General features: G+C 46.3%; 3 protein-coding genes across 14 annotated transcripts in view; 2 read left to right on the top strand and 1 right to left on the bottom strand.

Moving 5' to 3' along the window:
- RAD51D (RAD51 paralog D) overlaps positions 1 to 6,498 on the top strand; it is a 16,874-nt gene extending 10,376 nt beyond the window's left edge. Inside the window, exons 7-10 of one of the 2 annotated variants that reach the window (XM_079905619.1) lie at positions 408 to 498; positions 623 to 693; positions 3,058 to 3,222; positions 3,395 to 6,498. In XM_079905619.1, coding sequence (XP_079761745.1) covers positions 408 to 498; positions 623 to 693; positions 3,058 to 3,222; positions 3,395 to 3,478 — 411 coding nt within the window. In that variant the 3' untranslated portion in view covers positions 3,479 to 6,498. The remainder of the gene's footprint in view (positions 1 to 407; positions 499 to 622; positions 694 to 3,057; positions 3,223 to 3,394) is intronic. The other variant, XM_079905620.1, reaches the window with a different exon arrangement.
- A 3,303-nt stretch (positions 6,499 to 9,801) lies between these two features.
- On the top strand, positions 9,802 to 80,570 carry RFFL (ring finger and FYVE like domain containing E3 ubiquitin protein ligase). 4 transcript variants are annotated; one of them, XM_079904542.1, is made up of 7 exons: positions 9,804 to 10,795; positions 59,348 to 59,535; positions 66,503 to 66,892; positions 70,536 to 70,619; positions 71,597 to 71,807; positions 73,021 to 73,044; positions 75,666 to 80,570. In XM_079904542.1, the coding sequence occupies exons 1-7, from the start codon at positions 10,606 to 10,608 to the stop codon at positions 75,845 to 75,847; spliced, it is 1,269 nt and encodes a 422-aa protein (XP_079760668.1). In that variant the 5' UTR covers positions 9,804 to 10,605; the 3' UTR covers positions 75,848 to 80,570. The 4 variants fall into 4 exon arrangements, with proteins under 4 accessions (XP_079760669.1, XP_079760668.1, XP_079760670.1 ...); XM_079904544.1 differs by lacking the exon at positions 9,804 to 10,795 and adding an exon at positions 31,892 to 32,057; XM_079904545.1 differs by lacking the exon at positions 9,804 to 10,795 and adding an exon at positions 50,351 to 50,814.
- Positions 80,571 to 80,715: 145 nt separating this feature from the next.
- Positions 80,716 to 101,947, bottom strand: LIG3 (DNA ligase 3). Of its 8 annotated transcripts, none has more exons than XM_079904537.1 (21): positions 101,855 to 101,947; positions 100,912 to 100,964; positions 98,991 to 99,541; positions 96,894 to 97,037; positions 94,394 to 94,591; positions 93,575 to 93,726; positions 92,718 to 92,884; positions 92,544 to 92,621; positions 91,905 to 92,109; positions 90,187 to 90,342; positions 88,298 to 88,429; positions 87,837 to 87,916; positions 86,788 to 86,875; positions 86,034 to 86,111; positions 85,624 to 85,747; positions 84,870 to 85,012; positions 84,457 to 84,531; positions 83,863 to 84,009; positions 83,127 to 83,334; positions 82,640 to 82,722; positions 80,716 to 81,518 (listed from the first exon to the last, which is right to left on the bottom strand). In XM_079904537.1, exons 3-21 carry the CDS (start codon positions 99,535 to 99,537, stop codon positions 81,285 to 81,287), a joined length of 3,039 nt encoding a protein of 1,012 aa, XP_079760663.1. In that variant the 5' UTR covers positions 99,538 to 99,541; positions 100,912 to 100,964; positions 101,855 to 101,947; the 3' UTR covers positions 80,716 to 81,284. The 8 variants fall into 8 exon arrangements, with proteins under 8 accessions (XP_079760663.1, XP_079760662.1, XP_079760667.1 ...); XM_079904536.1 differs by having other exon boundaries at positions 100,912 to 100,968; positions 101,855 to 101,935; XM_079904541.1 differs by having other exon boundaries at positions 100,912 to 100,968; positions 101,508 to 101,889.
- Between the last annotated feature and the right edge of the window lie 11,756 nt (positions 101,948 to 113,703).

Below are 113,703 nucleotides of genomic sequence, written 5' to 3'. Positions count from 1 at the left end.
GCAAAGGAAGTTAGGAACTTGGGGCGTAAGCAGGAGAAGGAAAAGAGAGCCTGACAAGATGATGGGGGACTGGCCACAAGAAGAAAGATTCTACTAAGAAAATTCCTGACCAGGGGACCACAGGATCTGAGCAGGGATTTCTCAAATTTAATTATTTTAGGGTATCTGTGATGTGCTGTGATTTAAACTCTCTCTTTCCACCCAATTCTTCAGTAAAATCTGTTATACATACAAATGGGGGTGGGAAAAAAAAGACATTTCTGAAATTCCATCATACATGCCCAGCTGTATTTGGGTGGGGGAGGTTATTTCTTACCAGTTTCTGGAAGAGGAGCAGACTTATCTGGTAGTGGTCGCCCCCTAGAGGCCACCTGGTTCATGGCGCCTGCTTCCCATCAACCCCACAGGTGAGCAGTTCTTCAGGGACTCTGAAGGTGGTGGTTGTGGACTCGGTCACTGCGGTGGTCGCCCCACTTCTGGGTGGTCAGCAGAGGGAAGGTGAGTGGTGTGGCAGAGCCCAGGGTTGGGGTCTTGATCTTGCCTCCCGGTTCTGGAGTCCTGTCTCCGGCCAGCCTGGTCCCCGATGCCCTGCTGCCCACCCTCTCTGCTTTTTCTTCCCCAGGCTTGGCCTTGATGATGCAGCTGGCCCGAGAGCTGAAGACTCTGGCCCGGGACCTCAGCGTGGCACTGGTGGTGAGGAAGTGGACTTGGCTAGCCATCCTTGCCTTACCTCTGGTCCCTGGGCTTCACCAAGTGGGCAGATATTCTTTCTAGTTACAGTTCTTTATTTCCCTTAAAGAGCAGCTTCTGAACCCCCAAAGTGGCCCTTTGGGAAAGGACCATAGCCCAACTTCCCTGGGTCATCTAGAGCACCAGACTGGGAGGGGATCGGACCTTAAATAGCCAAGGGATCAGGGACAGTCTTGTTTTTCTTTTTACTTTCTTTAAGTCAGTTTTATTGAGGTATAATTCATACAGAGTAACCTTCTCCTTGTTTGAAGTTTGATACAGTCATCTCCAGCCTTGTTACCCCACCGCAATCAAGATACAGAATATTTCTGTCACCCCAGAAAGATCCTCCGGCCCCAGACAACCACTGATCTGGTTTCTGTCCCAATAGTTTTGCCTTTTCCAGAGCTTCATAGAAAGGGATCTTTTGGCTTTTAAAGTAACTTTTTCTGCTTATGGAGTAGGTTTTTAAAAGTCTGCATGCTTCTCATGAAAGAGGGTAAAAAATAGTTAAATATGAGTCAAATTTGTAATCGATCTCCACATCCACAGAAACCATATTAATATTTTTATATACCTCCGTAGAATCTTTTTTCTCTGCATATATATACATATACTTTTAACCAACTTTCCAACTAAACTGTAATCTTGTTAAAAAAAAAAACACACACACCACCATTTCCCATGTCTTTTAATAGATTCTTTAAGAATGCCAGTTTTAGCAGCTATGTATTATTTTGTTTAATACCTATGTTACAGGGGTGAGGAAACCTTTCCTCTAAAGGACCAGGCAGTAAATACAGTTTGCCTTCCCTATCCGTGGGTTCTGCATCCGTGGATTCAACCAACTGTGGATTTGAGCTGTAGTTGGTTGAATCTGTGGATGCAGAACCCGCAGATACAAAGGGCCAACTATACTACACCATCTTATTTTATTTATTTATTTATTGGGCTGTGCTACGAGGCATGTGGGATCTTAGTTCCTTGACCAGGAATCGAACCTGTACCCCCTGTAGTGGAAGGGCAGAGTCTTAACCACTGGACCACCAAGAAGTCCCTACTCTATTTTAACTAAAACTACAGTGAACCTGGAATGGAGAGAAATATCCTTGAAATGATCACTCCTCCTGAAGTAGTCACCTTGCTATGAGTTAGGCAGATTAAATTCAGTTGAAATTTTGAAATCTAAAACAAAAAAAACAGAAAAAACACTACAGTGAACATCCTTATACCTAAATCGCTTTACATATCTCATATTTCCTCAGACTCCTAAAAGTATAATCAGTGAGTCAGGGACAAACATATTTTTAAATGTCTACATATGACATTGCCAAGTTGCCGGGAAGGTTATAGTTTTTGTGCACCTACCAGCAGCATAAGGGGCTTTGTTCTTCTATTCTTTTGTTCTTTTTTTTTTGGCTGTGTTGGGTCTTGGTTCCTGCGCATGAGCTTTCTCTAGTTGCAGCAAGCAGGGGCTGCTCTTTTATGTGGTGTGTGGGCTTCTCTTGCTGTGGAGCATGGGCTCTAGGCACGTGGGCTTCAGTAGTTGCAGCACGCAGGCTCAGTAGTTGTGGCCTATGGGCCCTAGAGCGCAGGCTCAGTAGTTGTGGCGCTTGGGCTTAGTTGCTCCACGGCATGTGGGATCTTCCCGGACCAGGGAGTGAACCCATGTCCCCCTGCATTGGCAGGCGGATTCCTAACCGCTGCGCCGCCAGGGAAGTCCCTTCTTCTGTTCTTATACTGCGTCCCAAGGCCTCCCTCTCCAGACTGTAGGATGTATGTGAGCACCTGCTGTGTGCCAGGCTCTGGCTTAGGCAGCAGGGATTCAATGATGAACAAGCCACACCTCTGCCCAGGGGTGGGGTGGGGAGCAGGGGTTAACCTCAAGAGGATGCACTGAGGTTGGCGTTGCTTACCTGAGACTAGCCTGGGCAGAGTAGAGCTGACCGGCCTTCCAAAACCCCTCCCACGTATACACACAGATGCACACCCTGACACAAAGGGGTGGGTGCACGTGGTCTCAGGATGCCCGATTGCTGCGTTGGGGTTGTAGTGGGCCTAAGCGGACAGCACTGCTTTTCCCAGACACATGCCCCGTTACCTTTTATTGGAATCAAGCCTGGAACGTTGTGGTTTAGTGGCAAGAGCTCTGCACAAGTCAGGAGTCCAGGGTTCTGATTCCAGACCGTTGATAAATTATGGAAGCTTGGGGAAGTTGTTTCCTTGTACTAGGCCTCAGCTTTCCCATCTATAAAATGAAGCCATAGGAGCAGATGTCGTCTGTACCAGCATTACAGATCTATAAGCCTTTGATTCTTTTTGCCGCAGGTGACCAATCACATGACCCGAGACAGGGACAGCGGGCAGCTCAAACCTGCCCTGGGACGCTCCTGGAGCTTTGTGCCCAGCACCCGGCTTCTCCTGGACACCGGCCAAGGTGCAGGAGCATCAGGCAGCTGGCGCATGGCATGTCTGACCAAATCTCCCCGTCTGGTGAGCCAACCCCAGGGGAAAGCCAGGAATCTGGGCCCTTGAGGGTGGCTTCTGTGCCCACAGATAGTTCCTCATCGAGGAACTTCTGGATACTGAGACCCAGCAGCCAAAGAGGCTACCCACTTGGGCTGCTCAACTGAAAAACTCACCTTCCCCTCCTGTCTTGTTCCAGCCAACAGGTTTCCAGGAGATGGTGGACATTGGGACCTGGGGGACTCCAGTGCAGAGCCCAACATTACAGGGAGATCACATGTGACTTGCTGTTGATTGGGACAAACCCTCCCACCATGGGAAATGGTGGCTGCATAGAAGCTCTTGGGCTGGGCAGACATCTTAGTCCTTAGCTCCTCTCTCTGGAAACACAGTGTTACTGGCTAGAGAGGATGCTACTGTGGAAGGACCCAGAAATTCATGCCGGTACCAGGTTTTCCTCCCTTGTGTCTACCACGTATGTTTCCAGCAGGTGGCGAGTTCAGTGTCTTGGGCATCTCTGAAGAGGCATGCTGGTGCCTGGACAGATAACCCTGTGCATCGCCGTACTGCACTCCATCCTAACACAGTGACCGAGTCTGAGGCCTCTAGCTTGACTTTGCTTCCCTTCTTCTTCTTTTTGTTTTTCCATCTGTAAGATGGGGCTCCCTTTCTTTTAACTCTCTCTTTGAGTTACCGGGTGGAATTAACCTTGTAAGTGCAAAACTCTTCTTTATCTAGGTCCTGATATTAAAAACATACAAAGGAAATTCTCTGAGCCCCAGAGCCATCCATTTTCCCCCCAGAAGGTGGTTTTTCAGTTTCCCCTAGTGAGGCCTCAAAGAATGGTTATTCCTCTTTCCCTCTTGCCCATTTGGTTTCACAAACCTGCATGCATCACCATGACCAGGTGAGACCGGGAGCTCACTGCAGTCCCAGGAATATAATTTAACAGGAAGGGAAGATGTGACCTGGTCCCCGTGAATCCAGCCACTTGTTTAACGTGCGTGGTGCCCTGTGGGGCCCCTCCACAGTGTCGAGTAACCAGAGGTGCTGAACCATGGCCTTGCCCATAAACAGACAGAGGAGAATTTGCACAGTAAGTAGAGCCAGCTGGGAAAATTGATGCTGGCATAAATAATACATGGTAAATCTAGTCCTTTATGTAGAAATTCATTGCCAGTGGCTCCAACATGCAATATAATTACCCCTCTCTTCCTGCCAGCTGTACCACAGCCTAGTGCCCTAGTGTATGAAATAACCCCCCTGTCTGTTATGGGCACTGTGGCCATCCCTCTTCAAGCTATAACTCTGGCTGGGCGGGGAGGAGGACACCAGGGAAGAGGAAATAAAAGACAAAGGAGAGAAATGATCAGGATTGTTCACTGACCACAATTTTTTTTTTTTTTTTTTTTGCGGTACGTGGGCCTCTCACTGTTGTGGCCTCTCCCGTTGCAGAGCACAGGCTCGGGACGCGCAGGCTCAGCGGCCATGGCTCACAGGCCTAGCCTCTCTGCGGCATGTGGGATCTTCCCAGACCAGGGCACAAACCCGTGTCCCCTGCATCGGCAGGCGGACTCTCAACCACTGCGCCACCAGGGAAGCCCCACTGACCACAATTTTTAAAGGAAGATTGCCTTTCTCAGTTTGAGAGCCTGTCATGTAATTAATTAGTTGCTTGGCTGCAGGAAGAGAGGTCAGAGTTACAGGCCGAAGACAAGACATTTAGAGGTGATGAACACAGCAGGGATAAAAGCAAGAAGCCTGGAGGACTGGGAACAAGTGGCAGACCAGCCCGAGGGTATCTGCCTGAGTAAGGACAGGCTTGGTAAGCTGCAGACTGGAGGAGGAACCCTGGCACTGCTGCTTTCACAGGCTCCCAGGAGAAACGAATCTTCAGCATCCTTACACCAGGAGCGTTTGGCGCATAATTGCAACTGTAGTAGGAAACAAAACGTTAAGCTGGGACTGGCACCTCCCTGTCACTTGTACCATTTGGGCATCCTGAGCCCACGCAGACATCACCAATCAATCAAGCATTCTTTTTGGCAGAGCTCAGAGTCCTTTGCAGTTTTAGTTTTTCTCCACACAGCACTCCAGGTATCCACAAGCAGTCAGTTGGAACTGGCGTTCAAGGTGGAGGCTGGTTACCACCTCTGCCCCAGGCAGATCTTCCATATGTCCCATATATGGTGTTGCGTGCTTGGTCCTTGACTCAGGACCCTACAATAGTGTGGTTTGAGAGGGCTGTAAAGATCATAGGCCCCATCTTGTCATTTAACAGAGAAGGAAACTGAGGCCCAAAGAGGAGAAATGACAGTCCCAGTGGCAGAACAGGGGCTGGAACCCAGGACTCTCGATTCCTCAGCCAGGACTCTGTGTCCATGTTGCCTTTAGTTTCCAATCGGCACAGTTCTGTCCTCAGTGGGGACTTCTTCCAGCCACAGAGCCTCACCGAGGTAGCCTCTCTGGCCACAGGAAGGCGCTCCATTCATTGCTGCTGCAGACCACCCCGTGACATTTCTGCAGGACTTTGCCCCTCACAGCTCGTTTCCTCCTTGGCCTTGCTCTCAGACGGGGGCTTCACCTCATCCTCACGCTGAGCCCACACACTCCGCTCCAGGCCAGCCACCCTGCGAGGCTCCCCTAACAGGCCTGGGGCCAGGCTGGCCCTCCTGCCCATGTGCCTTTTGCTCCCTTTGCTTACGTGTCTGCCTCCGCCCAGCCCTGACTGCGTCGGTGTACACCCACCCAGACATCCTCCCTTTTTTATGCCTCAGCTGGGGTCTAGATAGACATCACAATCCTCCTGTACCACTCAGACTTGTCTTATTGTCTGCCCATGAGCCCAAGATCCCCTTGAAGGGCTCCCACGTTCATTTTTCTTTTGCTCTTTCCACAGTATGGGAGCTCGGTAATTGTTAGATATACAAATGGGTGGGGTTTAAAGCATTTTAAAGATGGCAGAGGAGAAACGCAGGAATGTTTTTCATATGATCTAGTCATTGAGGTCCCCCCAGAGTGTCTTTTTACATATCCTTCTACAGAGGACTGTTGAATGTCGTTGGTCTGATATTCCACAACGTTGATGTTGAGTCCCTACTATGTATGTGCTAGCACTTCATGGCTTTTGTTAGGCACGTGAACTCCCAAAGACTCTCAGGCTCAAGGTCCATGTATCACTGTGGCTGCTGTCCACTGCAAGTAATGAAACCTGGCTGAAAGAGGCTTAAACAATAACATTTGTTATCTCTAGTAACACGACGTCCAAGGTTGGCTCATTTGGCAGCTCATCAAGTGGCGCAGGCCCTTTCCATCTTTCTGCTCTGCTCTCCTTTTGTGTTGGTTTTGTCTTTAAGCTCGTTCTCATCAAAGCAGTCATTCTGGGCTTCCCTGATGACACAGTGCTTAAGAATCCGCCTGCCAATGCAGGGGACACGGGTTCAAGCCCTGGTCCGGGAAGATCCCACATGCCACTGAGCAACAAAGCCTGTGCGCCACAACGACTGAGCCTGTGCTCTAGGGCCCACGAGCCACAACTACTGAGCCTGTGCGCCTAGAGCCCGTGCTCCGTGACAAGAGAAGCCACCGCAGTGAGAAGCCTGCTCACCGCAACGAAGAGTAGCCCCTGCTTGCTGCAGCTAGAGAAAGCCTGCGCACAGCAATGAAGACCCAACGCAGCCAAAAATAAAAATGAATAAATTTATTTAAAAAAAAAAAGAAAATGGGGATGCTACTAGAAAGGAGGGAGTGTGCGTGGAGGAGTTGGACGTTGGGTGGGCAACCACTAGTATCTGCCAAAGTCCAGGAGGCAAGTGTATCAAGGCTCACATGTGCTTAGGCCCTTTGTCCCCATCTCGTTTAGACCTTCAGAAAGCCTTCCATCTTCCAGACAGTAAATGGGAGTTCAGTGAGGTTATGGACATAAAGCTAATAAGTGAGCAGCACCAGAATGCAAACTTGAATCTGTCTGATTCCAAACCCTACTTCTTTCCATCCTTATGCTGCCTTCGGCTGTGACTATGTGAATGTTTCAATTAAATTTCTCTTTGTATTTTGCCCCGATAGCAACCAAGGCTACCCATCCCAACCTCTTTTTATCTTTGTTCACCGTAAAAGCTGGATCAGAGATCTACTTTCTCAGCTCTTTCCGATTTCCCGTAGGGAAGTTAGGAGAGAATGACAAACACTCAAAGAAGGGAGATATTGTTGGTAATAAGGTGAACCGAGGTTTGGGGGAAAATAAAGCTGAATCAAAAACAACAGGGCCTATGTGTGCCTGAGATGGGAGCCAGCAGGAGGTAAGTGATTTATTTTATTTTATTTTTTGGCACAGCATGCAGCATCTTAGTTCCCCGACCAGGGATCAAACCTGCGTCCCCCTGCAGGGGAAGTGCGGAGTCTTAACCACTGGACCGGGGCGGGGTGGGGGGGATGTCCCAGGAGGTAAGGGATTTAGATGCACATCCCAACTAGGTTTTACTGTGCTCTGGCATGGAGTTGCACTGGGGAGAGTTAAAACTGTCCAGTTGCTGGGGATGGGCATTGGAGAAGGCTCTGTGATGCTTGGAGCTTAAATTAGAGCTAGGTAGATTATTCATCCAAGCTTACCCTCAAAAAGATGTTTCTCTCATGTTTTCCTCTCTTATTTCACTGGCTAGAGTAACTTCCGGTGCTAAGTTGAATAGAAGCAACAATAGCCATCCTCCTTGTCTTGTTCCTGATTTTAGTGAGCTGTTTCCAGTATATATATATATATATATTTTTTTTTTTTTTTTTTTTTTTTTTTTTTGCGGTACGCGGGCCTCTCACTGCTGCGGCCTCTCCCGTTGCGGAGCACAGGCTCCGGACGCGCAGGCTCAGCGGCCATGGTTCACGGGCCCAGCTGCTCTGCGGCATGTGGGATCTTCCCGGACCGGGACACGAACCCGTGCCCCCTGTATCGGCAGGCGGACTCTCAACCACTGTGCCACCAGGGAAGCCCTGTTTCCAGTATTTTATCATTAAGTAAGATGCTGTAGGTTCCCTGTAGTTACCTTTTATGAAGGTAAGGACCTCACTGTGTTTCCTATCTATCCTGGAGAGGGAGGCCAGGTACTGGCCATTCCATTTGACATGTGTAGAATTCTCTCTCCCAGCCAGTGGAAGGTCCATGCATCCCAGAGCTGTACAAGTGCACTTCAGCTGCTGCACAAGCTTGAATCCATGAGTAGGCTTTCAATCCTAGCTCTTTGCTGCCTCTTTAGTTTCTGGCTGTAATAGTCTCAATATAAGCCTGGGTTTTTCCAGAAGACAATGGGCGTATGCTGAAAAGTGTACAAAGTCAAGGAGCAAGATTTTCATCTCATCTAACTTGGTCTTAGCTCTGACACTTACTGTATGTCATTGGATGAATTAGCTTCTTTAAGCCTTAGTTTCAGCCACTGGGAAATGGGGAAAATAATACCTATTGCATAGAATTGCTTTAGGGTCATATAGCTTATGTAAAACACCAAATACTTCCCCAGCCATGTATTGAAACACCCTACCACTGATTTCTTAGGGAATAATTCCCTCAGAGAATAACCTCCGATAGAAAAATTGGGGTTAGCACCCTGTGTCCGTTTATCACTTCCTGTTCCATTCTGGGTTAACCTATACAACCTCTCTCCGAAAGGAATACTTTATATTTTGCAAAATTTATTAGGTCCGGAGAATTTAAGAGCTGGTGAAGTAGAATGATGATTTGGGATTTTGGAATCGGGAAAATCTAGGTTCAAAGCCCTGATGGGTCCTTTCTGGCTGAATTACTTGGACAAGGTAATGTCTTTGTCTTGTTGGTAAAATGTATGTTGCAGGGGAATTACCTTTTCCTTATTGGTAAAATATATGCCTCAGGGGAATTAAACAGATAATTTACGTAAAGTGCCTTTCACAGAGTCTGACACATAGTAGGTACTCAGTCACCATTAATTTTTCATGCTCTTGCCAAAAGTAACAAAAATCAGGGCTCTAGGACTTACAAGCCACGCTGCTACTAATAAAAGAAATAATATGATTTATTTTTTCACTGCTGTTTGGGGAAAGGCATGTGCTTCATAAATATGTATTGGAAAGTACTTAGCAAATGAGTAGAAATAATAAAAATACATCAACGTAAACAGCTCCTATAAATACGTCACTTGGTAGACAAACTAGTGTTTTATTAGTGCTAAATACTATTGCTTGTGGAAAAGGATTTCAGATTACTTGCACAATGGGTACATTATTGAGTGCCTCTGTGGAAGGGCACGATAAAGGTGAAAAACAGTGATGGTGATAATACTAAAGGTGGAGAAAGGAGGAGTGTGGGTAAATGCAGCTCTGAGCCCTCCTCGCTTTAGCGACATGCACATTATTTAGCAGCGTTCCAATGATTTAGCTGTAATATATACCAGAGGGCCCAGAAAAAATCCACAAGGATATCATGAATTCTGACACCAATTATTAGGCCAATCAGTGGCTTAAGTGCACTCCCTTTCAGTACTGAGCACTCAGCTTAAGAACTAAGCTTACAAAAAGACATCTCTGGGCCTCCCCCCATCCCTTGCTCTGGACCTATTAACTTTCTATGATAATAATTAACATCAAGAGAAGAAGAGACTGGGTGGGGAATGATGTGCCTTGATCACAGGTCACAAAGACCTTTCAGAAATAAGATACACAGGTAGCTGAAAGGTACACAGCTAGCTGATGAATGGCTGGGTGGGCTCCTCCACACAATCATCTTCATTCTACCAGGGCCTTCCTCTTAGCAGTTTCCTCACTTTCTTAAGGTGAAACTAGCTAACTCTGGGGGCTTAGACTGGGAAATGCTGGAGAGGGAGGTGCCATTGAGTGAATGGGACAAACGTGGGTTTTGATGTCCTCCAGATCTGGCTTCTAATACTTTCTAACTATGGGACTTTGAATAAGCTAGTGAACTCTGGTGGGCCTGGGCTTCTTTCATGGTAATTTTGGGGACCATCACCTGCTGAGAGCCACTGTTGTGAGGAACAATGGGATATGAAAGTGAGGCAACTTTTAAACTTTTATTTTGAAACGAGTTCTGAGATGTTATGGGACTCGCTCAGTGTCACCAATCTGCACCACGGATCTGGACCCTTCAGCACCTCGTGCAGAGTTCGGTAACCAAGGCAACGAGGAGCCGCGGACGCCCTCACACCAGGGTACCGACGCCTGGCCCGGTCTCAGACTCGGAGGTCTCCGCCTCCCGCGGCTGGGCTCCGCCAGGGGACGCGCGCGGCGGCCGCGCTCTAGCCCGCCGCGCGGCTCCCCCGTCTCTATGGTGGCTCGGGAGCGGCAGGAGCGGAGGCGCGCTCCCGAGGGGGGGCGGGGCCGCGCCGGGAGCGGGGCCGCGCGAGGGGCGGGAGCGACCGGGCCGGGAGGCCGGGGATGGGTAGGGGGGGCCTACTTCCTGGGGCCGGCTGTGAGGATGTCGCGACCGCCCCCGGGTGCCCCTCAGCCCCGGAGACGCCGGCGCGGCTTAGCCCGCAGCCCCCCTGCCTGAGGCATCCGCGGCCCGGATCCGGCCCCTCCCCACCCCTCCCCTCTCAGGTGCGGGCGGGGCAGGCGGCCGCGGCAGGTGAGGAGGAGGCGGCGGCGGCGGCGCTTGGCTCCGCGAGCGCCGGGCCTGGGGTGGGGTCCCGGGGGAGGCCGGAGTCGGGGGCGCTGCTCGGCCTCGGGTCTCGCCAGGCTGTTGTCCGGGGGCGCCTCCTCTGTGCGGGGCGCGGCCTGAGACTCTCCCTGCCTACAGGGGATGGGGGACGCCCTGCCTCGCTGGAAGTCTGCGCATTCAAGGTAGCTCGCACCTGTCCCATTAAAAGTCCCCTCAAAGGAAGCATTTCACCTGTGGGGGCAGTAACGGGAGACGTGTGTTCTCAAATATTTCCAAACGCCCTACAGATCGGCACGTTCAGTTGGCTCGTGGGGGGAAAGATACCGCTTTACAGCATAGGAAACCGAGTCAGGTACGCGGCGGCCTGCGTCTGCATTTTAAGGAACTAGCTTGACCCAGCTTCCTAGTGCAGGAGCCCTGCGGGCGTGCTGGAGGAAGGTGGAGGCTGGAGTTTGGAGGCTTGATGGAGAAGTTTGGGGATGTGGTTTTCCTTTCCCCCCCACCTCCGCCCCGCCCAGGGTCCACTGTTCTCTCTTTTGGGAGTTGTCCTCTGTTCATTTGAGGTGATGTGTGTGAGGTCGCCAGTGGCTAAGACGGAGAGGGACATGGGGCCTCTGTGCAGCTGGCTGCCCATGAAACATTTGACTAGGCTTGGGGAAGTATGCTAGACCTGGGGAACCAGAGCGTCGCAGACGTCTGCTCAGAGCTTGATTTCAGGCTGGCAGAAGATAGAAACAGCAGCATATTTTCTCCTTTTTTGTTGGTCTGTCATTTGTTCTAGGAGAAAAAGCTGCTTGTGTAATCAAGGAAGAGTGTACCATGCTCCTCCCTGTCTACCCCAGGGAAGAATTATTGTTAGCTTGGAAATAGGGCTTTACCCACAACTGCCACTTTGCACCCTGGCTAAAGGCCACTGTTAACGTAATGAACAAACATCCCCAGGTGCATGTGGCCTTCTCAGAAAGTAAGTTCCTTGCCCATCCCTGTTACAGGTGGTTTGGAGGACAGAGACTTCCTGTCACCCCTGTTGGTGCAACTGTTTGGGGAGCAGTTGTGGTTTTCCTGGTAACAGTTCAAGTTACTGAAGTGTGGCCAAGGCTGCCACTTATTGGAACCTTTTTCTAGGAATGGGAGTAGGCAGGGGACATGGTGCTGGGCTGAGTTTGTGTACAGAATTCTAGGGTTGGGAGCTAGTTCACGGGATTTCAGGTTTGACAACGTCTTTATCGTTTTTTCCTGATTGCATTCTTTTTCACGTTCAAGGACATAGATGATGGCAAGCATTTCTGAAACATCATGGCATATTTCCTAATAATTCTGGACTTCAGAGTACAAGTCATAAATTACAGTTTATTTAGAAGTGTTATTTTCTTAAGTTTGAAAATTGTATATGACAGTTGCAGCTTGATGTGGCAGGGCTAATAGATAACTTGATTGTGCATGAAGCAAATTTCCATGTAATCTAGGACACACACACACATTTTAATGTCTATTTAGTTTGGAAGATCAGCCCACTAAAAACTTTCATATTGATCAGGAAGACAGCTGTTATCCCAACTGTTTACATTGGGATCGGGGATTGTAAATCTTCTAAATTGACTTAATTTAACCAATTGCTAAAATGACCTGCATTAAAAGAGAGCTGTTCTCAAAGAGGTTAGAAATTAATTTGTTTTCAAAACTTTCTCATGGCCAAGCCAGTTGATAATAACTCTGCTTAGCACCCTCTAATAAGAATGCCTCTTTAAGGCCTCTTAAAATAGCAGTGGGAAAAGCATATTCAGTAACCAGCATTTTAAAAGACAAAACAAATGGCAACAATAACAGAAAAGGGCACAGTTTCTTCCCTAATTACATGTCCATTGTGATGTTTAATACAGTCACACCCATCTGTAAGAGTGTTGTGCCTAGAACTTTCTGAAAACACCTACATAAACCTAAGGAGTGTTAACGGGACTAATTCCACCTTAATTTTTTATTCTTAAAATAGTTTTTTATTCTTTATTACTGCTGTTGTTTTAAAGGTAGATTAGAGACTTTTATATTAAACTTGTACTGGCTATAGTGTTTATGTTTTGGGAGGAAAGATTTAACGTCTGCACCTTGAATCTCATAACCCCTGCAATACAGAGCTGAGTTATAATTTAGAGTTTAATGAGAATGCATAGTTTAAATTGCTGCTGCTGAGGTCTCACGGGGCGAGCTGCCTCATCATTATTGTTTGGTAATGTTACTGGTTATTATTTTTGTTTGGTTACTGTTTATTGGTAGTAGTGACTGATGTTTATGTAAGAAAGATTCTGGCTATTTGAAGGGCAGTCTTTTCATATCCAAACACACAACTTCCCATTGCTTCAATAGGGAGGTGGTGTGGTCACTTTCTTGTTTTGTGACTATATTATTTGGAGTTTTAAAATCCTAAAACTAGTTGGGCTCTTAATAGGATATCCTGTTATATCTCACATGAAAGCCATCCTAGATAGGTAGGAATCATCGGCCTTATGTGTTGAAAGACCTCAGCTCTCCCAGTTTCCAGGATTTATCAGTTGCCATGGTCAGGACAGTGGTTTTATCTAATCCTATGATGCCATTCTTAGCTTAAACCCATTATCCTCATTTATCTTCGTTAAGACTGTCATGAAGTTTCTCTGCTTTATGTAGTTCAGGTTGAATATTCCACATTTTTGACACATTTGGGCCTGTTAATGTTCTGAATTGGAGCAGTTAAGAGAATCTGCCTGTTTTTAAACATTTTCCTTTTTCGAGGCAAGCATAAAATCTGAGTTTCTTCTGGGGGAAACCAGCTCTTTAAAAATCTGATAGGAAAACAAAAGCTGGTTTTTCCAGCTTTTTACCAATATGAAGTCTTCTTAACCTTTCCTTCCTTTCTGGTTTTGCCAGTACAGTGATTAGTGACTAGTAGTGAATGATGAACCAGAGGCATTGGGAGATCCTGAAGTCTCCTGAATCATAAAAAGAAGGTCACATTGTATTCAGTGCAGCTTTAGTCTTTTTAGTGAGTTTTATTGCAAGAAGTTCTCCAAAGCCAGCCACTCCTTAAAAGATTAGGTACCTAGCAGTTTCCAACTGAGTCACTGAGGTTCTTTAAAAATACAGATTTCCCAGTTCCACCTCCTGGAGATTTTTTTTTTTTTTGAGTGGGTAAGTGATGACTGAGAATCCACATTTTATTTTATTTTAGTTAATTAATTTATTTTTGGCTGCATTGGGTCTTCGTTGCTGCGTGCGGGCTTTCTCTAGTTGCGGTAAGCGGGGGCTACTCTTCGTTGCGGTGCACGGTCTTCTCATTTCGGTGGCTTCTCTTGTTGCCGAGCACGGGCTCTAGGCATGCGGGCGCAGTAGTTGTGGCTTGCGGGCCCTAGAGCACAGGCTCAGTAGTTGCGGCTCACGGGCTTAGTTGCTGCACGGCATGTGGGGTCTTCCCGGACCAGGGATCGAACCCATGTTCCCTGCATTGGCAGGCGGATTCTTAACCACTTGGCCACCAGGGAAATGCCGAGAATCTACATTTTAAAAACCACTCTGGGCATCTACTTCCAAAAAGCTCCTCAAGTGATTTTGATCTGCAGCCAGGTTTAGGAGCCACTGTTGCATTGCTTTGAAATTATTTATAAATTGGTAGTCCCTTTAAAAGCATCATTATGTTATTCAGGATGTTTGATTTGCTAGAATAGCCCATTTCCTAGTCATGACAGATAGCAAAGAGCTTTTATAACTTTTATGTAAATTACTTTACAGAGAGGCCCCCTCTGCTGTATTATCTGCCTGGAGTCATGAGGGAGGGTTGGCGAAAGTAGCTTCCTTTATTTCCTGAGTGGACAAATGAATGATAATGTGGAAACCACTGGAGGTCTGAATGGGTAGTCAAGTCTAGTTCGGATCAGTGTTGGATAGGAGAGCTGCCTGGGAATTCTCTGTATGTAGGATTTTAAAATAAAGCCAACCTGCCAGATGTTTCATTTCTACATAGCTGAAACGCTTATTGGAAATAATGGATGCTTAATAGGCAATAAAATTTAGTCACAGGCCTTTTGCTGAGTTCATGGATGGAAAAAAATTGCTGAAATACAGAACCCTCTGAGTTAAAGCAGAATCAGGGCATTAAATATGTTAGTTAACGAATTAAACTTGGGAAAAGTGTAACAATTTAGGAAATAGACAAACCTGGTTTTGAGTCCCAGCTCCTCCACCACCTGGCTGTGCTACTTTAGACATGTTACTTAACCTCTGTGGGCTTCATTTTCTTCATCTGCAAGATGAAAATCATACCTGGTAGCATTGTTCTGTGGACGAAAAGAGAGAAAATCTCTTCTTTGTACATTGTACGGAACTCAGTGAACGTTCTCTTCTCCCACTTTCTCATAGGATTTTTATTCTGTAGGCTTAAGATGTCTTTCTAAATCTGGCCTTCTCTCTATCTCTTTCCAGGAATATCTACTCGGTCAGCTCTTTTAGAAAATGCATGAAAGAGTGAGGACTGAAGTTAAGAACTAGAGAATATGGGAAAGAGGAATGAGTCATAGACACTGGAAAAAATATTTTTTTAGAATGAGTGGAGTGTAGGCATATATCCAGAATTACTGTCTGCGGGAATAATGACATTATCCAAATTCTGCCTCAAGTATCTGCGCGGTAGCCTGGGAGCTCAGCTCAGGCTACCAGGCTTGGAGGGTGGCCCCACTAAGTAGCACCTGACGGCCCTTTCTTTCCTCATCTTCCTTTCCCCCCTCTCGGGCTCTTTTGTTTCTCTTTCCCTCTCTCCTCCCTTTCCCTCTTTTAAACTGCCCTTCCTTTCGACTTGACAATCATGACCGTAGTAATTCGCAGACCAGGCCCCTGGAACTCGAGGCTAAAAGAGGTTGCTGGTTGCTAACACCTGTCTCCCAGCTAAATGAATAGGCTCTTTTGTGGGCAGGATGCTAAAAAAGCTGATTAGTACAATACTGGCTTAAAGGACCTATTAATGATCCAACATATGTAAATCATGGAGTGATTTAAAGCCATTTTAGAGATTTGTTTCTTATACTCTGCGTTAATTTTTTATATTGAATTAGGATGTTGGCTGAATTTTTCCATGTAAACCGTGAATCTGTTTATTGCCCAAATGGACTAATTTTTGTCATATTGATTGGGAATCATTTATATTCTAAAGAAGTTTCTACCCTTAAGGGCCTTTGTATTGTTCTGCAAATGTCTAGTGTGAAATACAATTAAAGTTTTGTTCACTGTGCTGCTGACATAATTAGTTTAATTTCTGCTCCTTATATATTTCTCTTGGAAGCTGGGAAATTAAAATACTAGATTTTGCATAAAACTGCTTTTTTGAGGGGGTGATTTTACTGTCAGTTGAACAGACTTAGGCCCGAGGGTACATTTTTTAACATGTCTTACTTAACTTTCCTGTAATAGTCTCTTTCTCTCTATAGAATCAATGTATAATTGGCTGTTGAAGCATTCAGAAGAGACAGTGTTTGGCCTTTACCCTGTGATTATATTTTTTCCTATATCTCTTTTGAGGAAATGTGTGTAATTTTTGGAAACTCCTAAGTATATTACCATTACGAGAGCATGAGAACTTTTGCAAAGGCTAGAGAATGGAGTGGTTTTCTGAAATAAGCTGTATTATTTAATTCCCTCCCCAAATCACTGCTGTGTTCTTCTTTAGATCATAGTGCTTGCAGACCTTGATGTGAAAGTGGAAAGGCTGTGATGCCTGGCAAATCCTCTTCACAATTTTTCTATGATGCGTTTCACAGAAATGGCTCTAGTCTTCAGGAACAGAAGTCACTCTCAAGGAGACTTTACACTTAATCACTCTAATCCACACTTAATTTCTTACAGGATTCTTGGAGAGATTCTCACCAGGCTGCTGATTTCATGGAGTTATGACCTATGAAGGTTTTTTTTTTTTATCTCCCTTAAGCCTGCTAACCTTTTTTTTTTTTTTTTAAGGGAAAGTGACCTTGGTCTGGTAATTTCTCCATTGTCCTCTCCTGTAAAAAGATAAGCAAAACCTTCTGGCTCTCTCAGCAGCCTTTTTCAGCAGCTACCACCCATGTGCTGAATTTGAACTTTACACAATTTTTGTTGAGTTAGTGTCACTTGACTTTTGAAAGCTGCCCCCTCCAATGCTATAGGTTTAGCCTGCATCTCCTAGTTTAACATTCACACGCCTTTTCTAGAATTGCATATAATTATTATATGCAATTATATTATAATTATTATATGCAATTTTAATGTTTCATTATCTCTGGGTTGTGGAGTGGTCAGGTCTCCTAGGGACAGCCGATCCAATCAGACTGCTTGGAGCCAGAGTCTGATTTGCTGAAACATTTTAACTGCCTTGATCCACTTTGAAGAAATGCTGCCTAGTCATCCTGAAATTTACAGGAAGTTAGGCCAACTGGAGCCTCTGCTGGCCTCTGAGTGGTAATGTAATTCGTTAGTAATCAGCACCATTGTTTATTTGAAACTGCTGGGTTACGTTAAAAGACTTGGAAAAAAAGCTTTTCTTAAGTAAATAGAGCAGCCTCCTCTCCCACCCCGCCCCTCCTTGTTTTACCCTTTTCATTTACTTGGAAAAATCTTTCCACTCTTATTTCTGATCACATGCATGGAATGTGATGGAATCAATATCTTTTATGCTATAGGAAAGCTTGTTTTCCCTCCAGCAATTTCTGTGAATTCCCCCTACCCCCTTTCAACTTTCATAATGATTAAGATATCTGCTTGAGAAATAACCATGCCTCATCTTCTTCTGTTGACTTTACAACCTTTTCCTAAGTCTTGAGTCAGTGGGTCCATAGCCAATGAATTATACCTCCTCTTGATCATGCTCAATTATTATCTTCATGGCGTGGAAGAAGATCCACTAGAGCATGAGCCTTTATTCCAAAATCCTAGACAAAAGGAGCGTTCTGATTTGGGGAAAGAGGGTGGAGTGTTTTCCAGGACTTTAGAGGGAGTGGGTCAGCCGAAGTTCAGCCGGTTTGAGGAATCCTTAGTAAAGGATGGTTCTCAGGAAGAGGGCGGAATTGTCTTGGAATTGATTTTGCAGACCAGTAGCCATGGTTTGGGCAATTTGGATTTTATGGAGGTGAAGAGGAGCAGTTTGGTGTTAAAGTTTTGTGCCAGGGTGTGGGGTAGGAAGGAATAGCTGCAGGGCCTAGGACTTGCCCAGTCCGCAGTGGAAAATTCTTAGGCCTTCCGGTTCTCTCACTTCTGTCTACCTCTCTTTTTACCTTTTGGGCATGACTAGATTCAGGTGCCATTCTTGGTCATTTGTCATATGCTGATGGAAGTACCTGCATAGTCATTCTGTGTCAGAGCTGAAGTTTACCTTAGCCAGTGTTTGCTGCAGAGCTGGTGGGGAAAGGGGTCAAATGTTCCCAGAGAGCTTGACAGAGGGCACTCCACCTTCCCTACCACCCTCACCATATGGTTGGACGCAGCACTCCAGGTGATTCTGAGTCATCACCCCCACGCCCATTGATCTAGTTCAGTGTTTCCCAACTGTTTGGACTGTTGACATAGTTGCAGACCGGCTGCTTGAGGAATAGTGACAGTGAACCAACCAATTAATGGGGGACATACATATGATAGTTTTGCAGTTTCACCTCCAGATGATCTTCGTCAGATTCCTAAATTTTATTTATTTGATTAACCTTTTTAATGTAGCATATCACCATGTCTTCTGTACTACCAAAACTAATATTAAAAGTGAAAATATGTTGACAGTTACATCTAATTTGGTGTTTGAGATACTGGCTGTCCACACCTGCACTGTTATTTGTGGAAACGCTCACAAATAGCCGCTTCAAATCTTTCTCCTCAACTCTTTTCAGAAACAGTACAAAGATAAAAATAAGCCACTAGTTTTCTTTGGGAGGGACTGGTACAAAATTCAAGAGTTCTGAATATCATGTCAAGAAAGCAGTTCTTGGACTTCCCTGGTGGCGCAGTGGTTAAGAATCCGCCTGTCAATGCAGGGGACATGGGTTCAAGCCCTGGTCCAGGAAGATCCCACATGCTGCAAAGCAACGAAGCCCGTGCACCGCAACTACTGAGCCTGCGATCTAGAGCCCACGAGCCCCAACTACTGAGCCTGTGTGCCACAACTACTGAAGCCCACGTGCCTAGAGCCGGTGCTCCGCAACAAGAGAAGCCACCGCAATGAGAAGCCCGTGCACTGCAACGAAGAGTAGCCCCCGCTGGCCACAACTAGGGAAAGCCCACGCGCAGCAACGAAAACCCAATGCAGCCAAAAATAAATAAAGTAATTAAAAAAAAAAAAACAGTTCTTGATGCCATAGCATGTAAATGTTTACATGTATTTTAATACACATTTGGTCTTCCCAACCAAACATCATTTTTTTAAATGGGGAAAAATTGAAATTTGTTGTTACATATTACTAATATTATAAAAGCATATTGAAATGTTTTCTTTAAGTTTTAATATACTGATTTAATATACTGATTTAAAAATACTGATTTAAAAATACTAAGTATTTTAAAAATACTTTAAAAAATTTAAAAATGTGACTTTTTACCTAAAATAATTTCTTTATTGGGGTTTACACACAAATTGTGACCTTTTTTTTAATCCCTAGAGGCATTACTAAGATTATTATTGCAGTAGATCTCAAATTTTCATGTGTATCAGAGTCTCCCGGGTGCTTGTAAAAAACTGCAGTTTCCTGGTTGCTAGCCCAGACCTATAGAATCTGGGTGTTTGGGAATGAAGCTGGGGATTCTGATGTAGCTTATCTGCAGACCACACTTGGAGAAAGTAATACTGTCAGAAGGAACCACACATTAAAAAAAAATGATAATATTGAGAAATGCTGATGTTAGGGGGCTGCTTTTATTCTGCAGAGGAGGAATTCAAGGCACAGGGAAGTAAAAAGTCTCCAATTCACCCAGCGTCTCCAAGATAGTTGGATCTTGCAGACCAGCAGTGAGGTCTTTTGAGTCTAATTGGGTACTCTCATGAGGTTACACCGTGGTGTACCTCCTTATTGGTTTCTCTGATTGCCCTCAAATCAGAAGCTGTAGGATAGGGCAAGGGTGCTTTGATTCCTTCAGAACAATAAGTGACACAATTGGCATTCAACTGTACAAAAAGTTAGTGTTTCTGAAACTGGTGAAGGACCAGCTTTGTAAAGTGCTTTTTCAGTCTATTGCCAACTAATATTTTTGTAAAGTACAAGAAAAATGAATTACCAGGAAGTCATGCACTTGGATGCACAGTTCATACCTACTATGAATTTTTTTTTACCTTGACATGGATGTCCATGGAGGGTGTGCGACTGCACACTTTGAATAGCATTGTTCTATTATAGGTGGTTCTGAGGACGTCTTAGGAACTTGATATCAAAGGTCCTTGATTTTCTTCCTTAGGCTACCTGTAATTGAGGCAACCAACTGAGAACTCCCTACTTGGAGAGAGAAGTTCTGTCAGTTGGTGATTTGCTAGATCAGAACCACGATTTTAATACTTGAGGATGAGGTGAGGATACTTACCTTTAATATATTTAAGAATATATTGATAGACCTTGCATTTTGTGCCTGTATCGGGAGGGTATTTACCTCCTTTGACTAAATATTAGAAGGGAGTTTCCAACTACTTGGTCTGTAACTTTACTTACAGTTAATAAAGATGCTTAAAGGTGGGAGACAAAATAAAATTTGACGGTGTGCCGTTTCTTTGAGACACTTCAGCGTGTTTGGTTTTTAGAAGCCTTTTGTAAGTAATCTAGGAACAAGCATTACTAGTTTGTGTGGCTATAATGTCAAAATGAGTGTTGATTTGGAGCAGGGGAAAAAAAATCTCTCCATGCATGCATTGTGTCCTGGTTTAATTGCTTGGTTGGATGAAATGTCAAACTTGATAGATTATTGGAGCTGTTATTTTTATTTTGGTGGTTAAACAATAATGAAACTGTTTGGATGTTTGCGGGGAACACTGCTTCCTGTGTCTGGACTTTGCTCTGGAGAAAGTTTCAATTGTTCAGAAGCAATACTAGTTAGAAAATGCAGCTTCTATGGCTCCTAGCACAGCTGTCTAAACTATTAGCTGTATTGGGGCCTTTGGACAAGCATTGTTTAACACTTTTGGACACAATTTATGTTTCTGATTCCAAAATGTCTATGGTTGTTGCTGAATAGTTGGGAAACCTAGAAATGGGAGAGAGGTGTCTAGGTAAAGTCAAGCCTTTTTTCTTTAAGCATCTCTAGAACAAACTCCATCTTTCTTTCTTTCTTTTTTTTTTTTTAAATTAATTATTTATTTATGGCTGCGTTGGGTGTTTGTTGCTGCATGTGGGCCCTCTCTAGTTGAGGCGAGCAGGGGCTACTCTTCGTTGCGGTGCGCAGGCTTCCTATTGCGGTGGCCTCTCTCGCCGCGGAGCACGGGCTTCAGTAGTTGTGGCTCGTGGCTCCAGAGCACAGGCTCAGTAGTTGTGGTGCACAGGCCCAGTTGCTCCGCGGGCATGCGGGATCCTCCCAGACCAGGGCGCGAACCCGCGTCCCCTGCATTGGCAGGCGGATTCTGCAATGCAGAATCCGCCTGCCAATGCAGGGGACGCGGGTTCGCGCCCTGGTCCTGCGCCACCAGGGAAGCCCCCAAACTCCATCTGTCTAACTGGGGTAGGGAGGGGTGGGGAGGCTGTGTGATGAGACTGGGCCTTGCTTTCTTAGGTACTGTTCAGTAGAATAGCATGTGTGCCAGGCTACAGAGGACTTTGGTCATTATAACCTTATGGTACTTCTCTTTATACCCTATTTTACCTGTATAAAAATTATCGGTAGTTATTGTGTGCTTTTTGTGTGCCAAGGATTTTGTTATATGAACTCATTTAACCCCTCCCAACAATTCTGCGAAATGTAGGCACCAGTATCTGTGTTCCGCAGATCAGGAAATGTGGCACAGAGAAGTTGAAAATGTGCCTAAGGCCACACAGTGTTTGAACCCAAGTAGTCTGGCTGGAAAGACCCGCTCCCAACCACCAGACCCCAGCTGCCTCTCACTCCATCAGCTCATCTAATTATGATTACTTATCAGAGTAAGTCTTTAGAAATAGGTTCTATTTCATAGAACGTGGGCTTAAAATTATCCTTTTATACATGGGCCTCCTTGTGTGGAAGGTGATTTTAGAATGTTATTAGCAGTCTTTGTTATTCCTTTACTAGTTTTAATTCCATTAGCACTGAAGGATTTTTTTTTTTTGTCTTTTAAATTTTTGGCTGCATTAGGTCTTTGTTGCTGCGTGTGGGCTTTCTCTAGTTGTGGCAGGCGGGGTCTACTCTTCCTTACGGTGCCCGGGCTTCTCATTGTGGTGGCTTCTCTTGTTGCGGAGTATGGGCTGTAGGTGCATGGGCTCAGTAGTTGCAGCACACGGGCTTAGCTGCTTCGCAGCATATGGGATCTTCCCAGACCAGGGATGGAACCTGTGTCCCCTGCCTTGGCAGGCGGATTCTTAACCACTGCGCCACCAGGGAAGTCCTGAAGGATTGTTTTATAGTTTATTCCATGTTTTAAAATTGTAATTGTATTTGATATATCAACCAGTCACCCTCAAAAGCACATTTGGCTAAACAGCTGAAGCATTGGGTTAGAGGAGAATTTATTGGTGGGTTTTCTGTTAAAAAAAAAACTTTTTTTTTGGAGTGTCTTTCTGTTTTTCAATAGGCCTTACCAGTAAATTGACCCTTGTGTAGGATACTGTAGATGTTGGTGGCCCGAGGGTCCTCGTGTTGTAAGTGATACTGGAATAAATGGTGGTAGACCACTTTCAGTAAGAAGCCCGGATGAGTATAGAAACTAAAACTTTGTGCCTGAGACATGTGACCTGCTTTCAGTACATGTGAGCCCTGGCTGGGAGAATCACAGAGGAAGCATCATTTAAATTTTTTCCACTAACCTTTCCCTCACATTTGGAGACTGCTACTGAGACTTTTGTAGGAAAAACTGTTTGTAGTAGGAAACCTGTCACATGTGAGGTGCCCCACGCCAGTAACCACATCTTTCACAATTTATGTGTCTGATCGCTGCAGTTTTCAGATGCTTTTGATTTCAAGCAGGACACTTTGGGCTGAATGCTGAGCTTAAATTGCAGTGAGAGTTCACTCTGCATGGGTTACTTCTGCTGCCTCCTGGCTCATTGCTCGCAGCCCTGGGGAAGCTCAGATAAAAACACCGGTAGAGATGGGGCACAGGTAATGCCTGAAATGTAGTTTAGGTGGTTGAGCCAGCAACGGACTCATGCTTAAACAATCTTTTTTTTTTTTTTTCTGGCATAGTAGGGATGGCAGAATAATATGAAATGTGCTTTGCCTTACAAACAATTCACCTTCCTTAATTCTCCATAGTGGTTGGACAGTTGAATGAGTAATTGTAATTGCACATTTATTGTCACATACATCCCTTTCCCCCCAACCAATCCTTGTCAACCAGTAATCTGTTCTCTATCTGTATAATTTTGTCCTTTTTGAAATGTTATGGAAATAGAATCATAACAACATGTGGCCTTCTGAGGTTGGCATTTTTCACTTAGCATGATGCCCTCCATCCAAGATGTATTTAGTAATGTATTTAATAATGCTTTTTATTACTAAATAGAATAAATAGTATGGATGGATGTATCACAGTTGTTTTTTTAATTGAAGTATAGTTGATTTACAATGTTGTATTAGTTCCTAGTGTACAGTAAAGTGATTCGTATATATACTTTTTCATAGTCTTTTCCATTATTGTTCATGGCAAGATATTGAATATAGTTTCTATTTTTCAAAATTAATTAATTAATTAATTTTTGGCTGCATTGGGTGTTCATTGCTGCGGGCAGGCTTTCTCTAGTTGCAGCAAGCAGGGGCTACTCTTCGTTGCGGTGCGCAGGCTTCTCATTGCAGTGGCTTCTCTTGTTGCAGAGCACGGGCTCTAGGTGCGTGGGCTTCAGTAGTTGTGGCACGCGGGCTCAGTAGTTGTGGCTCGAGGGCTCTAGAGCACAGGCTCAGTAGTTGTGGCACACGTGCTTAGTTGCTCCACGGCATGTGGGATCTTCCCGGACCAGGGCTTGAACCTGTGTCCCCTGCATTGGCAGGCGGATTCTTAACCACTACGCCACCAAGGAAGTCTTTAGTATAGTTTCTTGTACTATACAGTAGGACCTGTTGTTTATCTATTTTATATTTTGTAGTTTGTATCTGCTAATCCCGAACTCCTAATTTATCTCTCCCCCATCCCCTTTCCCCTTTGTTAACTATAAGTTTGTTTTCTATGCCTTGGATGTATCACAGGTTTTTAAATTTAATTAATTATTTAATTAATTAATTAGGTTGTGCTGGGTCTTTGTTGAGACAGGCAGGCTCCTTAGTTGTGGCATGCAAACTCTTAGTTGTTGCATGCATGTGGGATCTAGTTCCCTGACCAGGGATCGAACCCAGGCCCCCTGCATTGGTAGTGCAGAGTCTTAACCACTGTGGCACCAGGGAAGTGTCTGTATCACAGTTTTTTAACCATTTACCTATTGTAGGGCATTTTGGTTGTTTTCAGTTTGGGGCTGTTACAGATAAAGCCATTATGAACATTTATGTACAGGTATTTGTGTAGATACAAGTTTTGATTTCTCTGGGTTAAGTGCCCAGGAATGCAATTGCTCAGTCTTACAGTATGTGTATCTTTAGTTTCTTAAAGAAACCACCAAACTATTTTCCCAAGCCCTGTACCATTTTACAGTCTGTCCCACCAGCAGTGTATGAGATCCAGTTTCTCTGCATCCTCATCAGCATTTGGTATTGTCCCCCTTTTTTAACTTTTCTAATAAGTAGCATATCTGTTTTTTAAGTTCATCAGACTACTTGTAAAACTGACTTGACTGACAAAGAGCAAGATTTTTGAGTCGTGGTTAGCCCTTCATGTGGCTCTTTCTCTCTACAGTGTTCAGTGGTCTGTTGACCTGCTTTTTAATCCCCTGCCCTGGTGTCCCTGAGAGAGAGAAGACTAACCAGGACTAACCAGGGGGAAGTGAGGACATGAGCACGAGACTCAGTCTCCCCCTAACCTGGCAGGACATAGCACAGTACCGCTTCTGGCTCAGAATGACGAAAAACGAACCAACAATGCTGTCCCAACACTGAATTCTGGTTGATTCTTATGTTTGCCTCAGTGAATATAGCCTTAAATATGCTGAAAATTTGGCTCAGAATGGCCCTAAGAACTTGTTCAAATTGTTCTGTTTCATTTTCTTTGTCAGGTGATCTTAGGTACTTTATTTCTGGTAATGTTAATTAGCTTATACTCCTCATTTAAATACTAAAATAGCACAAAGGTGTATATATAAAGCAGAAAGTAAACCTCCACCCGTACCAAAAGTAACACTGTTAAGTGGTTCTAGACTTTTTGACTATATGTTTTGTATCTCTCTCTCTGTATATATACATATGTATGTATATGTTCTGTGTGTGCTATGTGTGTGTGTGTGTGTGTGTGTGTGTGTGTGTTCTCCACCTGCTATTCTGTATTCTCCACCTGCTGTTCTGTACTGCTTTTTTTTTTTTTAATGGATAATATATTGTGGGCATTTTTCCCTGTGATTCTTTTTTAAGTGTTTAATGCCTGCAACAAAACTTTGGGTTCCTTTCTCTAACCCTTTTTTGTTCTATTGTAAAAGGGATGAGAGAGATACCATTGAAAGACCCAAACAAATGTATTTTATTCCTAGTTACATGCGTTTGGGTTGAAATAAGGTTATGCCTTTATTTGCAGGTAAATCCTTAGAATTCTGGGTGTTGGGATCTATCTATCCACTCTATTATGAATAATGCAAGTCTAACTTTATGATGTGATCTCTTGCAAGCCTTGAGGGAAGCAAGAACTGTGAGCACAGTAATCTTTAGAGAATGTATAGTCCTTTGGGTATTTGTCTACTCATTGGCTGCTTAGTCAGATGGAGTGTTTTCTTAAGTGCTCCTTAAATGCACAGCGCAGTTTTTATTTTGATATCTCTCCTTCTGTCTTCTCTGCCTCTTCCACTACTTTGATTACCTTGATGGGACATTCAAGCTGTGCAGTCTTACCCTTTTATTTCCATAGCCTACAAAAGCCAGTTTGAAGATTAACTGTAGGTGAAAAGGTAATTTATCTGCATGGCTAGAAATCACCCATCAAGATGAAACGCATGTCAACAAAGGCCCCCTAGACTTGGGGACCTGAAGGAAGGTAACTTAATCTTGTGGCATTTTTAGTGGAAACCAGGGTGAAAATTTAGGAAGTTTGACTTATTGGAGGCAGAGCATGAGTATGAGGGTGGAGAGACAGAGAAAGAGAAGGGGGCAGGGAGGGGGGAGAGAGAGGGAGAGAGAGAGAATGTGTGTGTATATTTGGGGAAGAGAAAAATCTAGAGCTATAAAGTAAATAAGAATTATGAATTAAGGTAATCTTCAAAGTTGAATTACAGAATCTTTGTTCTGAGAGGGTGGCTACTGGGGAATAGAACATGAGCTTACCAGTTACTTCATTATGAAGCTCTTGGAGTTGTTTAGGTGATGGAGTTTGATGACAAGGGCCTTTTCCCAGCCCTTCTTCTGTATTAGCAGCACAGGGGGAAAAATGAAGAAATAGCTTTGTATAGAAAATCACACCCGTCGAATGGTTCCAAGATTTCCGTTGCCAGGTTTCTAAAGTGAACTGCCCAAGATAGCAGTTTAGTCACGTCGCTGACTTCCTTTCTCCCAATCTTGTCATCAGGTCATCAGGCTGTGTCCTGTCAGCTTTGGAGTCTTCCTTTTCCTTCAAAGTGGGCTTGTTACTTTTTCAGTTCCTGACATTTACTAATATAGTATTTCATTGTGCCTGAGGTAGGCAGTACCCTTGATGTTGGCTACCTTTCTTCTTTTTTTTTGTTTTGTTTTGTTTTTTTAATTAATTTTATTTTTTATTTTTTGGCTGCTTTGGGTCTTCGTTGCTGCACGCGGGATTTCTCTAGTTGCAGCGAGCGGGGGCTACTCTTCGTTGCAGTACGTGGGCTTCTCACTGCGGTGGCTTCTCTTGTTGCGGAGCATGGGCTCTAGGCGCGTGGGCTTCAGTAGTTGCAGCACGCGGACTCTAGAGCGCAGGCTCAGTAGTTGTGGCGCACGGGCTTAGTTGCTCCGCGGCATGTGGGATCTTCCCGGACCAGGGCTCAAACCCAAGTCCCCTGCATTGGCAGGCGGATTCTTAACCATCTGCACCACCAGGGAAGTCCGCTATTGGATACCTTTGTGCACTATGAAGTATTATGCCACAGTGGATAATAAAGTGCCCAAATTATATTATAGAACAGATTCTGGTAACTGCAGCTCCGGGGACCGGCTTGGCTGGTGTGCCCTCCTGCAGCTCGGGGGTGGTTTTGCCACAAAGTGCTGTGAAGCAGGTTGAGCCTCATTCAGTGCCGGTTCCTATATCTGAACACTAAAGTGGCTCGTTAAAGATTAAAGGGACTGCTGGGTTCTTCTGGCCCCAAGATGGAATGATCCCCGCCATGGCAACAGCCGCTGTCTCCCAGGAGAGGCCATCTTATCCAGCAGGGTTGTGCTTCCAAATGTTACAGTAAGCCTGCGGTGGATGATGCTGTGGTGATAAGTTGCCATTTAGGCACTCTTGACATATGAGCTATATAGCATCCCATGGTTTGAATTTCTGGGCAAAACTGCCTCATCAGGAAGTCAGAAGCCTCTACTTTCAAGCTGTGCCTTTGCGGAGGTTTTCTCCTTTGTTCTATTTGACTGTTCTGTTGAGTCAAATGAACTTCAATTTTCACAGTCATAAAAATTCTGTTAAGCCCCTTCTACTGCATCCCAGGTGTGAAAATGTCTCAGTCTAACAGGACTGTGGGTGGCAGCGAAAATCCTTAAGATAAGTAGTTAGGATAATTGCCTCTGGAGGCTTGAAGAAAATAATGGTCCAGTCAACAGAATAAATATAGTTCAATTGTTATATTCTTGATGGTTCTTGTGGGTGAGGGGACTAATGTCTAACACCTGCTCTGTGAGACTACTGTTCAGTTTGATGGTCTTCGGGGAAAAAAACCCCAACTTTTCATTTTGGACTTCCCTGGTGGCACAGTGATTAAGAATCCACCTACCAATTCAGGGGACACGGGTTTGATCCCTGGTCTGGGAAGATCCCACATGCCGCGGAGCAACTAAGCCCCCGCCACAACTACTGAGCCTGCGCTCTAGAGCCCGCAAGCCACAAGTACTGAGCCCATGCACTACAACTACTAAAGCCCGCGTGCCTAGAGCCCGTGCTCTGCAACAAGAGAAGCCACCACAATGAGAAGCCCGCGCACCGCAACGAAGAGTAGCCCCCACTTGACCCAACTAGAGAAACTCCGCGCGCAGCAACACAGACCCAACACAGCCAAAAAACAAACAAACAAAAACTTTTCATTTTACAGTGCTTAGAGATCAGAGCTATGACCTGTCTCCCAAAACATGATCCAAGGCCTCTCTGTATCAGAATCACTTGGGAGAGGGAGATGCTTATTAAAAATTCCGATTCTAGGGGCTTCCCTGGTTGCGCAGTGGTTGAGAGTCCGCCTGCCGATGCAGGGGACATGGGTTACTGCCCTGGTCCGGGAAGATCCCACATGCCGCGGAGCGGCTGGGCCAGTGAGCCATGGCCGCTGAGCCTGCGCGTCTGGAGCCTGTGCTCTGCAACGGGAGAGGCCACAGCAGTGAGAGGCCCGCGTACGGCAAAAAAAAAAAATTTCCGATTCTGGGGGCTCCTTCCACTTCTGCTAATTCAGAGTGTCTGAGAGACTGGGTTGGGAAGTGATCCTTTTCAATAAGCACCACTGTTGATTCTTAAGTACCTCTAGAGTTGATTCTCGAGTATCCTGAAGTTCACTTCATTTTTCATGCCTAATTTCTGTGATTTATTAGGTGATAGCTACTTGGTTGACATTCATTGTCTTTTTTGAAGAGTAGGTACTCTAGTTTAAAAAAAAAAAATTATAAGATCCCTGAACATCCAAGATTAGAATTTAGCAGTGTCTCTAATTATCAACAAAGTGAGAAAGCCACTGGTTCTTGGAAATTTGGATTTATCAGTTCACTGTCTTCTCAATCATAAAAAGGACGTGGGGGGAAAGAAAAAGGATATGGACATAAGTAAGATTAATTTTGTTAAAAAGAGGAAATGTGCAGTATTATTTAGGTTGCTAGGAATGGGGAAGCAGGTAAAAGGAGGCTGTTGAGAGGAAAGAGTGAGATGGGGAAAAGGTTAAAGTAGTTTATAAACAGTAGAACATTTAAAACTTTAACTGAATTTTAAATTACCAAGTAATATTTGAATATATGCTTGTTGTAAAATGTATTCAAATACTGGTAAAGCTAAAATACCTCCTTGATCTGCTCCCATTGTGCTTCCCTCCCATATCTTTTTCTATGGATTTGGTAATTTTCTATGGATTTGGAAGACTACAGAATCCTAAGAAATGACTATTTTAATTTCTTTTGACACCTGCTTGTTGTTTAAAATGTTAAGAAATATCAGAAAACAAACCAAATATGGGCTTTAAACGGCATTGCATATTTCTGTGCAAGTAAAACAGTGGGTATGGTGTTTGCAAGATGTGTGTGTATATATACATACACACATACATACTCGTACACAAAAGCATACATGCACACATACACATGTTAAATATCTCTTGTGACCACACATAAAAAGTAAGTCTATATAGCTATGGGTGTGAATTAACTTTGTCTGAGTTTTAAAATAATATATTAAAAAACATATATATTGAAGGAACTTAAGCACAAAGCCACAATTATTTTGTTTATTTCTCATACAGTCTCATATTCTTGGAGTTTTCATATAACCTTATAAAAGCTCAAGTGCCTGAAGCCATTAGTTCAAGTTTAGCATCTTTTTAGAGCTCTACACGTGTAATCCTCAGCCTTTCCTGGCTAAAAGAAGGAACTCAGATGGAGTATGGTTATATTCAGGGGAAACTGATCGGAACTGTACAGAATCCCACAGAGGGAGACGATAATCTGAGCCTGCCCTCCTCACCTGCTGAGTGGTGCTTATCTTAGCAGAATTAGGAAGTTCTGACGCTTCTGTTGCGCTTTGCATCATTTACATTTACTTCCTGGGCACAGTACCATCTGGATTTTCTCTTCCTCATTTAAAGTTTACTAATATAGAATGAGTCAGAAGCTTTTAACAGTATTCTATTTTTGTTTCCGTATTTGTCTCTACTGTATGTACCTTGAGAGTTGCTCTATATTAGGATGTTTGTGACTTATCATCAACTACAGAAATATTTTTTAAAGTGTGGTCTGTGAGATAATGGTTATCAACTGCTCTAAAGATGCTTTTATCATTTGAAAAAGACTAATTAACACATACTGTAGGAAAACTTCTTTAAACACAGCTATTTTCTGGAAAGGAAAACACTGAAGGGGAGGAAGTAAAAGAGGGAACATTTTATAAAACCTTCTAAAAGGCCAGTGTGGTTATCCTGTTGGAATAATGTAATTAAGGGGCATTGAATTGGATAAAATAACTTTTTTTTTAAACTAGCCCCGTGAAAAGGAATAGAATTAAATAGCATAGTTTTTAAACCCGCATTCTGACAATCTGCATGTACATTTTAACGAATCCTAACATTTATTGAATGACAGGCTGGATTGGCAGCTACATCCAGAGTTGATGCCTTGAGAGACCTACCTGACAGGATGAACAAGGCTAGGTGTGGTGGCCTTGAATGCCCATGCTAAGGAATAGCTGATAACCATGGGAAATTTTGAGCAGGGAACAGAAGGATCTGATATGAACTTTAGTTTCATTCTTGTAGAATGAAAACACGGAGGAAGCAAGGACTTAATCTTTTGTTTTCTTTGTCTAGCACCATTGTCAGTTCTAGCCTGTCAGGGCAAATTCAATAATAATTAATAGCTGTTGATGAGCCAGTCATTCTAGAATCGATTTTTTTTTTTAAAGACACCAATTGTACTTGAACATTTGTTACTTTTTTAAAAAAATTAATTCTTTTTTTTTTTTTTTGGCTGTGTTGGGTCTTCGTTTCTGTGCGAGGGCTTTCTCCAGTTGCGGCAAGCGGGGGCCACTCTTCATCGCGGTGCGCGGGCCTCTCACTATTGCGGCCTCTCTTGTTGCGGAGCACAGGCTCCAGACGCGCAGGCTCAGGAGTTGTGGCCCACGGGCCTAGTTGCTCCGCGGCATGTGGGATCTTCCCAGACCAGGGCTCGAACCCGTGTCCCCTGCATTAGCAGGCAGATTCTCAACCACTGCGCCACCAGGGAAGCCCTAGAATCAATTTTTTAATAAGCTGGCCAATAAATGAGAATTGACATAAATTTAAGGATTTTTCAAAAGTAAGTGTTAATGTGATTTTCACAGACTCCTATGTTCCTTAAACATCTAGTAGGTGTGATGGTGGATAACTTAGCTTTAGCATAGAGAATGTGGCAGCTGATTAAACAAAGAAAACCCTCCTATGTATCTGTGTTAATTAGAGAGCATGAGTTGTCTAAGGAAACAGAAAGGTCAGAGAAAGCCTGGTGGGGAAAAAGAACAGTGAGCCTGGTCAGAGCTGACAGAATTCACCCTAATGATTTGACCAGCTAGCCATGACTGGGCAGGTCCCCCCCCATGACTGGGCATCCTCTCACCCAGATGTTCTAATTTGTAAATGCAAAGTGACTTCTTTATCAGCCTCTTGGGGAAATCTCCAGAGCTTGTGGACCTGCTATCTTCAGTAATCGTGCTGTCCTGAGCCCCAGGCTGTTTTCAGGTGATATTTCAGAAGGTGACTGACCACTGGAACTTTTCTGGGTGACCAGCAGCTGGGGAACGAGGTTCACCTGCCCCCAGTAATCAGCTTTCCATTTGAAAGAAAAATCAGTGGGGTGCCTCTTGTTTTCTAGGTTGCAGTTGATTGCGGTTGGCTCAGGCTGAGTTGTTTGGGAAATGAGTTTTGCCTGGCGTGAGTCAGCACTGCCCTGGGTAAACCGCCTGCTCTGTTGCAATCTTGCTTACCAAAGATACGTCCCCAGGCAGCACCATTCACTGCCTGAAAGCCGCTGCTGTTGGTTCCTGAGATGATCTCATCTGAACCCGGCTCCAAGGACCTCAGCAGCGGCAGGAACCGGAGGCAGCTTGCTTTCTGCCCTGGCCATGTTTTGAAACAGGCAAAATCAGGTAACCCCAGACTGTTTTTTCTTAGTGTCTTGAGCTAGACTGAGCTGATGCAGAAACTGGGAAGAGCCTTAGTCTTTAGAAGTGAGTCAACGTGTTATCACGTTGGGTATCTGAAAGTCCTTCAACTCTTTGGAGGGGATGTTAGGGGAAAAGTTTCATTTCCTTTGGGATCTGGATGTGGTTTTGGACCTAATAAGACCGTTTATTATATAAACCTTAGAGAAATCAAACAGGTTTACAGCTTTATCCATCTTTTGCTGTTGTAGTCTCTATTCTTTCTGTGTCTTGTGAGAAATGGTTTAGTCATACTAAACCATTGTTAAAGGAAGAGAGAGGGGCAAACATATTTGCTTTTCTGCTTAATAATTTTGACTCCTGAATTGTAGAAAGCACTGTCTTACCAGTGAGTTTCTGAGGTGTTAATGAAGACCCTCCCCTCATTCTGTTCAGACTGCCGCCCTATCTCCTTCCTGCTCTTCACTTCTAAACTTCTGAAATCTTCAGCCTCAGCACCAGGCAGTAACCCTCTTTAAAGTTTGCTCTTTCCTGTGCCTTACAATTACCCCCAGGTGGTCCATGTTCACTCTACTTCAGGCCTTTGCGCAGGCAAGCCTTCTCTGAGACACCCTGCCCCAGCTTAACCTGGCCAACTGGCTTAACTGGCTGGAGTCTGAAAATCACTTCTTCCATGAAATCTCTTCTTACTCACCAAGACTGGATGAGTACTCAGGAGCATCCTGTGTCTCCTCGATCGTGGACTAGATTGAGAAGCAGCACCTGTTTTGTTAGAATTATATCCATGGTACTTGGCACATAGTAGGTCCTTAGTAAGAGTAGAATGAGCACGAGCCTCCACTGTACTTCCTCAACTCGGATCCTCTTAGCAGCTCTTTGTTATTTTGGCTTCTACCCCCATTACCCTATTCCTGTTTTCCTGAAGATTACAAGTAAACTCCTGATTTCCAGGCCCAGTATTCTGGTCCTGATTTCAGCCTCCATCTTACTTAATCTCTGCCTAGCATTTGGCAGTATTGAACCATTCTTTTTTTTTCCCCAGCAGCCTTCTCTCTGTGGCTTTGTGGCCACCTTGTCTCTTCTGAGTTTCCAGAGTATCCTTCCATTATTTATTCTCATTTTCTTTTGATTATCCCATAAGTGTCGAGGTGCTCCAGGGCTTTGTCTTGGGTTTCTTTTCACTCTTTTCCCAGCCCTTTCCTCTAAGGATCTCAAATATGTCCATGAATTCAGCCATCCTCAGTATGTTTTGCCAGCCCAGCTGTCTCTCCCAAACTTCAGATCCTTATTTCCAACTTGACAAATCTTGACAAGCTTTGTCCAACTTCACAAACCTACCAGGTTTGTCTTAAGTTCAACACGTACATAACAAGTCATTATCTCCCCTACCCAGTATCTGTTATCTGCTTGTATTGCTGTATGTTTGAACTCTGTTAATTATATCTACCAAATCTGCCTCTTCATTCTTTTTATGCCACACATCTCTAAATATGATAAATCTGTGGTTGCTAAACCCTCTTGATTATATTGGCGTACTGTTTGATGTGTGTCTTTTCTTCATTCCCACTGTATTGCTTTAATTTATCATAGGTCAAAAACTATTTTGTTTAACCAGCCCAATGGCTTAAAATTTTATGTGTGAAGACTTTTAGGCGGGGCCTGCATTCTTCCAAGATCACAGATAATCACCATTCTCCCAGATGTTACACAACGAAGATGTCACTTTTGACCTACTTTGCCTCCAGGAATTTGAGTTTGTAACTTCTGATTCAAAGCCTTATCAAATCTTGATTGTGCTTTTGTCACTGCACCATAGATCCTTCTCTGCTCCAACCTCTCATTCTTGTTGCCAAAGTTATGTTCCTAAAGGCCAAATCTAATCTTTTCATTCGCAACGTTTCAGAGTGCCATTTGTTCTCTGTTTCCTACTTAGCTAGATTGGGAAAGTCCTTCATAATTTGACCCTATCCTACCTGTTACTCATTTTGTCTCCCTCTCCTTTTCCCAGCCATTTCTCTCCTCTCCAACCTCCCTGAACTCTTCATTTTTCCAGTCCCTGGTTATACCACATCCTTTTAGGACACTGTGCCATTTCCTGGTGGTTCCCCCTCCTCTCTGACAGGCAAAGTGCTCATCCCCAGGAGACTTAGTTCATATGTGAATCCTTCCCTGACTTCCTCCGGTAGTTATTCTTCCTTATTTGGACTTCCACAGCAGTGTCTGTCTCTTCCACTAGACTGTTGAATTCCTTCACTGGACCTGGTCCTTGACGTAGAGCTCAGCACCATTAGACAGTGGCTAAAGTGGGTCTCCAGGGTCAAACCACTAGTCAAAACATCTTTATTAGTCTTGGCAGTATTAGAAAATCCATAAGCTTTCTAGTTAGATGGCATGTTTTTGTTCTTGTTTGATGAACTTGAGCCCATGGTGCCTATTCTGTATATGTCACCTGAAACCATCAAGTAACCATCCAAAGTTAATTTGAAGATTTATAGGACTTCCTGAAACCTAGTTCTAGACCATCACCTAACGTAGTATAGTACCTTACAAAATTATTCCCTTGTATCATTTTATTTGATACCTACAGTACCCTGTGTTGGGTAGGTTTTGTTATCCCTATTTTATCGGTGATTGTAAAGCTACTTCTGACATTGAAGCATACATTCTGGTAAGACTCAGAGGGAAAACATGTTTTTACACTGCTGTAAGCACCTGGTTTGTCTCTTTGTAGATAAATATACCTTGTTGGGTTCTACAGAAAAGGTGCCTTTGCTCAGTAGGTGGGTGCTAAAGGTCTTGTCTTTTGCAAGGCCACTTTATCTTCGAGGTGGAAGGAGGAGGTACTCAGAGCCTACTTGGCCTTGGAGAGGCCTTGACCGTGGTTGGAGACCTTGATTGACATGAATGGTATGCCCACTCCAGCCTCTCAAGCTTTTCTGTTGTGCTTCAGATACCTAGAATTTGTTAAAATCTACCTCAATAGTGGAGCGTCAAACCAGGTTGATGAGTGAAGGGAGTCATCACAAAATGGAATAAGGTGAGCGTTAAAAGAAGAAGGGGTTTCACATTAATTCTAATAAGTGATTAAGTTTGTAGGGTAATTCACAACTTTTGGGAGGCTAACATGCCATATTGGGGACTGTGGAATTTGATTATAGAAAGGTGAACCAGGGAATTCCTTTGGCGGTCCAGTGGTTAGGACTCTGTGCTTCCACTGCTGGGGGCATGGGTTCAATTCCTGGTTGGGGAACTAAGATCCCGCATGCTGTGCTATGTGGCAAAAATAAATAAATAACTAAATAAAAGTAAAATAAGAAAGATGAACCATAAGGGCTGGGACATAACATCTGTTAGATACTGGCATGTGGAATCCAATATTGGTCCGCCCATACTTAAGAGAGGAATAAAGATGATTAAAAAGTTAAAAAAAATTCCTTATCGTTATACGTTTAAAAAAAATAGAAAGATTTTAGCCTAGAGAAGGAAAAGCTAAGGGATGGCTTGATTACCATCTTTGAGTACAAGAATAGTTTTTGCTTGGGGATTTTGATTAATTGGTCTTCCTATATTTCAAAGATTTAAGAGGAAATGGGCTTAAATTGGGGGAGGAGTGATTTTAATGAATATGAGGAAGAGTTTCTTTTTTTTAATTTTTAAAATTTTTTTGGCTGCGTTGGGTCTTTGTTGCTGCAGGTGGGCTTTCTCTAGTTGTGGCGAGCGGGGGCTACTCTTCATTGCGGTGCGCGGGCTTCTCATTGTGGTGGCTTCTCTTGTTGTGGAGCACAGGCTCTAGGCGTGCGGGCTTCAGTAGTTGCAGCACGTGGGTTCAGTATATGTGGTTCACGGGCTCTAGAGCGCAGGCTCAGTAGTTGTGGCTCACGGGCTTAGTTGCTCCGCGGCATGTGGGATCTTCCCAGACCAGGGCACGAACCCGTGTCCCCTGCATTGGCAGGTGGATTCTTAACCACTGTGCCACCAGGGAAGTCCTGAATTCGGTTTTAATGGATGATCAGAATTTTGGGCAGGTGGAGCAAACGAATGGGAAATTCATACTTCTGAAGCAGAAAGTGGGTGTTATATTGCTCATATAATTTCAGAAGATTGGAGGAAACTAGTTTGGGGAAAGATGAAGGGTTTGGTTTTGAGTGTCTTTGGTATGCTAGATTTAAAGTCTGGATATCTAGCAGGAATTTGGAAATGACTACTAAAACTGAAGCCTGAGATTGATTCCAAAGACTGAGGAATCTATTCATTCAATGGATACTTACTGAGCTTCCACTGTGTGCCAGACAACTGCACTGTAGGGAAGGTGAGCCGAAGTCTGATGGATAAGGAGCTGGCTTTGTGAAGAGCTGTGGAGGATGTTCCTGGCAGGAAAGGAACCACAAGTGTGCAGGCCTTGGGGGCAATAAATGATTTTTTTTTTTGAGGAAGTCAAAATAAAAGGAGACCACCAAGGGCCTCGAGTGAGGTGAATGGGGGGTGGAGGGTGATGGGGGTGTGTGGCATGAGGTAAAGCAGAAGAGGTAGGCAGGGCCCACATCACATGGGGCCTTTGTGGGCCGTAGTGAGTCTCGGTTTTACAAAAGGGCATGGTGGGAAACCACTGAAGGCTTTAAAGCAGGAGAGTAACAAGTGTGCGTGTGTATGTGTGTGTGTATTTTTTTTGGCCACGCCACGTGGCTTGCGTGATCTCAGTTCCCCCACCAAGTATTGAACCCAGGCCACAGCAGTGAAAGCCTGGAATCCTAACCACTGGACCATCGGGAAACTCAGGCAGAGTATAGTTTTTAAAAGAGAAGTTTACCCTGACTACTATGTGGAGAAAAGAGAGTGGCAAAGAGGAGGCCAGTAAGGAGGTGTTTGCTCTAGTTTTTGAGAAAGATAATGGCATATAAGTCAGGGTGTGGCCATGGACATAGGAGGGATGTTTGCAGGATATATTTTAAAAGTAAAACCAATAGAATTCACTAGAGAAGGAAAGGAAGAATGGTTAGTCCAGGGCCCTAGAAGATATTTAAGGGGCAAAAGGAGGAGCCAGGGAAGGACAGGGAGGAAAATATGTCTTTAAAGGAGAGTCAAGCTATTGCACTTTCAGTGGGAATCAAAGGGAAGAAGATAGGTAGGTCATCGGCATATGGGAGGTCGTCAAGGTTTGATGTAGGAAAAAGCCGTGCATTTAGCCATCACAAGATCATTGGTGACCTTGGAGAAAGGGCTTTCAGTAGATTGAAGCACAGTTCATGAACAAGTGTGTGACATGGAAGTGAAGTAGAGCACCAGCTATTCTATGGGGGAATTGAAGAGAAAGGGAGACTGAGCTGAGAGCTCACTTTGTGCAAACTTGTAAGGGACGTATGTGTGTAGAGGCAGGTTTTCTAAAAACTGTAATGGACCAATGTTCACTGAGCATCTTCTCTGTGCCAGTCACTGTGCTAGGAGCTATACCAACTCTATTCTATTTATCTTTGTCTTGAACCAATTTCCATAAAAGTGTAGTGACCTCCAAAATGAATTTCCAAATTTTAGGGACATATGGAACCTTTTTTGGGGTATGGGAAGGAATTATTAGAGCTAAGTTTTTCTGTATTTTTATCTTACCCTTTGAAATTTCTTCTTAGTGTTCTGCTTTATATAGAACACAGTATATTTGTGTAGTAGTACTTGTCTAATTTGCTGTTAAATATAGATACATTGGAGATGTACTAATTTTTTTTTTAACTAATGGTCAAAAATGGTGGATTCTACTGGCCCTGTGAATAAAGGGGAGGTTTTGAGATGGAAAGAAAAGAAGAGGTAGAGAGAAGGGTGGGAAATTAACATGCCAGTTAGTCTGCACATTGTTTTAAACCTGTTAAGAACCCTGTGAAGTTATTTTCCCCCATTTTACAGATAAGAAACTGAGGTCTGGAGAAATTAACTTGTCTGAGGTCACACAACCAGTTAAGTGATGGAACTGGAATTTGAAACTGGGTCTGTTTTACTTGAAAGCCTTATCACCTCGCTTATTCTTCCCCTTCTTCTTCTGCTTACTGCTCTTTCATATTTTTCCATTTAATTCTCACAGTGATTCTACAAGGAACAGATTAGAATACCTGTTTTGCAATTGAGGACTCTGAGGCACAAATGAAACAATCAGCGCATGGTCACATATCTGGTCTGTGGCACCAGCTGGACTCCTGACCCCAGTGTTCCCCACTGCACCACCATTGCCTCTCAAGTGGACAGGGCCCAGTTGAATTGTTTTGGTAAAGTAGGAGAGGAGGTTTCTAGTTATCTGACAAAGAAGGAGTGGAAGAGGGGATAGGGTTTGGAAGATTACTTAAGAGTAACAGTTCCAATTTTTTTGAGCTATTACTCTGTTGTTAATTACCTCAGTTAGGTACTTCATTGTACAGATTTGGAAGATGAAGTTTAAGGAAGTTAAGTACCTCACGTACCTCAACTGAGATCACACAGGAAGAATTTGAGTTGTGTCTAACTCCAGGCCCTATGTCCTAAATCCTGCACAACACTGCTCTTTGGAAAGTTGCTATGAGACATCAACTAGAGATGAATAAAAGATTTCTGAGCCCATTGATGGCTTGGTCCCAGTTGTATGAATTTGTTGGGAACCCAGTAAATAAAGTCTTCTGACTTTTCTGTAATACTTGGTAGCTCAGGTATGGAGAGATTGAGGAAAGGAGGGGAAGAAAAGTGTAGAATAAGAATTCAGTAAATCAGAAGAGGGCCTCAGGGTGCAGCAATGGCAGATCGCAATGGATTGTGTTAAGAAAAGTCATGTTTGAAATTCATTCTTATGATAAATATTTATGGTGGTTCTGTTTGATGCACGATATTTTGGGATGTGGCCAAAAAAGAATGCAAAGATGGACAAGATGGCATCTTTGACCTCTAGAAGGTTAGAGAGGGAGAATAAGTGTTTCACCACAGTGCATGATTGGAGGGTATGAGAGAGGTGGAAAGTAAGGAGAAGTATGGAAAAGTATCATCCAGGTTGACTTATTGTAGATTGAGGGTGGCATTAGGTAGGACTGGTCAGCTGGGTGCCATCTAGCTTCTCAGGAAGACCTCTGAGGATTTTGGTCACTATGTTTCAGGTCTGATTCTTCTTAATGGATTTTGCTTTGTACCTGGAAATGATCAGTCTTTTGGAGACAGGATTTTGTTCAGACTTGAGTGACTGTGCTCAGAGTGGAACGCCAATTTTTATTTTAGAGTGGATTCCTTTCCTGTTGTCTGGATCCTGGATTTTGCTAGGACATTGCTGTTAAATATCAAGAGATCTGAAAAATGAAATTTAATAATATCAAGCTTGCGTTCGTGAGCATGGAATAATGTGACAGGATAGTTGGTAGGAGAGAACACAGTTACAAAAAGGCTAAGATTATTATTTTTTATTTTTGCGGTACGCGGGCCTCTCACCGCCGTGGCCTCTCCCGTTGCGGAGCACAGGCTTCCGGACGCACAGGCTCAGCGGCCATGGCTCACGGGCCCAGCCGCTCCGCGGCATGTGGGATCCTCTTGGACCGGGGCACGAACCCGTGTCCTCTGCATCGGCAGGCAGACTCTTAACCACTGCGCCACCAGGGAAGCCCAAGGCTAAGACTATTTATTGCTCGCTGTATGCCAGGTATTGCACTAAGTGCTTTGCATACAGTAGGACATTTAATTCTCCCAGTGGTCCTCCTGCAAAGTAGGCACAATTATCCTCAGTTTTCAGATGAGGAAACCAAGGCTCTGTCCAAGCTAGTAGGAGGCTGAACTGAGATTGGAACCAAGTCCCTCTGACTCCAAGAACCCATATACCCCTAACTGCTACTATATGCTGTTTCTGTTTAAGCTTCATGAAGGAACCTTGTCCCATCACAGAGAAGATGGCTTGTCGCCTCTCTGCAGTGTTTCTCTGCCTTGGGTGATTCTGGAGTCAATGTGGCCCCCTCTATTTTTTCTACATTTTTCTAAGTTTCTTTGTTGACCACACTTTGATGTGGTCACATTCTTTGTTTAAATATATTAATGCCATCATCCAAGCCTTTTTGTCCGCTTCTCTTCTTGCTTTTGGTTTGGAAGACATTGTATCTCTTTGGAGGGACTCTGTGTATCTTCACACATTGATTTTGTGTTGATTTTATTACCTTAATTTTATGGGTTAAGTTATGAGATTCCTCCAGCTCCTAACTTGTCAACCTCCCTCCCCACCGCCCTGCTCCCCTTCCTTCCCCACTGGATTTAAGTTCAAATTCTGAGTCTGATTTTGGAATACTCAGTCTGGCTCCAATCCAGCTATCCAATTTAGCCATGGCTCTCTGGATCGTTACCTATTATTATTACCATCTCTCCCTTCATACCCACTTATGTCTCAAATTAAATCTAGTTACTTACTGAAACGATATGTCCTTGATTTCCTACTTGTGTACCCTTGTTTCTGTTGTTTTTGGCTTGAAATGTCATTCTTCCTATGAAGCCTTCTCTGATCCCTCACTGGGAGTAATCATTTCCTCCTTTGAGTCTCACAGTGGAGGATTCTTTTATGTCTCCTTTATGGCACAGCACACTTTCTGCCATATTTTTCAACTGTTTGTGTACATGCCTTTATCTCTCCTACTAGACCATAAACTCATTGAGCAGAGCTATCTGGTTGACCTTTGTATCTCCTCTAGAGTCTAGTTCCATTCCCTGCACATAGTAGACATTGGATAGCTATTGGATGAATGGATAACAGAATTTCAGATTTAAGTTTCTACTCACTGGTTTAGATATTTTTCCCTCTTGTTTGCTTCCCTCCTTCCTTTTCCATTTCCTTTTCTTTTCTTATTTCTTTTTTTGCACTGACTCATCGAACTTGTCTTCGCCACTCCCTTTTCTTACCCAGATTTGCCTCATTCTTTCCCCATTAGCAGTCACTGTGTGGGAGGGAGTACCACATGTTGCTGGTCAATTTTCTCCATCCTTTGTGGGTCTATTCACTCCAGGAATCATATGACCAGCATGGGAACCAAGTGGTGGATTACATTACCATCTTAATAACAAGACCACGTGTAAAGAAGAGTCTTCAAGGTTTGTTAATATATTGCTTTCAAGTGGGAAACTTTCTGATCCACATTTCAAGGGAAAGGGGAAAAAAATCCTTGGGTGCTTGGGAAGCAGATCAAGGTAGATTCACACTGCGGGATGTGGGATGTTAGAGGCATCTTATTTGAGTGAAGGAAAGCAGGAAGCCATAGCATCTTCTGCTAACTGTTATTGTTGGATTCCTGCATTTCTTCTACAGCTGGAAGAAACATTAGAGATTAGGGTAGTGCAACCCTCCTATTTTCCAGATGAGAAAGCAGACCCAAAGAGGCTAAATAACTTGTGCATAAAAACTGGGATATTCGTTGCCCAGTGTTTATTCCCAGCACTGAATGTGGCTTGGAAGAACCACTACCTCTTTGAAAACAGTGGAAGTTTGGCTTGAAGTGGAGCCTTCAGGTCTCTCAACTGAAGGCTTTTGCAGTGCTGAAAAGTAGACTGAGGTTGGTAGCAGGTTGAATTGGGGACAGTGTTCACCAGAAGGGCCCTGTTAACTGCTGTGATCGCTTTGCGTGGTTCCCTTCTGGGGATCTGCTCACTGGGGACTGGCTGACAGAGATCTGTTCCTTCTACATTTGAAAGGAGGCCAACATTTAATAATAAAAACATTTCCAATTTTTCTTGCTCTTTTTCCCAGCCCTCATATTCCAAATTTTGTTCCAGGCTTAATTTTCTTATCTCAGCACTATTTGTATTAAGTTTTTATTGTTTACTGTAGGTCAGATGTCAGTATGAAGCCTGGGAAATCCAGAAAGTGTCTTAGAGGCTCATGACTGCTTTTTGGTCCTTTTTAGGTGCATCTTTTACCTGACTCATGGAACTATATTTTGTTGTCACTGAAATACTGTCCAGTGAACCAGTGGTTGACAGATGTGAAAGGTTACTTATTTGTGGCTAGGGAGCAGCCCTCTAAAGAGATCAGACAGCCCAGAACAGGAAGTCAAGTGCAAACAGGATGTGCTTGTCTTTACTGTAACTTGTATGCCTGTGTTTTGAAACTTGGTGTGCTTAATAAGTCAAGACTTCTAATACTTGAGCTTGGCTGAAGAAGTGTCTGCTTCTGGTTTGAAAAGGAGATAAGGCAACAAGACCTTTACTGCCCTTGCCTTTATACAGGTGCAGATCTTTCTTCTGGGGATCAGGTCATTCTTTCTTCCTGGTGCGTGGTGGTTTTTCCTAGTTTACACCATGTTGCATCCGTGTATTTTATAAAATGAAACCCCTGAATTGACTGCTAGTCTGTTACCTTTGGTAGATGTGGGATTCAAGCTGTGCTTGCTTATTTATTTTTTAATAACGATAGGAAATTTTAGCCTCTAATTCACTAGCCTTTTAAATTACAGTTTCCTTTTATTGAATTCCAGGATTTCTAGCCCAACTTTTGAGTGTTTCCTGAGCAAGGTAGTTCACAAGTGACCCTGGGGTCTTTTTAGCCTTTGAAAGTTTCCTCCGTCGTGGAGGCTGGATCTAATGGCAACTGCTGAACTGTTTTGTACCTAGGCGAGTTTCTGGAGAAGAGATTAAGTGATTTGCTTGGGGTGGGGTGGTACCCAGCCGGTAAACAATCTTCGGAACCCCTGTTTTCTGGACCCCACCCCTACCCCCCACCATTCTTTCTTGCTTGCCACTGTGAAATCTGCTTTATTATTGTCTATTAGGGAGTAATCTTGGGGTCTTTGTGGATTATTATAACTGCTTGAGTTATTTCAGAACAGTGATGGTCTCAAACCATAAACTAATGAGTACGGGGCAGGTAAAGGTTTGGGTAATGTTTTTTTGTGCATCTCGTGTCCCTGCCCCATTGCAAAGAAGACTATTCTGCCACTTTATAATTCCAGGAGCAAATGGGTGAAGTAGCAGCACATCACAACATCCCTGAAAACAGCAGTTCTTCCGGGTATCAGCACAGGTGGCTTTTTTTCTTGGATCTGTCAAGGAGTGGTGAATATGAGGCAGTTTGCACTGTGTTGTGGGATATATAGGCAAAGAATAAAACCTGAAGACCTGGTAAGCACAGGTGTTCTTCACGAGGAGATAATATCGTGTGAATACAAAGGTTTTCTTTGTGGTACTGGGTGAACTAGAAATTTCCGTTTCTGCTTCTTGGGATAGATACTGGGCATATCATATCCTGGCAAGAGCAGAAAACTTTTCAGAAAGTCAGCATAATTTTCAGATTGAGGTCAAACATCAAACCAAGCCCAAAGGTCTTTGGGAGGAAGGGGTTAGTCTGGATTCATCCTGGATTTATCCCCAAATCCCATCTGACTTCAGTGCAGTGCAAATAGTTACAGAGCACCAGGTAGGGCCTAGAATGTTCCATTCTCTGAATTTGGTGAACAAGAGGGGTTGAGGAGCTAAGGGACAGTCTAAGCTGTCTGGGCTACAGGAAAAGTGACAAATTTATTAGCAATGGAGTAGAATTGGAAAGAAACAGCCTAGGGCTGCATTGTGGAGAAACCACTTCTGACCACCTCACAGAAAAGTTCTTCAGACATTATAAAATTAAGAGCTAGTGGGAGGGGCCTGGAGTCTTTAGTTCTTGGAGGGTCTTTGGAAAACTAGATGGAGCCTGGTTAAAGGTATCAGCCTTTTTTGTTTGTTTTTTTAAGTAGAGGATAGAGCAGATAAATTGTCACGTTAAAGAACCTTAAAAAATATTTTCTTAAAATTATTTATAACCAACTTTTACTGAGCACCTATTATGTGCTAAGCTCTAGAAATGCTTGTTATTTTAATTCTTTCAATTACCAGTTTCAGTGAAGCAGGCAGGTTCTATTGTTTTTGAGGAAATTAAAGGGATTAAATAGCACCAAAATCTAGAGTCTTTGTTCCTTCCACACCCAGTACATTTGGCTACATAAAGAACATCATTTTGATCCTAGGCAGACTCCCCGTCCTGAAGCACTGCCTTTTCCTAGGGTAAGGAGTAACACAAACCCTCTTACCTAGTTCCTGTGTCCTTGAACGTTTTTTTTTTATCATGGTTACCCATTAGTCAGTCACTGTCATAGTGTCTACTGAAAGCAGCTTCTTCAATCAGAAGGTCCAGACAAGCTTATCTGGTAAATCCTGTTCCCTGTAGAAGAGTACAAGGAGGATCAGAGTCTTTTTATTCTTGATGGGCTTTGTCATCAGTTTTGATGAAAGAAGGATCTCGGGGTAATTAAACTGCAGGTCCGTTTATTTTGTTTTCAGTGTTGTTAGAAGACTTCACTCTGCACTGCTTTCTTCCCTGATTGACTTGCCCTTTGGGGCAGAATGCCTGGACTGCAATTAAATGTGTAGGTTTCTCTGCTGCACTGTTCAATCTGTCATCTCTCCTAAACGCCACACAAAGAAGCAGCCATTTAATTGGTCAGACCCCGAGGGTGATACTTTGGCACACCCCCATTGGTTAGAATTACTTTCCCCTGAACTTCAGAGCAGATGCTGAGGTCCCTCTGCAGATATTTGTCATGGACTAGTTGGAAGCAGGGAGTTTCCAGGAACATTTATAATTTGTGATTATTAAGTATGTTTTTCAGTTGTTTACAACAGTTACCACTGCAGGAAAAAAGAGCTCATTTGTTACTGGTGCAAAGTAGAGATCTCTCTCCTTTTCCCCTTCTTCATGTTGTCTTTGTAACACTCTATGCCCTGAGACCCTCTGCTGTTCTGGTTCTCACAGCCTTTGTCCTGTTTCTCTCCCACCTGGCTTGGGGCTGTGCGCCTAGTAGCCATAGGCAAAGCTCTGCTTGGACCTGGCTGTCTGGTTGAGGTCTGTCTATTTGATTTCCAGCATTTCTTTTCTCTGTTCTCTTCCTTCTCCGTTTGCTGTTTTCATCTTTATTTGTATTCTTTGCAGTTTCATCGCAGCACCATTTCAAACCACAGCCTCCAGGAGGGCCCTGATGCCTTCTGTGCCATTTGATGCAGGGGAGGGATGGAAGTGACTGACGATCTTGTACATCTTTGAGGCTCTCCCTTTCTGGCTTTTTAATGCCGTAAGAACTGACAATCGTAACATTTTTCTATTACTTTTAGCAGATCAGTCTGTTCCTGTTCCTGTTCCTTCCTTCTTTTTCAAGCAATCTTAGCAGACGCTTAAATTATTTTCAGCATGTGTGAGGTAGGCAGCGTTACTATGACATCTTTCCTTAAAAGGATTGCTGTGGTTCTGTGGGTTTAAAACCCGTAATTTGCTCATCACCCTGGAATCACGGTTGTGGAATTTTCAAGAATGAATCTCTGTCCCTCCCCCCAGTTTTTAAAGCTCTAATGCCGTTATCATTAGTAAGATTTCAACAAATACCTGGTGATCACGTTCGCCTGGCACTGAGGTTGGAAATAAAGCTGTAAAGTGACTTGCTCTTGTTTTCTGTTTCACCTTCTGCTCCCTAATCACTGGAGAAGAATACTTTAGAAAGAATCATACGAATTGTTAAATGGTTGCTTAAATGCGGTCCTGCCAGAACACTCATCCCCTTAGAATGCACTCGCCATGCCACGTTGCGCGGGGACCCTGCCTGGTTTTGTTCCTTTTGGAATCGCCAGTGGCGGGAAGAGGGCTGAGCAGATGAATGAATGACAGTTGTCCAGAGGTGTTCAAGATGCTATGAGAGCACAGACGGGGCCCAGAAGGTTTTGCTGAGGAAGTAGGTGCCACATGAGGGAGGTGGGGTGGGAGCAGGGGTCGAGGCTGAGAGAGGAACTGGAGGGAGGTTCCTGAGGCCACAGTAAGCTTGGCAATTGGGGACTGAAAGCATAGCAGGGTAGCTGGAGCCGAGAGCAAGGAGGGTGGGGCCCTGGGCTCTGATGATTGACTTTCATTATTATTATTTTTATATCTTCATTGGAGTATAATTGCTTTACGGTGGTGTGTCCGTTTCTGTGCACAACAAAGTGAATCAGCTAATAAGTCTACGTATATCCCCATATCCCCTCCCTCTTGAGCCTCCCTCCCACCCTCCCTATCCCACCCCTCTAGGTGGTCACAAAGCACGGAGCTAATCTCCCTGTGGTATGCGGCTGCTTCCCACTAGCCATCTATTTTACATTTGGTAGTGTATATATGTCCATGCCACTCTCTCACTTTGTCTCAGCTTCCCCTTCCCCCCGTGTGTCCTCAAGTCCCTTCTCTACATTTGCGTCTTTATTCCTGTCCTGCCACTAGGTTCATCAGTACCATTTTTTTAGATTCCATATATGTGCGTTAGCATACAGTATTTGTTTTTCTGACTTCACTCTGTATGACAGACTCTAGGGCCATCCACCTCATTACAAATAACTCAATTTCATTCCTTTTTATGGCTGAGTAACATTCCATTGTGTATATGTGCCACATCTTCTTTATCCATTCATCTGTCGATGGACATTTAGGATTTTCATTATTATTTAATGGTTACCAGTGAAAAGACTTCTTAAAAGGGGGCTAATAGAGCATTAGTTGTACTTGAGACAATTAAGTCAGAAACGCCTCTCTCCTCCACTGGACCAACACAGGTGGGCAAGAATAGAAACTGAAACAGATCCCAAATATCGAGGAAGGGCTTTACCTTTAGGAAGTGGGCATCTGTCTGGAGCACTGGTGCCCTGAGGTTGTAGGAAGTAGGAAATGCAGATGCCTTTCTGGATGTGTAAACTAAAATTCTGGATTCCCAGGAATGGCTTTTCTATCTATGGTGCCTTTCACAAGGTCCTCAAGTGTTGAAGGTTGGCTTGGCGGGTAAGTACCCCTTTGGGCGTCCCTAGAAGGGAGCGGGAACCAGTGCGAAGCACTCCCCACCTCTGGCCGCTTCAGGCGCTTTCCCTGGTCTTCTCCCAGTCGGTCCGTTAACCTCGCTCTCCCAGCGCACAGGCCCTTGAAGCACTGGTTCTGAGGGTGGGGCATGTGGATGCTGAAAGCAGCCGCCTCTTTCTGGAGGACCACAAATGACTTGAAGAACCTGGACTTACATCCCATCGCCCTCTAGTTGTGTGACCCTGCTATGGTTACCCAACCCTCTTGAGGTCCAGCCTCTTCATTTACAAAATAACCATTTAAATTCTGAGTTTGGGGGCAGCATTACTGTATTAAACGAGACAGTAGATGGACATGTAACAACTCACTTGGCACATGTTAGGTGTTTGTAGTGTTTTTGCTTTTTCCTTAAAAAATAAAAATTTCTAGGATCATCTGAGAAAGGGCTTCAGGACCCCGGAGTCTGAATAACTCCCCCAGTTTTCCCCTTGCCTGTGCCTGAAATACCAGCACAGGAGATCCTCTCTCTCACCTGAAGCTTTGAACATTTGTACAGAAGTGTAACACAGGGATGGGATGAGAGAGGAGCCAGGCCCCGGTGTCTCTGAAGTCTTCCCACACGTCTCAGTGTGGAGAGGCTCTGGAGAGAGGCAAACACTCGATCCTCATTGGTCCCGTGCCTTAGTCTAGTGCCTACTGTTTACTGAACGTCTAGTACTGCCTTCCACCCCTTATGTAAAACTGGAAAGCCCAGTAAGGCCTGCTCTCTCCATACTGAGCGCCAACTCTGTGTCCAGCCTGGGGGACGCAGGTAAGTGTCTTCCTGTTACAGTGAAGCTCAGAGAGGCAACTTTCTTAAGCTCCTTCACTGACTGACTGTTAGGGCCAGGATTTAAGGACAAGTCTGACGGAATCGAAAACCAAAGTAAAACATATTTGGGAACTTTATTTTTTTAATATATATTTTTTTACTGTTCCATTTTCTAAAAATTTAGCCCTAAAAGAAAATTCTTATCTAGGAACGATACATTATCCATTACCCACATCTAAAGGACTGCCTTGGAGGATGGAAAACATCCATTAGGCTTTAAAGCCTTTGGGAATGCTCCAGCCTTGAGAAAGCTCCCCTGTTTATGTCCAGCCTGTACACTACCCCAGCAGGGCTGTTGTTCTAATTCAGGCCTTGGGGTTCTAAAGTTTTCTAAAGTTCCACAATATACTTGTCTCCTCTGTGACTTAGGTGTTCTGAGTTCTTCATTCTAAAATAAATATCTCAGAAATAATCTCAGTACCACAGAGAACATGCTTCCTTGTCCCACACCTGGCAAGGGAGACCCGTCTGTAGTATGGTTGACTCTGGCAGTTGCCTTACTTACAGATGCCACAGTCACCCTATTTTATGCTCATTGTGTTGTCACCAGCATTTTAAATCTTCCCCCTCTGAGGTGGACCCCTCAGGCAGCTTTCCTGGAAAATTCCAGTTGCGACTCTGAGATTCTGTTTTACATTAAAGAGTTTTGAGGGAGTTCGAGTTTCTTTCCAGACTAACTTCTTTTAAAAAATAAGCAACCTTCCAAGTTGAGAGATGATTTTAAACTTCAGGTGAGTTCTTCAGATAATGACTGTGTCTTTATTGTGCGGGTGATGTGATCAGCTGTGTCATAGTCCCCATCCAGCCCCGTCCCTTGGGTGGTAGGAAACTCGGGTTCTGCGCGACCAGAGGGAGAGAGGGACATTGGGCTTGCCAGTCAATAGTTGCTATTGAACAGCTGAGCTGTTGCCATTTTAGACTTGTAACATATAGTTTAATGATAGTTTATTTTGGTTTGCTATTTATGGAGCATTTACTGTAGGTTAGGCACTTCTCATCCCTACAGTAACCTTCCAACAGGGGAGGTGTTACCTTCTTATACAGGTGAGGAAACGGACTCAGAAAGCTTAAGTAGCCTGCCCAAGGTTAGCTACCTTTGTTTTTTAAATTTTATTTATTTATTTATGACTGCCTCGGGTCTTTGCTGCTGCAGCGGGGTGGGGGGGGGGCTACTCTTTGTTGCGGTGTGCGGGCTTCTCATTGCGGTGGCTTCTCTTGTTGCGGAGCACGGGCTCTAGGTGTGCTGGCTTCAGTAGTTGTGGCACGCAGGCTCAGTAGTTGTGGCTTATGGGCTTAGTTGCTCCGCGGCATGGGGGATCTTCCCGAACCAGGGCTTGAACCTCTGTCCCCTGCATTGGCAGGCGGATTCTTAACCACTGGACCACCAGGGAAGTCCCACTACCTTTGTTTTAGATAAAGAACTTTTTCGTAGTCACTTTATGTCACTGTAAATATTGGCAAAATGCTTTGGGCCCTAAGCAGAGATAACTAGTACTTGCCTCATGGGCTGTATTGATAAAATATGGACTGTTTCTCTGACCTCGACTTGTTCATTCCACAAATTATTTGGGTGCCTGCTATGAAGTGGCACTGTGCTAGATGATGTGGATAGAAAAGTGAAGACAGATGAGGTTCCTGCCCTTGGAGTTTATACTGTAAACAGACAGATATAATTACAGATTATGATCATTTTCCCAAAGGAAACTGAAAGGGCAATGAGCGAGTGTGTGACTGGGGAGGACTCCTCTAAACAGGTGACGCTTGAGCAGAGGCCTGAGGATGAGAATGAGCAGTAGCGGCAGGGAGCAAGTGCAGGGACCCCGTGGCGGGAGGGAGCCTGGTGTCCTTGAAGAGCTGAAAGCTCACAAGGCGTGAAGCTTAGTAAGTGGTCGGGAAAGTAGCAGGACATGAACTGGGGAAGTGGGCCGGGGCTGGCAGCATACGTGGGGTCTTTTAACCGTGTAAGGAGAGGGAATTTTTTTTTTAACATCTTTATTGGAGTATAATTGCTTTACGATGTTGTGTTAGTTTCTGCTTTATAACAAAGTGAATCAGCTATACATATATATATATATATATCCCCGTCTCTCCTCCCTCTTGTGTCTCCCTCCCACTCTCCCTATCCCACCCCTCTAGGTGGTCACAAAGCACCGAGCTGATGTCCCTGTGCTATGCGGCTGCTTCCCACTAGGTATCTATTTTACGTTTGGTAGTGTATATATGTCCATGCCGCTCTCTCACTTCGTCCCAGCTTACCCTTCCCCCTCCCCAAGGAGTGGGAATTTTTAATTCTCAAATGTAATGGGAGTCCATGAAAGAGCTTTAAGTGTTTTTGTCAGGGAAGGAAGAAAGAATTGTGGAGGAAGAACTGGAGAGAGGCAAGAACTGAAGCTGGGAAACTAGTTAGGAAGCAGTTCTCTGGTCCAAGAAGCTATGAGAGACCCTGGAAATGCAATAGTACACAGAGTCCCTGCCCTTATGGATTTTTAAATTCTAGTTAGGGAAGGCAGTTAACAAGTAAGCAAGTAACACCAGCTAGTACTAAGTGTTAGGCATGAGATTAGAAAGTGACAATTTAAAGTGAAGGTGAATGACAAGAAGGAGCCAAGCATGTGATATTCTGGGGAGAAGAGTCCAGGCGGAAGGAACAAACAGCAAATTCAAAGGGCCTAAGGAGGGAAATGTGAGTAATAGATGAGAGATGCGATCTAGACCACTGTTGGGGGCAAGGGAGATGGAGATGGGCACTGCCGAATCTTCAGCTTGAGAATGGTGTTTTTTTGTTTTTTTTTTTTTTTTGCGGTACGCGGGCCTCTCACTGTTGTGGCCTCTCCCATTGCAGAGCACAGGCTCCAGACGCGCAGGCTCAGCGGCCATGGCTCACGGGCCCAGCCGCTCTGCAGCATGTGGGATCCTCCCAGACGGGGGCACGAACTCGTGTCCCCTGCATCGGCAGGCGAACTCTCAACCACTGCGCCACCAGAGAAGCCCAAGAATGGTGTTTAAAGCCACCTGACTGGGGTCTCCTTGAGAGAGAGAGAGTGTGGATGGAGAGGACGTGGAAGACAGCCTAGGTACTGTCAAAACTTAAGAACAGAGGGAGGGGGGCAGCACGGAAGCTTTGAGGCAGGAGGAAAACCAAGGGTGCAGAGTTCTGGAAGCTAAGAGATGCCTAGAGGGGAGAGCTTTTCCAGGAGGAAGGATGGGTTGCCTGTGTCCAGCCCTGCTGGGAGGTTGAGGAAGATGAAGCTAGAGAGTGTCACTCGGACCTGGCCACTTGGAAGTCCTGGTGACCTTACAAAGAAGAGATTAGGCAGAGTGATTGAGTCAGGCTAGGCTGGAAAAGGCTGAAGAGTGAATTAGAGGTTGAGGAAGTGCAGTCGAATATTTGGAGAAATTTTGATGTAGAGAGCAGAGAAAAGGATCTTTACTGAGGAGTGGCGGGTGTGGAGTCAACATGTTGTGGGGGTTTTTGTTATTTTTTATTTTATTTTATTTTTTACAAATTACAAATATTTTATTAGATGCTTTAAAAACTCTTTTTATAAACTTTAAAATGTAACTAGAGAGAGACTTCCCTGGTGGTGCAGTGGTTAGGAATCCGCCTGCCAATGCAGGGGACACAGGTTCGAGACCCGGTCCGGGAAGATCCCACATGCTGCAGAGCAACTAAACCCGTGAGCCACAACTACTGAAGCCCACGCGCCTAGAGCCCGTGCTCGGCAACAAGAGAAGCCACTGCAATGAGAAGCCCGCACACCTCAACGAAGAGTAGCCCCCGCTCGCCTCAACTAGAGAAAGCCCGCGTGCAGCAACAAAGACCAATGCAGCAAAAAAAAAGAAATATATATGTATATATAAAACTAGAGAAGTGTACAAATTCTAAGTGTACAGTTTGATGAATTTTCACAAAGTAAACATCTATATAACCAGCACTCATATTAAGCAACAGAACATTACCAGAAGCCCCCTTGTGCCCCCTTCCATCTACTGTCAGAGGATAACCCCTGTGCGATTTCGAGCACCATATAGTAATCTTCTTGTGTTGGAATTTTATATAAATGGAATCATTTAGTATGCGTTCTTTTGTGCCTATCTTCTTTCACTCAGCATTATAAGATTCATCTTTACCGTTGCATGGAGCAGTAGTTTGTTTATTCTCATTGCTGTATGAATATACCTTTATTTCTCCATTTTACTGTGGATCGACATTTGGATCTTTTCCACCTTGGGGCTATTACAATAGAACTGCTGCAAACATTCTTGTATACTTCTTTTGGTAAACATGTTTCTGTTGGGTATGTACCTGGAAGTGGAATTGCAAAGCCCTGGGGGGTGTGTGTGTGTGTTTACAAAGTGGTTGTGCCAGTTCATATTTTTTGCCAGCAGAAAATCCTGGCAACACTTGCTAGTATCTGTCTTTTCCATTTTAGCCATTCCAGTGGGTGTTTGGTGGAAACACATTGTGATTGTAATTTGTACTTGCATTATGACAAGGAAGAGTTTTTTAAGTCTGGGAGGTCCTGGAAAGTGTCTCTGTGCTGATGGGAAAGCTCCAGTAGAGGTGGAAAGCAGATGCTCAGAGGGTAATAGGCTGCAGGGCAGACAGACTGATTTTTTTTTTTTTTGTGGAATCGGGAACACTTCTCTTGTGGCCTACGGAGTGTAGGCTTCAGGGTCTAAGCGACTTAGATTCAAATTCTGGCTTTACTGCCCTCTAGCCATGACCTTTAGTGAGTTACTTAACTTCTCTGAACCTTGGTTTTCTTACCTGAAAATGGGAAGAACTAATCTGCCTTGCCAGATCGTTGTGAGAATCACATGAGATAACACTAGGTAGTACCTAGCTCAGTGCCTGGCAGATAAGAAGCATTCTTCCAGCAGAGTATGGCTACTTTCTTCTTTACTTCTCAGAATATGTAATTATTGTACAATTATTTCAAAGAGGCATGGCTAAGCCATATTGATAGGTTTTTCATAGCATTTCCTTTCAAAGTCATTGCATTGCAGTTCCTTTCAAAGTCATCCTTTAATTGCTTCTTAAGGATGATATACAAGATGAAGCAAAGCCCATTCTGTATTAATGTTCCAGAACGTGGGACACTTTCCTTTCTGCTCTTAACAGCATAGATGCTTTTGATAATTCCAGCAATACAGTAGTGATAGTAGGCAAACCACCCTCAATAAACTGGAGATGATTCTGTAAGGCTTGCAACTAGCCATTTTCTGATTCGTCATGTCATAAAGGTACTTCTTTGAGGATTGGGGGCATTTTAATTAGGTTTTTTCCAAAGGATTTTTGTAATGTCTTATACGGTAGGTTCACCATAAGTATGTTAATTCCAAGATGTTGCTGTCTCTGCAACCGGGTGAAGCCTGTAGCTTGGCACACAGAACAGTTAACTAAAATCAGAACAGATTGGATGAGAATCTTGGGGGCCTCAACTTTAGTGCCTTAGATGTTGGTGGTTAGCAAGGTGGTTTTGGAGTTGCATTGCAAACTCAGAGATTTTACTAAGATGCTGACGTTCTGACTTTTTTACTCCGTGGGTCCATTCTGACCCTTCTTCTGTCTTCCATGGGAAAGTCCGTGACAACCACTGATCCACTTAAAATCATTTGTCTTGAGCAGGTGGACAGGTAGAGAAGTGATTGTTTTAAAATTACTTAGTATTCTAGGACTTAATAGGGAGAAATCACAGTATCTGCCCTCTTCCCTCTAACTATGGCTGTACTCAGCCTACCTGGAATAGGTCACTTATCTTATCCTGTTCTTAGCACTGTAATTTTCCTGTTCAACAGGGTTCAGTCTCCCAAGAAATACCAGCTTACTTATCAAGCTGACAAAACCCCATGTGCGAGCTAGCCGTCCTTGCCTCATACCACTGGGTCCTTCCACAGGGAATAGTACATTTTCTTGTTCACCCCAGCCCTACATCTCCCATCTTCTTTACCCTTTAGGCAAATTGGAAGAGGAGAGCCTGGCAGGCTTCAAACAAACGCAGTAGGAGAGCAGTCAGACTGTATTTGAAAATTAGATCGCCAAGTCCCATCTTTTCTGAAGAGGGTGAGGGGAATTGGCGAAGGAATTTTCAAGCCCTTGGCGAAGATTTGATGATAGTTTTCTTTGCAGATCAGAAAGAGGTTTGCAGATCAGAGAGGGAAGTTTTTCACAGTTGTCAACCTAGGGAGAATTCTTTATACATCCCACAATTGGTTCCACTTTCAGTCCTTAAGTAATAGATGCCACATGTGTGTCTCTGTTTAGGGCTGATGGATGCGACGTACTCCCCAAAGAAGAGTGTTATTTGTATGGCAGTGTTAAAATGACAGACTCTTCGCTTTCACTCCCTGAAATAACCCTGAATGTAGTCCTCATTTAGGCTTAGGGCTTTCCAGTTTGGCAAGACCACATTAAGAAATGTGTCTTTTGGTAGTTAAATATATGTCACAAAGAGTAGAAGCCTAGTTTGCTGACTTCAGTGGCCCTGTTCTGTTAGGGTGAGCAGGTCTAAGGTATTTTTAGCACTGGAGACTCTTCCCCAGTGACCCCTGCCCACACACCCACATCCCCAGGATGAGGCTGCATTCTCCACCCATACATGGGGCTGGTGGAATAACCAAGGGGCAAATTTCAAGTCTTCCCACACAGCCAAGTCCTTGTAAGAGTAGCCAGATACTCCAACAGGCTGACGGTGTTTCTTTCAGAGCTGTTCTGAGGAGGCAGGCAGTTAAGTTTAGAACCAAAGTTAGAGGATGGAAATAGTGCTGAGGAAGACAGATCGTCTTGATTCCCAGCTAAGGAAAAGCTTTCTTAGCTTCTGTACCAGGAGGGCTGAGTTGAGCTGTATATATCGTGCCTGACTGGGCCCAGAGTCCCCGGGGGCAAGGACCTTGTGGAATTCACTTTTGGTCTCCCTGGTGCCCAGCACATCTGGTGCTTCCCAAGTGCTTGCAAAAGCACATGAAATGAAACAAGGTACAGCTGGCCGGCTTTCCAGAGTTCCCGACTGATGGTGCCTTACCGAGTGGGTCTACCCATTCCGTGACAAAGTCCTTACCTCTTAGGGAAAAAAATTGCAACACATGGATTCCCCTTGTGTGGAAGAGAAGTCTGTTTTTTTCTTGTGGTTAAATATTTCATTCTTCCATCTCTCTCTGCTAATGCCGTCAGCCTATCTTTGGTTCCATCTGTCTTCACCTCTGTTCCACCCTCTGGTGAAGGAGGTTGTAGTCCATCCCCACGTCTCATCACTTGGTCACTTTTCTTCCCACTCCTGGTCGTCGCTCCCATCATTCATTGCCAGCTTCCCTTCTTCTTTCAGCTCTTAGTCTTGGGGGCTTTCCTCTGTGGTCTATGAATACGTCTACATTTCTCTTATCTCATGACCTCTGCTGCCTTCTCTCTTCCCTTCGCCGTCAAAAGTTTCTAGAAGGAATGATTTATCCTTAAAGTCTGGCAAGTCCTCACTTCTCATTCACTTCCCAACCTGTGGTTACCGGTCAGCTTGTCTCTTCCTAAACTGCTCGGGCATGGAGCACACTCACAGTTTGCTAAAACTGGGTCCATCTCATTCTTGTGCGTGTTCTCCTCTCTGGGTCATTAAACAACGTTGAAAATTTCTTTTTGAAATTCAAGACACTGTTCCTGTTCTCCCACCTCTGAGCATGCTTCGTTCCTTCCTCTGTGCTGGTTGGTTCTCCTCTGCTTGCTCTTCGGATCACACGTTCCTGAGGGCTCTCCCAGGCTGGCTTCTCTTCTGACCCGGACTGTCTACCCAGCCTTCTGGCCCTCTCTGACTGTACATACTTTCCAGTAGGCGAGGATCCACAAACCTTTATCTTCAGCCGACACGGTGCTGTACATACACCAGCAGATCCCACAAGTCAGGTACAAAACTCAACTCAATCTTAACCTGCCCCCGCTCCCCATTTCACACACAGACACATGCTCTTCCCGAGGGCTTTATCCCAGTCAACCATTCCACTCTCTCTCCTGTTGTGTAACTCAGAGAGCCAGCGTCTTCTCTCCCCTCCCCCCACCTCTTCTGTTCATTGCCACATCCTGCTAAATTTGTCACAGATCTAGCTGTCTCTTTCTCTTTTGCCCATATCCTCATATCTTTCTTCCAACCTGCCCCTCTCAGATTCGTCCTCCACACCGCTTACTGCTGTAAGTGGCCACGCTAAAATGCAAATAAGATCGCAAAACCTGGTTGCCTGAACCGTTCATTGTGTCCCACTACCTATAGGATGAAGTCCAGACTCCTTACCATGGAATACAAGGTTTTTCTTTTAAATGGCTGCTTGTTTACTTGCTGTGCTCTCAGCCACCCCTACCCTTACCTTTGACCCAACCAAGCATTTTGTAGTTTCTTTAATGCCCTGGTGCAGTTCTTGGTTGTTTCTTGAAAAGTCTTTTTGCTCTTAACTTTCTGGTCCGTAATAGTGTTACTGACCAGGGTTCTCGGCCTCCTTTATCAATAGAAATTGATAAGAGGCCAGATGAGAAATTCAGGCAAGGCTTTCCTGGGGCCCCTGCTGCAGCAGGGGGAGCGAGAACAAGCGGCAGGTTCCTTTGCTCACTCGCTTGCTGAGCAGGGGTGCGAGCTGTTTCCTTATATGGGTTGAGGATAGGAGCAGGTCCAGGGGTCGGACTTGAGGGCTGGCTGGGGTGTTCTGCCCACCCCTCTGGCGGTGGTGTGTGCAGGGGGCATGCACAGTGCCCTGCTTTTGCTCCCTGCCTTTGCTCCTGGCTCTTTAGAAGTGGCAGTTGGGTTTTTGGTCTTTTTGTATCTTGTTGTCCATAATTTGCCCCAGTGCATGCACGTAGTTATTTTTAGTACCTTATAGTTTATTTGTATTTTGTTGCTCCAGGAGACGTTTGTCTGGGTGAAGCATTGCCGCAAAGGGTCCCAGGGTCCCAGCCTGTCTCAATAGGATATGTCTTCCCTGGTCACTCCTCCATCCCTGAGGAGCTGATCATTGTTCCCATCTTTGTAACCCCCCTTACACTGCACAAACCTCCGTTAAAGCACTGATCACCCTGAAATTTCAATTTTTGGTTTTACATTTCTAGTTCCCCTACTAGACCATGAACTTAGGTAATCGACCATACTCACCTAGCACTGGAGACACAGCAAGGCATTGGCTCCTCTAAGGGCTGCATGCATGAATGAGTGGAGGATTTGACAGGTTAGTGAACCACCCACAGCTTTGTCTCAAGGCTGCTCTGCTGTTCCCCTTCCCCTGACCTCATTCAGTTAATTGATGCATCCTGCTGATTCTGTCAAAGATCTATCTGTCCATGTTTGGGACAAGCCCAGGAAGCCAAATGGTAGTTGTGAAATCTTTAGGTTTACTTTTTACCTGTGCTGTCTCAGAGAAATTGCCGTGAAAGCATTGTTATAATGCTAGTAGCAACAACTAAGGTTTATTTAGTGCTCTACAGCCTGGAGAATCTCAGATGAGAAAAATGAAGTACAGAAAGGCTATGACTTGTTAGAGGTAGGTAACAGCCCAGGTCTTCAGATTCCAGATCCTCTGATCTTTGTATTATTACACACTGTTTCAGATGCTTCCATCAACAGGTGATTTAAAGAGTTACAGTCTTCCTCTTTCAGAGGGCTACTACTCTGCTGTTGCCTGCAGTCTCTTGCCAACAAATAACTCAGTTATTTTACTGCTCTGGGCTTCATTATTCCTTGTGAATTCGTAAGGCAGATTAAGTCCCTGTTTTCTGGGAATTGAGAATCTTCAGACAAGTCATAGTGAGTCAGAGAGAAATGTTTTTGATGTGAAGGAAATGGAACGAATGTGTGGTTAGTTAATCTTTAAATATTGTATGTGATTCATTCATTCAGTAGTACTTGTTGAGCCACCCATCTGCTGGGCACTGTATGACTGTCATGGTCCCTGCTCTCATGGGGGTCATAGGCCACCGGGTGAGACAGGTATTAATCGGACATGCCTGCAAAAGTGAATGCATGTATTATTGGAGGCGGTGTTGGGAAGCCGGAAAGGCCCTGGAGTAATCACGAGGCCAAAGGTTATAGCTGGGTGAACCAGGAAGTTCCTTCCTCCTGCTGGGCCTCTTTCTTTTCCTCTAAAAAATAACCAAGGTGGAACCCGTTGGTGTCTTAGTTCCTTCCAGCTTACTACGTCTTTGAACTCTTATCTAACAAAGGCACATTCAGTGAGTCAGAAGGCAGAGCAGAAAGTACGATTCTTTTGTGTGAACTGATTGTTAAAACATGACATGTTTCATTCGTTATCTCTGTAAGCAGAATTCAGGCTTACAGTTTCCATCCTGACTACCTTGGTCTACTGAGAAAAGCACATTTTACTTTATTAAAGCAGCGCTTGGCATTTTAGTGGACCCCCTTGCAATGTTTAGTTTATTCTGACATTTGAGAGATTGGATCCTCTTTGTTCTGTGATCTCAAAAAATCATCAACCCCCCAGCCCCTAATTCCTGTATTTGATATGTAAAATGGAAGTAATAACCCAAAACTTCTTAATAAGCCCGCAGAGGCACTGATTCAGCAAGGAAGCAAACATTTGTGGAGCATCTGCTGTGTGCACGACACTGCTGAGTACAGAACAGACACGAATAAGAAGTGGTCCCTGCCCTCAAGGAATGTATGGTTTAGTGGTAGAAAAAAAGCATAACTATTACAGGTGCCGTGGTAGACGTTGATGTAGGGTCGGACGTACAAATGTAAGAGCTGTACGTAAGTTCTGCTGGCTGGTGGGAGGGGAAACCAGGGGGCAACGTAGTATAGGGAAGAGAATGTTAGGTTTAGAGTCAGAAGAGCTGGGTTTTCGGAATCTCCGTTCTGTATATATTAGTTGTGTGACCTTGATTCCTTTGAGCCTGGGTCGCCTCATCTAAATAAAGGAAGTAATGATCCTTCTGCCCCATGGTCAATGTGAGTGTGGAACTGTACACGTGTGTATGATAGAGCTCTATCTGTCTGAGCTCTAGGGGCAAGGTCATGTTCCTGAATAAAATGGCTGTTAGGCCACTTGTAATTGCTAAGACAAAAGATTTTTTTTTTTATATATATATATATTTATTTATTTATTTATTGTGTGGTACATGGGCCTCTCATTGTTGTGGCCTCTCCCGCTGCGGAGCACAGGCTCGGGACGCACAGGCTCAGCGGCCATGGCTCACAGGCCCAGCCACTCTGCGGCATGCGGGATCCTCCCGGATCGGGGCACGAACCCGTGATCCCTGTATCGGCAGGCGGACTCTCAACCACTGTGCCACCAGGGAAGCCCCAGACAAAAGATTTTATTTGAAGTAAAGCTCTCAGATTAAACCCGAACAGGCATCAGCAACCTTTCAAAGGTAGCGTGCCAGCTCTGCTGCCTTTGCCGGCCTGTCCTGCAGATCAGGCGTCTGTGCGCACCTTTCCTGTAACGGCAGCGGGTGTGGTGCAGGAGGCAGTAGGAAGTCCGGTGGCCCCCGAAAGCCCATCCTCACCTTGACTGTGATGGGAGGTGTGGACTGATGTCACTGCTCACCTGTGCCCTCAGGAATGGGGACGCCGTCAAGCTGTGTCTTAACTCTGACCTTTACCCCCTTCTCCCTCGTGCCAGATTTTATCATGTGGGCAACCTGCTGCAACTGGTTCTGCCTGGATGGACAGCCTGAGGAGGCCCCACCACCCCAGGGAGCCAGGACGCAGGCCTATTCCAACCCTGGGTACAGCTCCTTCCCTTCCCCCACGGGCTCGGAACCAAACTGCAAGGCCTGCGGGGCCCACTTCGCAAGCATGACCAGGAAGGTGAGTGTCGACCTCTCGGCCTGCTCGGTCGCTGTAGCCTCAGGCCTTCAGGCAAGTCAGCTGACCCTTCCATGGTGCCTGCCCCTGGCCTTTGCCTGTGCAAAGCTGGCAACCCAGACCTGTCCTTTCACAAAGGTATTAAAACTAACCAAGCAAAAACAACACATCTTGGCGTAGATTTGGAGCCAGCTAGATCTGAATTCTGATAGCAGCTAGGCAACTTCCTAGCTGTATGACTTAACCTGTCTTGAGATTCATCTTCTCCGTCTATGAAGTAGGGATATAATAATTGTACCCAAGTCAACATCTCGCAATGTTGTGGGAATAAAATGCGCTAAGCTGCGAAGGGTGCCCGGTGCGATGCTTGGGGTGCAGCAGGCACTTGCTGTTATTTCCTTCATTAGCTGCCGTCATAAAAAGCCTGGCTGCAGGTGAACTTGTTCTTTTTATTGAAAACAGTGTCAAGGACATCTCAGGTACGTCAGGACCCTAACAAGATGAAGACTGGAGCTTATTTACTGTTGCCATTTCATTTGAAATGCATGGTAGCCGTGTTTTCCAGATTAGTGAGCAGGAGGTAAAATCACTGGCTGGGCCATGGTGTACGGGTGAGGGCCATCCCTCTGTCTGTGGTAAGCACGCCTGGGGCCGAAGGTGAGCCCTGACCCAGAGAACTGCTGCATCTGTCTTCTTCTGCAGAATGAGAGGTTTGCAGCCTAGAATGTGACGTTTAAATGATGATAATGAGAAATTTGAGAGGAAAAAATACTTTCTAAACCACCTTCTGTATGCCAGGGACTATTTTAAGCAAAAGAGTTTTTGTTTCATTTAATCCTCACAGTAACTCTATGATGTAGGTTTTAGGGTCCCTACACTCCCACTTTACATATGAGAAACTAAGGCTTAAAGTTTAACAGGTAAAAAGGAAACTGTCAAGTTCCTGACAGCATTGGAGACATTAAAATACTCATTCTTTCCCCTCTACTTAAGTAGCGCCCCAAGATCACCTGGTTATTAAATGGCAGAGCCAGGATTCAAACATAGGTCTTTGACTCTCAAGCTTTCTCCCAGAAGACAGTCAGCATGTCAGAATTTCTGCAGCTCAAAGTGTTGACCAGCCACCCCTTTGTAACTGTAAGACGATGGAGAATTGGCATTTTGCCTTGTAGGTTGTATTTTGCCTACACCTCAGTGCAGTGCGGGGAAGGTGGGCACGTAGCCAAGCTTTGTTGTGGTTTGCTTGGCTACCCCAGTCACTGAGAACTCAACCAGAGAGGCTCCTGCAGGCCAGGGGACTGTGGCTCGGTGGGCAGGGGTGCCTCTCCTTTTATACGTAGGCTGAAAGGTTCAGTCCATGATGGAGACTGAAGTGGTGAGTAGGAGGAACTCGGGGCCACGTGGCCTCAGTGCTGTCGGTGGTGGAGACGGTGGGGTGGAGTTAGGGTCTGAGATGAGATGGAAGGAGGGCTGTCGGGTCCTGGTCATGTGCCTGGCACTGAGCCTGGCATTTCAGATGCGTTGTCTCACTGAAACCTTACAGCAGCCTATGATGTGTGTATTACTATCATTTGTTTCCATTTTACAGATGAAGAAATTGTTCCCTTTATCTAAGGTAGTAGTTTCAGGGACTCCTCAAGTGCATCAATAGTCTGTTGGATGTCAAAGCTCGTGCTGTTTTCATTGTTACATTGTGAGAAATGCTAGGAACAACCAGCTGAAGTGGCAGAGTAATTGGCAAGAAAGGAATAGGGAAAACCCTCGTTTAAATGAGGCAGCATGGGGAATTCCCTGGCGGTCCAGGTGTCACTTTCACTGCCGAGGCTGTGGGTTCAATCCCTGGTCAGGGAACTAAGATCCCGCAAGCCGTGTGGAGCGCCCCCCCCCCCAAAATTAATTAAGAAATAAACAAATAAAGGAAGCAGCATGAATTTGCAATAGGTTTGTTTGAAACCACCCTCCCCCCTTTTTTTTTAAAGTCAGTTATCCTCTGGAGTGGAAATGGAGAGAAAGCACAGAGAGGACGATGGTGGTGATCCAGGCTCAGGATAAGCATGTCGAGCACATTGGAAACTTGAGAGAACCAGGGGATCTAGCGAGTTCTTAACATTGCTCAGCCTGAAGAGAGAACGTGAATGAACAAAGAAACCGCCCCCAGAGAAAGGAGAATGATGGTTGGGTCAGGGTGGGAAGATGCTTTATTTTCCTTATAGTGGTTATCACCACCCAACATACATGTGTTTGTGGATTGCCTGTCTTCTCAGATGGTACATAGGATAAGGGATTTTGTCAATTTTGTTCACAACTTTTCCCCAGTATCTAGAACAGTGACTGACACGTGGTAGGTAGGCAATAAAATTTTAGAAATAAATGAATGAATGAACGAATGACTGCTGAGTTGAGAGCAGTTTGAAAAAGAGGAAGTAGACCAGAGAATTTCTATTTTCATCACTTTATGGCTGACATTTCCATGCTGAAGATTTTCACTGAGGGCCGATTCTGTCCCAGCAGCATGCTAGTAGCTGGAGCTTACAGTTTTGTGGAGAGAATACTAAGACATAGGTCTTTCCCTTAGGGAGCTTACTGTCTGGTCGAGGAGGCCCACATTTACAAAGAACTAATAATAGTCAGTTGCGTAAGTTAAGTACTAGGGCATCAGGCATTGTTGGTAAATTGATAATTCTAGCCGGATGAAGGAAAGTTTGTTGATTTGCAAAGCAGTGGCTGAGGTAAAAGCACCAGATGTGGAGCAAGTTCAAGGTGGACTTGGGAACTGTGAGTGGCCTGTTTGGCCAGAGTGCCTGTTTGGCCAGGGAAGTTAGGGCAGCAGGGTTGGGATCAGGTGGTAAAGGGCCATGACTGCCATGGTAAGGAGTCTATCGCCACCAGACAACAAGGAAGCATCAGAAGGAGTTTGAACAAAGCAGCAACCTGATTGATCCCATTTCAGGGAGCAGACGTGGCTTCGTGAGGAGGGTAATTCGATGGAGCCATAGGAGTAGCACTTAGGAAGCTCTTGCACACCTGGCGGGAAGTTCCCAGAGCCTGGTGTAGGGTGGAGGCCGAGATTGATCGAGGTAGCTTCCATTTAGTGAGCAGCTCTTTGTGCCAGACCTTGTGAAGAAGTGGTTGTTAACCCATTTTACAGATGAAAAATTTGAGACTCAGATACAACAGGTACTTTAGCTACTAAGATACAAGGGCACACAGCTGTTGAAGACAGATGAAACGGAGGAGGAGGTCAAACTAAAGAAGGCAGAGAATCGGTCTGGGTGCCTAGGAGCCTGACAGTGATTAAAATAAGGATTTTTTTTTTTTTATTCAGTGGTTCAGTGGAAAATATATTATTCAGTATCTACTGTGTGTCAGATATTGCGTGGGCTAGGCAGGCAGAGATGAAGAATGTCAGCCCTCCTTAGTAGGGAGCTTGTAGTCTGACAGGAAGATGGGGGCAAATACGCAGCCACACAAGGAGACAAAAAGAAAGCTTCTGTAGCAAGAAGAACTTTTGTGGGGGGAAAGAAAGTTCCAGTCTGGAAGGTAAAAGATGGTTATTGGTACAATGTTTTCTTGCCACAAAGGGATGGATTAATTTTGTGAATATTAAGGATGTTTTCTCCTATGAGAACTTTGCACTTGTAATTTCATGCTTAAGTGGATCAGCATCTTATCTTAAGGGTTTGGCATTTAACAGCTGCAAGCTTTTAAAATGTCTTTTCTAGAAGTGTTTGAATTGACGTGATTACATGGATCCTACTGTCTCTTTTTCCTTTCTTCATCGAGGTCAGTATTTTCTGACTGCTCATTGGGTACAAAGTCCAGAGAGCACTAAGGACTTCGTAGAGAGGACGTAGTAAGAAAGATGGAGCCCTGCCTTCCCAGAGTTTCCAGTCTCAGAGAGAAATGGCAGGCTGGGATTTGCCACAAGCCTCATATCCCATCTGTATTGGTAACACCTACATATGGTCTAGCAGCAGCCCTGCCTATTTTGGAGGGAGTTTGGCGCCCAGCCTCTTGAGCTGACCAGGTTGAGCAGGAGGCTGGGGAGGTGGTCTGGCAGGGAGGTTGTACTTGGGAACGTAGAAGAGAAACTCAAATCTCAGAGTAGAAAGGGGGTGGCTCCTAGGTACTGGCCCGCGTCGGAGATGAGGCACGGGGGAAAGGGAAAAGGAGGTGACGGTGTTACCTTTAAGTGCGTTGCGCGCCCGCCGCACGCTGAGGTTTGCTGTGCCTTAGCTCATGTAGTACTTGAGTAGTCCTTGGAGGTAGGCTGAGCTTCCGACTTTACAGGTGAGAATCTGACGCTCTGGGAGGTTATCTGTTTTGCACAAGTTCCCTTAGCTGGGACGTGACCAGCTAGGACTTAATCCTAGTGTGTCATGCCTCGGGCTGCCCCTTTCCTCCCGGTGGGCTGCAGGAGGGGATGCTTATGGGCAGGATGGCTAGGAGGAGGGGCTGGTGGGCTGAGAAAGTGGGCCCGCCCTGTGCCAGGGAACGAGGCTGGGGAGAGGGTAGAACAAGGAAGGGTGGATTGGCAAAGGCAGGTGCCCCTGCCAGCCTCCCAATGCTGGTGTTTGCCTGTGTTCCTGGCATTTGTGCAGGCTCGTCGGCTCCCCTAGGTCATCTTTCATGCGACCTCATGAGTCAGTTTGCACCATTTGCTAGAATTTATACATATGTATTTCCCTTGCTTGTTCTGCCCACGTTTGTTGACAGCTGCTTTTCCCTTCTCCTTTGTTCTCTTCTGCCTCTGCAAACTGAGGTTTTAGCCTCAAGAGAGCGCTATCTTACTCTTTCCCCTAGGGTGTGTTTCAGATGCCAATGCCGGGACTTGAGAATCCCTGGCGAGCTGTGGGTTACGGAGAAGCTGGGTTGGTTGCTGCCTTTGCATTCTGATCTTGCATCCAATACGCTGCACACCTTTGAAGAAGAGAGGTGTTTAGATCTGGCTGATTGAGCAACTTGGGGCTTTTTAATTGTGTCAAGCTAGGTCTTATCAAACTGCATTGACTTAAATAATGTTCCACGTCAGGACCTACAGCTTTACTACACGGAAGCCTCGTCATTTCACTCTGTCATCCTAAGCACATCTCATTGCCCAACAGAAAAGCTTTAGATATGACTGAACCCCCAATACCCAAAAACATTCAGTTTCTACCTGAGTGGCTACTGGTCCCAGAACCCTTATGAAGCGAGTGCAGCCATGCGTCCTTTCCAGTCAGTCGCTGAACATTTTATTGTCTGGTTATAACTGTGTAGAGAATAAGGGAGCTTGATATGTGTCCTTCCCCAGCTTCTAAGTATCACTAGTCAAAACGATGGAAGCATTATGCTTGTTTTCCTTTACTGCACGAATGACACTTAGAGAAAACGAACTATAACGACGTCAGCTATGCAGACTTTTACTTCAGTGCCACACAAGAGTATCTGTGATTTCGACTCTGGGAATCTCAGTCTCCTGGGCATTCTTGTTAGCTTGAATAACTTTCTATACTTAGAAAAGAGGGAGCGGAAATCTTTAGGTTAATACTTAAGTCACCACAGGATGAAAAGTTTTTAATTTCTCTAAAGGATGAGTGAGGGCGCCCTCCGGGACCAGCCCCGTGGGCCCAGGGATTACCCGTCTGGTGGCATGTGGCCTGCTGGTGGCTGGAACAGGCCTCAGTCAGATGTCACCGTGCTCGGTCAGCCTGCGGGGCGAGAGGCCGAGGATTTGCTTCCTGTGAGCTGAGCAAGCCTTCATGAGTTGTGTTGTCTGCGAGTTGTCATGAGTTGTGAGTTGTCTGTTGTCCTGGGAGGAGCTGCTGCCAGGCGGTACCAGCTTGCCTTCCAGGCGCTCTCGTCGCCCATCTGAGACACCCTGTACTTTCACAGATGAGAGCTCCCTAATCACGTCCAGAGGGCCTCCTGGAGCTGACTAAATATTTGTCCTGGGTAGGCTCTCAGGCACCACTGAGTTCCCAGCACTCTGAGTGGGCCTTCCTGGGGTGGGGGTGGGCCTGGGCCTCAGCCTCTGCAGACGGGGCACGGGGTTGGCAGTTGGGAGATGGAGAGCCAGGCCCTTGACTCAGCCCAGCTGTAGGCTCGCCTGGGGCTGAGTTAGGCAATGTGAGCATGACTGTGGGCACCAAACTCAGACCTCGAGTGAGAATCCCAGCTCTACTCTTTACTGCCTGCCCTTTAGGATGGGATTTAATCTCTCTAGGCCTCAGATGCTTGGTCTGTAAAACAGGGAAGTACGCGGATACCTACTTTGCGGGGTTGCTTTGAGAATTAAATGACAAGCCAAATCTAGCTCTAGCACATAGTGGCCCCTCAATGATTTAATGAATAACATTAATAGTAACAACAGTCACCACCATAACCTTTATGCATTTGCTTTCTTATCTCAGCAATAAAGTAGAAAGAATCATAGTTCAGGATTTGAATCTTGACTCTTATCATTGGCTTGTATTTCCTAGCAAGAATAATTAAAACACTGAACTTATTGAAGACTCATGTGTCAGATATACTAAATGCATTATCTCTTAACTTTACAACAATCATATGAGGCAGTTGCTGTTATCGCCTTGCTTTACAGATGAGGAAACTGAGGCCCAGAGAGGCTGAGTTAGACCCCCAAGGTGACGCCACAAGAAATGGAGGAGGGAGACAATGAAAATGCGGGGTTTTTTTATCCTGAAGCTGGTAGTCTTAATTAATAGCCTCCATTTCTCTACCAGTAAAATGAATAAAGTAAGCCTCCGACGGAACACTCCACGTAGTGTCCTGTATGTGAATACATGATGCCTACAGGGGCTGCGCCACCTCCAAGTGGCTCTTACCCTGAAATCTGCAAGGTAGCCTGCACGCGCAGGGAGAGGAGGAGCTCAGTAAAAGTAAGAGTGATGGGGGAGTCTCGCCCAGCTCCCATCGCACTGTCTTGTTCTCACTGTCTGACGTGGTTTCCTCTGCCTCTTGCTCTAAGCAGCAGACCTGCTTGGACTGTAAGAAGAATTTCTGTGTGGCCTGTTCGAGCCAAGTGGGGAGCGGGCCCCGCCTCTGCCTTCTCTGCCAGCGTTTCCGAGCCACAGCCTTTCAGCGGGAGGAGCTCATGAAGATGAAGGTGAAGGACCTGAGGGACTATCTCAGCCTCCATGACATCTCTACCGACATGTGCCGGGAGAAAGAGGAGCTGGTGTTCTTGGTGCTTGGCCAGCAGCCTGTAATCTCCCAGGAGGGCAGGACTCATGCCCCCAGCCTGTCCCCAGACTCCCCCGAGCAGCAGGCCTTCCTGACCCAGCCTCACACCAGCACGATACCTCCTACCTCACCCGGCCTCCCTTCTTCACCCCCAGCCCAGGCTCGGGACCGGCAGCAGGTACGGGCCCATTTGCAGCCACACCATCTCTGCCAGTTGGAGGGCTCGTTTTCCTCTCCCGCCTGTACAGTGGGAGTGGGGCAAGGTTAAGTGTCCGGATTATGTGATGCCTTTCTGCTTACTGATGAGGGATGATGTTTTCTGGACATCCAACTCACGTTTTGGCTTTTTTCAGGGATATTGATGCACGATACTGGGTGTTTGTGTTTTTTGTTTGTTTGTTTTAATTTTTTATTTTATTTTATTTATTCATTTTTTTTTTTGGCTGCGTTGGGTCTTCGTTGCTGCGTGCGGGCTTTCCCTAGTTGAGGCGAGCGGGGGCTACTTACTCTTCACCGCAGTGCGCGGGCCTCTCACTGCAGTGGCCTCTCCCGTCACGGAGCACAGGCTCCAGGCACGTGGGCCTCAGTAGTTGTGGCGTGTGGGCTCAGCAACTGTGGCTTGCGGGCTCTAGAGAGTGCAGGCTTAGTGGCCATGGCTCACGGGCCCAGCTGCTCCATGGCATGTGGGATCCTCCTGGACCAGGGCTCGAACCTGTGTGCCCTGCACTGGCAGGTGGACTCTCAACCACTGTGCCACCAGGGAAGGCCTTTTGTTTGTTTTTAATATATACATATCCCAGTTAGAGAGTTTTTAAAAATTCATTTTTCCAGAAATATTTTGAGAAAACTCACTGGTATTCTTTGTGTTTAGTTCTGTTCAAATTGCCCTCCTACTTACTCACCTTTGTTGTGGTCTTCCTTGGCCGGATGGGGAACTCCGTTCCTCAGTGACCGTCACAAGGCACAAAGGAAGAAAAGGAACATGTAGAGGGAAGGGAGAGTGGGGAAACACTGTGACTAGGACAAGGGCGCTGCTTCTCTTGCCAGCCTCTGTCTGGCTGGGGCAGTGGTTGGTGGGCTGTTGAACAGTAAGCAGCCTTACCAGCATCCTAGTGGGGCCTGGGAATGGTAAGCTCAGAGCAGCACATCGACTGAAACATGAACCAGGCATGAAAAGTACAGAAATGAGTAACACATTGCTTCTGTGCTGAGAAAGCCCCTCTAAGGGGGAAGGTAGATGCAGAAACCAACTATTGGATTAGAGTGATGCAGGTGGACCTCACCGTTGTGTAAGGCATGATGGCGTCCCGTAGACATACGTAGGTGCCTTAGTGAGCCTTTTACTTACATGGCTTGGGCAATAGTGGGAGGATTAGGACCTAAGAAATCCGTTTTCCACATCCAGTTTGTCACTGACTCTTGGGTCAGTTTGGGTGAGGTTTGAGCCTATAACAATGAAATGGGGTTAGTAATCCAGACCACTTTTGCTCTTGCCAGGATGTTGGGAGGACAGACTAGCGTGATCTCACGCCTAAAGGGCTTTGAGCCGCCTAGAGCAGGCACGTGCCAGTGTTGTCAGTTCCCACACAGGATGTGGATGGCTGCTACCTCTTGTTTATGATCACTTCCTTTGCCAGGATGGGGCCCCCTGATTCAGCTCTGACGAGCACTGAGGCATAAAGGCCACTGTGATAGCATGCTTTACCTTCAGGAAACTCAGCAGCTCCCTTGTTGGCTTGAGCCTGCTTTCTCCCCAGTGCGCTCTGGAGTTTAACTCTTCCCTCAGCTCTGGCTCTGTCTGCTGGACAGGTTTGGGCTCCTGCTTTGACTTCCTCCCTTTGCTTGACTAAGTGTTTTCGCTGTGTTTATGGGGAGCCAGGAGAGTGCCTTGAGGGATTTTTTTTTTCCCTCAAGAACCTTCAGGTGGCTTTTCCAATGAAAGGAGTCGGTTTTAAGCTTCCTTTCATTAATCAGAAGTTTCCAGACTGCACCCACAGGAGACACTGTGTACCGGATCTCATTGGGTACTTCTCTGATGTTTTCAGAGGGCCTTCAGGTCAGCTCACATCCCCTGTTCTGGTGAGGTCTGCATTTTGTCAGCCAGAAAAACAGGGGAAGCAAAGTAACTTGTGCGTGGCTGCCCAACGATTCTACAGCGAACTGCACCCAGGATGCAAATCTGCTTATACCATTCACCCTACCAGGGCCCTTTCCTGTACCTTTAATGTCCTGGCAGTAGTTGCTGGTGAAGAAAGTGTGTGGAATAAGCACAACTGTGCACACATATTCATTGTAGATTTTGGTTTAGCCAGTGGGCAAACTGAAAAGACAGGAGCATACTTTGCAGCATGAGATCTAGTTTCTCTTTCCTGGAAAAGAAAGGACATACAAGAAGCTACTTAGGATGAGGTTAGGCTCTGAAAGACTTTTTGTAACTCCAAGGTGACACCAGGAGGCCAGTGTACTACACCGACGTAAATCTAAGAGAAAACTAGACGTTGTTTTGGATGCATCTCCGTACATGTGTACTATATGTGGGGTTGTATCGTCCCTCGGCATTTTTGGTGGTGATGGTTATTTCTACTCTTCATTGCCACTGTAGTTGCTTGCCTGTTCTTTTTTTTTTTTTTTTTTTTTTTTTTTTTTTGCAGTATGCGGGCCTCTCACTGTTGTGGCCTCTCCCGTTGTGGAGCACAGGCTCCGGACGTGCAGGCCCAGTGGCCATGGCTCACGGGCCCAGCCGCTCTGCGGCATGTGGGATCTTCCCGGACCGGGGCACGAACCCATGTCCCCTGCATCGGCAGGCAGACTCTCAACCACTGCGCCACCAGGGAAGTCCGCTTGCCTGTTATTAATTAGCTCCGTATTATGCATCCTAATCTGAGATGAGCGGCTAGAGGCAGTGAGTGACTGGTTTCTTTTACTGAGACCAGTGGAAAAGGCCTGTGAGCTCAGACACCTCTTTGCTCTGGGCTCACACCAGGCCCTTTGCCTGTTGGGAGCAGTGGGTGAAGAGGATCTAGTTAAGGGATTTGTGGCTTCAGTGGTGATGGGATTAGGAGGCTCACAGTTCTGACTACTCTGTGGCAAAACCTGAAGGAGTATCTAGGAGGAACCTTTTGAGAAGTTAGAATTCTAAGCAGAATGAAACTTCTTAAGCACAGGCGTTTGTCTTAAATAGTCTCAGGCTAATAATAATTTTTGACCAGGTTTCAAGACAGCTCTCAGTAATAGTGTGCCCTGCTGGTTGGAGCATATTTCTAGAATGTGAGAGCAGCAACTAGCCAGAAGAGAGGGGTAGGGTGGTGAGGGTCTGGAAACTTTGTCTCATCCAGGCCAGATGAGGAAGTGGGGGAGATTTTGTGTGGAGGAAGGGAAGCTGTGATATGAACAGCTGGGAAGAAAATAGTTGGCATTGGTCTGGGGGCAGAACCAGGGACGGTGGGCAGAAGTTGTCGGGAGGGTAGTTTGGGGTCAGTATCAGGAAAAAACTTGACAGCGGTCCCTCACAGGAGTGGACGTGTTATCTTCCTTTCACTCGGAGTGTTCAAACAGACTAAATTGACGGTGAATGGCGGTTAATGCCGTCCTGGTGGTGGGCAGAATTAATGCATCTTGTTCTAGAGTTGAAATTTATTTCTATTGCTTCCCTGCCTGACAAAGTCAGTGTTAAAGAGCAGGCTTTTGTAGTGCTGTTATGCGAGACTCCAGATTTCCGGGGGAGATGGGAATGCGTTTTGGATATGGTGTGAGCTGGCAAGAGGCCCATGCTATCCCTGGGACATCTCTGTGGATGTGATGGCACCTTTTTCTTCCCACAGGCCAATGGCCATGTGTCTCAGGACCAAGAGGAACCCGTCTACCTGGAGAGCACAGCCAGAGCACGTGCTGAGGATGAGACGCAGGTGGGGCCCCTGCTTGGGTCTGTGCCTTTGCCTTTGCTCTTTCACTGGCGTTCTTAGGATGTTATTAGGAACCTCTTGGCAGACTCAAAGTGGAGAGAGGAGAATCAGTGTGTGATGATAGTCCTTCTGAAATTCTGTTTTCAGGGGTGGAGTTTAGTGTTAGCATTCCAGATTAACCTTTGTGGCTGTCAGTGTGTTCGTGTGGAGTTGTGAGTCACAGTGGAGACTGGGGAGCCACATGGCCCATTAGTTTCCAGTCTCTTGACTTTCTAAGAGCTGCCAGAGGGCAGGCTCCCGGTGCCGCTGTGCAAATCTTGTTCTTTTCTTCTGCTTCTAGCACACAGTAGCCATTGTTAGGGGAAGGAAGTCAGATAGTCAGGAGGAAAGATGGGAGGGAGTTCAGGCCTCAGCCGTGGCGGGCCCAGTGCACAGGGGGGCACAGCCATCGGGGCCGTGGAGCTATTGTCACGGGTGCATAGAGAGGATGCTTGACCAGGAGGTGGGCTCCTTCGTGGGAAAGCAGAACTGTCTCCGGGGGAGAAGGACCAACACCATTCTCAGTAGTTTCTGCTGCTGCGTTTAGTCATCACAGCAGCCCTGTGGGGCAGGTCTGCTGCCTCTTCTTCATGGAGGGGCAGTTGGGCTCCGAGAGGTGAGCCACTTGCCTGATACTATTCAGTACTAATCAGCGGAGGAATCAGATTCAAAGCCAGGGCCACCTGCCTCAGACTGCAGCTCCTTCTACTGGGTCATGCTGCTGGGCGGGTCGGGCCGGCTGCGCCTGAGCACAGGGCTCGGGTTGGGAAGACACCGCGGTCTCTCTTGCGATGCAGGGCGCCGCGCCAGCTACTACTCCTGTTCCTACTCCTCTTGAGGCCAGTCACCAAAAGCACGGGGTGATGAGTGCTCTGGGGTCCTGGGAGGGAGAGCCTGGGTTGGGGGAGCTGAGCCCACCGATCTCATCTTTGCCTTTGCAGTCTGTTGACTCAGAGGACAGCTTCGTCCCAGGCCGGAGGGCCTCTCTGTCTGACCTGACCGACCTGGAGGACATTGAAGGTCTAACCGTGCGGCAGCTCAAAGAGATCCTGGCTCGCAACTTCGTCAACTACAAGGGCTGCTGTGAGAAGTGGGAGCTGATGGAGAGGGTGACGCGGCTGTACAAGGATCAGAAGGGGCTACAGCACCTGGGTGAGGGGCCGCCTGGGTGACAGCTGCACGGAGTTCCAGAGTGTTTGCTGTCTCTCTTGAGAGTCGACATCGACCTGACTAAATTTCCCTGCTTTTAGCCCAGGAAGGAGTCACCTTACACATCTGCAGCCTCTAATAATAGCTGTCCTTTGGAGTTGAGGGCTGGGATTGGGTATTTACTCCTCAGGGCAGCCTGTGAAATAGGCGTTATTAGTGTCTTCCTTTTATTGTAGAGCCCAGATTTGAACTGAGGATTTCCTGGCCCAAGTCCGTGGCCTTTCCCCACACACGTCACCCCTGCCATACTGACTACTGCCTTTACCAGTACTCCTTCTTTGCACACACGGTGCAAGAACACTGTGTCCTGCCTGCACTTGGGCTGTTCATTTCCCAAAGCATGGTATCATTTTCAGCGATGCCCAGTAAAATATCAAGGTCTGTGCTCAGATGAGTTTGGAAAAAAAAAAAAAAGAAACTTTATGTCCCTGCTGCTGATTCATGGTGGATGAATAATGGAACAGTAAAGGCAGAGAAGTCCTGCAGAAGAGAGAGGAGTTGAGCCGTGTGGAACTCTGCATTTCCTGAAGTGACTTCGCCCAGAACCTACCCCCGCCCCCTGCCCCCCAACAACCCCTCCCCCGCTGATTTGGTCCTGCAGGTCGTTTTGACTCCTTGCCTGCTAACAGTGGTTGAAGTCGGATTTGGGGCTCTCCTCTCCCAGAAGCTCAGATTCGTCAGAGTTAGGGGACATCTGACTGGTCACCTGATCACAGACTCTCCCCTTTGGGATCGTCCCCAGAACCTCCCTAGAGTGGCGAGGACCTGGGACTAGGAGATGGCTCCGCCGGGGGGCTGCATCCCGACTCCCTGGCTGACTGGATCAGACTGTTCCTCCTTTCTTGACTTAGTGCTGGCTTCAGAAGCATCAGAAAAGGACACTGTGCTTATGCAGTATCCTTCCTGCTTGGCAGTTTTGTTCATGGCAAAGCAGTGGAATCTCTCTTTCTAAGACTAGACCAGACACCCCGGCAGGAGCTGTGTGTGAGTCCTCCGCATGTAGGGGGAGTGAGGAGGGCGGGTGTTCTGTCTGGGCTCTTGGCCGGCCTGGTTCCCAGCAGGTGAGCAGTCAGAGTTCGGAAGTGAAGGCAGGGTGGCTGGAGACTTTCCTCGTGCCGTCACATATTCAGACGCCTTCTTTCTCTTTCCTTTCCAGCATGTGGTGCTGAAGACCAAAACGGTATGTAGTTGTTCCTGTTTGGGAACAGGCTTAGGCTCTTAGCTCTTCTGTCCTTCCCCTCCTTCAGCCGTGATTCCTGTTATCAGTCTAAGAATTCATGTCAGCGTCCAGAGAGGGTGTGGGGGAATTCACTGGGAACCAAGGCTTTTCAGCATCTCTGGAAATTCTCATCCCTGTCCCCGTGAAGGGACAAGAGTGGCAGGACACCTAGGGGCAGCCTGATCTGCATGCCTCTGGGTTGTCAGAGCTCAGAAGCCAGCATTTGTAAAATATTCAGCAAAGCAAGTGGTGGCATGTGGCACATCCGGTGCATTTCCCACACTCCTGGGGCTAAGGCACTCCCTCCCCTATAGTTTTCACTCCATTTTGGTCTGAGTGGGAAGGGTTTCTGTGTACACCTTCAGGGAAATCACTTGGGATGTTTCTCAGCTTCTGGTACCAACTAAAAAGAAAGAGTGGTGGGAACTTCCCTGGTGGTCCAGTGGTTAGGACTCTGAGCTTCCACTGCAGGGGGTGCAGGTTCGATCCCGGGTCGGGAACGAAGATCCCACATGCCTCGCGGTGTGGCCAAAAAAAAAAAAAAAAAAAAAAGGGTGGTGACCTGACAGCCTTGTTTGTACAGGGCTGGGTAGTGGTTAGAACTGCTCTGGGGATAGATCGGCGCTCAGCTGCCACAAACTCACCCATGTGTTAAAGACCACCACTGGGCCTTTGGGCACCTCCAGAACACACTGCAGGAATCTTGACTGCAGATCCAAATCATTCTAAAACATGCTAGACCTTTTTGAAAGCCTAAAGGCTACATGGCTGTTTTACTAAATAACAAATTTGGAGAGTCTTCTGAAAAAGTTTTAAAGTGCTTTGCAGGTCCCTGCACTACTCTGAGAACATCCTTTCTTGGGGAAGAGCTCACAATCATACAGTTCAGAATGGGGCACAGTCTTCTGGCTGATAAATTCTCAAGAGTTGAACTCCCCCAAATCATTTGGAGTTCTAAACTGACTCCCTCATCTGATACCAAGATCTGGCCAATCCACTTGGTGTCTTTCTTTTTCTGATTCCTTGGAAGAATGCTGGCAACTGAGTTGATGAATTTGTTAATCCTGATAGAAATAATCAGTAATGAAATTCTATAAATTACTCCAGCTGATCTTAGGTATTTATATAGTTCAGTTGTTTCCAAACCTTCCCTGTTAGGGCCAACAGCTCCTCAAAGGGGTAAATAGATTTCACTACCTCTTAACAGCCAGCCTTCCTCAAGTGCTTCTTGACTTTTTGAATAGTCCAGGGAACAGGAAAAGAAAGTGCAGAGGCAATGGAGTGTGAGAGAATTCCCTGTGGAACCGTAGAGGTGGCTGGTATGGGGCCAGTTGCCTGTTTATAGCTACCTGGTTCAGGCTACCATTTAAAACATGCTGGGGATGGTTGGCTTTGGGGAAGTGAAGGTTTTTCTGTTCCTGCAGCTAACCTAGGATGCTGGTCATGCCCACTGTATCTTACCACTTGCACAAGCCAGTTAGCCTTGTCGAGAACTGTGCACTGAGCAGTTAATACTCTATTGGCAGTCCCTGCCCTCAGGCCCCTTGCCCAGAAGTCCGCCTGCCTGGATTTGAACCCTTGGGCAAGCCACTTAACCCTTTGGTCTCAGTTGCCTCATCTATAAAATGAGTAACAAGAGTACCTGCTTCATAGTTTTTGTGAGGATCCAATGAGTTAAAACATGCAAAGCATTTAGGACCCTGCTAGCACCTGTAAGCTTGCAATAAATGTGGGCTGTTATCATTCCCTTGGGAGATGTTCATTTGTCAGACATTTAGAGAGCACCTACCATGTGACTGGTTGCAGGGGTTCAAAGATGAAAATCAGACCTCAGAGCACATAGCAGATGCTTCGTACATTATTATAGAAATTGATTGCATTTGTTGAATTTAGGGGCCCATAGTGTAGTAGGGAGACAAATAGGCAAACTGAAAAATTCTCATGCAGTGTGATGAGCAGTCATGAGAGTATGAATAAAGCTGTGTGTGGGGAGCAGAGAAGAGGGATCCATAATCTCTGCCGGGTTCTTGCACCACGACATCTCCTCAGAGGAAGCCTGGGGGTCGTCTGTGGCATGGCCCAGGGGCTCCTGTGATCCTTGGCTTTATTAAATTGGGGATATGTTTACATATAAGCCTCATGATCCTTAGTGAGCCATTCATTACAGCTCCATTTATATCTAAACTTTTCTGAACCAGTTTTATCTTTTCATCATGTTCTGCCTCAGAGTATTAAGTCCCTAAGTGCCACTCACTGGCTGTATTACAGCCTCAGTTGTCTGAAAATTATTTCTTTTAAGCTTTGAGGACTTTGCCTTATTTAGTTCTCATGTTCTGGGGACGTCTTTGGTCTACAAGTACTTGACTCTTCAAATCTATAGCCTGACCTATAGAGGTGCAGATTAAACAAAGAAGTGAAATTAACTACTGGGGAAAAGTTTTCTTGGAGTTCAGTTTGAGTGAAGTATGTGGATTTGGGGGGGCTTTTCCCAGTGTGCCTGTTCTCCCCCTGTCCCCCAACCCCGTACACTTAGACAGTCTTCTTACTTTCCTCTATACCCCCTTTCTGCTGTGTGTGTCCAGGGGGAGCAGTGCCATCCAGCCTGGAGGAGAACCTGTGTCGGATCTGCATGGACTCGCCCATCGACTGTGTTCTGCTGGAGTGCGGCCACATGGTCACCTGTACCAAGTGTGGCAAGCGCATGAACGAGTGTCCCATCTGCCGGCAGTACGTGATCCGAGCCGTGCACGTCTTCCGATCCTGAGGGCTTGTACCAGCTTCTTCAGTGCCTTACAGGGACATAGCTCGAGGTGTCTGGGCCCACAGTTGGCCAGCTTGCAGGGGGGCAGCCTAACAAGAAAATCTGCAGTGTTCCCAAGACCAGGGCAAGCAAGATGCTGTGTCACCTCTGGGCATGCACAGATCGCACAGGCAAGTCCCTGTTTCAGCGATCTTGGGGTGATGATGGTAACTAATGAAGAGAGGACTTTCTGGAATTTGGACCGTATCTTCCTCCCTTCCTCTGAGAACCTAAACAGTTTCACCCTTCCTCCTGTAGCCCACCCATCCCCCTGAACTGCGTGTCTCTGTTCCACCCATCGGAAGTCCTGGTGGAAATGGCTCTCTTCTTCCCCAGCACATCTGGATTCATTTCTGGTCCCTCTGGCTTTCTGTGCTTTAACCGACCTTTGCTAAAGTCTCTTGCTACATTACCTAAAATCCATGTGTTTCTTCAGACCAAAAAGATGTTAGCTTCCCAGACCAATAGTGATCCTCCTTAGGACAGAATTTGGCCCAGTAAACTCATTTCTGGCGAGAAATGAAACACAAATGCTATGGAAAAAATTTGAAGTCATTAAGAGTTGCTTCCTTAAGTGCTGGGATTGGAAGCTATCAGTCTCTTGACCTGACCTTGGCAGTCAACAAAGCATCTGGCTTTCAAACTGCTGGGAAATTCCAGTCTCTGTGCGCGAGATGGTGCGTGGATCATCTCTGCTGCTTCTCTTGGGGCCTGACTTTGTGCCATCCTTAATTTTAGTTTATGAGAAAAGGGAAAGCATTGGGTGGAAGCAATGGCTTTCTGCTTGGCTTTGCCTTGTCCAGCAGCCAGCCTTAAACCACTTTCCCCTGAGCGTGAGATCCCTCTTTCCCATGGAGGTTTTAAACATGGTCTCACTGAAGGAACAGAGAGAGAGAGCCTCACGCTTCTCTAGCTAGACTTCTCATGAAGCTCCCAGAGACTGAGCATGTAAGACAGAGCACCTAAGAGGTATCAGAAGGTACTGAACGAGGCTGGATTCAGCCCTTGAGCAGACAGCTGGAAGTCTTAGTTCCCCAGGTTGGTGGGGACTCCCTACTCCCATTTCCTTTCTCAACCTGCTGATTTAGGGGCAGGTCAGGAAGAAGCATTCTCTAGGCCCTTTAGGAAGGGCCGTGCAACGAACAGGTGATGTTCTCGAGCCCTCTTAGTGTCTTTTCACCACTGGAAGAGCTTAAGTTTGCCGGAGAAGCTTAACCAAGCACAAACGTACGTACTGTGTACTATCAGAAGAGTGGTGTGTGCTGCCGTCACTACTGGGCGAGCTATGCAAACCCTTGAACACCCGAAGGCCTTGGCAGTCCCCCCACCCCCACCCCATGCAGCCAAGATCTCAGACTGGAAGAACCAGTCATGACTTTGAAAGCAGTGGGAAACCTCTAAGAGGACCTGTTTATTGGTACAGACATGTTTAATGCTTTCTGTCAACCACTAATCTCTTTTGGGGGAGTGAAATAATTTTAAAGTGGTTGTCAGCTGAACACTGGACCACTTACCTTGACATTATACTGGGTGATTTGATTCTGAGCTACAGCCTTTCTAGGAACTGGGGGAGTCAAGAAATTTCCCTATAAAGACATCGTCTTTCATCTTTCTGCTGGACAGTAAATACTACAGTTTACAGTGCCTACCAGTTTAACAAAGGATTCAGCTACTCCTCAATTCCACTGTGAAACAGGTCTACATGTATGCAGCTCAGTTACAACCTAGCAATAACTTCAGGGCAGAAGCTGGCTGTCTCCCTACTTAAAACTTGCTTTCTCTGCTGAGGCCTTACCTCTCCCTACCTCCCAACTTCCCTCTTAGACATGAGTTAATAATATCCTGATGGTTGGTCTGTAACCTCAGTAAGAATTAGAACTGATGTCATTTACTCATTTTGGAGAAAGAACTTGCCTTGAAGTCTTCTAACCTCTTTTGGTGGTTTCCATTTACGAAAAAAAGGTGGCAAACACCTCCCCCCACTTTTTTTGTATCTTCTTTATTCCTACACCAAGTAAAAGTTGGGAATTCTAAGATCCCATTTCAGTTATTATCTAATCTAGGTAGAAAACTTGACTTTTATCCTTGAATATTCTCTCCTGCTCCTCATAGGTCCTTGGTCTTAATTATCATGGAAACATCTAATTCTTCCATTATTCCATGGCTTTTGCTGTGACTGTTCTGAGGTTTCAGTTGAGACTTGTTTTAAAAGACATGGACAGCTGACTGGTTCATAATACATTGGAATAGCTGGATCCAAACTAGTAAGAATAAGCTGTACAGGAATTAGTGCTCAATATAAAATGTATAAATTTGTTGAAATCTTTTGGATGTGAATGTGTTATTTCAAGTGGCTTATGTTAAGATTTTCTCAGACTTACTTGGGTGTTAAGAGCAAACCCAAATGTGTATTTTTTGTTACAGAGCTCTGCTTTATAACTTTGTAATAAAGTTTCAGTATAGATGCCTGTCTGATCTGGTGTGAGGATACCAGAGGTCTGACAGTTAAGACTGACATGAGCTGACAAACCACAGGCTAATCCCAGGCACACAGGCATGCTCTTGAGAGACTGCATTATTTTTGGAGATGCTTGGGCCATGTGGCCTTGGTCATGGAAGAGCCTAGAAGAGGATGGGACCTGGGTAGGAAAAAGGACCAATCCTAAGTCCAAATAGGAAAACGCAAGTGAGTTCAGGCATGGGACACTGATTTGGTAGAGGCAGACCTTAAAGATGTGGGTAGAAAGGAATCTAAGGACAGCCAGGGTGCCTAGTTAAGTCTTCAGGTGACCCTGGGAGATGGACAGTAGCTTGTGGATACAGCTGTGGTGGCTGGAGTGTGGCTCAGAGGTTGGCCCAGCATCGAGGGCAGAGTGCCCTGTCTGTGCAGGTCTGTACGCCTGCCTGACCAGGTGTCCAGGGGAGGGGACCCCTGAGTAGGCCGCCTTTGGGAGAGCTGGATTAGTGCAGATCTGCCCTGTGACTGAGGAAAGAAGAAATCTTGCCAAAAGGGCATAAAGCCTCGAGGCTGAGCCATAGCACTTTGTCCTCATTGTTCTGGGCAGCTGACCTGTTCAGCACCCTGGATGACCTCTTGTCTGCTGCCAACCAGCAGCAAGTAAACAAAGGCTCAGAGGAGGGCAGGCCTCCAGCACTCTGCTGGGGAGGTCTAAGATGATGTTGTTTACGGTCTGTGGAAATACATGGATACAAAATCACATCTAACCTCAGCAGCAAAGAAAAATTGTGTCGGAAAGACTGGAAGGAAATAAACACCTTGTACAGTGAACCGAAGACAACACACCCAGCGAGGCAGGGAGGGGCTGAGGGGCTGAGCTCATGACTGAGACTCCCCACTCTGCTGTGCGGCACACCCTGAGTGAGAGACCAGCCAGGCAAAAGGGCAGTGTCTGTGTCCGTTGGCAAAATCCTGAGGCGAGAGCCCTGTTCTGCTGCTCTGTCCAGTTGCTTGGCCTGAGGAGGCTGGAGACGGGATGAAAATTTATGTAGGTCAGTGCTCAGAGGAGCAGCTTTTGTTTCCACAGAGGATAGAATAAAGTGTCATCTTCTCAACAGTGAAGCCAGACTGAATGGTGCCTATTCAGAAACACCAAACGTCCTGGCCTAGAGTCAGGGCACCACCCCCTCCTGCCCTTCCTCCCAACACATTTTCAGCAGCAGCTGGAAATCCCGGTCAATCAGGTTGGAGTTGGCCTCCCAGCAGAGTGTGACCTCAGCTGAGCACACTGGAGGAGGGCCGGGGCAAGGTGGTGGCCCAGACTCAGACTCATGCTCGGGTATGCTCCAGAGACTGAGTCACATTAACCTCACTCACAAGGGCTGGACAAACAAGCCTGCCAATCTGTTGATAAGAAAAAACAGAATGGACCCTCAGAAGTCAGCAGAACTAGTTGGAAGTCAGTTTAAAACCAGATGGTGACATGATGAGCCTGCACTCAGACCAGAGTGGGCTGTACCGCACAGGTGCGAGGCTGTGGAGGTGGTCTGACAGGGTTCTGAAGTCAGAGGCCAGGCCCCAGTCTCCTGGGCAGGGTCTGGACATGCACACCAGTGCTGATCTTCCCAACTCTAGATCACTACGTGCCAGGCTCTGTGCTAAGTGCTTTACCTAAGGCCTCCTGAGGTCACTTACTCTTCACAGCAACCCTGTGATTTAGGTGCAGTTCCTGTCCCCATTCCTGGAGGGTTAGGGCTATTAAGTTTCAGGGCTTGATTCAAACTATGTCTGTCTACACCTGCACTGCCCAAGGTGGTGGTCACTAGCACTAGCCTCACGTTGACTACTTGAACGAAAATGAAAAGTTCCCTTCCTCAGTTTTGTTAGCACATTTCACATGCTCAGAATATGGCTGATTCATGTTGGCCAATGGAGATTTACAGGGTGCTTCCAATGCCATAACAAGTTCTATTGAACGGCACTCGTCCATGCTAAATTGTTTCCCTTTTATTCAAATAAATCAGCCTCAGGCGGTGCAGGAGCCATTCTTTCTAAGCAGGCTGTGTAGATTTGTCCTCAGGTGGGTCTTTAAAGAGCAGTCTTTTTTTTGTTTTTGCGGTACGCGGGCCTCTCACTGTCGTGGCCTCTCCCGTTGCCGAGCACAGGCTCTGGACGCGCAGGCTCAGCGGCCATGGCTCACGGGCCCAGCCGCTCCACTTGTTTCCAGATTTGGGGGAGGCAGATCCTCCTGGAGCCCTTTATCCCCCCGAGGAGTAGCCCAAACAACCTCCCTTTCCTTCCTACCTGATCATGGTTCCCTCCCTTCACACAGGGGCCCACACACTGTAATAGGAGAGCACAAAGACAAAGCCCATTTTGTTTTCTTTCAAGTGAGACTTCATTCCTGGCGGCCAGGCTGAATACAAGTTTTGCCAATTATAAGCATTTCTGGGGACAATCTTTCTTTTAAATACAACTTTAAAATGAGCCTGGAAGTAGAAGGGGCAGGTAAGGGAGAAAAGACTGCCGCCAGGACGGGCTCTGTGGACAGAGCTTCAACAGCCGGCCTTCCCTTCACTCCTTAATCACTAGGAGAATTATTGGGGGTGTCGGGGGAAGGACATACATAACTCCAAGATAGTTCCTGGCTTTTTTGTTTTTGTTTTTTTAAAAGCTGCTTTTTAAAGAAAAAAAAAAAGAGGTCAAAACCAGCACCCAGATCTGAAAGACCTATGTAAACCAGCAGGAGAAACTGACTTCACTGGTGGTACCCACAGCAACTAACCAGTCTGGAAGAGACCATGCATGGTTGGTGGGTTCTGGAAGATGCACAGCTTGGAGAAGAAAGCCTGTTCCCCCAGGTTCTGTCCTGTGCCTGCCTGCCCTGTCCAGGAGTAGTGCAGTGGGGAGAGCACAGCCAGAGGGCGAGGGCAGGCAGCAGTCCTAGCAGGGAGCTACCAGTCTCCGTTTCCGGATACAGGCCCAGATCCACTCCGGGGACACCTGCTGGGCCTCAGGGTTCTTGTCCCTACTACCCAGCACATGTGTGGCTGAGGCCACGTCAAATTCCTGCGCCAGGTCCCCATCGAATGCCACAAAGTAGCGTCGGAGACGGCTGAAGTCTGGCGTGGAGGGCGGCAGGTAGAGCCGCACCCCGGTGAAGATGTCCAGCAGCACCTGCAAATGCACTGTGGTCAGGGCAGGCCCGGAGCAGGGCTGGACTGTGCTGGGGCAGATGGCTCTCCGCCCAGGGAGCGGAGACCAGCGAGGAGGGAGGTTAGAACAAAAGCCAGAGACAGGGAGCCTAGCGGTCAGGACACGAGGGGAAAGAGTTTACTGGAGGAAAGGTAAAGGCATCAAAACCCCGATCCTCCAGCCACTCCAGATTACATAGGACTGACACGCCCTTCCATCCTTGCCTAGAAGAAGAGAAGGGCGAGGAGATGGGTCCCTACACTGGGGACTTGGAAAGTCCGCGTCTCCAAGAACCATCCAGGGGCTGGTGGGCAGGGCCAGTGGCGCTCAGACGCAGCGATGCTGCTTGATCAAGCAGTCCACTGTGTGTGCACTAGCTGACCAAGGGACCAGGAGCCCGGCTCGTGACTGCATGCGGACTCCAGGCTTCAGCCAGGGAAAAGACGGAAAGGTCGTATAGGTGCTCTGGGGACTGGGTTCAGGGCCTGAGTTCCCAGACCTCTGTGCTGACTCCTGGGCTGGGGTGGCACAATCACCGTGTAGTGACCAGATGTCGAGTTCTTTATCTGCCCTTTGTGGCATCAGCTCCCCCAGGGCTGAACCGAGTCACTGGCCTCAGTAGACGCTCAATAGCTGCTGTCAAACCAAAGACTTAACAAGGGAGTACGAGAGGGAAGAAGACGGTCACCTAGCCAGTGCCCTCTCCCGCTCCTCGCTGGCTGGCCCTGTTCACAAACTCACACTACTGCACTCCCACACCCAGACTGGGCTTTCTCCCCTTTAATGTCAATTGTGACTTGGGGCCGGCAGCCGGCTGGGTCCCTGCAGCCTCTCGGCTGGGCTGGCTGCTCTATCGCCTGCCTGCTGGCACAGCGCTCCTTCCTCTCTGCTTGCTGGCCGGCCGCCTCTGCAAGGCAACAAGAGGGCACAGGGTGGAGCCGCAGCACTGCCAGCCCAGCCCGCGGCCAGGAGCAGATGCAGGAGGGCAGGGGTTGGCAGTTAGTCCTGATAACACCTTCGCTTGTCTCTCAGAGTCCAAGTGCAGAGGGTTGGGCACACAAGGCTCCCCACCCCCCAGAGGGCACTGCTCTTCTTACCCTCACCTTTGCTTGGCATGGGGTCTCATCAGGAGCCTTCCGCTTCTCTCCCACTTTCACAGGGGAAGGCTTTGCAGCCAGCTTGTTGCCTGCAGGAGAGAGCTCAGGATGAGAACCAAGAAGAGGGCAGGGGAGCGGATAATGGTCCCTGAAGTCAGGGGGGTACAGAGAAGGGCTGGGCCCTTCCTCTGCTGTGACCGTGGGTGAGACAGGAAGTAAGGGCTGTACGCTGAGCCTTTAGCTCAGAGGTGGCTTATCCCCGGCTCTGAGGGGCTCTCCCGGGGTCCTGTCATTCATATTTACAGAGCAGGAGGATGCCCAGCAGAACAATTTCTGGCCCATGGGTGGACACACAGCAGGAATGCAGCCAACGTCAGCTGCAGTGGACAGAGAATCCATGACCTCAGGGCTGGAGTGTGAGACTGGGTCCTTGTCCTTGGTCTCTGCCCTCGTGTCCATTCTTCATCACCCCAGCCCCTACCCTTCTCCTTACCGCCTTTGCTGTTGGAGCTACTCAGCTTCCCTCCTGCCTTCTTGGCACTGGCGGAGGGCTGCTTGGGGGAGGTTCTCGGGGCCTCGTGAGACACAGCTGGCCCTGAGATGCCCTCGTTCTCTCCGCTGCTGCCCCCTGTAGTGGAGTTCCCCTCATCTCCAGCCACTATGGTGAAAGCCGCCCGCTCCTTGGAGAGCTGGTACAGTTCCTGAGGAGGGGAGAGAATGTTGGTGTATCACTCCCTTCCCAGCCACTGGCCTCAGGCAGTCTGTGTGGTACGTTTTAGGTGACTGAGGAACAATGAGGGGAAACAGACACATAACAGGGAAAAGTGGCTGGCTTCCTTGGTACTTTTCTAGCTCTGGCCCTGTTTCTGGAGTAATCAGCACAGATCACTGTTCTGTTCCCCAGTTCTTTTCCGCAACGTAGAGACTGCAGCCTGGGGCCAGGTCCTCCACAGGAAGCCGTGAGCCAGGAGCTCTCCTTCACCGGGACCCAGGGCTGCCCACGGGGCCCGGTGAAGGTAGGGCTCTCTAGCGGGAGATGTGGGTGGAGGCCCAGTGCTGCTGCTCCTGGCCCTGCCACGGCTTGGTCTCCCTTTCTGATAACTGCCTTCCTTGCCCATCTCAGTGCAGCGGGGAAAGGAGAAGACAGAGGACGCAGGAGGCCAGGTGCCCTCGGTTCCAAGGCTGGGACAGTGGGGTACAGGACACACACACAGCCCAGGAGGTGGCACCTTGAGTTGGGGGAGGTTAGTGGCAGACTTCCAGTCCTTATCATCACGGATTCGGGTGCAGCGAGGGAAACGGATGGAGATCCCATCAGCTGTGTGTGCCTCAGATTTCGAGAATTCAGCCCCTGTGATCTCCCACACCGCAGCTTTCTGTCAGGAGTAAGTCAGGTCACTCCCTGGTTAAGTAGAAAACACCTCCCAACCAGTTAAAAGCAATACAGAACAAGTTAAAGTCAAAAAAGCAGTGGCTAACAGGAAGGAGATGAATTCAAGTCCCACTGTTGCTGCTGATGCTGTGTGACCTTAGGGTAGTCTCGTTTCTTCTCTGGGCCTCAGTTTCTCTGTCAGTGCAGGAAGGGGTGGGCCCAGGTCACTTCTAGAGCAGACCCTCTGTGCCTAGAGGATGGGCAGTCCCTTTCTCTATTGAGGATGACTCCTCAGCGTTGACTGGTCATCCCTGTGCCTGTCACTTGGCTAAACAGTCCAGAGCCCCACCCTGGGTGGACTGTCAGTGAGGCCGAGGTGACGTCTCTGGGGCACTAGAGAATGTACAGGCTCAGTTTTGGGGCTGGAGGACCCCAGGCCCTGGACTAATACCTTAGGGTCTGGGACGATGAAGTCAGGATAGTAGATCTTATTGACTTTCAGCCAGCTGGGTATCTTGCTGGGATCCTAGAGGAGAAAAGGTACAGTCCTGGGCTGTTGCCAAAATGAGACTTAAACCCCTTCTTGGTCACGGGCTTGTGAGAACAGGTGACTTATCACAAAAGGCTGACCCTCACACCTTGGGATCCTCCCTGCCCAGAGATGGTGTGGCCTGGAGGGCATGCAGGCCAGTTTCCACAAGGTAGGTACTCAAAGAACTTAAGGGCCTAATACTGCTCCTATGGCCAAGCAGCAGCTCTCTTTTCTGTGGAAACAGATAAATGATACCTGCAGCCCCCATAACACTGCCTGTCTCAGGAATGATTGCCAGTCCAGAGGCCAGGGCCCCCAGGTCCCCTCCTCACCTTGCTGATCTTCACCATGTCCAGTTCCTTCTGTAGGCGGGCGAGCGTCGCGTCATCGTGGCCTCCTGCACACTTGGTGACTGTGCACCACTTCTGGCTACTCGGGTCATAGCAGCCCATGAGGAAGATGGACATCATGCCACCTGTGCGGAGGAGGGACTAAATAAACTCGGGGGGGGGGGGCATGTCTGCCACCCCCTCGTGCCCTGTGAGGGGCAGCCTGCTGGAGGAAAGGGCCCAGGCCTTGGCATCAGAGTGCCAGAGATCACCTCCTGGATCTACCCCTTACTAGCTGTGTAAGTTTAACCTTTTTGAGTCTCAATTTGCTCTTCAGTGAATTAGGGATAATTACACCTAATGTTGGGCTCTGGTGGAGTAAAAGGAATTGAATAGAGCCTGGCACACAGAAAGATGCCTACCAGTACTAGTTCTTCAGACCCCAGCTTCCTCTCCAGTCAGGAAATGGAGATTTTCCCTGAGGAGAAAGCTGCCAGTCCCTGAAGAAATAGTTGGTGGTGAGCTTCTTTGTGCCAGGCTAGCACAGGGTACTCTTGCCTGATCTCTCCCTTACCAGGTCCGCAGCTCTCAATGTCCCTGCCTGACGTAGCATGGGTGAGGTTGGGGCCCCTAATCCCAGAGCTTTGGAAATCATGACTGGCCACGGTAGCAGACCAAGCCAGCAAAAAGGCCTGCCTATTCCTTGAGTGGTACCTTTCAAAGAAGTACCATCCCAGGGGCCAGAGGCCACCCTGACCTTTGCTCCCTTGCCCATAGAAGGCCCCAAGCACCACCAGGTCAGCTGTGTCAGCCATGGCCCCCTCGTTCAAATAGTCCTTCTTCACTTTCAGCCAATGACGCTTTCCAGGCTCATATGTACCCTGAGGGGAAGCAAGAGAGACCACAAACTAGAATGGACATTCTATGAGGGTGGGCTTTTTACCTCTTTATGCGACATACTGGATCTGTCACAGTGCCCAGCCTGCTCTGCTCCAGGCACTAAGGGAGACATACATAAACCCATCCTCTAGGATCCAGAACTCTGGAAAGACGCCCCCCAGCACTCACCCCCAAACACCTCAGACCACCACCGCCACCTCCTGGCCAGGACTGGAAAGGCTCAGGGGAGGGCTCTGCAGGAGAAAGCAAAGGATGTGACCGTCTTACCTTCATGTCCTTCAGCACCAGCCCTTCCAACCCCTCTTGGATCACCCGGTTGATCATGTCAGCCAAGTCAGAAGCTTTCTGAGGGATAACAGGAGAGACGCTGAGGTTGGTATGAGAACAGAGAAGGGCTCTGGGAGTGAGGAAGAGGGGAGTTCCTTTTCACACACTAGCAAAGCGTCTGCTGGAAACACCCTGACTTGAATAGAAGGAACAAAAGCGCTAGCAGAGTAGCGACCAACCAGAGAGCTGCTGCAGCTCAGAGATACTGGGAGCCCACCTGGGAAGGATGCTTCATGCCCTGCCCTCCCAGGTGGAGATTGGTAGACAAATACAGGCAGACCTTGTCTTCCTGTGCTTTGCTTTGTTGCACTCTGCAGATACTGTGTTTTTTACAAACTGAAGGTTGTGGCAACCCTGTGTTGTCAGATGATGGTGAGCATTTTTTAGTATTTTTAATTAAGGTACGCACATTGTTTTTTTAGACATAATGCTATTACACACTTAATAGACTATAGTATTAACATAATGTTTCTATGCACTGGGAAACCAAAAAATTCATATGACTTATTTTATTGTGATACTGCTTTATTGTCTAGAACCAAACCCACAATATCTCCAAGGTATGCCTGTATACTCATCAGCTTCCCTCATAAGAAAATAATTAAGACTCATTCTCCCAGTCACATCTGACCCAAGGGGCTCTCTGCCCTGCTTTCAAACCACTAGGACACTGCCTAGGGTGGGATTCACTCACTGCGACTTGCTTCATTTCTGAGAACATGATCCGGTTGGGAATTTCAACCATGTTATCGTGAAGAAACTTCCGCCGCTCAAACAGAGGCCTGAGGGGGACAGGAGAACTGAGGTCAGGCCAGGATCCTCCCACCCCCTTGAGGAGTTCCGAGGAGGGAAGGGGCACAACAATGAACTTCAGCTTCAGGGTTTGCCATGGCTTCGGGCCCTCATGTCTAACAGTTCTGCCTGCCCAGGGTGACAAGGGCTCCACTGGGACCAAAGACAGACAGTTATAGGCCATGGCACAGAGCCACTTAATTGTTGTAGTTCCTGTCTCTACCTCATCATCCCACACAGACTGTATAACTCCTGGTCCCATTTGAAAAATAACTCCGACTCTCATTTTCTGCACCCTGCTTCACCCCAGGCCCCAGGTGGGCTGGTGCTTGGGTGAGCAAGCTGACAGGCCTCAGGACCTGAAGCCCAAACCCCAACTCCTACCCCCGCAGTTCTTTCTCCCTTCTGTCTCCTTCCCCTTCCACGCTCAAGGCTGGTGTGGAGGGTGGGGGCCGGGATGCCTCTCTAAGGGAGGAAGGGGCCAAAACGGTTTCTCAGGGTCAAGAACTGGATGCAGCTAAGTCAAGACTGCTAGTTATCCCTAAGAAGGCCCCAGCCACAGAACACCGACAATCACAAGCTTCCTGTTGTCGGGCTCTTCCAAAAACAAAACCTCTGAGCTGAAAACTATCTGCCTCATGTACCCGTAGGTGCTGCTGAAGATAAACTGAAACCCTACTGTGCTCATAGTCTGTATCTCATCAACAATCCATTTTGCTGTGGGTGGTTGAGTTTCCTCTGTGACTTAAGCATTCAGAGCCGAGACCTGGTCAACACATCAGCTCTTCGTAACATTGAATGTGGAGCTGTGTAGCAACTGTGCTGGCTCTCAGCTCCCTCCCGCTGCAGCTCCTGGGCACAAAGAGGCACCAGCTCCAGCCACTTCTCCTCCCTCCTGTCCAATCTGAAGCCCTCACCTCCCCACCCAGGAATCAAAAATAGATTCCTCACCTATCCATCAAGCTGACATCATTGAAGTAGATACAATCAAAAACAAACAGGCAGACATTAGCATCCTGGAAGGCAGCTTTCTGTAAGGGAAAATGAGGTAGTAGGTACATAAGGGACAAAAATAAGAGGGCATGAAAAATGGGGAGTACCAGTCCACTTCCAGAGACCCTCTGAAGCATCTGATACAAAAGGCCTATTTGTGCTGTGAAGTCCCTGGGCCATAAGGGCACTTGACAGATGGTCCTGAATAGAGACTGACCCAATTATAAGTTAGTTGCCACTACTAGCTCTTTTTTTATGCAAAACACAAAAACACATTTAAACTCAGGGCTAAATTCAGAACCAGTTCAGAGATGAAGATAAGCTTGATCCTAAGTAAGTGATACATTCCTCTCCATTCAGACTGACAGCACACACATGTGCACACACTCACTCTTGCACATCTGGCCCTGAGCCAGTACCTTGTGCACTCCCAGAGTCCCAAAGGGCAGTGGTTTGCCTTTCTTGTTGTCGATCAGGAGCACCTCAGAGTCCAAGATCATGCTGTGGCCCCCGGGGAAAGCCTGGGGGATGTAGTCCTTAAAGTGGGCCACCTGGAGGCAGAAGGGGAGGGAGTCAGGGAGGGAGTCAGGCCCCAGAAGGAACACAGAACACCAACATGTGCAAGTCGAGCTAATGTGCAGAATAGACCTAGGCCTCGGCAGCCACCTAGACAAGAAGAATCAGCTATGTTTCGGGACCTCTGCCCAGACCCAGGAAGAGGTCAGCCCATGTTGAGGTCATTTTCTATTGGCTGCAGAGGAGAATTTGCGGGAAAAAGGAAGAAACTGAGAGCGAAAATGAGGGTGGGGGGCAGACAAACATGGAATGGAGGGAGGGAAGGTGGGCAGGCAGAGATTTGTGCAGGAGAACGGACCAGTTGGAAAAAAGATGGAAGGGAAGAAATGAATCCCCTCAGGAGGAGCAATGAAATGTGAGGAGCTTCTTCTCTGAGTGGGAGCTCTGAACCCATAGCCATCTTCAGAATGAGGAAGAAAAGGATGTTTGGAATTGGATTTTTTTCCTATGAAAGGCAGAGCCTTAGTGCTTACAGTCCTACAGGAAGAGGTCCCACTGTAACCCATGGTGGCCCTTGCCGAGTAAGGCCACGAAGGCAATCCAGGGAGCATTACTGTGGTCCAGTCCTCCCCTGGGCAGGGCACTTAGGCCATCACTGCCTCAGAAGCTTGGAGGGGGTACAGGAAAGGCCTGCACATCCATCCCACTCTGCTTCCATCCGGGATCCAGCCCTTCATGAACCAAAGCAAAAGGGAGAGAGGGATGAATGAAACTCTGGTAAGGGAGAGCAGAGAAACGGCTCCCAGTCTGGAAAGCTGTGCTCAAATGCCTTCCTAAGAAGCAGGAGGTGTCCCTAGAACAAGCTCACCAGGAGCTGTTCCTCAGCAGTTTGACTGTGAGCCCTCCCTACGGAGCAAGTGAGCCCACACTAATGCTCACGGGGAGGTTGTGCTCAGCTTTCCAGAACACCCAAACCAAACGGTCTGATTGCCCAGTGCTCTAGCAGGCGGGGGAGGCTGAGGTAAAGATGAGAGCCCCATACCACGTCTCCTCTCCTGGGGCTCTGAGAAGCGAAGTCTGAGCTAAGACTTCAGAAGGGGGAACAAGAACAAGAGGTTTACCTACCCTCCAGCTACTGGAGCCAGATGTTTCCACTGCTTTTCCCTGGACACCCCCAAAAGCTCCCAGAGGCCCCGGGAGCTAAGAAGGGCTGAGGGGTGAGGTTCTCAATGCCCTCTGATTGAGGGCAGGATTCTGGGCTCCCAGAAATCCTTGTGGGATTATGTTTACATCTGAACGTAAGCTTCTGGAGGGGCAGAACTTCCACTCTTTTTTTCTTTTTTAAATGCTGGATGCCCACTACCTAAACAGCAACCAGAATATACTAAACACTTGATAAATATTTGTTGAACAAATTAATGAATGACAGCCCATTGGCCCTTTGTACCTGAGCCATGACTTAGCTAGGGGGGAGCACACAGGACCCAGAAACGCAGAAGACAAGCACTGCACGTGGCTCACCAGCTGAGCTCGCTGTCCCGGAATCACAGCTGGCATCATTGCCCACAGGCTCTGTGCTGACTGACCCGCCTGCGCTCTTTGGCTGTCCCTACTGAGCAGCCCCTCATTATTGGAAGAGTACAAAACGGAATACATGCATTCATTCTTTCATTCAACAAATACAAAATAGACCCTATTTTACACCAGAGCTGGAATGGCTATGGAACATTGGCTTAGAGATTCTTAGAGGCAGGAAGTGAAAGAGTCCCAGTGGAAAGGAAGGGACCTGTACCTTGTGCGGCAGGACTGGCTTGAGACTGCGGCTGAAGTAGCTGAAGTGGTCCCCGTTCTTATGCACCTGGACTCGCTCCCCATCATACTTGATCTCAGAGAACATGCCATTCGGACACTTCTTCATCGCGTACTCGATGGACTTGCAGGCCTCGGCCTTGAGGTAGGGAAAGAAAAGCCTGGAGACTTACAGGTGCTCTTCCAAGAGGGGCTGCTCAGCAAGGACAGCCCAGAGCCCAGGTCCCAGGGACCAACAGCCAGAGCATACCCCTAGGGCAGGCTGCCGAAGAGGTGATGGGAATGGAAAAGGCTGGGCAGTGTCATATTCCAACAATAAAAGCACCACCGAAATTGACACAGGAGCTTGCATTTTGAGGAATATATGAATGCAATCCATTGTAGAGCAAATACAATTCCACTGAAACAGCATTTGATTTTTTTCTCAATAATAATTTAGGGTCTTGTAGGGCCTCTGGCTTATTACTGAACACACAGTTATCTCAGCACAGGGGGTACGCAGAGGTAAGATTAAAGTATGCAGGTGACAGTGAGGCTGGCAGGATGGCAGTGATCAGGAATCCCTAGGACAGGACATGACACAGGAGTGCTTATTGACATACCTGTGCTGTCCTGACTCAAACAACAATGACTATCATCTTGGAGGTATTTCTATGTGTCAGATCATACACAAAATTTCATTTCATCCTCAATGTTGTATCTTATGCCATAAATATTGTTGTTTTCGCTTTATGAATGAAAAAGCTGAAGTTCACAGAGGTTAAATGCCCATTTTTGGTTACATAGCTAGTAAAGGGCAGAAATGAGATGTGAATCTAGGCCCAACTCCAAAGCCTGGGTGGTTAACCAGTAAGCTGTATAACCCATGCCACTCTTCAAATGACAGGCTGTAGAAGAGACTCCAGATAGAATTCTTACAAAAGTCAGAAAGGCCATAATGGAGGGGACCGGTCCCTCAAGTGGAGATTTCACTATTTTGGTGCTGGCTGTCCCACAGAATACTTCCCTGTCCCAAACACAGAACCCTAGACCAAGACTTCAGTAAAACACACAAGACCGTTTCATACAAAGCAGCGCACCCCACTGAAACAATGCAAAGGCTCTCACAGCAGGCATGGCAGCAGATGTGGACAGTCCTGATGCATAAGAAAACCCATGCCAGAAAGGAAATCTCATTTCTCATGAAATGAGCAGAGGCCCAAGAAGAGCCAGTCTTCATTCCTTAAGCTTCCTCTCTTTCCAGAAAAAAAGGAGACCCAAGTCACCCTGGCATAGGAAGCCTGGCTCTGTCACCAATTCTCAGAGCTACTCTGAGGCAGGTCACAGAAACAGGAGTTACTTCATACATCCACCTGACTTCAGGAAAGATGACAGGTGAACTGCTCTAGGTAGACGCTTCAGACTTCATTCCCATAAGAAAACTAAGGACCAAGAGAGGCTAAGGAACTCACCTAAGATTCTACAGCTTGCTGATGGCCGAGCCGGGCCTAGATCTCAGGCCTTTCCACCAGGTCACGCCGTCTCCTCCTCTGCCTTTACTCTTCCATGAGAAACAACCTCTGCATCTCTACTCCTCCTTCCCCAAACTCCTCCAGCCAACTTGCACAGGCTGTCAACATCGTACCCTACCTATCAGATCTCACGGGTAAGGACAGTAACCTTGGATAGGAGTAGAAAGCAGGGCCAGAGCAGCGTCCTTACCAGCATGGGCTGCACCGGGGTCATCAGTGAGGCCTGGACACTCAGAGCTCGTTTCCGGCCTGGCTCCTTCTTCACCTCCTGCTCGTTGCGGAGGACCCGCTCCACCACATCGTGCAGGTTGCGCGAGGCTTTGAAGGCTTCATAGGCATTAGGGTCTAGGGCATCTAACCTGCCAAGGCCAACAGGAGCAAGGAAACAAAAACCACTGCCTTTGACCTTAATGCTTTGGATAGCAGTCTGTCCTCAGAGAGAGGAGGGCTCCCAATATATGGGGAAGGAGTTATGTTCTATTGCCTAAAGACTTTCACAGGAGAAAAAGCTCTTGGAAAACTCAGCTCTTTTGAGATACTGTGCTACATGGATGCTGCCAGCAAAGAGGGGGCTGGAATGGGCAAGCAACTCATACCATAATTATTGAACATATTCCATATGTTTGACTGTAATAACTCTGTGAAAAGGTACTGTTATCTCCATTTAACGTATGAGAAAATGGAGGCTGAGCTAGGTCAAGTGATGGGTCCCACAGGAAGGAAGAAGGGAGAATCAGGATTCAAAACCAAATCAGGGCTCCAAAGTCCTGACACCAGCTGACAACAAAGAAAGTGGGCAGCTTCAACTATCAGAGCACCCGGTACTTACACATGTTTTGCACCTGAGTTCATCTTCAGATCATGTTTGATCAACCTGATGATGCACTTAAGGTCATTGGCTGTACACCTAGAGGGATGAGGCACATTCAACTTGGTCTTTGAAAAGCTCTGCACTCCCAAACCTTCCTTCCCTAGTGATTCCATCCCCCAGGCCCATCCCCACCTGGAGGCGATGTCCTGCAGGGCCTGTTGCTGCTCGTCCTCCTTGGTGAGCTTGGAGAGCCGCAGGAGGAATTCATCCACCTCCTGGATGGTAAGAAGGCTCTTGGCAGCTGGGGGGAAAGACTTGCTCTCCTCAAAGAAGACTCTGATTGTCTCTGACACGTCACCCTGTCTCCAAAAACCAAAATGCCACTGCAGCAACCCCAGAGTGGCCAAGTGTAACCCCTGAGTCCCCAGGACTAAAGGGTGAATCAGAGATTTCAATCACCGCTCCTATCCCCAACTCACACATATTGACCTCACTTCTTAAGAATCTGTCCCACCCACAGCTCATGGAAAGGGTACCTCCATCCACCACAGGATCTGGCCACCTGCCTTAGCTGAGAAGTGATGCAGGAACTAATCCAGGGCCAAGCCAATTTCAGGCCTGTTAGAATCTGAACTAAGAGACAGATATGGTCATCAGATAATGGGGATGTTTGGATAGAAACTTTCCACTGTGCCACAGCTGGAGTCATGAACAAACCAAAACTGAATGGTAAGCCCAAGTTATAGGGGAAAAAAAGCTAGAAAAAGCCAGGGTCTAGAATAAGAGCCCCTGGAGAGATAGTGGGAAGTCTCAGATCCAGCCCCTCGAGGTCTAGGCCTCTCGGGTGCAGCAGCAGTATAAGTTCAGTCCTCAGAACCTTGTGAAACTAACAGCTGTAGCCTCCCATTCAGCTCCTCTCATAATGAAAGCTTGCTCAAGTGGGTTTCAGTTTCCTAAAACAGTATGTGCTCCGCCAGAAAAAAGAGGGTACGGGTGCTTGGCTAGGCAGAACCCCACCTGGAATCCACCTACCCTCCCCTTCCTCTGACCTGCTCTAGGTCTCGTGCCATATCATCTGAGTTGCAGTTAAAAATGCGGCTGAAAAGCTTCACAATCTGCTTATCATTCAAGTTGTAAACACTCTTAATAACACCCGGCAGCAGCAGCTTCACTGTTAGGTACACGTCACCGTGGAAACCATCTGTAGGAGACAGAAGAAAGAAACCCTTCTTGAGAAATGGAGCTTAAACAAATAAATACATAACCTCAAGGAACCAAAAGCAATGTCTACATTGCTGCCCTTGCCGTGACGGGACCACAGGGTAGGGTGTGCATTTCACTATGGCAGCAAAGGCCGTGGCGTTGGGTGGCTGGTGGTGTGCCTCCCTTCTAGCCCCTGGATGAACTCCTGCATGGCAGAGCCATGTCTTTCACTGTAGTGTCCCCAGTGATGAGCACATTACAGAAGCTCAATGATCATTTGTTAGATGAATGAAAGAAACACAGTTGGAAGATTCTAACCCCAAGCTGTGCAAGTGGTTCATAAAAACCTAATCAAACATGCAGGATAGTGAATTTTCCTCTTGGTCAAATGGGATAGGTTCTTCTGGCCTCCTGGGGGGCAGAATAAGGGAGGAAGAAAGATGCCACATGTTTGGAGCAGCACTGGCTACACACTTCGTGGGGCCCAGTACAAAATGAAAATGTGGGTTCTTTGTTCAAAAGTGTTAAGAATTTCAAGATGGCAATAGCAGAGCATTAAACCAAGCGTGAGGCCCCGTGCAACTGTACAGTTCACATGTCCATGAAGCGGCCACGACTCTGAGCTCTTTAGAGAAGAAGCCCATCCAGGATGCTCGAGGCCCCACCTCCTGCTGAGCCTTTCTGAAGGAAGTCCTGGATGATCTGGGTCTTCGTGTTGTAGCTAGGATTTTCAGCCACCATGGCACACAACTTCCGAAACTCACGTAGCAGACAATCCTTGTGCTTAGGGTCACATTTGCTTGAGGACAGACTTGTCTTAGGGGTAGGTATTGAGTGGGCTTCCCCAGAGTTGTTGGGCTTCGCTGTTGGGAAGAGGAAAAGAGAAGACAGACAGCATAGATGTTTCATTTTGCCTTGCTGAGAAGGAAGAAAGGGAAACTAATAGACACTCTGCTGGTGCTCTATACATATGTAGCTTCACTTAATCCCCCAAAATGAGCCCTTTGGGCGTAGATATTATACCCATTTTATGGGTAAAAAAGGAGAGGTCAAGTGATCTCCCCAAATCTCACAGCTGTTAATAGTAAAGAAACGACAGCCTCACACTGAAGCAGAAGACCCGCTGATGTGCATCCCTTTATATGATTGCTTCACAGAAGAATAAGGGCCGTTTTCATGCCAAGAGTGGTCAGGACGATCTCAGAGCACTTGCAAAGCTGAACCCAGAAAAGTTGGGATCAGAAAGGGGGAAGAAATCAGGGGACTCGTTAGTCAATCTGAAACCATTGCTACTGCAGATTGTCAGAACTGGAAGAAGACTTAAAAATTATCTAGTTTAATCTCTTCTTATTGATGAGGAGACCAAGGCCAGAGGAGAGAAGACATTCCCAGCTCCTTGCCACTCCCATCCAACCCCACACCACTTTCTTTTCTTTCTTATCATAAAAACAAAAAGTAGGTCTTTCCTCCAGACACCCCAAATAACTGTACAACTCTTTTGAGTTGATCCTCTTTTACCTCCTTGTGACCATTTACAAAGTAAATTTCATTCTGCAAGCTTGCAGCAAAGCCATTAGCAAGCTGTCTGCTGATATAAGTGTCTTCTTGCCTGGGCTCTGTAAATTATAAATCTATCCTCATCTCTAACCCGGAGTCTAAAGAGGATTTTAGGGGACAAAATCTCCAAAATATCACTGTTCAGCAGCTTGTAAGAACTAGAACACCTCATTTCTCCCAAATTCGCCCCCTAGAACCAGGGCCCTTCCAGAAACACACTGCCCTTACTGTCACCTGGACTCTTCCATATTTCTATCTTTGGCCTACCACTAGACAAAAACCAAGCAAACCTCGGAGTTTTAAAATAATAAAAAATCCCAGAGTCAGACACTGTTTTTGCAATTTTATCTCCTTTATTCCTTGTGAGACACTGTGGGATCAAGGCAGGTGTTGCCATTCCCACTTCACAGATGACGCCACAGAGGCTCAGACCAGGACCCAGGTCTTCTGACCTCAAGTCCCGGCTTCTTTCACTCATTATAGAAGCAACCTCCTCAAACAACTTCTGAGCCCATGTGTTTTGACTTTATTTTCTTTAGCTGAGGCAGTCACAAGAATGTCTCCATATAAAAGAAGTAACAGGTTGTAGGGTAAAAGACCACAGGTGCTGGAGTTAAACAGACTTCAGTGTAAATACTAACTCCATAACGATGCGGAGCATTGGCTTTCTCATTCATAAAATGGGCCTAATACAAGTACTTCCCAAAGTTTAATGAAAAACAAATGAAACCGTGTATGTAAAAGCCCCCAGTCCAACGCTATCTGCTACACAAGGCCATGCAGGACATCTCCCTTCTTCTCTACTTTCATCTCCAGTTTGGGCAAGTTTAGGCATGCAATTTCTCAAGATTCTTCCATTATCAAAAAAAAAGGAAGTAAAGGGCAGGTTATGTCTGATCCAGGTAAACTACTTCAAGGGGAAAAAGTCTTGACAAAACAAACATCTTTTTGCTGCAACAGAGATTAAAATATACAAAGAAATGCTATACAAGTGGGGCAATGAGCATTAGCCATTACCTCTCTGCTCAGATGGAAGCAAATTACATTTGACCCTTCAACAACACAGATTTGAACTGCATGGGTCCACTTACACACAGATTTTTTTCAACAGCAAATAAGTACTATACAATCTGCAGTTGATTGAATCCATGGATGCAAACTGAGGGTATGGTAGAACAATGGATATGGAGAAACATGGGATAAGGAGGGTAGACTATAAATTTTCAACTGTGTAGAGAGGGTTTGGAGCCCCTAATGCCCATGTTGTTCAAGGGTCACCGTATTAAGGAGGCTAGATAGCACAGAATGTTCACTCTTTTTTTTTTTTTGCGGTATGCGGGCCTCTCACTGTTGTGGCCTCTCCCGTTGTGGAGCACAGGCTCGACACACAGGCCCAGCAGCCATGGCTCACAGGCTCAGCCGCTCCGCGGCATGTGGGATCTTCCCAGACCAGGGCACGAACCCGTGTCCCCTGCATCGGCAGGCGGACTCTCAACCACTGCGCCACCAGGGAAGCCCCCAGAATGTTCACTCTTAACCAGAGTCCCAAATAGGATACCAAATTAAAAGGAGGACTGTAACAGCTCAGGTAACGCTGATCTATCTTACCTGAAAAGCCAGAAAATTTCCGGGGATTGGTATTGGTGACAAATGAGGCACCTTTCACTGGAGATGTCACCTGGCCAGTGGCTGTCAACTTAGCCTGGACAACAGCTTTCTTCTTTGGTGTGTTTGCTGCCTTGGAAGACAGATCTGTAGGACCCCAAAAGAAGGGAAAATATCCTTCAGTGAAAGATCCCTGAGAAAGCTTCTAAAGAATCTATCAACTGCTCTTACAGCCTGGCTAGGTAAGTTACTACCATGGTATTAACCCAATGCTGACTACTGGCTGGCTGGTCTTCTAAAGTGGAGGTAGTGAGTAATAGGTTATTAGGGAGAGGGTGTCCTGGGGACAAAAGACTCAGTTACTCTTTATTTTCATTAGTAACTTAAATTTTCATCGACACTGTCCACCCCTTATCCCACATATAATAATCTCCAGATTATTTGGAGGAAATCAGAAATCACGTCTCAACAGATAAAATGTGGCGACCTCAGCTTATGGAATTAGCCCCAATTTATAGATAACCAAGAAAGCAAAATGAAGATGGATAAACAGAGCATGTTGATTTGGTATAAGTAGGAAAAACCTTCCAGCTGCTGAGTTATTTGAGCTGACAGTTTACTTCTACCTCATGTTTTTCTTCCTCTGAATGAGATGGGTCAAAGGCTGAGGCCAATGGCTAAGGCCAGGCAGGGCAGGAGGGGAGCTTGAGAAAAAAATGTATGAGTAGTTTTCTCTCCCAGAAATCTCTTTTCCTCTCAAAGAACAAAGATAGATGCCCATTTTAGAGTACTCCTACAGTGACCAGAACTAAACTTAATTGAAGATATGAATATTACTTTATAGATGAAGACACTGAAGGTCAGGAAGTACAAATTGGATTTGTAAGTATCAGTATAAGATTTCTAAAATATGCATACATGTGAATATGCACGTATGTGCACATATATATCTGTATATATGTTTCTGCGTACATACGAACATATATTTTCTAGTTCTGTCTGCTGAAAGGGCTTAAAAGCAAGGACACCTCATGGCACCCAGGACATGGAACATCTAGATTTTGGTCTCTTATGCCATTTCCCCACAAACAGGAATAGGGACTCCAGAGAAATGGCTGATTCCAGGGATAAGATAGGATACATACAAGGTAAGCCTAAGAGCAAGCATACTGTTATGCCAGAGAATAAGGAAGTACTTTAAAACGTTTTTAAAAATGTGATTTGGGCATTGAGGACAGAAACTAGCTTAAAGGGGCTCTCAACTGGCCAAATATGGGACAATTTAGTACCAAATTAATACAGTACAATTATAAGCCACCAGGAAAAAGTAGTAATCTATGAGTTCATACAGATAAGTTGATGGATAAAAGGGTGTAGTGGTAGGTACTCTATTCTTCAAAAATGTCAATGTCATAAAAGAAAAAGACCATGGCAATGTTCCAGATTAAAGGAGGCCAGAAATGACAACTAAATGAAATACCCGATCTTAGATTAGGATTCCATACTGAAGGGAGAGAAAAGCTGTAAATTATCTGATCAACTGACAAAACTAGAATACAGATGGTGGATTAAAGTATTATATCATGATAAATTTACTGGTTGATAGGTGTATTATGGTCAAGATATCCTTATTCTTAAGATATACACATTGAAGTATTTAAAAGCAAAGAGCCATAACGTATGCTCAAATGGTTCAGGAAAAAAAAAGTGTGTGTGGAAGGTGAGAGTAAGAGAGAGTGTGAGAGCGCACACACGTGAGAGCAAAATGTTAACAATAGGTAAATCTGAGGGAATTCCCCAGTGGTCCAGCGGTTAGGATTCTGCGCTCTCACTGCTGAGGACCCGGGTTCAATCTGTGGTTGGGGAACTAAGATCCCACAAGCCACGTGGTGTGGCCAAAAAAAAAAAAAAAAAAGGTGAATATGAGCATTCTTTGTATTATTTTTATTCTTGCAACTCTTCTGTGAGTTTGAAGTTATTTCTGAACCAAAAATTAAAACAAAGACAGAAAGACAAACAGGAAGAAAGAAATTGGGCTCTACTCTCATCCCTTTTCTTCTCAGCACCAATAAGATGAGAAAGCAGTATTCTCCATCCCACCTGCAATGTGCTGGATTATCTGTTCTTTCTCATTATCTTCCAGCTCTTCCCAGCCTTCCAGCTCTGTGACGTCCTCAATTTTTTTTGTGGTGGCCCGGGCCCGCTCCAGTTTCTCAAACATGCACTTAATATGGTACCACTCTTTCATATCGCCCCCTGACTCTGAAAAGGGATTGGGCACCACTTTGCCGATTCGGCACACCCCCTTTACAATCTTTTCCTTGCATTTTTTGCAGCCGGCTGTGCCACGCTTGGCATAGTCCACACAGAACCGTTGCTCTGCCATCTCACAGGGGCCACTGCAGACTCCCACATGCGACCCTGGCAAGAAAACAAGGCAGGTGGCACGTGGTCTTAGATTGCTTTCCTGGAATGACACAACAGGCTTTCTTCTCTGGAGGAGGTGGTGTCCATGAAGAACTGTTTCCGACCACCGGCTGAACTGTCTTATGTCAGGCCAGTGATGTTGTTCTCGGAATAGGCACAGTTCTTTTTGGCTGAGCGCACGGAGAGTTGGTGGTAAGAGGATCTTAAAAGCCAAAGTCATACAGCTGCATGAAAGGGTGAGAGGCAGAAAAGTGAGTTATAAACGAGGAGGTAGGCTTCTAATTCCCTCAAAGGCAGACATCCTAACACAATCCATGCTGACCAATCAAACATTTCCCAAAGTATGAAAGATTTTTTTTTTTCTTCCGGCTGTGCAGCACAGCACGTGGGATCTTAGTTCCCCCATCCAGGATCGGACCTGCACCCCCTAAAGTGGAAGCTCAGAGTCTTAACCACTGGACCACCAGGGAAGACCAGGTATGAAAGATTTATTGCTTACTTGATTCAGAGTTCCAATACAGGAAAATTCAGTTTGCAAAAGGATGTTCAATTATCTAATGTATACATGTGTATCTAGTAAATCACAATCAAGAGACTCCAAATAACACAAAACCTTCTCTCAGGCCACCAGCAGCCCCTAATCCTTAAAATGGATGGTGAGCCTTAAGAATAATAAGACCCTAAAGTTTCTTTTTAATCATCAAGAAAAATTACATTGAGAGTTCCCTGGTGGTCTAGTGGTTAGGACTCTGCACTTTTACTGCAGTGGCCAGGGTTCAAACCCTGGCTGAGGAACTGAGATCCCACAAGTTGTGTGGTGCGGCAAACAAAACAAAACAAAACCCACTATGTTATGTTCATAAAGTTTTTAATGTGAAATATAAAATATATGCCGTCCTCAGAAAATAATTAAGCCACTATATAGATGTGCGATTTAATCAGAAGCCCTATTTTGAGAGGCAATTAAATGGAGCCTAAAACCAGACTGCCTGGTTTCAAATCCTAGCTCATTGGCTGTATGACCTTGGTAGGTTACTTAACCTCTCAGTTCCTCAATTTCCTCAACTGTAAAATGTGGATAATAATAGTACCTGACTCAAAGAGTTGTCACAAGAATAAAGCCCTCAAAATCAATGAAGCAGTTATCCTTTAAGCTGAAGCTCCCTATGTGAAACTAGCCTGGTTATAATTCAGCAGCTTGAATTGGGAAATGCTGAAGTAGCTGAAACAGCAAGAATCAGAGGAACTGATCAATCAACCCGAATGGAAACAGGTATCATATCCACATGGCATCCCCCACCTTCTTATATCCATATTTTCTGAAGTATCCTCGCAGTTCCAACTTTAAACAGACTGGACATTGTTTTCAGCCTGCACCCACCTTTGTAGTGAAATTGCTATTGGGTGATAATGGAAAGCAGGCTTTACTTACTGTACTGCAACATGATGCAGAGGACAGCAGGTAACTGGGAATCGAGACGGGGGAACAAACAAGTGTGACCATACAGTTCAAGGACTATGTTATCTTTGAGAATTTCCTTTAATTCCCCTGAGTCTGTTTTCTTATTTCTAAGACAGAGGAAATAATACCTACCTCACGGGATGGCTGGGAAAATTAAAATAAGTCCATGGAGGGGAGGCTCTGAACTCCCTGAAAATGTATACAAAAAGGTGCACATTCAGCATTGTACATTTTGTGGGGGGACAGACAGTCATGATTTTCAGGAAACTCACAAAGGTCTCTATAACCCCCAGAAGTTGAGGAACCACAAAGGTGAGGTACGGGAAAGCACGGTAGGCCCGTAAGAGGCGCTCAGAACAAGGTTCACCACCTTCCTTGGAGGGCGAGTAACGAAGCCCTCCCCTCCCGCCCCCTCCCCCCGCCCCCCCGCCGGGACCACAGGAGCCGACAAGAGAGGACCTCCATCGCAGCGCCCGACCCTCCGCAGGGCCCAGGAGGCGCTGGGCCACAAGGCACAAAGCCGCTGTGAGGAACCCCGCCTGGCTCACAGTCCCCAGAGCCGCCGCTCAGCATTTCATCAAAGGGAGCCGGAAAGGAAACCACTGAGGCCTGAACGCAACCGGGCCGGGAAGTGAAAGCCCCGCGACAGCTTTTGCCGGAGGGCCTCCCCGCGACGCTTTCGGGAGTGGGCACGGGCTACTACTGCCCGGGGCGAACAGCGGGGACACCGGGAGGGGACGGAGAAGCGAATCCCTCGATTCGGGCAGGAGGAGCCTCCAGGACACAGCCCGGACGCGGCGGGAAGAGAAAGGCTCCCGAGGTCCCTCCGAAGCCCATCGACTTCAGCGCGGCGGATGGGCAGATCCAGCCAGAGCAGTCCTGCGGCAGCCGGGGGCACCCTGCCTCGGCGCAGGCCGGTGGAGCTCGCCGGGGGCCGCCACGTCACGGAGGGTGTGCCCTGGGGCTCCCCGGGCGGGCGGAGGAGGAGGTCAGGAGGCTGGCTCCCAGCCGCCCCAGCCTCGGAGCCCGGGCTGCCTTTCTCCCCCCCGCCCAGCCCGGCCGCGCCGTCCTTCACCTGCCTTCCCGGCTCCGGCTCCACCTCAGGCCTAGGTCCAGGCACCCACAGGCCGCGCGCAGCCACCAAGGTTGTAACGTCTGTCTCTTTAAATCCGGGTCCTTGCGCTGGCCGCAGCGCGCAGGCGCAGAGGTCCTGGCTCCAGAGGCGCCTCAAGTCCCCGCCCCGCGCCTGCCACGTGGGCGGTAGTCAGGTTCCCCGGGAGAGGCCTAAGACTCTGTATTGGGGCGTGGCGGAGGTGTTTACCCATCAGGAGAAAGCCCAGATGCTGGGATGAGGCGGCGCCTGAAGGAACGGTGGGGACACCCTGATTTGCTCTTTGTTTTTTAAATTTATTATTTTTGGCCGTGTTGGGTTGTTGCTGCACGTGGGCGTTCTCTAGTTGCGGTGAGTGGGGACTACTCTTAGTTGCCGTGCTCGGGCTTCTCATTGCGGTGGCTTCTCTTGTTGCGGAGCATGGGTTCTAGGCGCATGGGCTTCAGTAGTTGTGGCACTCGGGCTCAGTTGTGGCTCACAGGCTCTAGAGCGCAGGTTCAGTAGTTGTGGTGCACAGGCTTAGTTGCTCGCCGGCATATGGGATCTTCCCGGACGAGGGCTTGAACCCGTGTCCCCTGCATTGGCAGGCGGATTCTTAACCACTGCGCCACCAGGGAAGTGCCCCTGTGATTTGCTCTTAACTTTAGAGATTATCTAGTTATTAAAGGTACTGGTTGAGAAACTATGTTGTGATGAGCTTGGGTAAGGCAAAGGTCGCGTTATTCAATCTATTTTTCTGTATTTCCATTGTCTTGTGTCCCGCAAAGTGCCTAGCACATAGTAAGTATTCAATAAATGTTATTTAATTGGAAAGGGGCACTAGATAGATATATAAAGGAGTAATGGGTACAGAGAACCCTTGATTGTGTATTGTTTAAAGTATATTTCTTTTAAACCTCAGGTCAACTCTTTGAGAGATTAGGATGGCTGTTTTTACACCTGGCGATCCAGTGGTTAGGACTGGGCGCTTTCAGTGGTGGGGCCGGTTCAGTCCCTGATGGGGGAATTAAGATCCCCCAAGCCTTGGGACCCGGCCAAAAAAACCAACCAACCAACCAAAGTACAAAAGAATTTCAGGCTCAGAGGAGGTGAGAGAACTTGTTCAGGGTCTAGGAAAGGTAAACAGCTGGGCATTGTTAGAGAAGCAAAGCTCACACCCTGGAGGGAATTCTTTGCTATGTGAAAAAGATCATGGGCTTTGTTATGTAGGGGATGGAGAGCTTTGAAGGGCCTTATGAAATAGTAAGGGAACCAATTAAAAGGTTTTCGTTGCTGGCTTGGGCAAAACTTTAACTAAAATGGACCCATACAGAGATTAGCATGGCTCTCCTGCACAAGAATGACATGCAAATTCGTGAAGAGGTTCATGTTTTTAAGGAAATTTTTTCTTTTTTGCTTCTTATTTTATCTGTATCAAACCATTATGCCATACACCTTAAACTTACACAGTGCTGAATGTCAATTATATCTCAATAAAACTGGGTAAGAAAAAGGTTCTTGTGACAACCCATGTGAGAGATGAAAGTGGCCTGAGCAAGCTTGGTTAGTTGGGGTGGAGAGGAAGGTGCATTTTTGGATAAGCATTTAGATTTTTTTATAAGCTTATTTTATTTTTAAAATTTATTTATTTATTTATTTTTGGCTGCTTTGGGTCTTTGTTGCTGCGCGTGGGCTTTCTCTAGTTGTGGCGAGCGGGTGGCTTCTCGTTGCAGAGCACGGGCTTTAGGTGCCCTCGCTCAGTAGTTGTGGTGCATGGGCTTAGTTGCTCTGTGGCATGTGGGATCTTCCCGGACCAGGGCTCGAACCCTTGTCCCCTGCACTGGCAGGCGGATTCTTAACCACTGCGCCACCAGGGAAGTCCCAGCATTTAGATTTTAAATTATCTTCTAGAGAAAGTAACCTTTTGTCTAAAGATGTAATGAAGATGACTTGAATGAACAGATAGATAATGGTGCCATCAGCTGAAATAGAAAATGAGAGAGCAGGAGGAGGTATTTGAGGTATGAGGATGAATTTTATTTTGGATATATTAAGTTTGGTTGGTTGAGGCCAGCAATGAGGCCACTGCTTGAAGTGGGCAGTGTCTTTGATGTGCGGCAGCATGAACAGGTCTGGGGTTGGAAGGTCACTGGAGGCTCAAATCCGAACTCCCTCGGTTGAGTGATCCTGAACAAAATCTCTGTCACTGCATTTACTATGGTGTTTTGAAAGTCACCTTGACTGCATCTGTCTTTTCCCCCAGCCCTGTGCTGTCAGTTGCTGTCATTTAGCCACATGTGGCTATTGAGCTCTTGAAATGTGGCCAGTCCAAATTGAGATGTGCTCGGGGGAGGGATAAATTAGGAGTTTGGGGTTAACATATACACTACTATATATAAAGTAGATAAGCAAGAAGGACCTACTGTATAGCACAGGGAACTCTATTCAATATCTCGTAATAACCTATAATGGAAAAGAACATGAAAAAAAGGATATATGGGGCTTCCCTGGTGGCACAGTGGTTGAGAGTCCGCCTGCCGATGCAGGGGACACGGGTTCGTGCCCCGGTCCGGGAAGATCCCACATGCCGCGGAGCGGCTAGGCCTGTGAGCCATGGCTGCTGAGCCTGCGCGTCCGGAGCCTGTGCTCCGCAACTGGAGAGGCCACAACAGTGAGAGGCCCGCGTACCGAAAAAAAAGAAAAAAAAAAGGATATATGCTCATGTATAACTGAATCACTTTGCTGTACACCTAAAACTAACACAATGTTGTAAATCAACTACACTTCAATTTAAAAAAATATCCAAATTAAGATGTGCTGTAAGTGTAAAGTACAAACTGATTTTGAAGATGTTATCAAACAAAAGAAGACTGTAAGATATCTCTTTAATAATTTTATGTTGATTGCATGTTGAAGCGATATTTTGGATATGTTGGGTTCAATAAAAATATTCTAATAAATTTTAACTGTTTACTTTTTGAAAATGTGGTGACAGGAGAATATACAACTGCAAATGGCCCGTGTTATACTTCTGTTGGACAGCACCACCTGAGACTTCAAACCTGTTGGTGAAGGGTGACATCTGTGCCTCGTGCATCTTTTTATCCTCAGTGCCTAGAACAGTAGCGGGTGCATAGTAGGCACTAGGCAAGTATTTATGAATACATGAATGAAACCTATGAGTGAATGGAATGAATGAATGAATGACTCTCTAAAAGTAATAAACTTCCCTCAGCAGGATGTTCATTACATTGTATCTTTGACAATGTTGGATGTAAATGTGCAAAAAGGCTCAGGCTGTAAGTGTTTTGCTTGATTAGAGCTCCAACGAACCCCTAATGATCTTTGACTCAGACCCTAGCTGTAAAGTGGAAGGAGGTGTGAAGCTGGCAGTTGCAGTTCCTTAGGGAAGTGGGAACTGCCACCAAGAGGAAGGAGGTGATGTGTGGTGGGAATAGCAGGGCTTTGGAGTCACACAGACTTAGGTTTGAATTATGTTCCACCACTGGCTGTGTAACCTCTCTTTATTTTCTTAATTTCTCTGGGGCTTAGTTTGCATGGTGAAATGGGGATAAAAATACCTCTTAGGATTGTGTGTGACAATTAAACGAGATGACACATATTAACTTGCATACCTCTTAGGATTGTGTATGACAATTAAATGAGATGACATATATTAACTTGTAAACTGCTTGTCCCTTGGAGGTATTTCAGTAAATGTACATTCCCGCCTGTTCCCAGCCTGGACACATTCGTGGCACTGCAGAGTTTAAGCTAGTCATCAATCAGTCAAGTGTTCATTGAGTGCCTGCTCTGGGTTAGACACTATTCCAGGAACTGGAGTACAGCCGTGAGGCAAAACAGACGGAAATCCCTGCCCTCCTGCAGCTAACAGGTTAGCATGGGAGAAAGATAATAAACAGTAAGGAAAATGCATACTGTGTGAAATGATGATGGGTGTTATGGAGAAAAAGAAAGGAGGACAGGAGGTGTCAGGGAGGGCAGAATAGGGGTTGCAGTTTTAAATACAGTGGTTAGGAAGGCCTCGCTGACAAAGTGACAGTTGAGTACACTTGAAGGAATGAAGGAGAGAGCCAGTTGGAGAGGGGACAGCAAGAAAAGGCTGCACAGCACAGAGCAGCAGGTGTCTGTCCTGTTGAGGGATCACAAGGAGATGGGTGTGTCTAGAGCAGCAGGAGTTAAGGCTGAGTAGAACTGGAGATGAGCTCAGCAGGGGATCTGGAGATAGATCATGTCTTGTAAACCACTGTAAAGATGTTGGGTTTTATTGCAGGTGAAATGGGAAGCTAGTGGGTTATATTGAGCAGAGAAGTAACACGATCTGATTAGGTTTTAACAGGATTGCTGTCACTCTGCCTGCTGTGTAGAGGGAGTGGGAGATGAGTTAGTTGGCTACTGTAAAAAGGAGAGAAATGAGGGCAGCTTGAGTGGTAACAGTGAAAGTAGTAATAACTGAAGGCTTATGGACCCCTAGGAGATCTGTGGATAGGCTCAGGGGTGTCCTTGAACCCCCTGAAATTTTATATAAATATTTGTGTGTAAGTGCATTTTTGGAGGGAGGGCTTCTACTGGAGTCTCAAAGCAGTTCCATGATCCAAATCAAGAAGGACCTTGGTAGCAAATATGCAGGATACCTCCTGGCTCTTCGAAGTCCCATGATTAAGTCCTTCCCTCAGACCTTGATCCTAAATCTTCCAGGGCACCGATCCTGTTTGAGAGTCAGAGCTTCTGCCACCCCCTTTAGGACTGTAGCATCCCTGACATCCGGTTTTCACTCATCAGGATTGTTAAGAAGAAAAAAAAAAAAATCACAGGGAAATGGGTAGATTCTGTTCTTTTTTTACGCTACACACTGTGGAAGCTTGGAAGCCACAGGCAGTAATAGTGAAAAGCCTTCACACCTGCCTAGAGATGGTGTGGGGCACTCATGAGGCTAGTTTGCACTTGTTGGATTTCTTTTTAATAAGCTCTGGTCTATGAATCACATAAATTTCAGCACTGAGAGCTGATTTTACGGTTTGGTTTGCTTAATAGTCACACAATTAAAATAAGTTGTAAAAAACAGTGGTGGTGTTTGCCAAGATAAATATTTAAAAGGAAACAGCTGTAGGAAGATGTAATAATTCATATCAGCCCATGGCTCTTCATTCTCAATAAAGGCTATGGAGGTTGGCTTTTTTTTTTTGGCTGCGCTGTGCGGCATGGGGGATCTTAGTTCCCCACCAGAGATCAGACCCATGCCCCCTGCAGTGGAAGGGTGGAGTCTTAACCAGTGAACCACTATGGAAGTCCCTGGAGGTTGGTTCTTAACCAGAGGGTTTTTTTTTTGCCTCTCCTTTGAACATCTTTGTGCTGCAGCTGCCAGGTTGAAGTAGGACAGCTGAGAGGAGTCAGGTGTGCCTTTGGGAGTAGTTAATCCATGGCACAGAGATGGGGCTTCTGGGGCAGGGTTGAGGTCACAGATACAGAGTGAGGGTGACTCAAAGTTACTACCATCCTCCTTGAACTTTTGGTTGGGTTTTCTAGTGTGAAGTCCTGGTGGTCATGTTTTTTAGGAGGTAAGTTAATAATTTTCAAAGGGAAAATTAATTTTACCAAGAGAGCCTATTTGGGGAGCAAACTTAAGTTTTGTGTCCTTAAACTTAAGTTTTGTGCCCTCCACGGGACTGATGACCGCTGGTTTTCCAGCTCTGGTGTGCAGCAGAGGTTGAAAACTGGGTTGAACGCTCCTCTCTTGTTCCTCGTGCCATTTCCTTTATACCAGGAGAGCCCCAAGCCCTCTTCTCTCCTTTTCTGGGAGGTTCTACTTCCTACTGAAGCCTTCTGACCAACAGCCCACTATAGTTTCCCTCTCCTGCCTTCAGCTCCTGTCTCGGTCTTGGTGATTGTAAAGGAAAAAACTCTACTGTTTCCGTTTACATTATACACAATACTCTCTGAATATTACTTAACTCTGACACCAGACATATGGGTTTTCCAAACACCAAGCAATTCTGTGACACCAGCTGGGTGTCCTGCCATTTAATTCAATTCTGACGCTATCTACCTGGAGCTAGTGTCAGACCCCATCGGTTAAGTGCTCAGTCCAATGAGACTGCCCCCTCCCTCCACTTCGGATGCCAGTCACAAATCCAGGTTGTTATCTGCGCTTCTGACTGACTGTAGATCAGAATTTCCCACCACCCCATCCTCAGGTTTCAATTAATTTGCTAGAGCAGCTGATAGAACTCAGGAAAACAATTCACTTACTGGATTCCTGGTTTATCATGAAAGAATATAACTCAGGAACAGACAGAAGAGATACATAGGGCAAGGTATGTGGGAAGGGGTGCAGAGCTTCCATGCTCTCTGGGCACACCACCCTCCAAGCACCTCCCTGTGTTCCCCAGCCTGAAAGCTCTCTAATGCCATCCTTTTTTGTTTGTTTTTGTTTTTTTTTGGTACGCGGGCCTCTCACCGCTGCGGCCTCTCCTGTTGCGGAGCACAGGCCCCGGACGCGCAGGCCCAGTGGCCACGGCTCACGGGCTCAGCCGCTCCGCGGCACACGGGATCTTCCCGGACCGGGGCACGAACCCGTGTCCCCTGCATCGGCAGGCGGACTCTCAACCACTGCACCACCAGGGAAGCCCCCCTCTTTGGTTTTGATAGAGGCTTCATCACATAGGCATGATCGATTAAATCATGGTCCATTGATGATTGAACTCAGTCTCCAGTTCCCTCCCCTCCCTGGAGGTCTGGAGGTGAGGCTGAAAGTTCTAACCCTCTAATCAGTGGTTGGTTTCCCTTGTAAACAGCACCCATTCTTAGCGGCTTTCCGAAAATTACCTCATTAACATAAACTCAGGTGTGGTTGAAAGGGGCTTGTTTTGAATAACAAATGACGCCATTATCACTCTTCTGTCTCTAATCACTTAGTAAATTCCAAGGGTTTTAGGAGCTCTGTGCCAGAAACGGGGACAAAGGCCAAAATATATATTTCTTATTATAAATCACAATATCACAGTGACAGAGGTGAGAGGGTTCTTAGGGAATACCCAGACAACACAATACCCAGAGAAGGCTGGAGGAGTAAACTGACTAGGTAGATACCACATAGCTAGTAAGTGGGAGAAATCTGACCCTAGACTTTTGATCAAGGTCCTACCCAATTTTTCTTTTTTTTTTTAATTTTTATTGGAGTTTAGTTGATTTAAAATGTTGTGTTAGTTTCTGCTGTATAGCAAAGTGAACGAGTCATACATATATTATACATATATCCACTCTTTTTTAGATTCTTTTCCCATATAGGCCATTACAGAATATTGAGTAGAGTTCCGTGTGCTATACAGTAGGTCTTTATTAGTTATCTATTTTATATATATAGTAGTGTGTATATGTCAATCCCAATCTCCCAATTTATCCCTCCCCTCGCCCCTATTGGTAACCATAAATTATGTTTTTAAATTGGAGTATAATTGCTTTAAAATGTTGTGTTAGTTTCTGCTGTAGAACAGAGAATCAGCTATATGTATACATATATCCCCTCCCTGTTGAGCCTCCCTCCCCTCTCCCCATCCCACCCCTCTAGGTCATCACAGAGCACTGAGCTGATCTCCCTGTGCCATATACAGCATCTTCCCACTAGCTACCTATTTTACACATGGTAGTGTATATATGTCCATGCTACTCTCTCAATTTGTCCCGCCCTCCCCTTCCCCCCCGCCCCCCCCCACCGTGTCCACAGGTCTGTTCTCTATGTCTACATCTCTTTTCCTGCCCTGCAAATAGGTTCATCTGTACCATTTTTCTAGATGCCATATATATGCATTAATATATATTTATTTTTCTTTCGGACTTCACTCTGTATGACAGACTCTAGGTTCATTCACATCACTACAAATGCATAAGTTTGTTTTTTACATCTGTCATTTGTACCATTTATTTATTTTTATTTTTTTAAACCCCACATTTATTTATTTATTTTTGGCTGTGTTGGGTCTTTGTTTCTGTGCGAGGGCTTTCTCTAGTTGTGGCAAGTGGGGGCCACTCTTCATCGCGGTGCACGGGCCTCTCACTATCGCAGCCTTTCTTGTTGCGGAGCACAGGCTCCAAGCGCGCAGGCTCAGTAGTTGTGGCTCACGGGCCTAGTTGCTCCGTGGCATGTAGGATCTTCCCAGACCCCACGGGCTCGAACCCGTGTCCCCTGCATTAGCAGGCAGATTCTCAACCATTGTGCCACCAGGGAAGCCCCCCATTTATTTATTTTTAAAATTTATTAATTCATTTATTTTTGGCTGCGTTGTGTCTTCGCTGCTGTGTGCGGGCTTTCTCTAGTTGTGGCGAGTGGGGGCTACTCTTCGTTGTGGTGCGCGGGCTTCTCATTGCAGTGGCTTCTCTTGTTGCGGAGCACGGGCTCTAGGCGTGCGGGCTTCAGTAGTTGTGGCACGTGGGCTCAGTAGTTGTGGCGCATGGGCTTAGTTGTCTGCAGCATGTGGGATCTTCCTGGACCAGGGCTTGAACCCGTGTCCCCTGCGTTGGCAGGCACATTCTTAACCACTGCGCCACCAGAGAAGTCCCATGTACGTTTTTTTTAGATTCCACAATAACTGCTGGATTTCTTATACTGTTTACAATAAAACCAGATTGCAGTTTTCTTGAAGGTAAGGGCCATGTGTTCAGTTATTCAACTAATCCTTTCAGTAGTCCCAGAAAATAGAAACTGTTATTCCCCCTGTTTCGTAGTTGGGGAAAGTAAGGGTGAAGTAACTTAATCCAAGGTCACTTGGTTAAAAAGTGGTGGACCACTGGGAATGGTGTATCTGTTGTTTCCCAGTTGGAATATCTGGGAACTGAAGTCATCCTTCTTGCTCTGACCAGAGACCACTAAGGAGTAAAACTTATTGCTGGTGAAATGGGGTTAAGGCAGGGCGGTGTGGAGAGAATGTGATAACAAACTTCAAAATATTTGATTTCCCAGCCCAGCCAAGGTCTTTGAACAGCACCAAGTTCCCTTAACCTCGATGGTAAACTTCCCTAATCTCAATTCTTGCTATTTTCGGGGATCCTCTCCCATTTCCCATATTTCATTATTAAATAGAGAACATTGGACTGGGAATCAAGTTACACCTACTCTTACTTCAGCAATTAACTTGCTGAGTGACCTTGGACAAATCATTTTACATCTAAAATGGAGGTGACAATAGTTGGGGGGTGTTGAGACTTGAAGAAAACTGATCTGAAGGTTGGTGAGTAAATAATACTCTCACTATGCAAATATAAGGCAATGTTAAATAATAATGATGCAGGGTAATAGTAGGGACTTTGTGGGAAAGTTCCTTCACTTCTGAGCATCAGTTTCACATCTGTAAAATGAAGATAGTATATACCGTACAGGGTTGTTGGAAGGATTAGAGATGGGTATGTCAAGCCCTAGCAAAATGCCAGACACATGGTAGGAATCCAGTGAATGGTAACTACTATTAATAATAACCTGACAACCTGGTTTGATACTCTCTTATAACCACATTTGGCAGGACAACAAGCAAACAATACTTACACACAATGAAAACAATAACCACCACCACTAACCACCCAACCAGCATGGTCCTTTGAACTCCCCTAAAGGTGACTGCTGGCTCCCCAGTGTGTTTGAAGCCCCCCAAATGCTGTAGCAAAATGGAGGTGGAGCCAGGTGGAACTCCATTCCTCCTCTGAGACTGGGAGTGCTTTCAACGAAGGATGATGGCTGAGTGCAAAGACTCACTCAGAAATAGCTTTGACTGCCAAGGGACAGGAGTGAGCCGAATGAGACGGTGATGGCAGAGAAGGGGGCTGAGAGCTGAGAGCAGCTGGGAAGCAATGTGTACTTGCTGACTCTTTGATCTTACTCTGCTATTGAATCACTTTATTCCTCCTTTTCTCCACTTGAGAGGCCTCTAGGCAATCAGGGCTCCCCATCAGCTCCCACTGACATATGGACATCCCTCTTGCTTGGTGCCAGGAAGAATTCGTATTAGCTGCTAAATGCAGAGGTGGCCCATTACACTATAGAGGCTATTGTGTATACCTCCTTGCGCTGCTACTCTCAGCATAGATAAGGGCTTCATGTGCCAGAGAAGAGAGACACAAGGCAGATTTCTTATCCCTTCCTTTAAGCTGCTGAACCGACTTCTGTTTTGGTTCCAATTTCCATGAGTCAGTTTGGTCTTTTGATAACTTTGCCAAGGAACTTGCTGCCTTGTGGGTATTATTCATTCAGTAGATATTTATCGAGCCCTATTATGTGTCTGGCATTATTTTATTTTTTTTGATCCAGGATCCAGTCCAGGATTATGCTTTTTTTTTTTTTTAAGTATTTATTTATTTGGTTGCGCCGGATCTTAGTTGCGGCTCACAGGCTCCTTAGTTGTGGCATGCAAACTCTTAGTTGTGGCATCCATGTGGGATCTAGTTCCCTGACCAGGGATTGAATCCAGGCCCCCTGCATTGGGAGCGTGGAGTCTTACCCACTGCACCACCAGGGAAGTCCCCCCTGGCATTATTTTAGGTTGTGAACAAGACAGATGAGCTCCCTGCCCTTGTGGAGTTTACATTCTGATGTGGAGACACAAAATTTATGTACCAATAAACAAGCTAACTTAAGATAGTGGTAAGTTTACTGAATTCACAGGAAAAATGTGATATAATGACAGGAGGTGGGGGGATGGCTGTTTATGTAATCTGAGAAAGGGACATTAGGGCTGAGAACTGAATGATGAGACGACTACCATGCTATTTGAGGTCAGGTCCCAAGCAGAGGGAACTGCAAGGCACAGGTCCTGAAATGGCATGCTTGAGGAATAGGAGGCTAGCCGGTGAGACCTGGGACATAGAGAATAAAAGGGGAGAGTGTAGCACATGACGTTAGAAAGTAGTTCACAAAGTGGGGTCCCCTGGATCACATTTAGCTCACATGGTGTTTCTGAGATTTCACTAAAAACATAAATGACCCTGACTTGCAATTTCTCTTGAAAATTAAAAAAACTTGGCCAGGCCAGGCCACTACTCCTGAATGATAACATTTGATTTCAACATACAGCAGTTATGCTCACCTGTCCCCTCCCATCCTCCTTTAATGGGGCTCATGGTCAGCAGTTCATAAATAGTAGATATTTGAATTAGTAACCACAGAGCATCAGGTAGGCTTGATAGGGACTGGATTCTTTTTTTCCCTAAGTGTGATGGAAGCATATAATGAAGGGTTTTAAGTGACAGAGTGACCTGATATACATTTTTAAAAGATAACTGTGATTACTTCGTGGCTGGGATGGGGACAGGCAACAATTAATGCAGAGAATGTTGGTGGTTAGGACCAGTAGAGACAGAAAGAAGTAGACAGATTCTGGGCATATTTTAGAGGTAGAGTTGCCAGGACTTAACTAATGCATTAGATTTGCATAAGAAAAGGGAATGAAGGATGCCTCCCAGGAGAAAGGTTAAGGCTGGGGATATAAATCAGGAGTTATCAGTATATGGGTGATATTAATTTTATTAAAAAAATTTTATTGGAGTATAGTTTTTAAAATATTTATTTATTATTTATTTATTTATGCTGCACTGGGTCTTAGTTGCGGCACATGGGATCTTCGTTGAGGCATGCGGACTCCTAGTTGCGGCCTGCATGCAGGATCTAGTTCGCTGACAAGGGATCGAACCCAGGCCCCCTGCATTGGGAGTGTGAAGTCTTACCCACTAGATCACCAGGGAAGTCCCTTATTGGAGTACAGTCGATTCACAATGTTGTGTTAGTTTCTGCTGTACAGCAAAGTGAATCAGTTATACATATACACCTATCC

Source organism: Stenella coeruleoalba, assembly GCF_951394435.1.
Source record: "Stenella coeruleoalba genome assembly, chromosome: 19".
Lineage (NCBI taxonomy): Eukaryota > Metazoa > Chordata > Mammalia > Artiodactyla > Delphinidae > Stenella > Stenella coeruleoalba.
The sequence above is the reverse complement of the archived record's forward strand: the minus strand, read 5'-3'. Positions and strand labels throughout refer to the sequence as shown.

What these genes read in the sequence shown, in the direction of transcription:
- RFFL (XM_079904542.1), top strand. Translation starts at nt 10,606, where the DNA reads ATGGGTAGGGGGGGCCTACTTCCTGGGGCCGGCTGTGAGGATGTCGCG. An exon ending in GGGGCAGGCGGCCGCGGCAG is followed by an intron (nt 10,796 to 59,347) that starts GTGAGGAGGAGG and finishes CCCTCGTGCCAG; the next exon opens with ATTTTATCATGTGGGCAACC. An exon ending in GAAGGGGCTACAGCACCTGG is followed by an intron (nt 71,808 to 73,020) that starts GTGAGGGGCCGC and finishes TTTCCTTTCCAG; the next exon opens with CATGTGGTGCTGAAGACCAA.
- LIG3 (XM_079904534.1), bottom strand. Translation starts at nt 101,033, where the DNA reads ATGACTGTCTGTCCCCCCACAAAATGTACAATGCTGAATGTGCACCTT. An exon ending in AACTCAGGTGCAAAACATGT is followed by an intron (nt 92,110 to 92,543) that starts GTAAGTACCGGG and finishes GGTCAAAGGCAG; the next exon opens with TGGTTTTTGTTTCCTTGCTC. An exon ending in AGACCCCATGCCAAGCAAAG is followed by an intron (nt 81,519 to 82,639) that starts GTGAGGGTAAGA and finishes GTGCATTTGCAG; the next exon opens with GTGCTGCTGGACATCTTCAC.